Source organism: Periplaneta americana, chromosome 4 (genome assembly GCF_040183065.1).
Source record: "Periplaneta americana isolate PAMFEO1 chromosome 4, P.americana_PAMFEO1_priV1, whole genome shotgun sequence".
Classification (NCBI taxonomy): Eukaryota; Metazoa; Arthropoda; class Insecta; order Blattodea; family Blattidae; genus Periplaneta; species Periplaneta americana.
The window spans coordinates 164,230,664-164,360,699 of record NC_091120.1 but is presented as its reverse complement, the minus strand read 5'-3'; the positions used below and the strand labels follow the sequence as shown (position 1 = coordinate 164,360,699).

Genomic DNA, 130,036 nt, shown 5'->3' with positions numbered 1-130,036 from the left:
TGTAAATTGTGCGAAGTTCTTGCTGTTATTTCTTCGAAAACAAGTAGTGAATATTTTACAAGTTGGGAAAGCACCCACAAGGAACTGTTCCTATTGGCAGCAGTGACAGCAATACTGTGTAAGGGTAAAGGCTTGTAATAGCACACTCCTGAAAAAATACGTATTAATGTAAGGTACTGTACAATACTACATGTTTTTTCTGCCGCAAAAAAAAAGCGAGAACGAAAGAAAGACAGTCGGATAATCCACCGATCGGTTAATAGGGTGACGGATATTCGGGTCTCTACTGCCTGTATTTTACTCTTATCTACTTACTCCTTCTCCTGTTTCTATTTTCCGTGTTAGAAATACATTTTCTACATCACATTGTTAGGTACAGTAGAACCCCGATTGTCCACACCTGTGGAGTAACGGCTAGCGCGTCTGGCCGCGAAACCATGTGGCCCGGGTTCGATTCCCGGTCGGGGCAAGTTACCTGGTTGAGGTTTTTTCCGGGGTTTTCCCTCAACCCAATATGAGCAAATGCTGGGTAACTTTCGGTGCTGGACCCCGGACTCATTTCACCGTCATTATCACCTTCATATCATTCAGACGCTAAATAACCTGAGATGTTGATACAGCGTCGTAAAATAACCTACTTAAAAAAAAAGAACCCCGATTATCCGTCACCCTATTAACCAGTTGTTGGATTATCCGTCTGTCATTCTCTCCTTTTTTTTTTTGTTGCAGAAAAAATATTGAGTACTGTACAATACATTAGTACGTATTTCTTTTATAGAGTGATATTACAAGCTTTTGTCCTTACATATTATGATCTACTGTTCGAGTGACCTGTTTAATTTCTCTGCAAAACGTCTTCCAGAAGTGCCAAAAGAATACGTGTTGTGCTAAGTATCGAAGAGAAGTGCATATAATTCAGTGGTTCATCTCACATCGGAATACGAAATTGGAGTTACAATTGTGCGAGATTTAATAAAAAAACAAGGATAAAGTGAATAAATTACTTCAATCTATAACATGAGACCTATACTTTTCCTAACTTTCCACAGAATTTCATGATAGGAAGTTTCCTTGACCCTTGGAAACCCGTCATTCATCCATTCATTCATTCATTCATTCATTCATTCATTCATAATCAGTGCAAACCCAGCATTCTCCAATCTTCCTTATTTTCTGCCTTCCTCTTAGTCTCCGCATATGATCCAATTATCTTAATGCCGTCTATTATTTGATATATTGTTCTGCCCCGAAATCTTCTCCCGTTCACCATTCCTTCCAGTGAATCCTTCAGTAGGCAGTTTCTTCTTAGCCAGTGATCCAGCCAATTCCTTTTTCTCTTCCTGATCAGCTTCATCATTCTTCTTTCTTCACCCACTCTGTCCAACAGAGCTATTATACTTAAAACTTCTGGTCCACTACCTAATGTGTTAAAACACATAACCACGGAGAAAATTACGAAAACTGCATTATGCAACACTTAATTTATGAAAGTTTTCTGTGGTACGGATTATCCGATTTTTTCGATTAACCGTTCAGCCCACCCCCTTCATTACCACGGATAATAGAGGTTCTACTGTAATTCATAACCAATCCTCTGTCTCATTTTGCCGAAATTCGATCTCACACTCACCAGTTCCACTGGTATAAGTAGCCTATTTATTGCTACATACAATACAGAATAAATACATACAGGGACATCATTTTATTTTTACTGACATTTTTAATATTAACTTGCCTATACCTCTGGATCAACGCACTTTGCTACCTCCTTCCTCGACTGGAGTTCGATGATACTGGTGTAAAATACAAACAAATCACTTTACTAGGTATAGGAGGGAAGAAAAGTAGTTCATCATTTACGTAAACTAGGAAATATTGCGCTTTTGAGTTTGATCATTTTCATCAGGTTTTTGTTTAATCAATATATAGTACAGTATTAACAATGAGTGTTTTTACTCACGAAGTGAGCTGTCCATGCGAACGTATTCATTATGCAGTGTATATTATATAGAGTATGAAGCTAAATTGAAAAATAATCATAATATGGATATTTAAACACATTTTTGAAAATGGTGGCCGTTCATTTCGATACAGGCTTCAGTTCTAATGTGCATATTATCGCACTATAGACTATTGTACCTAATCCCAATTACCAGTTTCGTTCTTCGTACTAGTAACTCATGTTGAAATAATTCTGTACCTACTCTATAAAAGAGTACGTTATGTACTGTAAATTCAATCTTCACTTCTGCCCGACCCGAAAAGATAAAATTACTCAGACATACTGTCTACTGTCCGTCCAAATGGTTATGTCGTAGGGTCGTAAAAAGGGAGGAAATCACGTGACAATTACTTAACGAGGCCCTTTTATTTGATTTATTTTAAACAGTTGTATAACATTACGTAGACGTCGAATTCCTAACAGAAATTAATGTTCTCAGAAAAGAGCTAATACAGCCCAGCCACTAATTGGCGAATAAAAGCGGATAGGGGAAACCGGGATACGACGTAGGCAAATGGACGACAGTACCTGTGCGAAAATGATTCAATATTGAAAGCTCTTTCATCACTAGAAAACGCGAACATATTTTTGGATCATACTGTTTACTATGACTGTAAGGCTACTATGACTCTATATGAGGTCTTGGATTTGTGTGGAGGACGGTTGAACTTCATTAGTAGAAGGGGTGGGAGTGAAGTACATTAAAAAACTCAGGTACAATAAAAATTGAAGTAAAAATAAAATGATGTCCCTGTATTATGGACGTGGCGTACATCCGTTTAAGCAAGCTCGTGTTCGGGGGCGTTTCCTATAAATAACTATTTTGTACTAAATGGGACATAACAATGTTGCAATAAAATTACAAAACCAGTAAAATTATTGCAAAACAGCGATAATTACGAACATAAAAGTAGAGAATCTGGTCAAGAACAGATTGTAAGTTGGAATAAATAAATAGTACATTGAAAATAAGAAAAAGAAAAAGGAAAAAGAGACATTAACACTAAATAATTTGCTTAACTTTTTCTTAAATTTATTAAACTTAAAATAACCTAGGTCAGGATTAATTATAAAAATATAGTTGTACTGGGTGTTCACTTCAAAGTGTGTCATGACGTCACTGTTGTGAGTCAGCGATTTGAAGCGAGTTTCAGCTTTTATGTCAGCGTATTCCGAATCTCACCGGACCGGTGGACAACAACGACGTCACGATGCAGAGGAATAGGAACAAAACTGCTGGAAGGATTGATGGCTGTCATGGCGTCTGTGTAAGTTGTTATCTGTGCTACGCTAGCAAAATTTAGCGAAATTTCCGTACTGCCATCTTGTTCAAAGAAAAGAGATCATAAACAACTTATTTCTTGAACCGGTAGTAATAACTGGTCCGTTGACATGTTCGCTCATAAGCCATTAACTTATTGTTTTTACGTTGTGCTGATTACAAACAATACAGCAGAACTAAAGCAGAACACACCGCCATGTCACAACAGTGCACGATGTCATTCGTCTGCTAATTCCCGCCCTATACAAGAACCAATCAGATTCATGATGGCGGCTGATGGAGACTGCCGCCTTCTCTGCAAGTTGATGGCACCGGTGCGACACCGGTGGAGCATCAATGACGTCATCGGTGGAATTCGGAACACCGTGATGCCATCGGATTGCTCACCGGTGAGATTCGGAATACGCTCTGTCAGAGAAGTTGCCTATCAATCAAGGCGCTCAATCTGAACTTGAGAACGTGTACGGTATAACTTGAACGTCGTAGCAACAGATGGCGGTCTGTACGGTCTATGTGCTACCATAACCTCTTTCGAACTGTGTTTTGCGCGGGAAAGTCGTACGCAGGGTATTTGTTATCATCGGTTGCGTACTGCAACATTCCACAACACAAATCAAATGCTCCGTGTCCATGTTGACCGTCCAAGTTAATGTCAACAAATACGTAAGTAATCGTCTTAACCCTCTCCCCATATCCCGACAGTAAGGAAAAACTCACCTCAGTACGTGTTTCCAAACAGTTCACATTCCTGCCACTACAGGCGTTACCGTACGTATCGGTAAGTACTCTTCAAAATGAACGCCGTACTTGCTAGGCAACTTCTCTGGCACATAGGTAATACGCCTCTGTGGAAGTGTAGGAAGATTGAATTCTCTAGGCTCAACGACTAGCCACATGACGGCATACAGCGAGCCATGACACAACTTTGAACTGAACAAGCAGTCTAACCTAGGCCCGTAACTCTGGCTATGATTTATTCTAGTGGTTGTTTAACATTTAGTTCAGCTAAAGGATATGTGAACTTTCTTCTGGTAGAATAAACAAGTTGTTCATGTTTATATTTCTGACGATTTTTATAATAATATTTTAATAATAATAATAATCATCATCATCTTCTTTTTCTTCTTCTTCTTCTTCTTCTACATGATAGGCCAGAAGACCCGTTCCGGCTCAGAGAGAATCTCTCCATCTGATTCTAGGACGATCAACATCTCTAAAACTTTTTGGTTTATAATGTAGAAACTTTTTACTTATTCTATTAGGATCCGTTCGCACTATGTGATCATATCAGCTATTTTTATTCAAAATGATTGTTCCAATTAGATTAAATATATTTAGCATATTTCTAATTTCATTACTATTCACTTGATGAAGGAAAGTAAGACCAGCAACTCTTCTTAAAATCTTCATTTCATTTGTTTCAATTTTCCTTCTGTCAGATCTATTTAGTGCCCAATTCTCTGAACCATACATTAGCATTAATAATGTATTTGTATGTGATTTTATAATTGAGACAGCATCGTTAAATTACTGATTAAAATCAAGGACACAAGTAATAGGTTGCAGCCGCCAAATTACTCGTCAAGGAACGACCACTCATATAAATTGAGGGAAAGAAGACAGAGGACGGACACTGGAAAGTTTTCTTTCCTCAATCGTACTATCAGTGACTGAAATGCTTTACCTGCAGACTTACTAAAGGCTTTACCAATAACCAAGAATGTATTTAAAAATAGGCTTAAGGACTTTACTAATAGACGGTAGTATATTATACATACTACTTAAAGGGTGTAATTGATATCTTGTTATTTGAAGTGTTCTATCAGTGAGGAAGTGTGTTGTGTCAGTGAAGTGTGTAGTGTCAATGAAGTCTATTGTGTAAGTGAAGTGTGTTTGTGTCAGTGAAGTGGCTGTGCAAAGTATTTGAACAGTGAAATGGTTAGAAGTGTTAGTGAAATCAGGTAGAATCGGTGCAGTGACAGTTGACAGCGAAATAAGTGTAGTGCCGAAAGGTACTTATGCAGGTAGGAACCTGTCACACTCGTGGGTCTTAGTTCGAACTTAGGGTTAAGATGCAAATTAGATTTACTTTAAATGTTATTTTAAGTGACCATGCTTCATTTAATTTAGGATGCTCCTTGTTATTATTATTATTTTATTATTATTATTATTATTATTATTATTATTATTACTAATGATTGTTTTTTATTAGTTGTGTTTATTATTAATTATCATTATTGAGTGTAATTAGTTACCACTGCCACCGGGTATATACCCATTTGCAGTGTGAATATACATACACATACACTCACATTTCTCTTAGGAATGTGTTATATCTCCGGAAATGAGTATTACCGTATTTTGTGTTTTAGGACGTTATGTTGCTGAAGGAACAACTGCCGAACCTCATCGGTGCATACAGAGTGCCCCTCGCTCAATTCAATCACCTGGATTTCATATGGGGAAAAGACGCCAAGACCTTGCTGTACGATAGCGTGGTGGATATACTGAGGAAATACTGATACAACACCGCTCCATCACAGAAGCCAAATTGTATTACGAGTTTTCTTCAAAGGATGTAGAGAATGTATTCATAATTATGAGACATTCCACTAGATCGCGGTCTGTGCTTAGAATTATGTTCTGAGTTATCTTCTAAAGACTTACAGAAAATGATTATGAGAAGTTCTACAGGGACATCTTTTTATTTTTACTAACATTTTTTTATGTTAACCTGGCTATACCTTTAGAGAGCCGGAAACACAGTTTGCTACCCCCTTCCACGACTGGAGTTCGATGATACTGGCGTAAAACACAAACAAATCACTTTACTAGGTATAGGAGGGAAGAAAAGCAGTTCATCCATTTACGTAAACTAGAAAATATCGCGATTTTGAGTTTGATAATTTTCATCAGGTTTTTGTTTAATCAAAATACAATATTGTATTAAGAATAAGTGTTTTTACTTACGAACTGAGTTATCCATGCGAGCGTATTCATTATGCAGTGTATATTATACTGTCTACAGCACATTAGCGTACAATATAGAGAAAAAAATTAAATTGAAAAATAATCATAATATGAATATTTAAACACATTTTTGAAAATGGTGGCCGTTCATTTCGATACAGGCTTCAGTTCTTTTGTGAATATTATCGCACTATAGACTATTGCATCTAATTCCAATTACCAGTTTCGTCCTTCGTACTAGTAACTCATGTTGAAATAATTCTGTACCTACTCTATAAAAGAGTACCTTATGTACTGTAAATTCAATCTTCACTTCTGCCCGATCCGAAAAGATAAAATTACTCAGACATACTATCTACTGTCCGTCCAAGTGGTTATGCCGCAGGATCTTAGAAAGGTGGGAAATCACGTGACAGTTAATTACTTAACGAGGCCCTTTATTTAAGTTATTTTAAACAATTGTATAATATATTACGTAAACGTCCAATTCCTAACAGAAATTAATGTTTTCAGAAAAGAGCTAAGACAATCCAGCTTTTACAGAGGGGCGAACAGAAGCAGGTGGGGTAAATCGGGATGCGACGTAGCAAACGGACTGTGCGAAAATATGATTCAATATTGAAAGTTCTTTCGTCACTGGAAAACGCGAACATATTTCTGGAACGTATTATACTCACTAACTCAGTACTGCTTACTATATACGGCCTTGGTTCTATATGGAGGTCAGTTGGAACTTCATTAGTAGAAGGGGTGGGAGTGAAGTACATTAAAAAACTCAGGTACAATAAAAATTGAAGTAAAAATAAAATGATGTCCCAGTACTAGCTTGCAGTCTTTTTTTGTTATAGACCATTCGTTTTCTCGTGAAACCAAATGAATTCGTGTGCCGTAGCTCATAGTAAGAACCTTACGGTGGGTGTAAGTGAGCTAACTACAGAGCGTTCCAGCGATAAGTACCGGTTTATTCTTCGGCAGCTGGGCGGCACGGTGCTTGAGCGACCGCCGGCAACCGGGCCCTTAAACTCACGGCGCTTCACCGAATTAAAACTTACATATATACTTACTAACCATAATATGTTGTATTTAAAATTGATTACTATATGTTATATTAATTACAGAATTTTGTACTCACTCTCTTCTTGATAGTAGCTGCTGGGAGTGTTGACTGTTTTGAGCTATACAGAGTTCACATCGCCGTGAAATACCATCAGGAGTCTGGAAAAGAATTTCTAAATTTTCGCCTTGTTTTTCCATACGATTTTTTTCTCGTAAAATAAGTTTTCACAACGTATGTACGTTCAAGCACGGAATATCTCACCATTACTCACTCCCCACGTGGTATTGAAAGCCGAGAAATGGGGAGATGGCCGCCCGGCATTTGCTCAACCACCTCCGCTGCCTAGCGACCGACGATTATACCCGTTCTTATTGCTGGAACGCTCTGTATCTGTAAGTCGAAGCGTAGTGAGAAAGGGAAGTTTCTCAGTCCACTTTTTCTTTCCCCTTAAGTGCAGATAGGTTTCACGAGATACCGAATGGTATCGCATTTAGTGGAGAAGATAACTCTGAGGACAGTTTGATTAGATCGCAGTTTTCTTGTTCATGCACTTTCAGTATTCTTCAATGGACTAGAATAAATTATTCTAGCTCGTTGGTTTTCTTCGAAGGACGTAGAGAAGATAAATGTGAGTTTCACTGTACTCCAGTACTGAGTTCATACGCTTTCATTTTCTTCCGCGGGACGTCGAGAAGAAGTAATTATGATTAGAGGTCCACTAGATTGTGTTCATATATTAGTATGTTTTTAGTTTTAGTAAGATGTTCAGTTTATCCTTGCTCTTTCAATTTTTGCACCATGCTTTCATGATATTAAAGTACACACTGGCTCTATTTTCCTGGCAGATGGCTTGTCTGTCGCGGAAAAATAATACACAGTTTTTAAAAAAGTAAAAGGTAACTTTAATTGCTCTTTTTTTTCACACGATCTTACTAATCCTGACACTAGTATATTACGTATATAGCAGTTCTGAGTTTGTTTTGTGGAAAAACTGACACAGTGTGTGCGATGGAGACCTTTAATTCATTGTCGTAGGTTTGCTCAAGTACACTCTTTCCTTCACATAGCCCCACAGCCAATAAACTGCTGTGTTGATGTCTGGAAATCTTGCAGGCCAAGTTACAGGAAAGTGCCTACTGTTAACACGACAACCAGAACAATCAGAAACAAAGATACTCATTGTTATGATGCAAAAAGAATATATTTTGTAATAATCCAGTCTCAGAATTTTTAAGATTGTATGGGAAATGAAGAAAATATGTTCAATTAAAAATTAACTTTTACTAATTACTGATAAAGATAAAGTATTTGACAACAATAAAGGATGGAAGTGAAATAACCCTGCAGATTTTCAGAGCGAATAGCTCATATTGGACTTAAAAAAAAAATTTGTAATAACCAGGCTTCGGTCCTGGGCACAGAAACGCATGAAGTTCAGAACGCACGGTCGATAGTGTTGTGTTGGTCGATTGGAGTGGGAGATGCAGCGCGCCGTTACTTCGTGTCTCAACATGTAAACAGTCCGTCACAGTACAGCACAAAATATATTTCACACTGTACAGATCCAGTATATACAGTACATTCCTAGTGTAGACAATAAATGTCTACCATTAAAGTATTAACGTGAGTTGTAACCTTCAATCAGGTGTCCCTACGCCGAAGCCTGTTACACGTACCGCAGCCAAGCAGCAATAGGCCTACACACAACGGTAATGCACATTACGGACCCACCTGTGCTGTTGCAGTCACCCTTCCACAAGGCTCATGACGTCACTTATACTCCGTGTACTCTGAACCTCATACTAGTTACTCTGTGTCCCTCGGCCGAAGCCTGGTAATAACATATTGGTGGAAATATAATAATGCATAATAATATTGGTGGAAAGTTCATAGTTTTCTAAGGAAAATGTTCTTTTTTTATATATTTAACACCCTCTTATTCGGTAACTATTGCGGTAGAATCGTGATTTTTGTCCATATCGATACAAAATATAATAAAGAATAATTAATTCCCTTAGAGTATTTCCATAACGTGGACGGTATTCGTGTAAATTTAATTTAAAAACCACTCATTTCAAGCTACTGAACGATGCGAGCAGATTGCAACGTGACAGCGAGAGAGGGAAGTTCGCGTACAGAAACATCTGACCCCTTATATCTGCATTACGAGAAGAAAGACGACTGTGTTAGCGCGATGGTGCAAGACTGCTGAAACTTCCAACTTAATTTTCTAATTAGCCGTGCATTTAATCACAAAACGTAATATAGGTTTTCTATTTATTTACCTGTACCCTATCGTCCCTTTCAATCCGCAGGATTATTTCACTTCCACCTTGTATAACGGGTGTCCACCAATCAGGTTTACTCGGTAGTGTTTACAAAGAGTTGGGCTGTTCGAATATTATACTATTTTAATAACCTATTTTACTGATGTACTTACTTCAGTTACATAGAAATAATCAAATGGTACTTACCATTACATCAGATAATCAGAGAGTTTATCCCCTGATATTAAACAAGTGCCAGTCCCGCTGAAAAGATTACGCGAAGTTCATTTTATTATATTTATTGAGGAATGAGACAGCTTCAGTGATGACGGAGATGAGGCTGCGGTGAAGTAGTATAATAAAAACCAATGCATCCATTATGGTGAGTATGGACTTTAACTCCTCTAGTGAACCAATACAAATTCTCCATGATACGTGTAATGTATTATTATTTATTATCATTGTCATAATTATCATTTGTTGTAGTATTCTTCTTCTTCTTATTTGGTATTACAGCCCAGGTGGGCCTTAACCTCCTCTATGGCTCTCTTCCATCCTTCTCTATCCATCGCCAACTCCCTCCAATTCCTTATTCCTAATCTATTCACATCCACTCGTACACAGTTCCACCATCTTGTTCTCGGTCTTCCTCTTAATCTGGTTCCATCTGGATTGTTATTGAAGACAATCTTCACTTTCCTTGTTGTTTCCATCCTTGTGACGTGTCCCAACCATCTCAGTCTTTGACATCTTATGTGCGCCTCCAAATCCGATTCCTTGTACAGTTCGTATATCTCATTATCATATCTGGCTCTCCATCCATCCACTGTTTCAATTGCTCCGAATATCCTTCTTAAGATTTTCCTCTCAAATACTGCTAGTTGTTTGCATGTATTTTTATTCAGAACCCTTGTTTCTATGTTATAATGGGTCTTATTAGGGTTTTGTAAATCTTGATTTTGATTTCTCTAGATACTATTTTATTTTTAACAATTGGTAAAAGTGAATAATATGCCCTGTTAGCCAGATTTATTCTTCTTTGTACCTCATTCCTTAGGTCATTATTTGCTGTCAATATTGATCCGAGATATGTAAATTCTTTTACTTTTTCAAACTTATATGTTCCCATTTTAACTTCCTTCACTTGATCATTTTGTCTTTTGGTGACTGACATAAATTTAGATTTCTTTGTATTTATTTTAAATCCCAGCTTCTGAGTTTCCTTATCCAATGCTATCAAGGCTTCTTCAACATCTTGTATCCTTCTTCCGGTGATGACGACATCATCCGCATAGCCTAAAATCTGTTGTGTCTTATTAAAAATAGTTCCATTAATTTGGACTTCTGATTTTATTATTGCAATGTGTAGGGCTATATTAAACAAGAGAGGTGCCAGCCCATCTCCTTGCCTGGTTCCTTTCTCCAATTTGAAATTTTCAGTTGTGATCTTTCCTAATTTCACTGTTGCCTTTGGTTCAGATGACACAATTCTGCATACATTTATCAGTTTCCTTGGAAAACCGAGTTGATGCATGTGTCCCCATATTGTCCTAAGTATTAGATTATCATATACAGATTCAAAATCTAAAAAGAGGCAGTGTAAATCGATGTTCTGTTCCCAGCATTTTTCTGTCTCTTGTCTCATTATGAATAGCTGGTCCACCGTCGATCTTCCCGGTCTGAATCCGCACTGATAGTCCCCTACTATTCCTTATATATATGGTAACATTTTTTTATATAGGATGTTAGTCAAAATTTTATAAACTGTACACAGTAAAGTTATTGCCCTATAGTTCTCACATATCATATTATCACCCTTTTTATGTATTGGAACTATCATCCCTGTTCTCCACTCCTCAGGAATAGTCTCGGTTACCCATATCCTTTGTATCAAATATAATATTGTCTTTTTAAGTTCTTTACCACCCTTTTTAATCATTTTTGTTGTTATGTGGTCACACCCAGGAGCCTTGTTATTCTTCAACTTATCTATTGCCATTTCCACGTCGATCATCGCAGGTGGTTCTACTAAAGGTTTGTTGTAGTATTACAGGCTTCTATTATAATGTACTGACCGATGGCGCGGTGTTTTGCTTCTCGACGGTTGGGCATGTCGCTACTTATAAAACAGATCGTCCTCCCTCGGCTAAACTGGCGTTGCGTCGGGGAAACACGTTCTGATTGACAAGATTGAGTTCGGTCACTGTAATGTTTCTTATTTCATTTGTTCTACAGATACATACAATATACAGAGTGTTAAAAAGTATCCAATATTTTAGGAGGTGATAGTATGCATCAAAACAAGAAAATAATGTCTAATATACATCGTTCCTACAACACATACTTTCTGAGATCTGAACACTTGTTCGTAGGAGGTGCTAAATGTGATGTCCATTCATAGCAATGCAGTCCTCTGCCCTTTGGCGTAAGGAATCACGCACTCTTTGAAATTTGTTGTTAATACGTTAATGAGAAAGTCCTGATAACGAGCCCCAGTTAATCTCTGTGGTAGCACGTATGGCTCTATTAATCTATCACCAAGAACGCCTGCCCATAAGTTGATTGAAAATCGGTGCTGATGCCTTGTTTCTTCAACTGCATGGGGAGTTTCATGAGCCTACACATGCTGATTACCAAAATTCACAACATCACCTCTGGTGAACCTCGCTCATATTCGCAACCAGACTTTTGTTTTCAGTATTCCTTGCGACGTATCATTATTCCATACCAGGGGTGTCAACTACGGTGTGATTATCTGGTAGTGTGCTGTATTGTAGGGCAGAGAAATGCATTGCCATAAATGGACGTCACATTGAGCACCACCTATGAACAAGTGTTCAGATCTCAGAAAGTATGTGTTATAAGACTCATGTTTATTAGACATTATTTTCTTGTTTTGATGCATACTATCACCTCCTAAAATACTGGATACTTTTTTAACACCCTATATTTAACCTCATAATAATTAAAATGCTCAATTTAAGAACAATGAAGAGTAGACAAAGTGCATTCTGCTCGTAAAAAATCAGACGGATTATTCGTCTTGTGCTAACAGCATACCAAACTGCAACTTTCCTATCATGAAGAGGGATTTCTTGTACACGATGTGGATATTCAGAACACCATAGCGAGGGTTTGGATTGTTTACACGACCAGTCAGGTGGGACCACGCCTCGTCTGGAAAGAACACGAGCTGCTGGTCGATTAAACCTTCAGTCACCGATGAAACAAACCACTCACAATAACGTACTCGTGCTACTGGATCGCCCTCTGGTAAACAATGGACAGGTGTACACTTGTAACGCCTCAGTTGTAATAATTTTGTTGTTCTATGTGTAGAAGACAAGATGTGCGTGAATTTAGTTTAATTTGTCCTCTATTAGAACTGTACGTTTTCGCGTGTGATTTTTGTTTTTCACTGAACGAGTAGATTCAAATCTGTTCACAATATCATGAATAATTTGCAGTTCTGGAAGGAGGTAATTGACCAGGGAACGTTTCAATAAATTCCTATTTAAAACATATTCACACACTAAAATGCGTTAATCTATAGTCAGCTGTCTAATCATCTTCGCCAATGAATGTACACTGCCCCGAGAGAACGGCATATTTGTACTGGGGGAGCGCGCTTGCAGCGGCCGAGAAGCAACACACTGCGTCAGCGGTCAATATATATAATACAAGTCCTGTAGTATTACTACAGTATCAGTATTATTAGCAATAAAACGGGAATGGATTCGTAGAATCTCTATAATTGTGTGGAAAGTGGTTACTCAAGCCACTAGTAATATTTATTTTCCAATAAATATATGTTGCGGGTTACATCGGCGCTGTCCCGCTGAAGAGCAAGATGCTCGTAGAGTATTACAGAAGTAGTAGCGGACATTTTTCCCTAATAGGTGCTCTCTTAATCGATTCACATTTTAAAATGTTGAAATTTATACATAAGACTAGGCAATATAAAATTTCCGACACTCACATAGGGCGGAGAGTAGTGCTTGGTGACAACACCTCGAAGAATTGTCAGTATCGTTCTCGTACCAATAGCACTGTAATATATTTTCATATGTTTTCTATTTTTTGCTTGCATACTCAAAAGTTATACCGTGTGTTTATATGTTTACGTCTGTAAGCCTTCCGTAATTAATTTTACATTCTCTTCCTCTCATTATCTACAACTCAAATGGTTGATCAGACATGAATCTTCTCTATGTGAGATGTGCCACATTTTGAAATAAAATTCTTTCGAAGTGTTACTGGTTTCACTCTATTACCATGGTACACAAATTATTGTCGATAGAGAACTACTGCTTTTTTCAGTAGCTTGTGTAGAAAATAGCTTTCTGATGTTACTCTAGGGAACTGCCTGGCCTACTTCTATGATATTTCTATGGCTGACATTTTACTAGTATACTTTCATTAATCTACAATGTGAATCAGAATAACATAAAAAATGCGAAAATGAAATATAGAATGTACATAGTCTACTCTGACAATAATTCAATAAAAATATTGGTCTTGTAAACCAAAATAAGAACTACCTTCTAGAACTTCAGAGAAAACATAATAAACAAAAAAGAAATGAAAAAGCTTAAAATAAAAATATATAAAACAAAGATGAGTACCATGAAAATATACAGAATAATATATTTATAAATAAAATACCAATATATTCAGCCAAAAAAATTAAAACAAATCTACCTCTTATAGTTTTTATTATGTATAGGAATAGAATTATTTACGCTGCCGTCAAATTCGAAGACATTCTGCCGAACATGCACATCTACTGGCTGTTTTTAAAATATAGGTTACTTTACCAGCACTTCCAGAGGATGTTCCACAGACAGTACGTCAGAAATTATGGTTTCAGAGCAGCGAAGATCCAGTGCATTTTAATAGTGAGATTAAGATTTTCCTAATGTACTTATCCTGGTCGCTGGTCTGGTAGAGGAGGTTATCCAATGCCGACGCGTTTGTCAGATTTTGCAGCTCTGTGGGAACAAATCTCGTGTACGAGAAACCTGTCAATAGAGGAGTTCATTGCCAGAATTACTGTTGCCTTTGATTGTAGACTATTCACGATATGCCAGGTAATTCTGAAAGAACTCGCCATTCAGACTACAGGCAATATCAACTGTGCTCTCAAGTGAACGGTCAGAGCTGGTGACGTCAGCGGATGTTAGAATTATAGTGAAGCGGTCTGAAGCGTTCTACCTTTTCCCCAACTTACAGACAAGCCTGGAATGTGACCTCTTCCATTGGTTGAATTGCAATTTTCCTTCTCCCTTTGTCTGCCGGCAATGTTTACGTCGTCTGTGAGACATTATGGAACGAAGTATAATCTTGAGGAAATAAATGATTATATAGATGACTATATAATTATAATATTGTATGAAAGTTTAATGAAGTTGTTAAGTAAAAATAATAGTTTTCCTTTTATTGAGTAAAATAAATAACAGTATAAATGAAGACTGCAGAAAAGGATTTAAATGTTGAAATATGTTGTAATTCATAACTGTTTTTTATTATTTTTTAGCAGTTTGTATTTGAAATTTCAATATAAAAAGTCAAAATCAATATCTTAATGTGTTTTTATGTTATGACTAGACCTCGAATTTTTAGGTTTGTTTATCGTAGGCTGAAATATAGCCTACGTCCTTTAATGCACCTAGTTTTAGGCAATATCATCGCTCAAGAGTTTTCGTGTTGCATGCATTTAGAAATTTTTACATAAAATTGTTGCAACCTATCCTATTCGAGCCTAAAAATCCGAGGTCTGGTTATCACGGTAATAAAATAAATGTTTGAGAACAAATATCCCATTTTGGACTTTATAGTCACCCTGTCCAGATCTCTCTCCTATTTCTTGGCTATGTGGAGATTAGACTTGAATGACCCCAGAATTTGTAAGCGTCGTTAAATAAAACACTATTGTTACTACCTTCTAATAAAATGTATTTTCCGTAAGTTAAGTAGCAAAATATACAACGACAATTAAAAATTAACTCTGATATTTTACATCGAGAACACTAAATTCGGTTATAATGCGATTCCATCGCAACTCGTACGTAAAATCTCTCTCATCTTCTTACTGGTCACACTTTAGATAGAGAATAATCCCGTCGTCTGCATAATATCCACTGATAAACGGAATTATAAAAGTAGAAAATATATAAACATTTCATATCTGATATTGCAGCCGTCATGGACAAAATTGCATCCTTCATAAGTGTCTCTGTCAAATTCATAAAATTCAGTTAAAAATAGTAACCATGTACGCAAAAAATTTAAATCCATGCTTACATAGGTATTCTATTTACTTTCCACAGTTTTTTCTTGATATTTCGAAGAGTTTTTGACGCGACTACATTTCTGGAGGTACATAGGCGTTCAAAAATACCTTGTCCCTACTAATTGATAATTTGTTGATGTAAGTGTGGCTTCCTTAGTTACTACTTCTATGAACAGATGAAGGAGATGAAAGTGGGTTTAGCTGGAAACCGCTGATATTGTCAATTATGGGAATAATTTATGATTAATCTACATAATAATCTTTCCTGACACTTTATTAACAGCCTAATAATGGTGAGAGAACTAGCGGAACATTTTCAAAGTTTGTCAATTTTTTTATAGGCCTATCTTTGGTTCTGACTTATCACGTGGTTGAAAAATTCGCTTACACGATCATAAAATCGTAGTTTTTTTGCAATTCATTTTGTATTCAGATAAATCTAATATAATATAGTGAAAATATTTTGAGTTCAATCACAAGATTTATCTATTTGTAAATGTTTATTTGCTACAATATGTATAAAATATTAACGTTTTCGCCTTTTCGGCATCATCAGATATGTTAAAACACGTAATCCAGAACTTGAATAAATTAACGAATATACATTGTAATATACATGACAGATAGATTTTCATGAGTTTTATGTATTATGTAGTTAAGTAAAAGTTTTTGTGAAAATGAATTCAAACAAGTAAATTTGGAAGGACAATTGTGATTGTATATACATATAACTCATGTTACAAACATATGTGAGTTGTTAAATGACACGCATTAAATTATTGCCAAGTACGAATATCAGTGATATGAAAGGTTTAAATTGAATTTGTTAATTATAAGTGAAATGGTAATAGCAATAAATTTAAAAGACAAAGTATTATAAAACAATGAGAGATGATTAATGATTGTAAAATGATTTCAGACATGTAACTTTGGAAGGACAATTGTGATTATATATACGTATAACTCATGTTACAAACATATGTGAATGGTTAAATGATACGCATTAATTATTGCCAAGTACGAATATCAGTAATATGAAAGGTTTAATTTGAATTTGTTAATTATAAGTGAAATGGTAATATAATAGCAATAAATTTAAAAAAAAGGCAAAGTATTATAAAACGATAAGAAATGATTAATGATTAATGATTAATAGTACCTATATACGTAATCAATAAATCCAAGATTGAAGAACAGCCAAATGTATTGCAAAACAACCACTTATGATCAATTGTAACAACATGACAATACGACACATAAGATTTTATTATTTTATCATTACTATTAATCATTTCTTATCGTTTTATAATACTTTGCCTTTTTTTAAATTTATTGCTGTCAGCAGTCGAAGATTGGTTGGAACATCGTAAATAACACCAATAAGGCATGACCTCAAATGATACGTAGTAAAATATGATTTCACGGTTTACACATATCTCTAACAAATAGACACGTATACGTATAACATTAGCTCACTCCCTGTCATATTTAGAGAAATCACAATATTAGTATCATTACGTAAGTATGCGTCTGTCTTTTGGTTGTGTCCTTTATTGACAGCAAGGGAGTCGGTCATTTGTTTTTTAAATCACACTTTTGTTCGTAAGTCAGTCTTGATAATACAATTGTCCTAAAAAAAATTCCAGTAAATTAATGTCAGGAACTGTTATTTCGCTCATTATTTATTATATCAGCCACAATGCACACTAACACTTCAACTGAACACAACTGACGAAAAGGGATAACTCGGAAACTACTTATTTTAAATGTTAAAGCTAGCTTCTTGCGAGCTTTGGAACTAGGGTAGTTTAGTTAGAAAGGGATGGAAAATCTGCGGGGTGGATTACACAGAGGAAACTAGTCTGTTTGGAAGCTGGTGTGTGCAGGCTTCTTGTTTACTGCTGCATCACAAATCATCCTGAGCTGCCGCATCACAATATTTAACGCGTAAATAAAAATTCAATTAAAATTAATAAATAATTTTCTCCATAAACTGCAGGTTTATTATGAAATTATTATTAACTGAGGAAGCTAAGCTTTTTAGCTTACATTGACGCTACGCCACTGACTATTACTGGAGCAGATTACCACATTCGAAATACTCAATTTTACAGTGACCTCAACATCAGTTTATTTAGTGACTACGTTCGAAAACTACGGAAAAATTATCTGGAAAAGCTACGCTCTCACATCAATCCTCTCATGCAAGAATTAACTCAGTGATCAACCTCCACTTGCTGCAGTCAGTTCATCTATCTCCATCACTGATGAAGAACAAAGGAAGATGAAAACGCCAGCGTCACATTAATCATATTTCTCCATACGACTGCGAAAAGCAAGGGTCCATAAGAGACCTGGAACTATTTAAACAGGCATATCAAATGCCACAAAATTGAAAAAAAACACACACACAAACAAAAAAAAGACAAAAAAAAAGTTATTTCTTTAGTTCTGACATTTCTGACTTTTCCCGTGATTAGAAAGTTCGCTTACACTGGCGTTCAAAGATACCTAACCCATACTAATCGATAATATAATTTGTCGTGTACGCTTGGCTTCTTTAGTTATTACTTCTATGAATAGATGGCGAAGGTAACAGTCAGTGTTGCCAATAGTACATAAATATACCTACATTGTAGAATTCAAAATTTCATCCCTATCTAATGATTGTAAAAGGCAATATATTTGGCGGGAAACTGCTGATACTGTCAATTATGAGAATAATTTATACGTAATCTACATCAGGGACGCGGGAGTCGTACTGTGAGAAGAACAGTCAGCATAAGTACTGTATCTGCGTACAACAGCAACTGTAGCAGGAGAAGGAGGCCAATCTGACAATATCAACTCTGACCGAATTTCATTGGGAAGTTTCCATTTTCTCTTTAGCATAAAAGACTCTGTCAACCTACAAGTCACACAGAGATTGTGTGCACTCGATGTGGGTCTCTGGCGTTTCGTCAGCCCACGCGAGTTGTGTGGATATAAAGGGAAAAGTTGAGACGGTGTCGGTGGAGTTCCCGGGTAGCTCAGTTGGCAGAGCGCTGGTACGTTCAACCAGAGATCCCGGGATTGATACCCGGCCCCGGAACAATTTTTCCCTTGAAATTATTCAAATCTGCTTTACAGGGAGCTTCACCTGAAAGACTAGATTTGCATAATATATACGTCACTGTGTACGTTAACAGAAAACAACAATTACAAGTCACACAGATTGTGTGCACTCGATGTGGGTCTCTGGCGTTTCGTCAGCCCACGCGATTTGTGTGGATCTAAAGGGAAAAGTTGAGACGGTGTCGGGTGGAGTTCCCGGGTAGCTCAGTTGGCAGAGCGCTGGTACGTTCAACCAGAGGTCCCGGGATGGATACCCGGCCCCGGAACAATTTTTCCCTTGAAATTATTTAACCTTCAGCCAGTCTTTAATGTACAGTAATGACAGCAATTTTTATTTAAGGGACCTTTAGTAGAAATATTTTATTCACATTCTCAGATCACCTACACATACGGTGTGGATATTATATAGGAATATCTAAGTGAAAAACAACTGAGATATCTGGAAAGTATAAAATCAAGATACTTGAAGAGGGCAGTCGGACTCTCCAAATACTCATTGTAAGCTACGCATACGAGTTAGCGCGGGAAACTTTCTTTCTGGACGACTTAAGACTGAGGATGCTGCTACCAGCCACGGAGAGCTACAAGGAAGTAGTGGAAGAAAGAAGACAGAAACGGAAGGAGATCACAAGGATTTCTACACAACGACAGCGAGACTGGACAAATGCCGGCTACGACACAAGATGGCTAAGACAGGGCTACCGGTGCACGGATATCAACACAGAGTGTGTGCAATCAAGAGATACCATTCCCCAAATGAAATGTGTATTTGTGAACTGTATGGGGACCAATGCGGGAGATACCACATTCTCGAGTGTAGAAGGCGTGTGAAATCTATCAGGGAAACAATACAAGAGATAGAATTGCCGTATCTATCGACAGTGTGGGCAATACCAAACTATTATATCTTTGAACGTCAGTGTATATAAATATACTTGCATCACAGTCTAGTATGACAGTCACGAAGCTTGAGTTGTGAGGGTGCTAGGAGCAATAGACTGTGCCGGTACTATTTCGCATTGTCTGTAATGGAGCGATATTAGCGATCCTAGTGGTTAGCAACTATATATGGATGTATATTTACTACATATTGAGCTTCGTGACTATATATACTAGACTGTGCTTGCATTATAGAATTCACAAGAGCCTATACTGCAAAGTCAGCAGTAGCAGCAGCAGCAGCAGAAGAAGAAGAAGAAGAAGAAGAAGAACTAAATGTACCCGTAGTCATGCAATTAATTATATTTTAAAATCCCGTACCACTTTTTTTATTTTCAGATTTCAAACGGATTTATTTTCAATAACTTAATACAATACTCTGAAGGCATTTAATGAGTTTTGCATATAATAACTAATATTTAATGGAGCTAAATTATTATATCCCTGCTTTCGCTATCGATACAGAACTCGGGACGCAGCTGAGTTGTTACTTGTTACATTTTTTAAGCTAAGTTGGCAATGGATTACGTGTCCGATCCTGTGACGTAATAATCTGTGTTTATGTGTTGTGTCCATGAAATTTGTGCTCAAAAATGTGTAAATTAAAACAAATGTGTTTGAAACAAGAATATTAAGAAATAATACAGTTGTTATTGACTGCGACAGCAATTCTATTCGAAAATTATGGGAAGATGTAAGTGCATAATATTACATAACATTCATATTTACGACCAACTAGTGTAGGAAATTGTTATTCATATAGATAATAATACTGTATTTGCATAAATTTTATCAACGGAAGAGACTTATTTTTATATTAAACGTGATATTTACGTAGTACCAATATTATACATAGTCTCTTAACAACTGCACACTACAAATACTAATGCTTGTTGATACAAGTTTTGATATGTTTTTATAATTCGTATAGTCCACACCTTTCGAAATCGCACATAATTATTTACTACATTGTCCTTAATACTTAGCTACGGAATTTGTTTCCCTTAAATTCTAACCTGGGCTTCATATTGTAGAATCTGTCAATATTTTGTAAGGTAACGTTACTTCCTAGTGAAATGAGATACTTTGAGTACCGTAATTTGTTTCCCTTAAATTCTAACCTGGGCTTCATATTGTAGAATCTGTCAATATTTTGTAAGGTAACCTTACTTCCTAGTGAATTGAGATACTTTGAGTACCGTAATTTGTTTTCCCTTAAATTCTAATCTGGGCTTCATATTGCAGAATCTGTCAATATTTTGTAAGGTAACCTTACTTCCTAGTGAATTGAGATACTTTGAGTACCGTAATTTGTTTCCCTTAAATTCTAACCTGGGCTTCATATTGTAGAATCTGTCAATATTTTGTAAGGTAACCTTATTTCCTAGTGAATTGAGATACTTTGAGTACCGTAATTTGTTTTCCCTTAAATTCTAACCTGGGCTTCATATTGTAGAATCTGTCAATATTTTGTATGGTAACCTTACTCCCTAGTGAATTGAGATACTTTGAGTACCGTAATTTGTTTCCCTTAAATTCTAACCTGGGCTTCATATTGTAGAATCTGTCAATATTTTGTAAGGTAACCTTACTTCCTAGTGAATTGAGATACTTTGAGTACCGTAATTTGTTTTCCCTTAAATTCTAACCTGGGCTTCATATTGTAAAATCTGTCAATATTTTGTATGGTAACCTTACTCCCTAGTGAATTGAGATACTTTGAGTACCGTAATTTGTTTCCCTTAAATTCTAACCTGGGCTTCATATTGTAGAATCTGTCAATATTTTGTAAGGTAACCTTACTTCCTAGTGAATTGAGATACTTTGAGTACCGTAATTTGTTTTCCCTTAAATTCTAACCTGGGCTTCATATTGTAGAATCTGTCACTATTTTGTAAGGTAACCTTACTTCCTAATGAATTGAGATACTTTGAGTACCGTAATTTGTTTTCCCTTAAATTCTAACCTGGGCTTCATATTGTAGAATCTGTCAATATTTTGTAAGGTAACCTTACTTCCTACTGAATTGAGATACTTTGAGTACCGTAATTTGTTTTCCCTTAAATTCTAACCTGGGCTTCATATTGTAGAATCTGTCAATATTTTGTAAGGTAACCTTACTTCCTAGTGAATTGAGATACTTTGAGTACCGTAATTTGTTTTCCCTTAAATTCTAACCTGGGCTTCATATTGTAGAATCTGTCAATATTTTGTAAGGTAACCTTACTCCCTAGTGAATTGAAATACTTTGAGTACCGTAATTTGTTTTCCCTTAAATTCTAACCTGGGCTTCATATTGTAGAATCTGTCAATATTTTGTAAGGTAACCTTACTTTCTAGTGAATTGAGATACTTTGAGTACCGTAATTTGTTTTCCCTTAAATTCTAACCTGGGCTTCATATTGTAGAATCTGTCAATGTTTTGTAAGGTAACCTTACTTCCTAGTGAATTGAGATACTTTGAGTACCGTAATTTGTTTTCCCTTAAATTCTAACCTGGGCTTCATATTGTAGAATCTGTCAATATTTTGTAAGGTAACCTTACTTTCTAGTGAATTGAGATACTTTGAGTACCGTAATTTGTATCCCTTAAATTCTAACCTGGGCTTCATATTGTAGAATCTGTAAATATTTTGTAAGCTAATGTTACTTCTATGTAAATTGAGATACTTTGAGTAACGTAATTTGTTTTCCCTGAATTCCTAATCCATATTTCATATTGTGAAATTTGCTGTAACATTTTTATCAACATAGGTACCTGTATTTCTTATTAATTGATTTCCATGAATTCGTAAGGCTTGTATTACACTATCAAAGATATATTTCAAGGATCTTTTGTAAAATGTATTACGGTGTAATAGGTTATCTTTTATAAAGGTTTCTGTGATAAAAGACCTTTTTTAAAATGTAAGTGCATATTGTTATTTTTTATTAAAGATATTAAAACCAATACTGCCACCAAAATGTGGATATGAGAATATGAAACAAATGAAATATTATAAAACACAAAAACAGACTAGAAAAACAGAAATAAAAGATTAGAACTGTACTCGCTGTGTTCCAAAATATGGTGGAGAGAGATGTCATTTAATCCGTTCCAAAATATGGTATAGGCCTAGATTTGTTAAAATTCTCAGTAATATAATGCAACTTTAATACATCTTCTAGATACTTATTTGTTTGATAAATTAACATAACAAAAACTAATAAATAAAGTACTGTATATTTCATTACATGTGACGTCAAATTAATAAAAGAAAAGGTCAACGTAGAGTATCCACCGCCCACTAAACGAATATTGGTTAAACGAGCGTAGAGCGACTTCCGCCGATTTTGGAATAGACACCGACGCACTTAGGTTAGGTTAGGTTAGTTTAGGCTTTTATTATCCCGTCAAGATGTTTAGGATTAGTGTAGAACTGGCCTATGTCTCCTATAGTGGGCGGGACATAAGTAACATTCACCAAAGAAAAAAACAAACTTTGTTTTGAGAGAGGCAAATTAACATAAAACTGCAATAAATTACAACCCGTTTTTATACGACTGTTGTACCTTAGACATTCTATTCAAAATTGATTGGGTTGGTGTTCCATTTTCTGCAACAGGTGTCCGTTTGATTTCTGTTCATAATGAACTATTTAAATATTATAGATTGTTGCACTACAGAAAACTAGAAATTATATTTATTTCTTTCCAAAATGCAAGATTTCACGATCTCCTATGTACCACTGCCATACAATGAATAAATGTGTCGTTTCCCCCCAATGAAAAATGTTATATTTTGCACATAGGAGTTATTGCAGGAACAACGATACTATAATCTGAGGCGGCGGTGAAAATGTATTGTATTGTTATTTTGAAGTCTTGTATATCTTTAAATATCAGTCCCATCAAAATTTTGCATAGAATAAAATTTATCGGAAATAAGTTTTAGAGAAACGTTTCTTACGTAACACTTTTCACAAAAATCAATAATAAGTGAGATATTTCGATTTACTTAATTCAGGCCACTTTATAATTCCCCTTTTCAATAAAGTATTTTAAATGACATATACCCTAGAATCTAAGTTACAACGAACTTAATTTATATTCCACTTTTCATCGAAATTCATTCTGGCATTATCGCGTGAAAAATGAAAAAAACGTCCAGACAGACGGACAGACATACATACCAAAAAAAGCGATTTTCGGTCTCAGAATTTTTGGAAAAGCGAAAATTACCAGAAAAATCTCGGTTACAGATTCATTATTAGTATAGATTACTAGTAAACATGCGGGGATGCTACAGTGGAATGGGCAGATCTCTGAGCCCCTTCGATCTCCTTGTGTAGAGAAAAGTCTGTTTTGGAAAGTCAAAACGATCACTTTTTTTAAATTTGTCGGGCTCTACCTTCCATACGCCTGGAGGCAGAGGGTTGTCCTTGTTACTACAGATGGTGTTCGGGGAACTCTATTCGACACACTTATCAGCTTTTTTCTCACTACACGTACTGCAGAGTTATGACTGAGAATGTCGGCGGAATTGAGGCTTCAAGCCTTGATATTATTTTCTCGAAAATCAGCTTGTGTTCGGGATTCCCAATTTGATGCTACCGCGTCCCAAGGCTTTTATACTCCCATGTTACCTCAATAATACGATCTTTGGGGGCTGGAAATGTGGGAAGAAGGGAAGGGAAGGGAAATGACGTCACACGATTCCCGCTAAAGATGGCATGTTGAAATGGTATATAGTGATAGCTGATTCACACACTCAAAATCATGTCAGGGCAAAGGTGTGCTGTAGCTGTTTGCCGAAGTTTTTATAATCTGAAAAATAAAAATGCAAATAACGTATCGTTTTTTTACTATTCCTATAGGCGAAGAAATTCGCAAGCAGTGGATTGTTGCTTGCAAGAGGCAAGATAAATTTGATCCTCAAACAAGCAGAATATGTTCCCTCCATTTCAACAAAGAAACCAAGAGGTAAGTTAGTATCTTAAATTCATGATTATAACAATAGGGCTGCCATATTTTAAAAAAGTTTTAATAGTACTTTCCATACTGGTATTTCATTAGGCCTATAATGATTTAGATGGCTTAGTTTTTTTTTTTACGATATGCATTTCGTTGTTATAACTATGTCACGCCTATATAAACAACTGTGGTTAAGAATACAGACAACGATAATTTTTAATTTACGAGTTCGTTTTGGCCTTGTTTAGATAGCCAGATAAAAGTATAGTAAAAAGGTGCAACGAATTTGTTCGATTTTAATGCTGATTACTAGTAAATATGCGGGAAAACTACAGTTGAAAGGGCGGGTCTCTGAGCCACTTCGTTCTCCTTGTGCAGAGAAAAGTCTGTTTTGGAAGGTCAAAATGGCCATTCTTTGAAATTTTGCCGGCCACTACCGTCCAAACGAACAGGGACAGAGAGTTGTTCTTTACACTAAATATAGATTTCGAGGAGCTCTATTCGACGGACTTATCAGCTTTGTTCTCACTACACATACGGAGGAGTTAGACAGCGAGAATATTGGCGGAATAGAGGCTTAAAGACTTGGTATTTTTTCTCGAAAATCAGCTTGTGTTCGGGATTCCCAATTTGATGCTACCGCGTCCCAAGGCTTTTACACTCCCATGTTACCTTAATAATGCGATCTTTGGGTATGGTAATGGGGGGAGAAGGGAAGGGAAATGACATCACACGATTCCCGCTAAAGTTGGCATGTTAAAATGGTATATAGTGACAGCTGATTCACATACTCAAAATCATGTCAGGGCAAAGGTGTGCTGTAGCTGTTTGCCGAAGTTTTTATAAGCTGAAAAATAAAGATGCAACTAACGTATCGTTTTTTACTATTCCTATAGGCGAAGAAATTCGCAAGCAGTGGATTGTTGCTCCCAAGAAACAAGAAAAATTTGATTAGCAAATAGGCAGAATATGTTCCCTCCATTTCAACAAAGAAGATTCCGAACTGGATTTCCGGAGTCAATTGCTTAAAATTCAACCAAAGAAGCCGAGGATCTTAAAACCAAGAGGTAAGTTAGTATCTTAAATTCATGACTATAACAATAGGGCTGCCATATTTTTAACAACTGTTTTAATAGTACTTTCCATACTGGTATCTTATTAGGCCTGTCATGGTTTAGATGGATTTTTTTTTTTTTTTTTTTTTTTTTTTTTTTTTTTTTTGCTGATATGCATTTCGTTGCTATAACAGTGTCACGCCTATATAAACAATTGTGGTTAAGAATACAGACAGCGATAATTTTTAATTTACGAGTTCGTTTTGGCCCCGTTCAGGCTATTCCGAATGCAATAAACAATATTCGAAAGCAATGAGAATATGAACATTTTGAACTGGACATATTTGAGAAGTGAACCCTGCCCTGTAAAATCGTTTCGTAAATTGGTGAACAAATTTGATAAAACTGCTGCAGTTACCAATAATAAGCTATCGGGTAGACCGAAATTAGTAGAAAAGGAATGTTTCTTCTTCTTACAATAAACTTCCATTTCCTTACGAAGAAGTTGGTGTTTTTATTTTTGCAGAACCTAAACCTTTGCCAACATTATGGCCATTTGAAACTGGGAACTTACTTTAGAATAACGTTATATTTTGTTATTAATAACCATAATAGTGATAGGATAAACAATTAACAATATCATTATATAGCTCTAATGGTCTAACGTAAAGATTACATTTTAGTTCATGCCTTTCAAAATGAATAATTTTTTACATTAAGACCATAAAATTGAATAGGCTACCTGTCTTTATGGCCTTTTGTAATTTATGATTCTTTACCTTTACAAGAGAAATAACAAATATACAGGATAAATAAGATAAAGGTCTGTGTAAGTACATATTAGAAATCTTGTGTGTGTAAGTAATTCTGACGAACCTATAAACTGTAACAGATCCTCAAGGATCAATATTAGGTCCCCTACTTTTTCTAGTGTTTATAAATGATCTTGCCCCCCTAATAAAATATGTACGTCATCCCATATTATTTGCAGATGACACAAGTATAGTAATTACAGCCAATAACTCCAACATATTCCAATCTTCAACAGAGTAAATTCTCTTCAAACTATGTGACTTGTTCTCAGTCAATAAATTGGTATTAAATTGTAACAAAACTAACATAATTCAATTTAAATCCTATGCAAATTCAACCACGCAAATTTCTAGCGCAATAATTAAAAAAAGATCCCTATTAGAAACAACAACAACCAAATTTCTTGGCTTAAAAATCGATAATGTGTTAAATTGGAAAAATCATATTAAAGAAATTACCCCCAAACTAAATTCAGCTTGTTTTGTTATTAGATCTATGCCAAAGATAGTAAATATGAATACCTTAAAAACAATATACTTTGCATACTTCCACTCGGTAATGAGTTTTGGAATAATATTCTGGGGAAATTCCACAGATAGTAACAATATATTTCTATTACAAAAAAGAGTAATTAGCAAAGCTCGGAACTTGGGGACTTATGTCTTTGCACGTGACTAAGCGACTGGACTTCAATGTCAACAAACTCCCGCTTCCAGCACGGAGGTACTGCCAGGTCTGCTACAAAAGTGGTTTCTGGCTGCAACAACATATTGATAATATTATGGTAGGTTGAAACACGTAATTTCATAGCATATATATATATAATAAAAATAAACATGAGAAATATATCAAATTTACTGTTCTGCTGTATACATTTTATTACAGTGTATGACTATCTACATTCGAAGATTTTTCGGTAGCAGACTTGAAATACTGAATGTTTTCACTGTTACTGTTTTCTGTTCGATTTTCAGCAGTTGCTAGCTGATCTCGTATCTGAGAAAGATAAGTATATCCTAAATTTTTCTCGAAAATAGTTTTCAATTAGTATGTCACTACTAGGGCAAGCCCCTCTACGTTTCGATCCATGGCTATGGACAGACTTTTCTACAATTTGAGGGACTGCAATGCCTTTCAATGAATTTCGTTTCCAGCCTCTAGTTTGTGTGTGGCACAACTTACAAAAATATAAACTCTTCATTCAAAAAAAATAATGAATCTCCTCCGAATTCTCCACGAAATTCTGTATCTTAAATTTAAAACAAAATGTATTTTCAAACTTATATAATACCCATTCGAAATAACACGTATTTTCTATTTCCTCAAACAGACCGTTTACCTTTAATTCTCTGAATGTCATTGGCTTCGACATAACAGTTTCTTCGTCCGTCTTCCTGTCATTAGTTGTGGCCACTTTCTTAGTACACACGACTGTCCCTGAGCACTTGCAGCGTGAGCTTTGTGTACGTTGTACCTGTAACCTTACTCATGCACACGACACAAGTCCCCAAGTTCCGAGCTTTGGTAATTAGAATAATGGTAGGTGCCAAATCTAGGGAATCGTGTAGGACTATTTTCAAAAAAACTACAAATAATGCCCATGGCTTGTCAGTATATCTTTTCCTTAATAATCTTCCTCATATGTAATCGTGAAAACTTTGTAACTAATTCAACAGTTCATAGCTTAAATACAGGTAAAAAAATGACTTTCATAGGCCTATTCCATCGGCAAGGCTATCGTGCTATCAAAAAGGAGTGCGTTATATGGCAGTAAATATTTTTAATGGCCTCCCTATCGATATAAAAAATGAAACTCAAAACATAAGATTATTTAGGGCCAAATTAAAGAAGTACCTAATTTCTCACGCCTTCTATTCTGTAAGTGAATTCATGACAATCAATAACACTTCATGAAATTGATACTAAAACTTTGTGTTGTACTAGTAGACTATATTGTAAATCTCGTCTGTATATATTTCATCTAGACTGTGACTATAAATTAAGATTTTATAATAGCATTAAGTTTTTTGACTTGTTCCATATTCTAGCTGTAATGCAATGTATGAATACCGTGGAATGTTAATAAATACACTACAATACAATTAGTAGGTAAGCCTGCATTGCATAGGTGATACCTACTTAATTTGACTTGGTAGTCTAGTGGTTGTGTTGCTAACTTTCAAAATCTCAAGGTTTTGGGTTCATATCCCTGTCAAAGAATAAGATTAAGGCAAAAAGAAATACTTAGCAAGCCATTTTTTTTTACTTCGTCACATCTACATAAAATTCATGTTGTATTATTTCCAGCCGTGCCAACTCTAAATTTATATCCGGATCACAATGAGATGGGGGCGTCATCATCTAGGAGGCAAAGAATGGAAAAGAGAAGACAGAGGACGTTGGATCAAGATCTACTAAGAGAAGAGGGAGGACAAAATTTAGTGTGTGAGTCAGAAACACAGTCACATACTCAAATAGAAGATAACAAGTATGAAATTCTGCTTCAAAAATACATGGTTTTGGAAGAAAATAAGCAGCTACGACAGCAATATTTGATAAGACTGAAACATATGTTTGGCGGCGAGAATGTTGAAATAACCGCCTTGGTATTTTTTCTCGAAATTCAGCTTGTGTTCGGGATTCCCAACTTCATGCTATCGTGTCCGAAGTAAGTCAAGGGGAATACAACACCGCATCCCGTTACTCGATATCGCAATTATTTCCGGACATTAGGAACTGAAGCCTTTTAGATAGTCAGAAAGAAGTCTAGGAAAGAAGTGCAACGGATTTGCTCAATTTTATTGGTAATTACTAGTATACAAGCGGGGATACTACAGTGAAAAGGGCAGGTTTCCGAGCCCCTTCATTCTCCTTGTGTAGAGAAAATGTGATAAGTGTCCCGTTTGGAAAGTCAAAATGTCCATATTTTTTTTTTAATTTGTCGGCCTCCATATGACTGGGGCAGAGGGTTGTCCTTAGCACCACAGATACAGTTCGAGCATCTCTATTCGCCCCTCATGTAAGCTTTTTTCTCACTACACATACAGCGGAGTTATTGAGGCTAGAATTTTGGCGCAGTAGATTCTCGAAAATGAGCTTGAATTCGCGATTCCCATTTTAATGCTATCTTGCAAGAAGTAAGTCAAGGGGTAATACAGGACCGCATCCCGTTCCTCGGTATGGCCATTATTTCCGGAATTAGAGACTGCAATATTTTAGGTACCAAAAAAATAAGGCTAGAAAAAAGTGCGACGGATTTGCCGGATTTTAGCGGTGATTATTAGTGAACATGCGGGTTTGCTACAGTTAAAAGGGCTGGAAACTGAGCCGCTTCGTTCTCCTTGTGTAAAGAAAATTCTGTTTTGGAAGGTCAAAATGACCATTTTTTTTAATTTTGCCGGCCTCTAACGTCCAAATGCGCGGGGATAGAGAGTTGTCATTTATACTGAGGATAGAGTTCGAGGAGCTGTATTCAACGCCCTCAGCGGCTTTGTAGTCACTACATGTACTGCGGAGTTATGGCGGCTAAAATGTCGGCGGAATGTCTCGAAAATCAGCAAGTGTTCGCGATTGACATATTGATGCTATCGTGTAAGAAGTAAGTTAAGGGGGAATACAGGACAGTATCGCGTTCCTCGGTATGGCCATTATTTCCGGAATTACAGACTGCAATATTTTAGATACCCAAAAAATAAGGCTAGAAAAAAGTGCGACGGATTTGACGGATTATAGCGATGATTATTAGTGAACATGCTGGGATGCTAGAGTTAAAAGGGCGGGACTCTGAGCCGCTTCGTTCTCTTTGTGTAGAGAACATTTTGTTTTAGGAGGTCAAAATGACCATTTTTTTAATTTGCCGGCCTCTCCCGTCCAAATGCGCGGGGATAGAGAGTTGTCCTTTATACTGAAGTAGAATTCGAGGAGCTGTATTCAACACACTAATCGGCTTTGTTGTCAGTATACGTACTGCGGAGTTATGGCGGCTAGAATGTTGGTCGGAGTAATGGTTTTAAACACTTCCCATTTTTTCTCGAAAATCAGCAAGTGTTCGCGATTGCCATTTTGATACTATCGTGTAAGAAGTAAGTCAACGGGAAACACAGGACCGCATCCTGTTCCTCGGTATGACCATTATTTCCGGAACTAGAGACTGCAATATTTTAGGTACCCAAAAAGTAAGGCTAGAAAAAAGTGCGACGGATTTTGCCGGATTTTAGTGATGATTATTAGTGAACATGCGGGGATGCTACAGTTAAAAGGGCGGGACTCTGAGCCGCTTCGTTCTCCTTGTGTAGAGAAAATTCTGTTTTGGAAGGTCAAGATGACCATTTTTTGATACTTTGCCGGCCTCTCCCGTCCAAATGCGCAGGTATAGAGAGTTGTCATTTATATTGAAGATAGAGTTCGAGGAGCTGTATTCAACGCACTCATGGGCTTTGTTGTCACTACACGTACTGCGGAGTTGTGGGGGCTAGAATGTCGGCGGAGTAGTGTTTTCAAACCCTTCCCATTTTTTTTCTCTAAAATCAGCAAAGTATTCGCGATTGCCTTTTTGATGCGATCGTGTAAGAAGTAAGTCAAGGGGAAATACAGGACCGCATCCCGTTCCCTGGTATGATAATTATTTCGGGAATTAGAGACTGCAAATATTTTAGATACCCAAAAATAAGGCTAGAAAAGTGCGACGGATTTGCCGAATTTTAGCGGTGATTATTAGTGAACATGCGGGGATATTACAGTTAAAAGGGAGGGACTCTGAGCCGCTTCGTTCTCTTTGAGTAGAGAACATTCTGTTTTGGAATGTCAAAATGACCATTTTTTAAATTTTGCTGGCCTCTCCCGTCCAACGCACGGATATAGAGAGTTGTGCTTTATACTGAAGATAGAGTTCGAGGAACTGTATTCAACGCACTCATCGGGTTTGTTGTCACTACACGCACTGCGGAGTTATGGCGGATAGAATTTCGGCGGAGTAGAGGTTCAACCGCTCCCATTTTTTTCTCGAAAATCAGAAAGTGTTCGCGATTGCCATTTTGATGCTGTCGTGTAAGAAGAAAATCAACGGGGAACAGAGGACCGCATCCAGCTGCCCGGTATGGCCATTATTTCCGGAATTAGAGACTACAATATTTTAGATTCCCAAAAAGTATTGCTCGAAAAAGTGCAAAGGATTTGACGGATTTTAGCTGTGTTTATTGGTGAACATGCGCGGATGTTACATTTGAAAGGGTGGGACTCTGAGGCTCTTCGTTCTCCTTGTCTTAGAGAAAATTCTGTTTTGGCAGGTAAAATTACAATTTTTTGCGAATTTGCCGGCCTTCCCCGTCCAAACGCGCGGGGATAGAGAGTTATCCTTTATACTGAAGATAGAGTTCAAGGAAATGAATTCAACGCACTCATCGGTTTTGTTGTCACTACATATACCGCGGAGTTCACATTTCCCTATCTGTCTGTTTATTTATATATTTATCTATTTATCCATCTACCTATTCTATCTCTCTTTATTTATGTATCCATCTATTCTATATCTCCATATCTATCTATTTATCCACCCACCTACCTCTCTATCTATCCATCCAACTATCTATCCATCGATCGATCCATGTATCCTTCTATCTATCCTCGATCATATCATCTATCCAACCACCTATAAAATCCATCTATCCATCAATCCATTTATGTCTCCATCTATCTATATATATATCTATCTGTCTGTGCCTATCTATCTATCTATCTATATACCTAAATAACTATATATTTATCTATCTATCCATCCATCTATCCATCTACCCATCTATCTATATATCTATCTGCCTATCTATGTATGTATGTATCTATCTATCTATCTATCTAGCTATCTATCTATCTATCTATCTATCTATCTATTTATCTATCTAATTATCTATTTATCTATGTCTCTGCCTGTCTGTCTGTCTGTCTGTCTGTCTGTCTATATAGATAGATAGATAGATAGATAGATAGATAGATAGATAGACAGACAGAGAGACAGTCAGACAGAGAGACAGACAGACAGATATTCTTGAGCATGTTGACTTATAGGGTGACGGTGACTCTGATCAAAAATCCTTTCACTGTATTTGCATACATGTTAGATCGAGGATTTGCTTGAAATCTTGACGTAGATGGTTGAGACATTGAAGGATTTACTTGATGCTTAGACTCTACTTTGTGTTGAAATAATGGTTGCAAAAATTCTGGAACATGAGTCCATTGTTCTTGTCTTAACTGAACACCACGTGAGAATTTTTCCTTCAATTGTAAATAGTGTTCACAGCCTCTGTAATTAGCTGGATGTTGTTGTTGACAGTTCACGCACTTAGGCGGTGTTGTTTTAGGATTAGGGCATTGAGAGAAATGATGAGCCTCTAGACATCGAACACAGCGTGGTTCGAGTTGACAGTAGTTCTTTGTATGACCAAAATTTTGGCACCTTGTACACTGAGGGATCTCTCTGGATTGGCGTCTGATTTCGACTTTAACTACACTGTAAAATAGGCGACTGAGATTTAGTATTGATTTACCTTGGTCTTTGTTGTCCAGTTCTATTGCGCAAAGTGGAGTGGGCTGTTCGTTCTTTCCTAGGAGTCTCGTTACTTTATGAACTGGATAGTTAAGTTCTTCAAGGGCGACTTTTATCTCTTGATCACAGAGAGTAGGGTACATTTCGAATAACAGCAGAAAATTTGTTTTCAGCGGGATTTTTATAAGTATAATATTGCTGACGAATTGAATCAAAGTAAGTAGAAAGTGATCGAAAATCATAGGATGTTGATGTGTATACTTTTATGATTGAACCTTTCAACTCTGTATGAAATTCTGATTGTACATGATTCTGTATGCTTTGTAATAAGATCTGATAGTTTTCAATATTCTTTAAGCAGATAGGTGGAATTTTTTCCTTTTGAAATGTAGAAGCAGCAGAAGGTTCCTCCATACTGTCTTCCATAGCTAAGGGCTGAAATCTGTTTTGAGTTGGAATGTTGGTGTAACACGTCATATTCTGTGCTATTTCTGTATTTGAGCTTGTGCACGGCCGCTTATTAATTTGCATATTAGAAAAAGTTGCATTCAGATTAGGTACTGAAGAAGCATTCTTGTTTGTAGCATTTAAAATAGTAACAATTTTACTTCCAAGAGGAGTCAACTTAACATGCTTAGCAGGAAGAGTTTTCAGTGATTTTTTAGGTAGCTGCATAAATATTGTTTTTTTTTATCTTCTTTTGTTTGTTACTAGGCACCAAGGAAATGTTTACAGAACCTATATCATTTCCACAATTATTAATATTTACATCGCTACTCACAGTTTCCATCCGATCAACCACAGTATGAAAATCATGTTCAATTGTGCTAGGATCTAAACCATAAGAACCGGATTCATTTCCAGAAGAACCACCAATTTGAATTGTGTCCATGCTTGAAGAAAGTTTTTCATGCACTCGCACCAGTGGATAATAATGTTAATTTAAAAACTAATTAAACAATTATTTTAAGTAATTAAACAACACTATAACAAAATAAACAACAATCAACACTAAAATTCTGACCAAGTTTTATGTTCAACTGTGTAAGCAAGTTTTAATCCTGGTTGAGTGTAAGAGAAGGCCTTAAGGCCTTAACTCTGCCAGGTTAAATAAAGCCATTATTATTATTATTATTATTATTATTATTATTATTATTATTATTATAAAATTGGCGCTTCAGGTTGAAATAATAACAATTAAATCACTAAATACGAGGATCGCTCTCAATTCAGCTCCAATAACTATCACGACCACCTATGAATTCCAAGTCGCTCCTTGATTTGGCTGATTTTGAATTCACTGGCTGAGTGACTTGGCTCGTTTTATTGCACGACTCTATATTTAGTGATTTGTAATGCATGAAGTTTTGCATTGCAGGCCATCATCTGCCACACAACGCATTCCTCTCTAACCTTCAAATCCTTATACCATACCTCTGATGGCTTTTAAGGAACCCGGAGGTTCATGGCTGCCATCAAATAAGCCCGCCATCGGTCCCTATCCTGAGCAAGATTAATCCAGTCCCTACCATCATATCCCACCTCTCTCAAATCCATTTTAATATTATCCTCCCATCTACGTCACGGGCTCCCCAAAGGTCTTATTCCCTCTGGCCTCCTAACTAACACTCTATATGCATTTCTGGATTCGCTCATAAGTGCTACACGCCAAACATCTCAAACGTCTGGATTTAATGTTCCTAAATATGTCGGATGAAGAATACAATGTGTGCAATTCACCAGCTAGAGATACATGATTAATTTCAGTTTATAGTTAAATTCATTTTCTTAATTGTTGTGACTTGGCTGGTTTTGATACTAGACACCTCATATGTAACACTCATTATTTCTCTTATTCTAGAATTTCCAGCTAATCTTCTCCAGAAGTTCATTTCAGTGATTACTAGAGGAAAGTGCCCAAAACCGGACCCCCATTCTGTTTTTGATAAAAAAAAAAGAAATAGCAAAAAATTATGTTTTAAAAGTATGTAACATTTACTTTATAATGCTATGACCATTTACATTTTACTTTTAGAAAATACAATTAAAAATTAATATGAAAAAAATTATTTTCAATAACCTTACACTTTGGCGATTTGAAAAATAGTTGCCGAAATCGGGCCCCTTGTAAAAATAATCGAAATAACACTAAACAAAATTGGGAAAAGATATTAAATAAGAGGAAACCTATTCTAGTTTCAAAGTATAAGTATAGTATAATAATTATAAACTTTAGTTTTTAAAAAAAGATATAGAATGTATTCAAAAAAGATACAGAAAATGTACAACAGAATTAAACTGTTTAGTGACAAAATCGCAATGTACGCGTCCTTTTCAGCCCGAGCACAATCCACATGTGCCCACAGCGAGCAAATAATGCACATGACCCAAAGTTCCCCTTTAGAATCCTCCGAAAATTTTCTGTCACAAAACATACACCAAGCATCATCATCTTTGGATGAGGAAACTCCGGGAGAAGATCGTATTCAAATGTTCCAGAGGACACGCTGTTCTCATCTTCAGTGCTTGACTCTTTCACATTTTTCTCAAAATTTAGATGCTTTGTCACGAGCCCTTTTCCTTTTCTTAAAGGCTGTACGTACTGTTGAACCACATCACTGGCCGCGATTGCTATTGCGTCCTTGAGCACGTTTCCGTGCTTGTTGTTCAACTTTCTTGGTTTCTTTAGTTATTTTAGCTTCCACAAATTGGGCTTTATAATAATAATAATAATAATAATAATAATAATAATGGTTTATTTAACCTGACAGAGTTAAGGCCATACGGCCTTTTCTAACACTCAACCAGAATAAAACTGCATTACAAAAAACACTATAATTTTACACACAAAACTGATGATAATAATAAAAATAATATAATGTAAACAACAAGTAAGTAGAAATCGGACAATATATAACATATAGAAAGAAAGAAAGGAAAAAGCATAATAAAATGTGAGCAGCAGGTCAAAATAAATCAAACATACAAGACGTAGATGTGATGACCATAGAACTGCAGGTCTTTTGCCCCCTATTCGAGATCCTATTTTTTATTTTTGGAATGGGAGTGATGTCAAACGGGCTTGTCTTAGAAGATGTGGAACCCTGAGAATCCTCAAGTGTAGCTGGTGACAGAGGAACACCCTGACCTGCCGAAGATGTTGATGGTTGATTTGAGTCAAACTCTGCAATAACTTGTGGTTCGTCCACATCACATTCTTCTCTGTTCTCTGGAAAGCTCTGATTTCCTGTTGTTTGTTTCTTTAATACAGATTCATAGAAAGAGAAATCTCGTTTTTTGTTTGCCTCTTCAATGTATTCGGCATCTGAGAACAGCTTCTTGTTCAAGGGTTGTATGACTGTTGCTGTAAACCCATTGATTGCGATTTGAACTGTTTGGCATCTAATATAGGCTTTGCCAAACAGGCCCATTACATTAAAAGCACTGACAGCACATTCATTGTGCCTTAACCACTGCCTGATTTCCTTGCTATAGTGAACTATGAGGGGACCCATGAAAGTTTTGTCCAAAGGTTGTAGTTTTGTGAGGAGTGAGGTGACACCAACACAATGATAACATGATTTGTTTTTGCCAAGTCGATCAGATCAATATTCTGTGTGTGGCTAAAGTGGCCACCCAAGAGCATCAGCACAGGTGTTTCCTTTGTAGGATTGGCAAACTTGATGAAGTGTCGAAACCACTGCGTTAAGGAGTACATTTGGATCCACCCTGAATGATGCGCTGCAGAGATTGTTCCTGGTGGAGCCCCTTTTTTCAACTGCTCACTCATATTTTGCCTCGAAAAAATTACTAAAGGGGGCACAAATGAGCCACTAGCATTCATACAAACAACAATCGTTATAAGGGCCTCACATTCTCCTGATGTCAAGCGGTTATCTGTTTTTTATCCTTAAGACCAATTATTTTTGCTACTTTAGATTGTACCACAGTAATGCAGTTCTCATCAACGTTGTAAATTCTGCCAGGAGTGAATTCATCTTTCTCATAAACATCTTCCAGAAGGTAATTGAATTTCTCTGTGTTTTCTTTGCTGATCCCAAGAGCCCTGCAATAGGATGTTCCAGTAGGCTTCCTTTGTGACAGTTTGGTTTTGTGGCGTTTAAGAAAAAGACTTACCCACTTTTTCCCAGCAATTTCGTCTTTGAAAATATGTTCAATGTTATTTCTCTTTGCAATTGTACGGCCATTCTTTGTAAGTCATTACAAGTAAGCCCAAAAAAAGAAGCTTCCATAGCAAGACAATAGTGAACTAGCTTAGCTCTTCTTCAAGATCTTTACCCAAACTGTAAGTCTGCTCATTTTGTTTTTGTTGCTTCCTCAGGTGTAAGTTACCGTACTTCATGTTGAACAACCTCAAAAGTGTTGTTTTCGAACATTAAACTGTTTGCTGGCCTTCTTCCAACCCATATTCTTTTTCCGAACTGCTCCAATAGTTTTAGTCATTTTAGACGGACTTCACTTCCTTTGATCAACCTCTCCCATTATCCTCTTGGAATTTGTAACAGAATTCCAAGAGAATAAGAGTTTGTACAAATACAGGCAGAAAACAGAATTGCATGTTTCACAGAACATTTCACTCCTAAGTAAATCACAATCACATAAAAAACCATAGAACATATCTGTATTCATGGATAAAGCAAGTAGAAAAGTTATATTTATAATTCCATAATTTCCATTTCTAGGCTTACATTTTAAGCCACCAGGGAGAATTTGATCCATTTCTTTTTTATTTTAATTATAGCATTCGAAATTGCCGCCATGATTAAAATCAAACTAATTTACAACAATATTGGTTGGTTGGCAACATAGATAAAAACTATAAGTTATATATCGATAATTTAATTGATCAGAATGCTACTTCCATTGACCTTTTTTGCGGCTTTGCATATTTTTACATTCAGAGTGGGTCCTATAATGCATCTGTTCCAATAAGACATCTCCTGTGTTGCATGACGCTGAATCGACCATCTGCCACAACAAGTATTCCTCGCACTTTGTCCAAAGATTAGTATAAGGTACCTACTGCTGGTGAGTTCTAAACGGCTCAGGTCTGTATAAGACCCCAAAGCCCATCAGGTTCTTGCTTGCCTGATAGGGACAGTATGGTAGATCACCATCAGAGGTATGGTATAAGGATTTGAAGGTTAGAGACGAATGCGTGGTGTGGCAGATGATGATCTGCTTAGGCAGCATTGATACACAACTCATTCCATCACGGATACACAAGAAGTTTGTTGGGTTGAAATGCTTAGGGATATTCTATGTCCCACCTGGTAAGGCCATCTGTTCATTCATTTAATCATCATTTTGGGGTCGGAACATAGCTAAATATCTCAGGAAAAACCTCAACCAAGTAACTTGTCCCAACCCGGACCCACTCGTTTCAGGGTCAGGCATAGGAACAGTTACTCAACAGTTTACCATCTGTACACTTTCATTTATATTTTTTCACTACACTAATTCCACTCCTTGCCCAAGTTTCCTCATAATTCCCTTTCCTTGACAATAACACTTTTCGATTTTCACTATGCTGTCACTTTTCGTAATATTAATCTAAAGTATTTGCTTATTACAGACAGTTGCTATCAGCAGTGAAGTACCTATATGAATTAAGAATTTGTCATCGGGATATTAAGTCCGAAAATATACTGCTGAAGAGTGCCTGCCACCTTAAGGTAATTGATTTCGGATTCGCCCGAAAATCTGCTAATAAAACTGGAGAGATTATTTTATCAAAGTCTTTTTGTGGCACATACGGCTATCAGGCTCCAGAAATATTACATGTAAGTATTCGTTGGAAAGTATTTGGAGAGAAACTACCCCTTTACAGGGTGTGCATTTACAAAATAAACTTCTCTCCTACATAACAGATTTTATGAAACTTTGTACAGGAATTACAGGTAGCATAATTATATTTTTGTGTACAAATTCTGATTACACTTGTATGCTACCTGTAGGTCTAATTGTTGTACAAATTTTCATGAAAAAAAAAAATATATATATATATATATATAAGTTATTAATTTTGTCTAAATGCACTATTATAAAGGACCAGTTCCTCTTATGAAACATAATCAGACTTTGTAGACAAAAAATATATTTGACCTGTAACTTCTGTATAAAGTTTAATAATACCGGTAATATGTTAGATAAGAGAGAAGTTATTAATTTTTCTTTAAATGCACCCCTATAGAGGGATAGTCCCTCTAATGGAACTGTAAATATAGTTTGTGCACAAAAACTGTATGCTACCTGTAACTTCCATGCAGTGTTTCATAAAAATCTGTTAGAAGTTATTAATTCTGTCTAAATGCACCCGCTATGAAGGGGTAGTTTTTCTTTGTGCATACATAATTAGAGTTTGTACACAAAACATATCGGCCACCTGTAAGACATGTACAAAATTTCATAACAATCCGTTATAATGCAAAGAAGTTATTAATTTTGTCCAGCTAGTGATTTGCATTCTGATTCACTGTGCGTTTGTTAAGGTTAGGTAAAAATGTGTCCAATGTATTTTTAACCTGATGTTCGATGTTATGTGAATAATTTTGCAGACCTAAAACACTCACACATTGATTAAAAACTTCCTTATTCGATGATTCTTTTCTGCTGTTAAGCCAAACATGGTACAGTCACAGTCACTAAAAAAATTAATTACTGTTAAATGTGCAAAAACGCTCAAACTTTGAATCAAAGATTCAACACTATAAATGATGCTATATTAAATGATAAAAGAATTGTTGTAACCGGATGTGAATGGCTATACTAAAACTCACATATTTAGAGAACTTTAATTTTTTTTTTCAATTGTAGCATTTAAACCCTACTATAAGAATAAAAATATTTTACAAACTTGTAATTGAAGTTACATTTGTAATAACGTATCTATCTGAACAGTTCCATGCATGTTTCACAGCATAATAAATCACTAATAATAATTGGCTCTTTTTTACCCACATAGTAAACCTTTCTGTCTACGACTGAATAGGAGCAAGAAGTGTTAGGAAGAACCCTTCTAAATATATTGTCGTTGATAAAACAGTGAAAGCTATTACTCACAACATTCTTCAAATGTTAATGAATTCATATTCATCTATACCTTAACTAAATAAGTCGAAATTTGATTTTTGTCCACCTAGACTGGGAAAATTGCATACTGTGAGCCGGCAGGAAGCAATAGCTTATCAGACGAGCTGGATCCCACCTCAGCTGCAGTGCCGCAATATATGGATAGATAGATGAATACAGATTAGAATGCTGACCAAATGTAAAACACGTCTTTTCGAAGGTTAGATCTGCCTTAGTCCCTGTGATGGCCGCATAACATAGACCACCGGCCTTTGTCACTGGCAGTGTTGGTTGGAGTCTCGGTCAGTATGAGATTTTTCATTGAAAAATTCGTAGTGACACCTGATGCAGACAAGATCGCAATTAGGGGTTTTCTCGAGATTCTTCCATTTAATATTTGATCACTGACATATAGCGAAGACAGGCTGGACTACGACATGAAACCAGTATGCCTATATGCAGCTAACCTTTGTGTAGTGACTTGGTGTTGGTGAAAATGCGCCTCGCCAGGAGCTAGTGTAATAGTTCACTATGACGTAGCGTTAGGTGTTCATTCTCCTCCTCAAGAATGTTTCGAGGTAAATTATGTGAGAAGAAAAAGAATTTTATTTGTTGGAGCATTTACAAGTGACAAAATCCACTTGAAAATAATTGAGAACGTTTTCTGCTTTTTCTTGCATTTTATGTACAAAATAAAAATTCGTAATTCTCGTCATCTGAAGCATAGAATTCACAATGCCATTACAGCAAACATACTGCATTTTTTAAGGATAAACTAAAACTCCTGAACACAGCCATGATGTCAAAGTTGGCCACAGTGAACTATAGGTATTTTGTTTTTACTAACATTTCTAATATTAACCTGATTATACCTTTGGATTAACGGCTGAAAACCAGATAGATTGTTACCCCTTCCAAGACCGGATTTTGATGATAGTAGTATAAAATACAAACAAATCACTTTACTGGGTATAGGAGGGAAGGAAAGTCGTGTATCCATTTACGTAAACTGGGAACTACTACGATTTTGAGTTTGATCATTTTCGTTGGGATTTTATTTAATCAAAATACAGTACAGTATTAACAATAAGTGTTTTTGCTCACTAACTGAACTATCCAGGCGGACGTATTCATTATGCGATGTATAGCACACTCTCCACAGCACATTAGCATACAGTATGGAGAGTGTATTTAAATTGAAAAATAATCAAAATCTGGATATTTTAAACAAATTGTTGAAAATGGTGCACATTCATTTCGATACAGGCTTCATTTATTTTGTGCATACTATCGAAAATGTTTTTAAGCATATCTTCTGAAATGTAATGTATTTTTTCTTTAATGTAATTCTTTAATTCTTCTATTGTTGTAGGATGTTTAGCAAACACAACTGTTTTACAATAACCCCAAAAGAAATAATGCTAAGTGCTCAAATCAGTCGACATGCTGGTCCATAATCCTGCGCCTGTTAAGGTAAACAAAATATCTTACATACTAAAAATTCAATCTTAATTTCTGCCCGATCTGCTCAGATAAATTTACCCAGACATGCTATCTACTTATTCATGAAAGTAAACTGAAAACTTCAGCTATATGATGTTTTGAAATAAATTGCAGGAGAAACCGTATCAACCTCTCAAAGCTGACATTTGGTCCACTGGCTGCGTCATTTATGAAATGACAACATCGTACCTAAATAAACAGAATATCTACAACCCTCCCAATCTGACGATAAACATGTTTGAAGAAACTGAGAAGTTTAAATATCTTGGAACAGTAATGACAAGTAACAATAACGAATTAATTGAAGTACAGAGTCGAATCACTGCAGCCAATAAGGCCTATTTTGCATTAAGTGCAATATTGAAATCTAACTGTGTGCACAAGGAAACAAAACTTAAAATATACAAAACAATTATTAGAAGTATTCTCTGTTATGCAAGCGAAACCTGGACATTATCTAAGGAGACAGAAGCTAAACTAGGTATATTTGAACGCAAAATATTCAGAAGAATTTTTGGACCGGTGCAAGAAAATATGCAGTGGAGAATACGTTACAATAATGAGCTATATAAATTATATAAAAGTTTTGATGTTACTTTCATCAAATTAAGGAGGCTTGAATGGGCCGGACATGTCTATCGGATGGAAGGGAACAGAATACCAAAGAAGATCTTAGAAGGGAAAATACACGGCAAAAGACCAATTGGAAGACCCAAAAATAGATGGATAGATGCGGTAACGATCGATTCTCAGGACTATCTCGGAACAACTGCCTGGAGGAGATTAGCACAGGACAGGGACAGTTGGAGGAAGAAAATTGAGGAGGCTAGGGCTCGACTTTGGGCTGTGATGCCATCGTAGTAGTAGTAACATTGTACCTCCCATTTCAGGCGCGGACAAGAAAACAAACAGTGAAATGTCAATGGGAAGGAAAACTGAATTATCCCAACATAAGTATCAGTAGAGGATGTAAAACATTGGTAAAGTAAGTAAAGTTATAGATTACTTACGTTTTAATTTTATGTTAATACTTACGTTGTGTCGCGTTGTTTTTCTAACACCAAATTGTTGTCATGTCATACTTCTGAACACTAATTGTGTTCCTACATGACAACTTAAGTCGAATGACATGTAGAACGGATGGCTACTGCATTCGACTCCCACTAAATGCCATAGGTACTCAAACTTATCAGGATTTCTGACACCACCATTATAATATTATCTTATAATTGAAAGAGATTGACTGTACTTTGTTTCCAACGTTCTTAGGGAACACAGGAGTGAAATTTAATGATTTTATTTGAAAAAACTCATTTTTATATTTTTACAGTAAACAATTATTTAGACTTTCGTAAATCGAAATATGTTAAAATTATTGTTGTGTCGCCATTTTTAAAGCCCCAGCAGCCGACACACCCACTTACTGTGCAAAACACATGCACACTTGAATGATATCGAAGTATATAGTCCAAATATCTGTATATCAAAGGAAGAGTGTAAATCATGTTTCTAAGAGGCTTGGAACTGCTCTCAGTAATCTTGTAAAAGAATGGAGAGTAAAAAAATGTAACTTTGGGTGGCTGTAAAGCCAGAAATCTAAAAAAAAACCTACAATAAAAAGGATGGCCAGTTATTACAGAAATGCAATTACTGACAATGTTTCAGATGTTGCGAAAATTAAATCAGCTGTATATGCCACCATCAGTCATTATTCATTACCTATATGTCTACCAATGAGAAGGCTAAACATGGGAAATGTCCAACAAACGAAATGTCTTGGTGCTTTTACAACAGACAGCGAACACAAGGTGAGACTCCAGACACTGACAGTAAAATGAAAGTAACTCTGACACCTGAAGTTGTAATTAAACTTATGCCAGTGCACCAGAGGCTTGCATCAGATGCTTTGCTCCAACGCTGCGCTAATGAGAGCATTCACAGTGTTGTTTGGAAAAAGTGCCGAAGGAAATATTTATTTCAAAAAAGAAGTTAAGAGTTGGCACTAGTTAGAAATATTGCAGAATTCAATATGGAATGCACAAAAACAACTGAAGTTCTTCATGGAATGGATGCTGAAAAACAACAGGAAAACTAGTCAATGATGTGACAAGAACCATCTCAGACAGAACAGGAAAAGGAGCACACTGCATGAAAGATCAATCAGAAAGAAGGCCAGAATTGTGAAGATCTCTTCTGAGGAGGTGAAAAAGAATTTGGAAGGTCTCACTTATGGTGCTGGATTGTTCTAGACCAAAGGTTGGTGACTATAATCTTTGAATTGATTTTCTTATGAAAAAAATTTTACAACACCTTGCCATCTATAAAAAGTTCCTTGCAGAACAATTTTCATGCAGTTCCATTGAAACTTTCTGAGACTGACGAGGACAGTTGTAAAAACCAAAGTGGGCTAGCATTTTATTGTAAGTGCATATTTTGTATTTTAGATGTCAGAATTTGAAAAATTATAGATTTTGTAAAAGAAAATGAAATAAATGAATTTAAAAAAATAGTTCCAACAAACTAAATTACTAACAACAAAATGCTAACTAACTATTGTTTTTATACATATAAACTAGGTGCTAACCAATTTTGAGAACTAAATTTCAAAAACTGTTCCGCAAGGGGCATTTATTGAATCGGATATTGAAAAATAACAAAAATGTGTATTACTCTGAAACGAGTTAAGGTAGGAACATAAAGTTTTGTACAGAATCTACTGGCAATGACATATATAAGTGGTTAAAATTTGAAAATAATTGGTAGAAAAATAAAAAAATTACAAATTTCACTCCTGTGTTCCCTTACACTTTGTGTATTTAGCTAATTTGATTCTTCATCAGGCAGCGCATTTTTGTTCCCAAACGTACAGTGGATCGAGTAGTTTCATCTGGTACATCTATTACGTCACGTTGATGCATAACGTTGCTTGTTAGCCATGGATGCATAAGCAGGGTAGTATTGTAAGCAGGTACACATAGACTATGAATCATAGTACAATCACAGTCTAGTATATATAGTCACGAAGCTCAATATATAGAGAATATGCAGCCATAGATAGTTGCTAACCACTAGGATTGCTACTATCGCCTCATCACAGACAATGCAAAATAGTACAAGCACAGTCTATTGTTTCTAGTACTCTCAACAACTCAAGCTTCATGACTGTATGTACTAGACTGTGGTACAATATACAGTAGATGCTCCATCGTCAATGTTGTATATGTAAAACACCAAGTTACGACTACATTGTGACCTGATTCTAATACTGAGTAAGTTGCATTTTCATTCAGACTTTTGTGTTAATATTATCTATCTATGTTATATTGTATTTCATTTTGATCTGTATTTTGTATATATTGTGTAAAATATAAATATTGTTAATTTGTATATTGATTTTTGTTATAATTGTGTCACTGTAACGTCTTGTGACGTAAGAAGAACATTTTCTTAGCTTAAACAAGTTTTTACTGACAGTTGTGGTAAAAGATATGAATTTCATAATCTCAGAATATATATTTTTGTTTACCATAACAGAGCTGATTTTGTTAAATGAATTAATTGTATATATTGTATTTATAGAGATATAAGTTAATATGTATCATGTGTACTATTATGTTCTATATATTTTGTTGCATAATGATAGAATTTTCTGCTTCTCTTCACCCAAGCATTTCACTAATTCAACTTCTTCGCTTAAAATAGAAAATCCTTTTTCGTATTTTGTTACGGCTTCTTCGTCTTCTATAGCTAAGTCATCTGGACGGTTCCTTGTCTCATATAACTCTTCTACATATTTCGTCCATCTGTTTAGTATTCCTTGTTTGTCTATTATTTCATTTCCGATGTCGTCCTCTATCAACCACATGGATTTCCTGTTCTTATTTGTGAAGTCTAAACATTTTACTTCGTGGTACGTTAAATCATATCTTTCTTTTCTCTCTCATCTGGATTTAATGTTCCTAGCATGGAGTTCTGCATTGTGTAACTTTCTCCATTTTCCTGTAGCTTCATCCCTCTTAGCCGCAAATTTTTTCCTAAGCATCTTATTCTCAAACACCCTTAACCTCTGTTCCTTTCTCAAAGTGAGAGTCCAAGTTTCACAACCATATAGCTGTGTTCGTGTGAGAGAATCAGTCCCATTTCGAGGTTTAGTTTGGGGTTTCGTAACATGCTGTTTTTTTTATGGTGATGGGTTGTTAGCCATTCGCCCAACCCCCAAGCTGGAGGATCACCTCTTATCAGCTATCTGCAACTGCTTATTCAATATATTCGCAGTATCCTCCATATCTGGAAGCTGTCTCCTCTATCCAAAACCTGAGGACGCGTCATGCCTTGGTGACAGGGACCCACAATACATGGATGTTAGGTTAATAGAAGGTAATATTTTTAAGTTTAAACTAACTAATAATTAACTATTGTATAAAATATTGCTCAGTTTCGACTTCTATTCATTTGTGAAGTTACTGAGAGGATCGCGAAATGTCGAAATGATTGATGAAATAAGATGCTTCACAGTATTTATTAGTGAAAACACATACAGAGAAGTCACAAAGTGGGCGTACCCCCCAGTTATTACGACACTACGATGGGATGGTTGGTTGATTGATATGAACATAGTTTAACGATCCAAGACATCGTTATGAAGACCTTCATTTTCATAGCATAGCTGAATTCTGCAGATGTTTTACAAAAATAATCAAGGGTCACTTCGTTGAAGGCATCTTCCACAATTGCTCGTAATTGTGCCGTTGTGTTGTTGCAGTGATTTCGCACTTTGTCTTTGACGAACCCTAGAGAGCATTATCAGGAGTTGTGAGGTCGGGACTTCGTGGAGGCTAGGCAAAAGGAGCTTGATCATCTGCAGGTCCTCTTCCAGTCCACGTGCTGGGAAAGATCGTATTCAGGTATCAGCATGCTTGCAATACAAAATGTTGCGAATGCACGTTTTTCCCACCTCAACATTTTTGCTTTCCTTGGTGGTTCCACACCAAAGTGGTCACGAAATTCCATCTTCATTGTTACCACAATGTCTCTGCAATGTAGTTGGCTAGCCAGGAAGCTAGAGACGGCCTACAAAGTGGTTAGAGATTGATTAAAGCAAAGTAAGACAACGCAAGCGAGACAGTACAAGAGGCGAAATGTGAAACTTCAAACATTTGAGATAGGAGACAAAGTATTCATACACAGCACAGTGTTGAAAAAGGGAGTAACTAAGAAACTAGCTAAACAATGGACAGGCCCAGTTGAGATAGTAGAAGACTAAATGAAGTCAATTACCGCATTCGCTATGGAGACGGTAGAACACAAGTAGTTCACGTAAATAGGTTAAAGTTGTGGCCCTGTAGAGTCAATGGTCAGGATGACGACATTCACCCTACTGAAAGTAATACGAAAAGTATGTACACGCACTAGTGGGAGAATGATGAAGGACCCTGGAAATGGAATCGAACAGAGAACCCCAAGGTGAAGGGATAATGAGTGAAACGTCAAGAACGGCGACAGAAAATGCGTGGACATCGGAAGATGAGATACTGCTAAGCAAATTAAGAGAAAGAGTAGAAAGAGATGAGGATTTTGAGTCCGAGGACGAAATCCCTCTTGCCTCGTGGAAAGCAAGATTACATGATCCTCCCCAGGCACACAGTTCTACTGACCAGACCACGAGTTCGATTCTCCTCATAATTCAGTAAATGCTCCAGTGTGAGTAATGAAACAGCCGAACAGAGAAGCCAACCAACTTCACCTCGCTATGGATTGCGAACCAGAAATATTTACTAACCTATTTGATTGTAGATTGTCTAATTGTTGTTGTAAGAAAGTGGTCTAACAAAAATATGGGGATGAGATTTACACTCTCTGTTCTCCGGATGTAACAATATTTTCAGCTACTCAGCCGCACTGTCTAACCAGAGGAAACTGAAGAAGCCTGTGTTATCGGATCTGAATGATCTTCGATGTGATATCGTCTATTCCAGGAAAAACTCCAAGTATATTGTATGTATTTATTAACACTACAATTGGGTATACACCCGGTGGCAGTGATATATAATATACAATAATTACAATTACAGAAATAAAATAAAATAAACGTAAATCTATAAATATTAGATGCAATAAACCTAGGACTATAAATAAAAACTACTCTATAATAATGCCTACGATAAGCAAAAGTAAATCTAACTTATAAGTACTTCTGTTTCACCCAACTATTACCAATTTAAATAATTACATATCACCTTAATTTATTTACATACCATCTTAATTACATATCATCTTAATTAATTACATATCACCCTAATTTATTTACATATCAACTAAATTACATACCATCTTAATTAATTACATATCAACTTAATTAATTATATATCAACTCAATTAGTTACATGGCACAACTTAAATAATTACACTGTACCTCCAATTACATTTTCAGTCTAATCTTCTCAACCTTTCCTTAAATGTATTGATTTTAAGAGGACCACCCTGAAAGATTGCCGCAGGTAAGCTGTTCCAGTCTACTATTGTGCGGTTAACAAAGGAAAATTTTGCCACGTCTGTTCTTTGTTTTCTACATTTAAACTTCCTAATATGATCAGCCCTTCCTAAGTATGATGGTGTTGCTAATCTAGCATTGATATCGGTCCATGCTTTGTGTCCCATATGTGCCTTAAACAATGCGGTGAGTCTGGTTTTTCGTCGCCTTGATTTGAGAGGTTCCCACCCTAAATCTTTTACTATCTCCTCACCATGTCCCTTCCCCATTTTGACATATTTTGCTGCCTTGTGTTGGACCTTTTCTATTGAATCGATTTGGTTTTGTCTGTACAGATCCCAACCTACTTCTCCATATTCCATAATATTAAGTAGAGCACGAAGCTCGTCTGGAGATGCCAAAGTTCAAAATGGCACATGTAAAATTTACTTCTACTTTTGTAACTTAAAATAACTGTATCATAAATAATTCTGTTGATCCAAGTTAACTGCTATGTAATATGATATAGATTTTGAAAGTTTTTGAACAATGAAATAAGATATGTTTCTAAGCTTAGGATTAATTTAACACAAGAATATAATAGCATATAATATAAACTTAAAGGTTATTCTGCCTAAATATTCAATTTCAAACATATCTCAAATGATAATTTAAAAGAAAGCTTAGTTGATGTGAAAGTTGAAGTTAGACATGTCACAACTAAAACTCTTTCGTGAGTAAGTATACGATTACCTTAATTTAATCATTGTGCTACTCGAACTTACTGTATGTATGTGTTCTAGGTTTCGAGAATGCAAGACGTACTGCCGGTGGTGTAACATGAAACACAGCGTAAGCAAAGAGAGCCATGAAGGACAGGTGACGTCACTCACCAGCTGGAATGCTACCAGTACTCAGCACATAACTCACATGTGGCAAGCAGGACAGCAGAAGACACGTAAGCGCAAGTGCATGAGGGATCCTCGCCTCTGTATGAATAATACTGATGTTGATTTGCATTTTTCATATGTTCCCGACATGTCGCACAAGGCAAGGTCCCCGGTGATCCTGCTCTGCAGAATGCCGTACGAGGCCTCACGGAGACTGGGGCAACAGCGGCGATTATTATTGCAGTGCTCAGGATGCGAGACATGGTGCGAGGTGCCTCGCAGGTGACCTGGACAACAGTTGCAAGTGGGAGAAGTTGCGACACTGACGGCAAATGAAGGTGTTCCGTTGGATGCTCTCCCTCCTCACGCGGTGCATCCGGGATTTGTGAATAAGTAACGCACCTACCCACAAACATGGATAACCTAGTTTAGGCATATGACTTGAAAAAGATGGAAAAAAAATAAAAAATAAAAAAAACAATGTGTGTGTAAAGTATGAGTGAGGAGAGAAGAATGCATATCAGCGCCCCGGAAAGAAAAGGAATGAGTGAGAGAGAGAGAAATACTGTATTATCTTAGATTGTAAGGTTTTATTGTAAAGAAAAGGAAAACTATTCAAACGGTCTTACTAATAAAAGCCCTGTATACAGACGTTTAACTGTCTTATACAATGAGTAGCTCGTTTATAAGTCGTGTGTAAATTCCGTACTAATAATCACTACATACGTCGTGTATAACAATATAACTGTTACACAGCTACGTCATAGTTTCGTCATTACGAAAGGTAATAAAATATCTTAGGTTCTCTATTGCATCCGGTAGAGTGCTCTAATGTGCCATGTTAAATATCGATAGTACAACTGGCTCTAATCGATTACCACACTACATTTTGGTCAAAGAGTACAAGCTACAGCAATATTATTCTAATAATTCTATGATCTTTGGTTTGTTCTTCTATGGTTACAAGGTAACCATCATCATAAAATGACAGTCGATATGAACAGCTGTTAGAGGGGCGGCCATTTTTTCGCTATATACAACGCTTAAACAAGGGGTTTCGTGTATATAACTACTGCAAGGCAATTCCCATTGTATAGTTACAGCCTGTTTATACGTCCATAGCTTATTCACGGTTTATTAGTAACGTTTTCTGTCTCAACTCTGCATAAGTCTCGTATAAAAACTATAAACTGTTTATTAGTAAGACTGAAAATCTATTATTTTAACTAAGGTTGATAAGTGTTATAGCTAACGCCATGCAACGAACCGAACCGAAGCAACACAAAATTATAGAATATCTCAAAATTTAACACAGAAAACCCAAAACCAATTAGAATGTATAAACCAAATTTTAAAATCATTATTAGTGATTTTGCTCTGCTTTGTAATTCTGCGACCACCAGATTCATAGTATACATGGTGTGCATTTGTAGGCCAATGTCAAGGAAATAAATATCTCGTAAGCCTGCATGAGCAGAAAGAGTCCCTGACACAAGATTAACCCTCTGTTAACTCTTTCTGTTGCTTGTGTGTGTGTGACTGTATTCCAGAATCTAATCCACGATCACTAGGCCAGATAAGTTCAATGAAAAAGCACATGCCATTGAGGCATCGTCTTTTTGAAATGAAGGGGGCATTGTTATGCCCTAGGGCTTAAGAACGCCCTGTAGCATGATTTCCTGTCGGGTATTAAATTTGAAACTGTCCAGGAACAGTGTCAGCGAAATACATGGTTTTAAGCAGACACCCAATGAAACCCCAGCTTGTGAAGTAGATAGATGCTTAGCCAGTGTTAAAGAGTTTTGTCGCACATGCGATAAATCACTGCCTATGATAAAAGTATTCTTATGCCACGAATTACTGCTGGACTAACCGCATTGGCCCAGTGCAACAAAGCCTGCATTTTAATTGGTTAAATTATATCACACATTGTTCGAACTCTTTTCTTACGCATAGTCTCATTAAAGTGACTTATCACTGTATTGCACTGAATCGAATTAATTGTAACAGATGTTTGATTAAGACGACATCTTTAAGCATGTATAATCATAAGGGGTTTAAAGCCCATCTCACCTGGTGGATAGCATTGGTTGTACCCCAACCGGGAAACCGATAGGGGAACATAAAAAGTGATGGTGAGAGGATTGGTGATAGACAGTGATACAGTGAGTCATAATCAGAGTTTTTGGTAAAGAAGAAGTGGAAGACAATACATTGTCATAGCGTCAGCTCCGACAAGAGAGTTACCATGTAAGTAACTCTTTGTGTACAGTGAATCACTAAATTATTCGGACAATGCCTCTTTATTACTAATTAATACGGTCACATGTGTAAAAAGTATCAATAAGGAATTTTAAGTGAACTGTTGGAAAGTTTACTTTTCAAAGATTATACATAGTGGGTTTAATGTATATTTTTACTTTGATTAGGAAGCAGTAGTGGGGTTCGAACCCATATACGTCATAATGTGACTTCAACATAAGTTTTCGGACACCAATCAGTGACAACAGATTAAGTTGTCTGCAGTCTATAGAATAACATAGTCAGATACACGAATAGTCACTACCGGTATATAACAGTGTGTGCCCTCAGTAGCTCAGTATTGTGTAGTGTATAGAAACAAATGGGGCGTAGAGGAAAAGACAGTATGTTCGAGCAGCGTCAGTCAGTGGTCTTCCACCATGCAAGGGGAAATTCCGATACATCAGTGGCGTATACTGGTTAAAGGGTATGGGCTACCGCTGACCCTATTATTACACAAAATATATCTAACAATTACTTTAATTTTAATTACTATGGTAAAACTAATAATACAAAATTATTACATTATGTTATATTATAAAATTTTTCTTTTGTAATTTCCTTGGGCTACCACCGGTAGCCCGCAAAATACGCCCCCGCGATACATAGCCGATATACTACAGATGAAGAAGAGCACAGTGGCGGATATTGCTCAGAGATATTCAGAGATGAAGACAGACTTGAATTGTATCCTCACTCAGGACGTCCAAGGACATATTCCATGCGAGAAGAAGCAATAATAGTACGGAAGGTAAAAAAAATCCTAGATTAAGTGCTCCAAGAATTGCTTCTGAGGTCAATGAAGAACTAGGGAAAGAAGTCCATCCCGAGACTGTTAGAAAAGTTCTGAGGAGAAACAATTTTCATGGCCGGGTGGCAAGAAACAAGCCCTACATCAACAAAATAAACAAGAGTAAAAGACTACTGTTCGCAAAAGAGTACCTAGAAAAGCATCAGGATTGGTGGAATCGAATTATCTTTTCAGACGAGAGTAAATTTAATATCAGCGAATCAGATGGCCAGATTACAGTATCGCGAAGACCCAATGAAGAGTTTAGCGAACAAAATATGTAAGTAACAGTTAAGCATGGTGTTGGCAGTGTAATGGTATGGGGGTATATGTCCGCAAGCGGAGTTGGCAATCTAGTGTTCATTGACGGAAAAATGGACAAGTATTCATACTTTCAACTCCTGAAGGATAATCTACAGCAAAGTGAGAAAAAAATGGGGATTCATGACTGGTTCGCATCCTACCAAGATAATGACTCCAAGCATACGTCCTATATTGTACAACTCTGGTCGCTGTACCAGTGCCCCAAGGTACTCCATCCTACTCCGCAGTCTCCAGGGATGAATGTGATTGAACATTTATGGGACAGGTTGGAAAAACAAGTGAGGAAACCCCCAATAAAATCAAAACAACATCTTAAGGAGAGGCTTCGGAAAGAATGGCGAAACGTGTGCAAGGTTTACACAAGAAAATTGGTGCAAAGCATGTCTGAATGATTAGCAGAAATTGTAAAACGAAAGGGAGGCCAGCCAGGTATTGAATATTTTTTATACAGATACAGAACTAATTTTATTTAGAAAGATGTCCTGTGTCCGAATAATTTTGTTAACCAAAGAATGACTTAAGTTTCAATTTATTGTGAATTTTATTTCTGTTTATAACTATTAACATATATGTTTAATTAAGATATGATTGTATATATGTGGCACGAGTAAAGAATTATATTTTTCCTTTCAAAAGTTATATGTAAAGAGACAAATGTGTTTAGCGCACTTATACCCTTCACGTCCAAATAATTCAGTGACTCACTGTATATATTTTGAATATATTTAATAAATCAAGTATAGTTTCATTCACAACTAATTCAGTCTAGAACCTAAGTTCAGTAACCATATAATTTTTCTATAATATCCTGAGAGCCCCAGCTCTTTCAGTAAACTCGTTTCTTTTCCATTATCAAGTGTAATGGTGGTGTCAGAAATCCTGGTAAGTGTGAGCGGAGTCAAACGCAGTAGTCATCCGTTCAGCAAGTCACCCAACTTCAGTTGACAGACCACAACAGTAGTAGTAATAGCAGAGCAGGTAGAAGAGAAAGTGACGTTACTTCCTCTAGTTCAGTGGTTCGTCGCCGAATGGCGCTAGCCCTGTTTTCTGTGCCCAATTTCAGGATTGCTATTCAAGTGAATGCAAAAGGTTTTTAAAAATAACCCATTAGATAAGAATGTATTGTAGAGTACTTAGTTACAATATTTTACTTCTTTAAAAATGTAATATTACTACATTAACAAATTGTGAGTTATATAACACAACCCTGAATAGTAAATCCTTGTGCCGGCTTCAGCCAGAAATACGCAAAAAAAAAAAAGTATAGCATCGCAAAAATGAACATTTTTATGGCATTATAATTGACATGAAATTATAGTTTTTATACACAAGAAAGAATGTAATATAATAAAGGAGACACTTTATTTTCACCAATAGTTTTTATCTACTATTTAGTCATTAGTTGCAGTTGTATCTGGTTTATACGTAATTCAGGGGAACAAAAAATATTACGTGCAATAAGACTCATACATTAAGCTTCGATATTATATCTATGTTAATGTAAGTTTTGAACTTTTGAAATACCTAAGTTATTTTGTGTTTTGTAAAAATAATTTGGTAGCACTGTATTAAGTAGTATGCTACTTATTGGAGAATATTAAATTAACAACTTTTCCATGAGATCTATTACTTTCTCATATGCTTGATTAGAAACCTCTTATGATGTGGAAACGTAGTAAACAAATGTAATAAAATTGTAAACCAGGTTAAGTTGTAGCCTAGCTGCAAAGTAGAATTATACTGTACTTTTGTTACTGAAATAACTTTTACGTTAATTATGACTAAAGTGCTATTATTAAAAATAAAATAATTAATAATTAAACATGCATATTTAGTGAAGTAGAAGCTAGGTGCTTGGATTCAATTAGGAGTTCACAATTAGTACTTTAATATAGCACATTTTTTAACCCGTAAGCACACGCGCTGGGGTAAAAAATACCCAGGCGTTATTTTATTTGTTGGCAACACTGTCCATCAATTTTAAATTCATCCCGCATTTTCAGTATCTTTCTTTCAGATCTTGGTGCATTGTTGTACGTATGATTGAGTTACGCTTAATTTACAATGACGCGACACGCGACGCGACATCGCAGTATCGCCAGGGGGGTTTAACTCAAATGATAGATGTTGGATGCTCATAGATGTTCCATAGTTTGCCGCATGTGGTCAGGACAGCGCTGGCTGTATTTCGATCACAGAGTTTGTAAAATTAGCAGTACAAAACTCTTTGGTTTCGAAAGTTCTTTGGTTATAAGTTTTCCCAATATGACAGTTTTAAACAGATATTATTAACATCCATTATTTACAGAATTTGTCAGTTTTATAATATTCGGATTATTATTACTATTACTATATAGCTAATCTGCATTTTCATTCGAGGACAAAGTAGCCATATTAGTGTACTGTATAGTGTGTATGACCTATTAACCTCATTTGTTCAGTTTATGAATTGTTGGATGTTGGCATTCCTATTCTGTTTAAATCTTGTATAAATTATGGAATAGACGAACATGGCTGCTTAAGGAAGAAATTTGAACAGATCGAGTTAATTGAGAAGTTACTGGTGCTTTCCTGCAACAAGAAATAATTCGCAATGTTGAAGGTAAGAAAGAAATATGTTTGAGATTACATCTACACGGTTCAACTTTTCTTTCAACTTCACACATTCAAGCAATGCCTGCAAGATTGGTATTTAATAATAACGGAAGTGCACACAATGTGCAGGATAATATATTATTTTAGCTTTCGCTGCTGCAGAACTTGGTCAGTGAAACTATAATCGGTTTTTACACTCCATCACATGGTATTTTGGTATTTTAATATTAATATGGCGTACCTTGTAGATAGAAAATCTTAATGTATCTTAATTCAACATGCACTTTAAACTTGATTCTTTCAATATTCTTCTCAGACTGCGTGCGTACGAGCATGAAAAACTGAACCGTGTAGATGCAGCTTAACTGCACCGTCATGTTTTCTAATTTAAACTGAATTATTCTGTCATATCTTAAACGTTTATTAAACTGAGATCTGTAATTGTTTGCAGGGATAAACTTCAGAATGCGATTACCTTCCTTCTACCACTACCACATGATGAACTGACTTCTGTGTTGAATTACAACAGTGTATTAGGCCTAACTGCAATTACGCCAAGAGCTTTAAAGGTAAGCTAACAGTTAATATACACTTTGGGTATGAACGAACATATTATTTTTGTATATAGCTAAGTTAAGTTGGTCAGACATCTTAAAATTCGTGGGACAAAATCTGATATGACTAAATATGTTGTTCCCGGTGTAATTCTTTACAGTTGCGTTACCAAAGGATGGCGGGGTACCTTAGCTTGGTAACGCAATAGTAAAGAAGTGTTGTTCCCGAAAAAAGATATGTTAGAAATTTGACTTTACAGTTAACAGTAATACCTTTACTGGAATAATTTTGATAAAATAAAAGGAGTTAAATTGCCGGAGATATTTATTATTTTTATAGACTCGTGGATAGAATTCTTCCAGGAATATTTCACAAACGTTGACTATACTGCAATCCTTCAATTGTTCTGTGAAATGTAGTGTTATTAATGCATTATATGATAGTAGGTTACTGCTGGTTTGTTTCAGTTAATAGAAAGACAAATGGCGGAGTTTTACACTGTGAATGTGCTGCAGTGTACTGTCAGAAATCGGATAGTAATGAGAAGACCTGGTTATTCCTGTTTCCTGTGCCAAGTAATGCAGCACAGCTTAAAAGGTAAGCAATGGCATTGGCATAAGCTCAATGCAAAGATATCCTTATATATCATCAGTAAATAGTCAGGGTTGGTAAACTGTAGTGATTTTTAAATTTAAGTGAGAATTATTTGTCAAATTCATATTTGTTTATTAAAATGAGTTTTTGCCTTCTTTTGTAATTCATTTAAACTTAATTTGTGCATTAATTCCTACATAATTGTGTATTTTGTTAATGTGTTATTTTAAGTAATTAACAACATCGCTTCAAAAATAATTTACTATGTTTACACATAGGCCTCATTATTAATACATGAAGAGTTACAGCACTAATAACCTGCACTTAATGATAATAATAATTAGCTTAGACTTAGGCAAGATATTATGCTCAATTTGTTATTCATTAGAAAAGAATTCAACTATTTAGGGAGATTAATATTTACAAATAAATTTATCAGAAGAGCTTAGCATTGTGTGTTTTCAGAATAAATACATAGTCCATTTGGCATTGTGCAACTTTTACTTTGAATATTGTTATGAGCTACAACTATTCATTTCAATCCTCAGCATCATACTGTGCTTTAATTAGGTGGTGATTCCGAAAGTAGGCTCTACTTGACTACCTGTACCATGTGTTCTGTTGCTCCTTAATTAGGAGTTGGGAAAAGACATATGAGAAGCAAACTTTCAAAACCTGTCCATTTCTTCAGAAAATGCTAGAATTATATGTCTGTAATAAACAAAGATTTTTCTGTGGTGAAATTTTATATGAATTCATAGGAAGAAAAATATATTTCACCATAGAAAATATTTTGTTCATTGCAGAGATGCAAGTTTGCTAATCGTATATATTGCTAATAGTTTTAAGAAGCAGCAGAACAGCCATATGTAAAAGTTTATTTTATTTTTTTTTCAGGAAGTTAATTTCTCATCTTAATCATGTTAGGTGCATATAATTTTAATCTGTGATTTAAGTAGTAACAATTATTTGATGTAAATAAAATGAAAATTATTTTATTTACATCATGATTAAATCATTAATTTAAATTAATACCAACCCTGGTTTGTGTATTTTTTTTAAGATAATAATAGAATTTTGATTGTAACAGGTACCACATGTGGGCAGCTGTGGCACAAAATCCTCATCCTTACAGAAGGGCCTATATATGTGCAAGCCATTTTCGCAGTAATCAGTATAACAGTGACTTCAGATATAACTTACTAAGAGGGGCCATTCCATCAAGGGATGCTTGGTATCCCACTTAAGAACTACGACCCACTTCATCACCAGCCTACTTACATTAACCTTTTTCACCACCTAACATAATTGCTTCATTCAATGCACTTCACTGTGGCATCAATTTGAACCTGTATTCTCTTTCATTGAGTGATTCATTCATTGTCTTTATCTTTTAACAAAATTGTGTTTAATTTTGTTGACAAGTGTATGGTAATGGACTTCATTAATTATTATTATTATTATTATTATTATTATTATTATTATTATTATTAAAGGTAAAAGGTAAAGGTATCCTCGTAACATGTCAAGAAGGCATTTGGGGGGCATGGAGGTAGAGCCCCATGCTTTCCATGACCTCGGTACTAGAATGAATTATTATTATTATTATTATTATTATTATTATTATTATTATCATTGTTATCTCATTTCGTTTAATGTGTTGATTTCTTCAGTTAATTGAAGGAAAATAAAGGGAATTCATTCATTCATCTGAAAAAAAAAAGTAGAGTACTTTACTTCTACATTATGAGCAATATAATTTTTGTAATATATAGGGCAATGATAAATCTAACGATCTTTAAGACCCTAAGTTAACATTACATAGTAATATAAATACAAATAATAATTACTAGTACAATGAGCATTTCAGTTGTGTCATCTATAGGGCATAGGAGGGAGTCCAGTGGCAGCGATACGAATCTACAAATTCTGCAACTGGTGAGATTTGGGTGCATTAATTAGAATGTTTAGAGAGTAAATATGTTGTTGTTTTCTAATGTCAGGCGTCTGACAATAAAGTCATTTGACCTCTTGCACTCCAATATTTTTCAAAGATATTATCATGACCAGAGTAAATATGTTGATGTTTTCTAATGCCAGGCATTTGACAATAAAGTTATTTGACCTCTTGCACTCCAGTATTTTTCAAAATTATTGTCATGGTCAGCCACTGAAGCACAGATTTTGAGGTGTTCCGAATCCATTTCTTGGTTTGAGTAGCACAATGGACAGTTAGGAGACTGATATATTCCAATTCTATGCAGCAAAATAGTCCCCCAATCGGATTTCTGGGCGGGACTACTTTAATGGTACAGAAGCAACTAAATTTTTTATAATGGAATGCTTGTATAACATCAGCTAAGAAGAGAGTAAATATGGTACAATATTTTGTCTCTTCTCACTTTATATATCTCTTGGATATGGAACAACAAGTTTTGACGGAGAAATCATTGTAATAAGTGAAAGTCTCAGGAATCTTCTATGCCACATCAATAAATTTAAGAATGCAGTTATATTGTCAGACTCCAAAGCAGCTATTCTATCAATAGTCTCTAAATACATACTTTCATCTCAAACAGCAGAAATAACTAAAATGCTCTCTCAATTAATATCACTCAATAAAAGAATTGTATTCCAGTGGATACCATGCCATTGTGGAATCCTGGAAAACGAGAATGCTGATGCTTTAGCAAAGAAGGGCAGCACTGCTACTTACAGACCTGTTACTAAATCTACGTATTACTCTGTGAAAAGATTTATTAAATCTACATACTTAGACTTCAACAAACAAAATTTGATAACACAAATCTCAAGGGAAAAAATGGAACTCTCTGCATCATAATCCACAGTTAATTCCCGATTTACCACGAAAATCGTCTGTAGCTGCATTTAGATTGGCAACAGGCCATGACTGTCTGGCCAAACAAACACCTGCATAGAATTGGAATATATCAGTCCCCTAACTACCCACTGTGCAACTCAAACCAAGAAATGGATTCGGAACACCTCAAAATCTGTGCTTCAGTGGCTGGCCATAATAATATCTTCGAAAAATATTGGAGTGCAAGAGGTCAAATGACTTTGTCAAACCCCTGGCATTAGAATACAACAACAACATATTTTGAGCAATGGGGCCACAACCAAATCAAACACTCAGTATCAAAGCTCAAAATTAGGAAATGTTGCGAAGTATAGACTTATCTCTAATAAATTGTATTGCACTTTTTCTAATATGTTCAGTGTTTTGAATCAACTATACATCAGAGGATGAAAAATATTTTTTTTACTTGTATTTCTTAATGGTGTTTTTATTAAAAGTCTAAGTTAATTTTATGTTTGTTGTAGACAAATAGTTTTCTTTGTATTCTTTATCAGTGATGATTATTGATTACTTAGATTTTTAATATCCATATATTAAACTAATGGCAGTTACTTTTAAAAATAGATGTTCAGCTCTGACGGTGTAAAACAAATAAAGTGGTGTTTTATAAATGTTTATGAACGTGCGTTGTACTATGTCACAGCAAAACATCTTATGACTATTTTCAAGCTAATGTTTGACATAAAAAAATTAAGAGCGAATTATAATTATATAACTGACCAATAATAACTTCGAAGTCAATATTCCAAAGTCAATCTTTGTTTTTATCTTCCAATACATGATACATAACATTATTTTAAAATAGTGCTTAAGGTGTTTTGGAGAGAAGTATCCTATCCTATTCGCATCCTGTATCTCAATTACATATTTGATCTAGAAGATGCAAAAACTTTTATTAGTCAAATTTGATAAATTAATTTAATAAAAGGGTTAAATGACGGTGTTAAAAGAGGGAGTGTGTTAATGGTTTTCAGTTTCATGTTCAACCATTATATTTATATTCACATGTTAAAACAAAAATGTGATATAAATATTGTGGTTAAACATGTTATTTAAACTGATAAACCATTACACACTCCTTTGGCGATATGAAAAATACCAGTATGTGTTGGTATAATAGGTATCTGCAGTACCGATCGTGCTCTAATGCTGGCATAACGGATACCTGTAATACCGATCAGGCCGTGTAACAAGGGATGTAGTTCCGCATTCTGCCGCTATGTGTAACGAGATGTAGTTCAGATGTTTTGCCGTCAAGTGTCTCGACGTCGCGTGTCGAAGGTAATGCATTGAGTTGGGGGGGGGGGGGGGGGGTCCGCGTCGCGGACTGGTGTTCACAATTCCCGACTTGAATCGCTGGTTCTTGTTGATTAGGAAACTGAAAATGAAAGGATGCCTGCCTTCTCGGTTTTTGGAGTAGAAGAAATCAACATATCCTAACTATATGCGGATGACATCTTCGCAATTTGATGATGTCCTGTATATCATTGGCCCTCAAATACAAAAACATCCAATGCGGGGCATCCAGCAGAGCGTCTAAACGTAACTTTGAGGTTAAGTTTCACTAATAGTTGGTATCTCTCTTTAAGAACTTATTTCTCTCTCTTTACTATTTTCGTATTGTAACCACACAATGTCCATTAGGCCTACAGTTTTAGAAACAAGTCCTGTAATCTGGGATAAATTAAAAGCACCCCATTAAATGGAAAATCTTTGAGGGCAATTTCACGAAGGTGGAAGAAGGATACCTATTGGAAAAAAAAGTAAATTTTCCGAAATTCATGGGAGCCATAGATGGAAAGCATTGTGTATTTCACGTAAACAAACCGTAATATAAAAGGTGAACCGTAAACAATGTCATTAATTTCAGAGGGTTATTCTTTGAGATATTTTAAACAAAAAAATTAATATAATTTTTGTTTTCCTTTTGCTTCCTTTTCGAGATAAAAACTGTTTTATATGAAACATTTCTTACCGTCTTTTGGAAAAACCATTGATTTAATTCCCAATATGTTCAGTCAATTTAAGAGAGCACTGTATTATGATAATAAATACGCAGAAATTTGATGTAACAAATGTAACGTTTTAAAATGCCTTTTCAGAACGAAAATTTACAATTGTTCAGATAAAATTTCTGCATATTTGAACGACAAAAACTATTTTTTGTATCATAATACACTGCTCTCTTAAATTGACTAAGCATATTGGGAATTAAGTTAATTCAGTGGCTTTCCCAAAATACGCCATGAAATATTTCACATAAAATAATTTTTTTTTCTCGAATATGAAGCAAAAACGAGCAAAATTATATTAACCTTGTTTGTTTGAAATATCCCAAAGAATAACCCCTTGAAATTAATGACATTACCCACGACTCACTCTGTATCATTCAGGGTATCCTTTAACCAATTCTATCAACATCTCATCTGAAAAAGTATTCAATTTTTTTTGCAGACGACGCTATAATAAACAAAACACATACGCATTCCGGTAACGTCGCGCGGTAAAAGTTAACTCAATTTTAACTTTTGTCGCGTCGCGATCTGCGTCGTGACGTCATGGAACTCGGATTTCCTATTGGTCCATAATTTATATAATGTCGCATCGCTGTGTCGTGTCGCGTATGTCGCGTCATTGTAAACGATGCATAAGTTTTCTTGTGGCTGCACAAGTTTACATATGTTTATATAAAGACCGGGTAAGAAACACCCCGCGCGTGTGGTTAAGAAACAGTAGTAGCGAATAATTTTGACAGTGTTCCATTTGTATTTTACATTTCAAAATGGACTTAGAGTCTAGACAAAGTCGTCAAATAGTAGGCTGGCTGGATGAAGAAGACGAACAAGAAATTATTCAAGGTGAATCAGAAGATGAAGATGATCATATTCCGGAAAGTGAACATAATACCGATACAGAACAGGAACAGGAACAGGAAGCAGATGGTAGTGATGACGACTGTGACGACAACGCTCCACTATCTCAGTTTACTACTTACAAAGGTAAAGACGGGACTTCTTGGAGGAAGAGTGTACCACCTCGAAATGTTAGGACCAGAGCGTGCAATATAGTTACTCACCTTCTGGGCTGTAAGGGACAAGCTCGCCAAGCAAAGTTACCACTAGAAACCTGGTCGTGTCTAATAGATGATAACATCATAGATGATATTGTCAAGTACACAAATATTTACATCAGATCTATCTAGAACAACTTCGTTCGCGAACATGATCCTTCGATAACTGATCAGACTAAGATAAAAGCACTTTTTGTTCTGTTATATTTTGCTGGTGCACTGAAGTCAGCTAAACTTAACGCTAAAGATTTGTGGACAACTGATGGAACAGGAATTCCTTTGTTTCCAGCAACAATGGGAATAAACAAATTCTTCTTTCTTTTGCGGTGCCTTCGTTTCGACGACATTATTACAAGAGAAATTAGAAAAGCGACTGCTAGACTTGCTCCAATGAGAAGTGTTTTTGACTCTATCATAAAGAACTTCCAGAAAAGTTATACAGTTGCTGAATATTGCACCATCGATGAAAATTTGGAGCCCTTCGGAGGACACTGCTTATTCAGACAGTATATCAAAAGCAAACCAGCCAAATATGGCATAAAAATATTTGGACTAGCTGATTCCCGCACTTTCTATGTGTTGAACTTGGAAATATACTGTGATATGCAACCAGAAGGCCAATACTGTCAATCAAATTCTCCATCTGATGTGGTCAAACGGCTGATTACTCCAATTAGTGGAACTGGGAGAAATGTTACGTTTGATAACTGGTTTATGAGTGTGCCACTTGCCAAAGAACTTCTCAGTGATCACATTTAACATGTGTTGGAAATGTAAGACTAAATAAACGTGAAATTCTTCCTGAATTTGTGCAGAAAAGGCGTGAACAATTTGCAGTATTTTTGGATTCCAGGATAGACTGACTCTCACTTCCTATGTTCCAAAAGCAGGAAAAGTTGTTCTAGTAGCTTCCACTATGCATTATGATGATGCAATTGATCCAGACACCAGAGAGGAAAAGAAACCGGAAATAATAACGTTTTACAATGCTACTAAAGGAGGAATTGATGTATTGGATGAACTATGCGGTACATACAGCATGTCCAGGAAATCCCGACGTTGGCCACTTACCGTGTTTTTTGATCTTCTCAACATCACAGCAATTAATTCTTCAGTTATTTATAAAACTAACAATGGTACTTCACAAGGACCAATCATCCGCCTATCATTTCTGAAGGAACTGGCTCTTGGATTGGTGAAAAATCATTCGGCTCATCGGTTGACATTGAAGAATTTTCCTTTGGAAATCAGATCCACTATTCGAAGAATGAATGGTGTGGAGGAACTAACCCAACCAACACAGAAACGAATGAAGATGTCCTCAAGTCGATGTGAGCTGTGTCCTAGGAAGAAGGATCGAAAAACTAATACTTCATGCCATAGATCCAACAAGATGATTTGTAAAGAACATTCGGTGCCTTTTTGTGAGGAGTGTGCTTATACCGGAAGTGGTGATAGTGAATGAATGGACGAGTGACGCCCATAAATACTTTCTCTTTCATTTTTACATTTGTGTTTGCACTGAAATAAAAAACATAATATTGTGGTGCTTTTAATGGAAGACTTTCACTCAAAGTTAGTATTCATATGATTAGTTGTTAAATTAAAAAGAAGTGTTCAAATTACTTTAAAATATTCCTAACAATTATAAAATTATAGCATTTCAGTATTAATTATATTTTGTTGTTAGTAACACTTTATTTATTTTGGGGTAAAAAATACCCAACGCGTGTGCTACCGCTATAAAATAATGTGCATGTGCTGGCGGGTTAACCGGCACATAGATTGAAAAATGTTCAGATGTAGAAAGTCTATGGTAATCAACACAAGATAATCATTTTCTAATTCCAAAATGTCGCTATAGAGGATCCTGGTTAAATTTTTTCTGTCAGAATATATTTAAATCTGCTATCCCACAAGAATTAATATATTTCGCTAGTGCTCTGAATTGTCACTCTAAATAATTCAAGGGTTCTTTCTTAGCCAAACGTGTTCTTTGTAGTGTCAATTACGTGTAATGTATTTTCTAAAATCGTGTACCTGTAATGCTAGAATCCTTTATACAGGGCAGACGAGGGAGTCTTTGAGTTCAGCGTATCTGCAAGGTCGTTCATTCACCTTTGAATTCTTTTGTATTTTCACTTTCCTCGAACCCATCACAGTTTATGACTGTAAAAAATGTATCAATTTTGAAAAACCCACACTAAAAAGCTGAAATGTTGGTCTGGATTTCATTCACTGGAAGGAATTACGGTCAATGTAACTAGACATAATTTTGGGCATTCAGGTGTGGAGTAATGGCATATAAATGCATACAAGCACATGATTAGCTAAGGCATTCTTCTGATTTTCGGGTGTCACATCCAATTATTTTTTACTCGGATATTTAAAGATGCTGAATCAACTACTGTGTTATTTAGCATCAATGGAATTGGTCATAGTCAGATGGTATTTGGTAAGGGTACATTGTTATGAGAAAGGATTGATGTCCTCTTCGTTGGATTTTTTCTCTTTTCTTTTTTTTAAGATATCGAGGCAAGTTTGGGAAAATATGCATTATGACATACAGTTTTGGTCGTCAGTTCTTGCGTGGAAGTCCCACCTCGGCAATAATAAATTTATCGGCTCTTACAATCAAAAGTCGCCCTCGGTAGTGCAGTTGGTATAGCGCTGGCCTTCTATTCTCGAGGTTGCGAGTTCGATCCCGACCTAGATTGATGGCTTTTAAGTGTGTTTAAATGCGACAGGCTCATGTCAGTAGATTTACTGGCATGTAAAAAAAACTCCTGTGGGACAAAATTCCGACACACCGGCGAAGCTGATATAACCTCTGCAGTTGCGAGTGTCGTTAAATAAATCTTAATTTTAAAAAATCACAATCAAAACCACAGAAAAATGGATATCACAGATATAAGAATGAGCATATAGTTTTCTGTGTTCGTGGAATTGCTCTACACCACTTCTGAAAAATAGTCTAGACTTTGGGTGATATAAAAGAAACGTCTCTTCCATACAGATTACACAGTATAATTGGATTTACATCAAGAACAAAACAATTAGGCTTATTACTACTCGCTCACATAAACAACACAATAAAAATCACCCGAACACCACAAGAAATATCTTCTTAATTACATAGCAGAACGAGTTCTACCTGCTCTGTCCATAGTATTAAGAGGAAAACTGCAATCTTAGAATGATCACCACGCAAATGTTTCGCTCAGTTGCCGTGGTGACACTAGAGGGTTTAAAAGTCCCATTAGACCCTTGCTGAGTTACCACTTCCTATTCTAAACGCTCTGGTAATAGTAGTAGCAGTAGTAGTAGTAGTAGTAGTAGTAGTAGTAGTAGTAGTAGTAGTAGTAGTGGTAGTAGCAGTAGCAGTAGTAGTAGCACAAAATAAAATAAATTTTTACTCAAATATTTAAAACAGATTTTCAAAATGCAGAATAACTACACCCTAAACAATTAGCTGATAGATTGCAGCATATGAAAGTTACCAGATCCACCAAATTAATGTTTCTTGATATTGAGAATCTTTACACTAATATCGCTTTGGATGAAACTACAGTTAATAAAAGATAGATTATGTTAACTTAATACAGACGAAAATCTTATTTGTCAATTGATTAATTTACTGTCTGTGCTAAACAAAATTATTTTTCTTTTGATAAACAAGATTTTTCAACAATCTGATGGAGTAGCCATGAGTGATTCACTCTCAAGTCTTTTAGCAGAGATTTTTTGCAACATCTTGAACAACAGTACGTACCTAAATTCATGTCTCAGTTTAATCTTAAATTATACAATAGATACGTTGATGATACTATCATAGTTTTAGAAGGAAATACAGATACATCTAAAGATTCACTTCAATCGTTTAACAGTATGCATAATAAATTGAAGTTCACAATTGAATCTGAAACTCAGGAATCAATCAATTTTTTGGATCTGAAACTTGTCAAAAAAGCTGGTCAATTCATTTTTGATATTCACCGAAAAAACCACAACTACCACTTATAGTATACATAGTTCCTCTAATCACTCACAATCTCATAAGACATGAGCAGTTTTAATACCAGTAAACTTTAGTAGTCTTTACGAAACGGCCGAAATTAACAGAGGTCGGTGCACTTAGCCACAAGTAAGGTAATAAAGGAACATTTCAAAGCATCATGCCATTTGGAGGATTTAATCATGCTTGATGTAGAAATTGTAATTAAAGAGAAGAAAAAAAAAACCTATAAACTGGAATTGAAATAACAGTTGAAATGATGAAATCAACAAGAACAATTTCAAAATATTAATGGTTATATAATATACTATATATATTTTCTCTCCATATTGTTCTCTGAATTGCTTCTGATATTGGTACGGGTAATGTTTCGTTCATTTTGGAACATACCTTAGTGTCTACTTTGTGATTTTTCAATTCCTTCTTCTTCCCAATATCCAAGCATCCTGTTCTAGTTCCCAAACAGATGGGCGTTTTGTGACATCAGGTTATAACATCTTTCTGTGTGGCAGATACAAAATTTGTAAGATCATTTACACTTCTCTGCTACAATGGGATGTCTCAGAACAGGTTTAATGGAAGAATGATTAAGTGAATGAATAAATAAGTAAATTAATTAATGGCTAAGTGAATAAATAAATAAATTAGTGAATAAATAAGTAGGTAAATAAATCAATTTCAACAGACCATGTGGTAGATATTTTAGCAGATATAAGATAATGTAAGATCTTTCGTAATGCGTCCGAATCTAATGGTTGCAATCCATATCACGGGAAGAATAGGGTGTAACCCTATGATAAAAGTTTTAAACATTTCTACAATTATGTCACAAACCTATCCATAAAATCTATCTGCATTCAGACCTTTGAATTCCGACAGATGGCACCACACAGCAGAATCATGATATCTCCTGTACAAAATTGCGACTTAAAAATCATTTCCAATATAAAATTAGTAATGCACAGTAAGTCCACTAGAATCTGCAATGCTTGCCTTCAGGCCCCTCCACCATAAAAAAATTAAATGCAACTCTCATTCAAGTCCATGCAATTAAAAAAAAAGAACCATGGTCCAAAAGATGAAAATTTGAGATATTAAACATGTGGTGAGCGTATTGTAGTGGCCATCTACCGAATTGACGCAACACCTAAAGTTTTATATATGCTATAGCGTTGTTAATGTGTATTGTAGAATTTTAATGTGATTTTACCCTATCTGACAAAAATGCTTTACATCAGTATGTCCCTTATTAGTCCACTTTTCTGCATTTCTTTCCGTCCTGTTGAACGATATTAATATTTTTAGTAACAATGGTTATTAAAGGAGAAAAATTCGCTCCAGTGTCGGGATCGAACCCGGGTCCTTGGTTCTACGTACCAACCGCTTAGTACGTAGAGCCAAGGACCCGGGTTCGGACCTGACACTGCACAGTGTGTAATTTCAAGCATCTAGCCGGCCAAAAATCAATTTTCACACCCTATCTTTAATGCTAAATTCTTATATAGACGTGTTTATAACACACCAAAGTATACTATCCAAGTGTAGACAGATGCTTACATCTGTTAGGGGGCCCACACAATAGAGCGAAAGTTGCATGTCTCTGATAAGATCATTTACGCTGCACAGGTGGGCGCGAAGTATGTGTTTGGATGGTGCAAAGTGGTAAAGTTAATACAGTATTTTTTCTAATACAGAGTGTGGATATATTATAAGAAGGTATGTACTTACATATAAGCTAATTTTCGTGACAAAAATTAATATCTTATTGTCTAGAATAAGTGTCTGGATAAACATGTGCAAAGAGTTTGAGTTTTACCTTATTATATATTTCGAGTTGACTTTCTATCACCTCGATAAAATTTTGTAGAGATATTCATTATACTTTTCTGAATACGATGTCGTGATTTTTTCTGCAAACAGGTGCAGACAGAGTAGCTATTAATTATTTTCAGACACCATGCGCTCCGTAATCCGGAGAGCTGTTTTCCAGATGTGGAACAAGAGCGAGAGAAAAGTGAAATTCTCAAATATAATTGAACATTTTTGTCTCAAAGATTACTCTGAAGACATTTTACAGTCAATAAAAAAATTAATTAAATTTCTATGCTCGAAAATTCGATTACGGTGGGGAAAAAACAGCAGAAATGTGATAAATGTCTCAAAATATAATGCACTATGTTTCAACCAAGATGCAAAGTCTGAAAATAAAATATATAATACTTTGCCATCTACTACAAAACAATTCCAATTTGATTCTGCCAGCACAAGCATTCGAGACATCCACGTAAACTTTTCGGAGACTTAGCGAAAGATCAAAACGGAAAAAAAGCTAGTCCACATTTTAAAGAAAGATCGCCAGAAGAAAAGCTTTCTGTTGCCCATACGAATTTCAGAACTTCTAGAAAAAGAGATGCGGCCAATATTGTAGGAGAGCTTCATTTGCATTACTTCAATGTGCGACAAAATGGAAAAAAAAAAAAAAATTGTAAAAATTGATTTTGCAGGAACGACCAACAATTGTCACCTAATAAGGATCTCGCTTTAATTACTGATCTACAGTTGACCTCAAATAAATATAAAGAATTAAGGGAAATACAAAATCTTGTAACAGTTAATTTAGATCCATCATTTTACTTATTGCGAAACATTGAAGATAGGATAGGTTCAGGCATGTTGACATGACATGTGGACATGATAAAACAAAGCAGTCGCAATAAAAACGATGCAAATACCGCAAGAATATTTTTCAGGGAGGTTTCCACTTTCGCATATATTACGGGAATAGATGGAAATCTAATAAGTCGTTTACACATAATATATCAGAAACCTTTTTCATATGGTTTTGCAATACTGATGAACGGGCACTTGACATGTATGCAAGGGAGACAAGGGAATTATATTTATGCTTGCACAAATAGTATTATATGCCTACAACCCTTCACAAACTCTTGGCTCATGGACAGAAGGTCACAGGACACTATCCCCACCTAGCCTAGAACTCACGAGCCGCCACTGGGAAGGTTGGATAGGAACTTCAAATTTTGTACACTGAAAGATCGCATTTATAACAAATTTTCTGCGAAAAAAATTTGAAATCGATCTATAAGACAGTAAATAGTGTTTGGAACATTAGTGGTAGTTTGGAAGTCCTGATGCTGTCGCTTGGAAGAAGGCAAGCTCTGTATAGTACCTGTGTCACCAGGCAATGACGAGTAAGTACGGAATCTGACATCGAACATAACAGTGTACTGTAACTATATAACTATAGGTTTAAATTGAGAGAAATTTAATGCCATACTAGTCTAATTGTTCGCGTGATGGAATCTTTTACCATATACATGAGCAATTACTACTGTAACTTGAATTAAATGATGTTAATCAGTTAAAGAAAATCTCAAGTTACCCTTGGAAATACTGCTTGCTTATTAGCTACTTTTTTTTGAGTTCATAGAGAGAGGGTTACATCAATGCATAATTCCTGACATAAAGACAAGTTATCAATAATTTGCCTAGTTAGTAAATTAATAGAAAATTTACGTTGTACGATACTTGAAATAATTTTGAGGTTTATAGGTAAAGTATTGAAAAATTATATTAGATCCTTAAAAAAAGTGTTTTTTCTTATTTACTGTATATAATTGAGGCGGTAGCTGGAAAATGGACCCATAGTTCTATAGGCCCTTTTTTGGCAGAATGTTCAATTCGATTCTCCCTTTTAAAATCTAGTTGCTTACTTAGTTTCGTTACAACATCTTATAAACAGAGGGCAGGATGTGCACTTAAGTGTAAACTGAACTCTGAAGATAAACTTTGAAGTGAGTGTGAATCCATTCCAGATTAATATTTTTTATTTTCATGTATTCGGTACAATTTGTGATGTAACTATGGGATATATGTAAGAAATATAATTTTGCTAAAATTATTATGAACTTGTAAACCTCTGTAATGCGTGCTGTTCAATGCTGATGTTTAATTTCGGTTAAAATATAATCATATTCAAAGTATTTTGATAAAATAAACTTGTTTTCTGGAAAAAGGGCATTAAAATGTTCTAATAAAATACATATATTTATAGCACTATTGAAGTCGGAATACATTATTTAACAAAAACTTATAGACAAATATGATTGTAACAGTATGCAATTGTTATTTTGATAAAGTTCATTCAAATCGTAATTACATAAAAATAAATCTTTGGACAAGAAAATTGTTTGATTAAACATTTGTCATTACTTCTAGTTTTATACATTGAACACATTGCACCTAGAATTGGTTTCTTCATCTTCTGCATAGTTTGCAGTGATTTTTAGTCAGTAATATAGTTATATAATCAACCAACAAATATACATCTGTCAGTATTTTTAGATAATTGAATTATATATTTTTCTTTTTCCTCTTCTAGAAAACCTGGAGATGTTAGAGAGGGGAGAAATGAAGCGAGAATTTTCAGGACTTTCTGGCATGAGTGGTGGTTGTGGAACGAGTTTATCAGGCGGTGAAGAAAGTGATGATGAATTGGGAGGAAGTGCACCACCAACTCCTCTAACCCCTTTATCTGCTTCTCAGCACAATTTACCTGAATTCATAGATATTAATCAATTTGGAGGGGGAGGCGGTGCAGACTCATTTGATGAATCGAGCCTTACAGGTTTTGATATTGAGGTAAGTGTGATTATTGCACGAGTTCATACACATATTTCACATGAACACAACCCAGTTAGTGCGACAGTACGTATGTTGTTATTATTATTATTATTATTATTATTATTATTATTATTATTATTATTATTATTATTAATTTATTTATTTATTTAATTCTGGATAGACTGAACAGTGCTGCATAAGAAAATGTCATGGTAAAATAAAAACATAAATATTAGTGTTAAAAAGGTAACTTACAAATAGGCAATAAGATACATAAGTTACATACAAAGAAATATCATATAAAATTATACACAAAAAAATCACATTTTATAATATTATACAGGGTGATTTACGAGGATTCACCATCACTTACGGAACTTACTTCTGAAGACATTTTGAGGAAAAAATGTCATATAAACATGAGTCCTGTTCTCAATATTTACAGAGTTACGCTTTGTTATTGGAACGCATTGCTGTGAACAATGTGTGACCTTTGCCAGTGTGCAGCCAGCGCGAGCACGTGACTGTGTCGTGTCTGCAGCTGTATCACTGACAGATTTTGTGCCCAATCAGTCAGATTGCCTTTGGTTGCAAATGTTGTGTTACAATGCAGCATACGTTTTCTGCAGAGGAATACACCGATATGGTGCTTATTTTTGGAGTGTGTGAAGGTAATTCTAATGCTACTTCAGCTGAATATCACAGATGGTACCCTAACTGCAGGATTCCTAATCCTAGAACAATTATAAGGACTTTCAGCACTTTATGGGAAACAGGTTCACTTCCGAGTATTATAATCCACAGCAAGCGTAATGTTTAACGTCACGTAGTTGAAGAGGAGAATATTCTCGACGCTGTCCAGCACAGTCCACGTGCAAGAGCACAGCGTCTAACAAGACGACTTGGAGTTATACAATGGATGGTGTGGAAGACACTTATTGCAAACAGATTGTATCCTTACCACCTCCAACAAGTACATTATATACAACCAGGAGATCCTGCCCATCGATTGGAGTTCTGCAACTGATTGAATGAAAATAGTTTTACCGCTACATTTTGTTTAGTGACAAGGCACAGTTCTCGCAGGACGGCACAAATAATATACGTAAATGTTTGGGCAGAAATTAATCCCCATCCTGCAATAGGGAACAAGTTTTCAACACCGTTTCAGCATCAATGTGTGGTGTGGTGTTCTTCACGATCAGCTGATCGGGCTGATCATTTTTACCAGGACTACTGACTGGTGCGGTTTATCTGCATTTCTTACAAAAAAGAACTGGCGCAGTTACTTGAGTCTGTGTTCCTTTGGTGGTGAGACAACATATGATATTCCAGCATGACGGAGCATCTCCTCACTTCAACTGTGCAGTGGTGGAACACTTAAATGTACATTTCTCTGAGAGATGGGTGTGACGAGGTGGTTTTCATCCCTGGTCTCCTAGATCGCCAAATCTGTCACCGTTGGACTATTGCGTGTGGGGATGGATGAAGGATCTTGTCTACCATACGAAATCACAAACTTGGTGCGCATCATGCATGCCGCTATGGAAATCAAAGATAGCTGTATGCAGTTATGTAGAGCAATAAGTGCAGTTCACAAGAGTGCAGCCAAGTGTATTGAAGCGGATGGTGGAATTTTTTAAAAAGTGTTGGAAACTTTCTAAGACTGTGAATTAGAATGCAAAATTGAACTGAAAGGGAATCAAGCCTGTGAAAATGGTGTGATTTGTAATAATTGTTATGATTATTGCATAAGAATAATGTAATTTTGTAGTTAAAAATTGAAAAAAAATATCTGTACGAAGGAATTAAGGAGTTCTCAACACATTTTTAGCTTCAGAATACATGTCAAAGAAATGATGCATCTGAATGATTCATTCTCTATTTGTAATATTCTTTTACCTTTTAAACAAAAGAAAAATGTATTTTACAAGCAACTTCATATCAATGTAACTCTGAAAATATTAGGAGCCATGTTTGTATAACATTTTTTGCTCAAAATGTCTTAAAAAATAAGCTCTGTAAGTGACGGTAAATCCTCATATGCAATTCTCCTTAAAAGATACACAGCTACATAGAGTTAAAATACTCTCCAATATTATTTAGTGACAAGTCTGTTAATTTATTCTTAATATCTTTCTTAAAAAACCTCAAGCTTAAATGTCTAATATTATCTGATAAACATTATATAATTTTTTTTACAAATTTCTACAAAGCTGCTATTAGTTGTAGTGTGGTTAGATTGTCCTTTTCTTAAATCATTTTTATGCCTAGTTGAATAGTTATGCACTGAGCTATTTGTAATGAAATCATTAATATTTTGTTTGTACATACATTAAACAACTTAAAATATACAAAAATGTACAGTTAAAATTTCAAGTCTCCGAAATAAAGGTTTACAATGTGTACAGTTTTAACATTACAAATTTTTCTTACTGCCCTCTTTTGCAGTTTTAATAATTTTTTTATTTTAGGACCATTACCCCAAACTTATTCGTTGGCAATGTATATAAGCATAGTATACAGATTTTAGCACTTCAACACTAACACTTGTTTTTAATTTCCTTAACATAAAAATGCGTTTGTGGAGGATTTAAGACGCCCCTGCCATCTGTGACCACTCTATTGAACCATGTTATACTGTAACTTTCTATTTCGGCTATTCAATTGTTTGTTGTAGCAACGTCGGCCTTTTAGATTGTTGTAACTTTTGATTTCATTAAAGCAGTCTTTCAGTGAATACGACGACTTGTCTTCTCTCTTTGCATTCCCCACATAATTTTGGTGCCGAAACCCGGGAGAGATATTCGTAATTACTATTTGCATCTGACACTAGAAGCAATTTTGTGTACACTTCACACTTGAAGACTCCGAGAGAAGCACGCTGAAACTAGTGAGAAGTCACTCTTGCTGTAACAAGACTAGGAGGTGGATGTGGCCACTCACTGACGCTATTACTGCAAGATAAGTTTTGTTGTGATATTATATCAGGGGCGGTTATTCAGGCGAAGTAGGTGAAGTGACACGTGTAAAACACAATTTTGTCTCTTATTAATAATTAATTCTAGTTATTACCGGTACCGTATTTATAAAATAAATTTTTTTTTTTCAGTCGTTATGAATAGTGTTTAGGTGTATAAATAGCACCTGTAACCGTCCGCTGAATAGAATAATGCCAATACTGTTACGAGCGCCGAGCAGTGTCTATTGAAACTTACAATACAGTAGAGGCACAGTATAAAGAAGATACAGTAGAGACAACTCTTGTCGGCACCTTTGATGTTGTTGGTACTAAAATCAAACTTAGGGAGGTGTAGTTCTCAATGAATCCAACCATGTCGCTAGTATCGGCAGCGCTAACAGCTGATTTTAGCGATCAGCTGTTCAGGCATGCTAAACTTTCAGATGAAACTTTGTATTAACTGTTGTAATTATCCCTTTGTTCTGTAGTGATATTTGTGTCTTATTATGTAGGTCTAATGAAAATTCACTTTTTCTTTTCAAAATACATATAAAATTGCAGTGTTTATGATTGAAGTAAAACATAGACTACTATTAGCGAAGTGCTTACCGTTTTATTCTGTTTCTTCATATCCATTGCATTTCTTTCCATATAATGTTATTAGCTAGTCAACAAAATTTTATTATATCCATTGTTGACGTAACTTCATCGAAACGAATGTCATGATCTATGTAGCTAATGATTGAATATTACGTTACCAACATAAGCATCTACCAGTGACTTTAAAATTAGCGTCAATTAGTAAATATTTTAATGATGTTTATATACGGAAGTAATTATTATTATGATTATGTTGCCATTCCTTTGCCTCATGTCTTTCATATTGTTAAAAGATGAGTAATAAATCTTCTCAGTTAATATTAAATTATGCCAGCCTGTCGTAGATGGAGAACCATCTGGTGGAGGTTCCAGACAATACACCTGGTTTCGTGACATGCGCACTCAGAATTTGTTCCCACGAAATGGGCTAGTTGACCTTACTGTATCTTCTTTATACTGTGGTAGAGGTGAAATTATTTGGGCTCCCATTCTCATACAGTACTTGGTTTCCATGGTAACATGACGTCACGCTCTAAAGAAAGATTGTCTGAGTGAAGTGCGTTTCTGAGTCTTTCAGTTACGGCGGTCAGCTGTCAGACTTGTAGGTGGAGTAACCAGTTTGCAGATCTGATGGTACTAATAATGGAGAAGGGTTGAAGTTGGTCTCCAAGGCCGTCGGCTATTGTTTAAGGGCTGTGAAATTTTACAGTATGTACTACCTGACTCGAGAATAGTATCCTCATTCCTTGTGTCCAAGCAGCCACTCCTGCAGCGGTAAATTAGCTGGCTCTATATTATTTTTTCAGGAATACACCCCACATACATTAGCAAAGTTTAAAAGTTGTTTTCCGTGGCGTGTATTATTTCTTCTTATGAGCTCATGACCTTGCCAATTTTGTTCCTGCTCTTATTTTGAAAGTTTAACGCTCTCGTAAATGTACACATGTAGTTTAATAGTGTGTACGTATATATTAACTTATTATTTAATTATTTGGAGTATATTAGTGATAAGTGTCTATAGTGTATTAATCCTACATCGTAATGTATATTATATGTTTAATCATTACAGTGCTATTATAGAAATACTTGGGTACCAGTACATAGAAAATGTTGAAAAATGAGTGCGAAATATGCATCCTGAAAATGATACAGTATGTAATTTATTAGAAATGCCGTTTTGTAGACTTAAATATGAGAATAAAAAAATGTTTTAAATTCTGGACGACCTACAGTGTTTTTGTTCTTTGTTTTATAAAGTGTTAAGAAAATAGAGAAGTTGTATAAAATAACTTTAAAAAATTCTTCCGATGAAAAAAGCTTTTCTGTTTTATAATATTGAAAATTTCACTTGGAATTCTACATCATAGGAGAGACTTTCATAATTAGACCCATCGCATTGATTAGATATACACTATCCACTCTCAGTTAAACTCAGACATTTTATAAAGACATCATCAACAGGTTTGCTGCTTTAAAAGATAGGAGGATTGACTTGGCATGCAAGAAATTGGATGAGTGCTGAAATAAATTAATTTTCCTGTTTGCATGTGTTCTAGAACTATTAAAATTGCACGTAGTTTACGAATAGTAGGCCTACTCATTATATTGGTAAAACTGTTCATGGATTTATGTATGTGAACAGCACTTCACCTTTTTTTTTTTTTTTTACGGCGAGCCGCTACTGTATTATATGCACATATTAACTAGTCAGAGATCAAATTAGTGAATCGACAGAACAGTTTCAGTTGTGAATATAACTTCAGTAGAAAGACTGCTGTTAAATTTATTACTGCTTACTGTATCTTGTTGCTGTGAAGTGATTGTAGTGTCTTTATAGATAGCATATAATACTACCACCAGAGACACAGTCGATTAAGGGGCTCAGTTTGTCACACACGTTTATATATACATTTATATTAGTCTTCGGAAAAGTAATGCCTGATTCTGACAAAGAAGCGACACTACACCACTTGAAACGGAAATGCACGAGAGAAAGGAAGAATGCTACGCGTTTCATTACGGAAATAGATGCATTTACTGATGACACCAGCCTAGATGACCTTGACTATTTCCGTGACCGGCTTCAGGAAACCCTGAGTAAATTGGGCACACTTGACGACGCCATCCACGATCTCCTTTTAGACAGCGAGTACGATAATGACGTGGAGAAGTGTGAAGAGTACATGGATTCCGCTAAACGCGCGATACAGAAAGCGTCGCGAAGGATTGGGGATAGATTATCAACCTCGATGACGAACACAAGTATCTCTGATAAGCAGGCAGTCGCAACTGCACCAACACAAGCTTCGATCACACACTCGGTCCGTCTACCACCGATCAAGCTCCAACCATTCTCCGGAGACGTTGAGACCTGAGCACGATTTTGGGAGCAGTTCGAATCATCTATAGATAAGGACCCCTCCCTCTCTACAATAAACAAACACATATTTCTCCGTGGCTATTTGGAGGATGAGCTGAAGCAATTTGTTGATGGAATTCCTGTGATTGCAGAAACGTATGAGGAGACGAAGAAAATACTACGGACGCGCTACGGCGACAAGAACAGGATAATTCAAGCACACTTAGATTATCTGGAGGATGTAAAACCCATACGAATTGCCACTCCTGAAGCACTGAACACTACGTACATAGAATGTCACCGGCGGGTGCAAGCCATTCGAGCACTCAGAGAAGATGTCAATGGATATGGAAGGATCCTTGCGCCAAAAATACTGCGAGCGTTCCCGGACGACATCTGTCGCCGGTGGATAATTCACGTGAAGAGAGAAAACTTATCAGAGGGAGATATTCTCAAGCTAATGGAGTTTTTGGGCGAGGAAGTAGACGGCGCCCTGACTACTCAGAGGATCCGTGGTGACGCCTTCTCTTCTGCCAGCATCCCTACAACAGCAACATTGCGAGTCGACACCAAGACAGGATCGAGATCGCGAAAGAGCAGGTCGACACCTGACTCCTTTTGTGTGTTCTGTGAGTCCCGTGGTCATTGGGCTCAAGATTGTAAGGTAGTCCCAGATGCCAGTGAGCGAGTGAAGAGACTGAAGAATGCTAACCACTGTTTTCTTTGCCTGAATCGCGGTCACTCTGCCAGAGACTGCAGCAGAAAGGGCAAAGCATTGTGCACTCACTGCAAGATGTCACACCACAGGTCTATCTGCAGCAACCCCAGATCTACCGAGCCAACAACTCACCCGACAAAATTTACATCCGTAAATAGGATAAATGCTGAAGCAACAGATTTCACATACCTGCAGACAGCACGCGTATGGGTCACGGGACCCACTGGTCTAACTGAACTTACGTGCTGCGTGTTGGACGGTGGAAGTCAGTCTAGCTTTGTCACCAAATCCATAGTGGATGAGCTGAAGCTAGAGGTTGTCGACTATCGAGACTTAGCCATTGCATCCTTTGAGACACCTTCTACATCAACTCCACGCAGACTCGTGAGATTTTCGATGAAGAGCATCTGGACCAACTCTACTGCGTGTGTCACTGGATTTGAAAGCACCCATGTCTTTTCTCCACAGCCAGCAGTACCTCACGATGTAAAAATGCTAGCGCATACTAGAAAACTGCAGCTACCTGATCCCAAGGATCACACCAACGATATGAACCTCCCAATCGAGATCTTTATTGGAGGTGATCACTACTGGAAGGTGGTGAAAGACAGCTCACCCATCCGTATTTCACCAACAGTAGTACTTATCCCTTCCAAGTTTGGTTGGATACTAAGTGGGAATCGAACAGGCATCACCGTGGGCTCAATATTTGTGAATTACATCCACTCAGAACATGCCCCCTCTTATCCGGATGACATCCTCAGAAAATTCTGGGATCTGGAGACCCTGGGGATAAGAGAAAATCAAGATCGACAACGCAGTTCCAAGGACTCAGCAATACTTCATGCCTTCGAGGACTCCTACCTCATCGAGGACCAATGGCGGGTAGTTTCCCTTCCCAGGAAGGAGGGAATTATTCTGCCCACCAATCGCTATAATGCACAGAGACGGTTCCACAATTTAGAGAAGAGACTGCAAGGAAATCCGCATCTAAAATACTCAGATGATGGACTACCTTGTTAAGGGGCACGTGGAACTTGTTGCACTAGGAAGTCAACCATATGACGAGTTCTGCTTATCTCACCAATTAGTAAAGAAAGAGAAACGTGGAAAGACGAAATGGAGGATCGTCTTCAACGCATCTGCTCGTGAAGGCGATGGTCCCTCACTCAATGATTCACTAGAGATGGGACCAAACTTATTACCAGAGGTTCTTTCGATTCTTCTGAGATTCCAAACATACCGTACGGCAATAATTGGGGACATAGCGCAAGCGTTCCTGCAGCTTAAATTGGATCGGAAAGACAGAGATTTGACCAGGTTTTTCTGGTACAACATAACTCAAGATGAAGGAAAATATGAAATGACAAGTGACGTCACCATCTACCATTTTACACGTCTACCTTTTGGCCTTACCTGCAGTCCGTTTCTCCTTTCAGCAGCACTAAGAGAACTTGCTTACCTACACAAGTCCACATTTCCTAGTGACGCGAGTCTCATCGATAACAGTACTTTCATGGACGACTTTGTGGCCGGCGGGGAAAATGATAACCAAGTAATCTCCCTGTACTACGAACTCACACAACTGATGAATATATTTAGCCTATCTATGGCAAAATGGGCAATTAATTCTGAGCAGTTAAGATGTATTTGGGAAGCCGAGGGTCGTGAAATCGAGACTGACACACAGGTTCTGGGAGGAAGGTGGGACACGTCATCTGACCTTCTACATAGATCACCATGACATCACAGAAACGCTCCTGGAGGGACCCGCCAGCAAGAGGCAACTCCTGCGTGTAACGTCCAGATTCTACGACATACTTGGACTTTTGACACCTATATCCATCACCGGGAAATTGCTATTTCAGGACATATGGTGCAGAGGAATGGCATGGGACGAACTCTTGCCACACGATCTAGGAACTCGTTGGCACATGTGGATCTCTAGCCTTTCAGAGTTGTCGCAAATACGCATTCCTCGATGGATCGGCACTTCCGAACAATATATCCACCAACTTCACGTTTTTTGTGATGCTAGTGAAAGAGCCTATGGAGCAGTCATTTACGTCCGTTCCACCAAGGATGACTGCGTCTCCATCAGCCTAGCCTGTAGCAAAAATAGACTCGCACCAGTAAAGAAGGTAACACTGCCAAGATTAGAACTACTAGCTGCTCTGGTTAGAGCGCGACTGCTGAATTACTTCGGCAAGGTGACAGGCCACGACACTTCTGAGGCAACTCTATGAACCGATTCGACTGTGACATTGGGCTGGATCTGCAGCGACCCTAATCGGTGGAAGACATTCGTCTCGAACCATGTCACCGAAATACAGACTCTGACTACTCCCTCCCAATGGAGACATTGTCCTGGGGAGGAGAACCCAGTGGATCATTTATTGAGAGGGGTTCCGGCAAACCAGTTAAACACACTTGACACATGGTGGCATGGACCCACATGCTATCACAGAGCCCATGCTACTGGCCACATCAAAATTCTGCTTGCATTCCGTTACCAGAAGAAAAGTCCACTAGCCATGTCCTCAACATTGAGATATCTCCACCTCTTCTGGACCCTTCGCGATTTAGCTCATACTGGAGATTGATTCGAATCACAGCTTGGGTTCTTCGCTTCCTTCGCAATGTTAGAGGAAATGAAAAGTACACCGGAGAGTTAACAGCCACAGAACTTAGAAACTCGCGCACATATTGGATTCAAGTAGCGCAGGGGCACTGTTTTCCAGCAGAACTACAAGCACTGGAGAATAGATTACCACTATCTAAGTAATCTAAAATAGTCCGCTTTAACCCCCTTTTGGAGGACGGCCTTATACACTTGGGTGGCCACTTACAATTTGCAGACCTCTCTCGAGAGCAACGACACCTCCTACTCCTGGATGGATTGCATCCCTTTGTGCAACTACTTATTCGGGAGACGCACATTAGACTTCACCATCTAGGAGTGCGAATTGTATTGTCGGAGCTGCGTTCTGAATTTTGGATACTTCGTGCTCGACAAGCAGTTAAGAAGATACTACGCACCTGTCTTCCCTGCAAAATGGCGCATAATCACTTGGGCCAAGCTATAGAAGCCCCACTCTCAGGAGACCGCGTAACGCCACTGAAACCATTCGAAGTCACAGGAATCGATTTCGCAGGACCGCTCTACATATAGGTGGTCGGAGGGACACACAAGAAATGCTACATAGCCCTTTTCACTTGTGCTACAACACGGGCATTGCATTTGGAACTATGTTCTGATATGTCTACTGACACATTCCTACTTGCGTTTCAGAGATTTGCTGGAAGACGAGGCCTACCTCATACCATCTACACTGACAATGCCAGATCCTTTCATGCTGCCAACAAGGAATTAGCTTCTATCTGGACATTTCTCTCAGCTTCTTCAACCCATCAATATTTAGCCAAACATAACATCCACTGGAAGTTCATTGTACTTAGGGCGGCTTGGTGGGGAGGATGGTGGGAGAGAATGGTCAGCACTACCAAGAGATGTTTGCGGAAGGTTCTGGGAAAGACACAGATTAGCGAGGAAGCGTTGAATACTACCCTAGTCAACATAGAAGCCGCCATAAATTCCAGGCCCATCTCGCAGGATGTAGACAATAGTGATGCACTAACACCAGCTCATTTTCTGACAGGACAGTACTTACCACAGGACCGGAACCAAAGATGAAGAGAGACCTAACAAAGGAACTGACGATGCGTCAGAAGTTAGCCGACGACTTCTGGAAGCGTTGGACCAAGGAATATCTGTTGGAGCTCAGACGTTTCCATGAAGTTCGGCATCCACACGGCAGTTCACCATCTCTGAGAGTCAACGACATAGTTCTTCTCCAAGAAGATAACCGGCCGAGGCACATGTGGAAAAGGGCTCGTGTCGAGACTCTACAAACAGGACGAGATGGGACAGTAAGAACTGTCATACTTCGCGCCGCCGACGGAGAGAGGATGGCCAGACCTGTACAGCTGGTCGTCCCCCTAGAGATCGACCAGGGTGGGGAGGATGTGGAGGATTTAAGACGCCCCTGCCATCTATGACCACCCTATTGAACCATGTTATACTGTAACTTTCTATTTCGGCTATTCAATTGTTTGTTCTAGCAATGTCGGCCTTTTAGATTGTTGTAACTTTTGATTTCATTAAAGCAGTCTTTCAGTGATTACGACGACTCGTCTTCTCTCTTTGCATTCCCCACAGCCTTTATTGAGTTTCTTACATACTATGTCAATATGACAGTCCCATTTAAGTATAGATTGTAAAAATTTGACATTCTTTACAATTAATTCTATTGTTTAAGGAAAACTCTCTAAGTTCTGGATCTTCTCTTTATTTAAACAAAGAGAATTAGCTTGAACACCAATCTTCTATTTTTTTATTGATTACATCAAATCATTGATAATTTTAATCTATCATATCCAGTAATTGTTATAGCAAGATTGTCCACATATAAATATAACTTTATGTATTTGTCATTAATTATATAAGTAAGTCATTTACATAAATTATGAATAAAATCTGCCCCAAAATGGAGCCCTGAGGTACACTAATATCAGTAGTTGTGTATTGAGAAAAACTGTTATTAAGGGCCGTATTCCTAAACGAGATTTTGGATGAAGACTTCCCAAAGTCGACTTTCGTAGTAAAGTTTAACTTTGTTAAAAGTCCTATTCATAGACAATACTTCTGAGACTTTGACTTTGACTTCGGTAAGTCGAGATTTGACGATCTTGTTCTAATGTTGGCAATAAAAATCACTGCCTTCTAAACGAATTAAATTAATAGATAGTTGAAATAGAGTAGGCATTTCCACAATCAAAGCCATCTTTTGAGTCACAAATCAATAAAACAATTGAACATCGGTACATGTTAAGCAATTGTTAATAGTTCTTGCAGTTTTACATAAGAATAATATTATTCGAGGGCTTATTGTGAAACTAACGTAAGTACAAAAATTGACATTTTCAGGTCTTTACACCAATCGATAATAATTTGTTCTTCTACCTGGTCACAAAAAGCGTAACTCAGTTCGAACAGTCTTATATTACAGGGGCGTATTTTGCGGGCTACCGGGGCTACCGGCGGTAGCCCAAGGAAATTACAAAAGAAAAAGTTTATAATATAACATAATGTAATAATTTTGTATTATTAGTTTTACCATAGTAATTAAAATTAAAGTAATTGTTAGATATATTTTGTGTAATAATAGGGTCAGCGGTAGCCCAAACCCTTTAACCAGTATACACCACTGCTTATATATAACACAATTCATAACTACAAAACGTGATGGTATAGTTTATCTGAAATAGTATTGCCTGTTAAGAATTTTGTTGTGAATAAAACATCTATTGTAGTTACTTTAGTTTCACATTAAGCCCTGAAATTATTCCATTGTAAAATAGTTTTGTTCTGAAGATATGGAAGATAAGATTCTACCAATGACAGACTATGAAAGAGACATATTATCCAGCTGACAGTTGGCAGAGTTATTCCCTGCATGTCTGCAGAAACTACTTAAAAATTATCTGAACTCAATATGTAGAAAACATTATTATGACGACCGCAAGGATTATAAATTAACTGAATTTCCAACTGTATAACCTATCTTCTATAAAATTAAATAGTAAGAATCAATATTAAGCTATTAATCCTTACCTATAGCTTAAAATCGCGATGAAATAAGTTGTATTATTTATGGTGGAATAGATAATCCTCTTTGATTATTCATCAGTGAAAGTTGAAACATGACGAGGATATTTAATACCGGTACTGTCTGTTTATCAAATCTGTACCTTGATTTGAATTTATAATCTATAATAATACGCTCAGGAACATGAGAAACTTTAATAATCTCCTAGATGTCTTCAATATTCTCGGCAAATTCAACAATTTCCCAAATATCAATCATTTTCCTTTTGTCCACAAACGAAAGTCAAAGTCAAAATCTAGATTTTCGGCGACTTCGAAGTAAAGTCACGATTGAAGTTTACTGTCCTCAAAGTGTCGACTGTGAATAGGAAAATGGTGACTGTACTTTCCTGTTGTTTAAATAATACTTTAAAAATTTCAAATTTGATGCACTAAAACCATAAAACTTCAATATCTTTAAAAGTACTTCATGAGAAATATTGTCAAATGCTTTGACATGTCAAAATCGATTTAATACGTACATTTTACCATCAATATTTTCAGTGCATAATTTAACAATTACATGGTAGCTCTTATTATGACTTGGTATTGTGTTGAAATGCTAGAGCAGACATGGGGCATAACGGAGGGGAGATAAATATGATCCAGTTCATCCCTTCCACAATATTTCGGACTTGTTTACGTCACATGAATTTCTTTTCTTGAACTTGTCATTATGGCATAGCACTCTTTATAAATAATCACTTAAAAGCTTTAGATCGCCAATGCTGTTTGGTCAGGATGAGTCTATCTACATTAGGATGAATATTTCGTTTTAGAAAAAAAAAAATGTTTGCAGACATATATGGATTCAAAGATTGTCACTATCTTAGCATCAATATTAGGTAAGTTAGGAGACTTGTCATTAGGCAATAATTCATACAGTTCCCTGCTGGTTTTACCTGGCTTTTGAAAAAGGCTATTGTCCTCTATGAGTCACCTGTATGTTTGAACTGCAATGAATTGATCAGACTGCAGTTTCAACTAGTAGTGATTGTTGTTGTTTAGTCAACTGTCTGAAGACAGGTCTTAACCTCACAAGTGATATCAACATGACATCACTTATGAGACAACTAGGCCAGGAGATAATGAGGATCACATGTAACAACTATTTTGTTAATATAAACGATTTTTAACAATTCCATTTTAAATCCTTACCTATAATTTTATGTTCAAGATTAATATTCTAATGCTTCATATAAATCTACAGTTGAGGCGTTGAACTTTATCTTTATTCATAATAACAAAATAGTCTCTCTTTTTTTTCCTTGGAAATTAAAATGAAATCTACAATTTATTTCATATTCCACCACTTTACACACCCTGATTAGAACGCTATGGTACAGAGTTCAACTTCTGTTTACTGTATGCACATGCAGACAGAATATATATGGAGGGAGAAATGAAGGGGTGGTATATTATACTGTGCCCATGTAGGAACATAGTATCCAGGCCTGTGTTAGAGCATTTTCTTTCCAAATTCTAGGTGATTTTTTTATAGGCATAGATGTGTTGGGATTGTCTTAGGTGTTTTGTTTCCTATTGTACTACCATTTCATGATAATTCTCAGAATCATCTTTGCCACCAATGTAAAGAGCAACAGAAATCTTCTGCATCATACCACATTTCTTAGCAAAGTGGTGGTGGAGTATAATTATCTTGTTAATCTGCAACAATTTAAGCACAGTTTGATTCCTGTTCTTTTGTCGTTGCTTTATTTGATTGTGTATACCCTATTGCATTAATATTAGTCATCATCATCATCATCATCAAGATAGGTTATTTGGCCTGTTTCGTCTCAGAAGTTGTCTTCCCAACGACGCCTAGGTCTGCCGATATCACGCACCCCTGTTGGGCGATATTGCAGAACCTGTTTTACTAATCCGGCATCTGGGATATATGTCCCTTGCACTGAACTTGATTTTCTTCAATTCTCTTATTCAAACAAAAAATATTCAGGTGTGCTCTTACATCTTCCCTTCTAATGTGATCTCTAAGAGTACAGCCAGCGACATATCTTAAAAATCTCATTTCAGCTGTCTCTATTATTCTTTTATCACTTCTGTTCATGGCCCAAGTCTCTGCTCCATAAGTCAATACTGGTACTGCCATTGTTTTATAAAATTTTAAAACCGTGTCTCTTCGTGTTTTGTTTTTTTAATGTTCGTTTTATGGTGCTACATATACTTTGAAATTTATGCACCTTTTGTTTGAGATCTCTCTCCTCATCGAAAGATATATCACACCCCAAATAATTAAAATGTCGCACCTGTTCTAATACCATATTGTAGAGGATAATTTTGGAACGTATCTGTATTTCCCAATAAAGGCCATGACCTTCGTTTTTTCATGAGAAACATTTAGATTGTACTTGGACATTATTTTGTTTAGCTGAAAGAGAGCTAGCTGCAGTTTGTCTTCCTTGTCAGCAAAGACTACTTGGTCATCGGCAAATAGAATAGTATTTAAAATCGTCGATCCTACTTAATATTAGTAAACTATAATAACATAATAATTCGACCTAGAAACTATTCCACAAGATTGAAATCTCAACTATCTTATTTGATGCGTTCTTCCAACTTAATGAAGTACCTATTATATGACGTTTCCAGTATACAGTATTTCCTCTGCCATTGACCAAAGTTTATTGTTCTTTATTTCTTGTTCATAAGTGATGCATCAGGTCCTAACTTCATATTCCAAGATTTTTTTTTTCCATTTTTTCATCAAAATCTGGATGCTTACAGTCCAATAGAATATGTTGAAAAGTCTCCTCTTGTAAATTGCAGACATTACATGACAGTGTGTCAGCTGAAATATGAATATGTAGGACTAACATACACAGTATGTCCAATTCTTGCTTAGGCTGCAAAGATTGCCAATTGTCAAGGAAAGCCGCAGTTTTGTGTTATATGATTTGGGTATTCTAAGAGAGCAAGCATATAGAGAACTTTCTATACACAGGTGGTCAAATGATCCATTCAGTGCCTACCAGAGCAGTACACTTGGATAGAGGAATTCTTTCTTGTGGAACTGATTTGCCTTTTTAATTGGACAGGTTTAATATTTTTTTTGGCATGTAAACTGAACGAAAATATAAAAACTGCATTAGTGGCCACTAACTCAGTGTCCATACTATAATACTGGAAGAGGAGCTATAAAATACTTTACTTGGCTGTGTATTTTGTGCACTTATCACGTGGACGTGAGGCCAGCTGGTCGGTCATGGTCCTTCATGGGCTATTGTGCCGCGGATTATCATCATTATCATGTGACATTAATATGCTTTCATGCTACTTAGCTCATGCATCTCATATTCTTCTTGGCTGCAACATTTTGTCTTGGCACATGTAATATTTAAGTTACCATAACTAACAGTGACTGAGTCTTAACATTACAACTAGGCAACTTTGCTTAAGCTCAAATGCCTAGTTTTGTTATGGGTAGCTAAAAGCTGTGACCTCCATGAACTAAGTCACGTGAAAAGGGGTATAGATGTTAAACAGTAATAGTTAGAATAGTAAAATTATCAGTACTTATGCTGTATTGTTTTATTATATTAAATTTGGGACAGGGATGATTTTGTAATTTTTACTTTATTGGCACTGTGTAGTTTATTTAAATTGTCCTGGTGTGAAGCTTGTGTTAATGATAGTGTTTGTAAAATTGGAAGATATTTTTACTGGAAATACATGATTTTTGGATAACTAAAGTTCTGACAAACAACCATACAACATGTTAGGTGTTTCATTGAAGATACAGAGAGATAATTATTTTGCGAACTTCCAAGTTATGGCAAAAATGCCAGTGACTTAGTGGAGTTTACTGCATTATCTTATTTGTGGGAAAGTTGCATAAAAGTGTGTGTGTAACTTATGATTCATCTCCGTAAATTGTGTGAAATGTTTATTTTTAAGTGAATTTTATGCTGTTACTGTAATCGACATGTATCTCCAACAGGTAGCTGACGGTATTTATGAAGAGCTTGATTCTCGTGATGAGAAACTTAATCTTGGTATTACACTGATATCAGCTGTGCCAAGCGATCTCATAACACCTTCCGCCAGTATATCTCTACCAGTCACATCAACATCCTCTAAGTTAATAAAACAAGAAGACAGCACATCAGAAGAATATATTGAGGTATTTTTGTTTTTATAGTTAACTCTTTATTATTTGGGTTAATGGTAGAGTGGCAGCACTGGTAATGTTTATGAAATAGTGGTAGGATAATAAAAACTTACCTGACTTGAACTTGAGAATTGTAATTTTCTTACGGTATGTTTTACTTTCTCATCATATGAAATGTAAATATTGAAGTGCAAAATGGTGAATGACTTCATTGTCAAGAGCCTAGGCATTGGACCAACAATAGTAAGTCGAGCATGTTAATGGCAAGTTCATTATGAAAGTGGAAAATGCATCCTAAGTACAAGTGCGAAGAGTTATGTACGGTAAATCAAAATTATGTTTCTGATTAGTAATTTATTATGCGAAATCTATTGAATGTATTTTGTTGTGAGATGAACTGTTGGGATTTAAACTCTTCTAATTCTCTCACATTGTTCCAGTCATCTGCCAGCAGACAGCTAAGGAAAATTATGATGAGTGGAAAACATAAAATATACTTTGTTCTTGATTTTCATGTAAACAAGTCTCTTTTAAGCATTCAGTGCTTTCTTGGGCGAAATTTGGAATGGACCTACCTTGTTATAAGTTAGTTTGAAAGTGATATGTGCAATTTCAAGATACTTCAGCATTTGTAATTGAAAGTTGACTTTTCGGCCATCAACAGAGGAAGAAGCAGTGAAGCATGTCCACACAAGTTTCGTAACAAGGCCATACAAATCCACATACTGTACTTGGCATTGTGAGAACTTGATATCCTGCAGAAATGTTTTGAAATGACACCCTACCATTTGTAATTCCTTCAAGCTCTGAGGAACACAGACTTACGCCTGCAGGCATCTTTCTCTGCTGATTTTGTTAAGCTAATGAAAACAGACAGTTTCCTGAAAAGTAGGTTTTTTAGTGATGAAGCAACATTCCACATTTCAGGGAAAAATGAACACACATAATGTGAGGATGTGGAGCACAGATAATTCTCATTTATTTTTTGAACATGAATGCTATTCTCCCAAACTCAATGTCTTTTGTGTCATTTCTTGAAAAATTTATGGTCCTCCTTCAGTGAAACCAGTGACAGGAGCTACATACTTTGATATGCTGCAACACTGACTCTTGTAACATCATTTTGATTTAATCTGTATTGTTGTGCCTTAGTACAATACATAACACGAGAAATATTTTTGCAAGAATAGATGTTATAGTAAACTTTTACAACTTGTGATAAACAAGCAATTAGTAAGAATGGGGGGTACATTAAGCACAGAAAAGATCGATTCATTGCATCAGCTATAAGAAAAAGACACACATAAGGTCAGTTTATTCTGAATTGATTGTTTTCTTTTATGCAAAATACATTTGACATGGTACATCTTCAAAGTTAATTGTTTCAGAGAAATTAAATGTTTTTATTTTGGAGATAGAGCAAGATACATGTAAGGTACTTCTGTTGTTTTTATACATGCTTCTGTCATTTCTTTTTGTTAGTGTGGAATTTTTAATCTATTGCCAGACTTATTCATAAGCGTTATGCTCGAAAGCTGATCCGAGGTGTAGGGTGGTGGTTATTATGTGTTGTAAATTTTAGTAGTAGAAGCAGACACTGGCAGTGAATATTTGAAAATTCTCTGAGGAAACGCGTTGTTAAGAATGTCTTTAGGTAATGTGTAGATGTAATTCAGTCCTTATTTGTTTAAAAGTAATTGACATGTAGATGTGATGTTCTCTTGCTTGAAACAGCGTGATATTTTTGCTTTCCATACAACATGTAGTGGCATGTTATAATCAGCCAACAGATTTTCGATCCCTACACTGCAACAAGACGTCATGCTCCTTGGCTTATGGAGGGAGTATAGCAATGAATTCAATGACCTCTCTGCAACTGATGTACACTCTTAGACAAAAAAAATGACCGGGCTCCAGTTTCTATGTCCGATTCAGAAGACTTCGGGTGCATTTGTCAGAGCATGATACACACGCGGACGAATTTCTTCTGTCGTAAATGTTTTCAACACTCCACTGCCACCACTATATCATAATTATATTATAACATGCTTTTTAAAGAGTCACCGTCTCTCTCGCATAGCATAGTCGGTAGTATTGTGGTCTTGTATTCGAAAGGTTTCGAGTTCGAATCTCAGTCTATACTCTGCTTTTTCATTCTCATTTTTTACTTCTTATATACCGGTACTGATAATAACCAGTATTGTCCACACCTGTGGAGTAACGGTCAGCGCGTCTGGCCGCGCAACCAGGTGGCCCGGGTTCGATTCCCGGTCGGGGCAAGTTACCTGGTTGAGGGTTTTTTCCGGGGTTTTCCCTCAACCCAATATGAGCAAATGCTGGGTAACTTTCGGTGTTGGACCCCGGACTCATTTCACCGGCATTATCACCTTCATCTCATTCAGACGCTAAATAACCAAAGATGTTGATAAAGCGTCGTAAAATAACCTACTAAAAAAAATAACCAGTATTGTGAAATATTTAACAGAAAGTTAATATTTACAAAGGACAAGTTAGATACATAATAACAATTCCTTCCCTTGTATCTTGTATTTAAAGAGACTGAACGAAATCTTCTCGGATATAAACAAACAAAAATGAACCTTAAGTAAAAGAAATCCTTTTCGGATAGGAATAGACAAACATAATCCTTTTCTTTGTATTAAACAAAATAAAGAAATAGATCTCAGAGACCAATAAACAAGAAGAGCTTGCCTACACGTATCTGGCCTATGTCTTCTGTCAGCTATGTTACTCCTGATAATGACAAGAGAGAATGGTTGTTTCACGTTTAATATGCGCAGTTACATGTGCACAGAATTATGTGAGTAGTTTAATATCAAAGACGGACATCTGACCTCACATCGAAATTTAGATAATGTGGATTCTTATAAGTTACATTTTTTCACGCTCTTTTCAGTTATGGTGAACTATATGCAAACTCTAACACTACATCTATAAAAATAAATTGTGTTAAAATATTACAAAGAACACTGTGAAACAAAAAGTGCTTCTAGATCAAAACTATGGAGACAACAGATATCCGTCTTTGATATTAAACTACTCATGTTTTCAGAAGTTCCAGATGTCTCTGATTAAATTACACATCAATATAGAATTAAACATCTGACGTCCTTACGGGTACACGACCTTCAATCGCCTAACAAGAAGCAAGGCTGTTACCACAGACCTATTACAAAGCAGATATGTAACGGCACTATTTACGAGTGTGGCCAATATCTGGAATGCATTAGTTTTGTCTTTAACATTATTCATCTCGTTTTTGTAATACTAGTCTATTAACATGATGATGATGATGATGATGATGATTATTATTATTATTATTATTATTATTATTATTATTATTATTATTATTATTGTGTTTGTAATACTATGAATATTATTATTGTTATTTTCTGGTCGGTGCATTATTATTATTAGACTAGTATTGTTATTATTATTATTATTATTATTATTATTGTTATTATTATTATTATTATTATTATTATTATTGGTACTAATACTGATAGAAATTATAGTAAATGATCATTATTCTTTATGGAGAAGGGAGAAGATCCAAGAAGTGAGCATCTATTTGAATTCAAGGGTAATTAGGAAGAAGTCACCGATATTACTGAATGTTTTTGTTTAATTTTTCAACTAATCCAAACTCCTGTGCACGTTAATAAAGTATCGTTTGTTTCTAGCTAGAGAAAAAATAAAACGAAACAAATATATATACTTATACGAAGGCGGATACGAACCCGGGTTTTCTGCATGTGAAGTCAGAGTTTTACCACGGAGCTATGACACATACACAGTTCAAACCGTTGTTTGCCGATATAAGAGCATGTTCTTGGATCTCGCTGGTTTCGTCCTTACTACTCTGATTTTAGTCTTGTGTATCAGGCACACAGCCGAACGGAACTTAGACAAATTTACGCTTCAAGAGCCCGGTCATTTTTTTTTGTCTAAGAGTGTACAGTGAAACCTTGATTCATCGTTTTTGGGGGGGGGGGGTCAGGGAATAAAAACGATAAATATGGGAAAACTATAATACTGGGAAACTATAAAAATTACCGTATTTAGGCATATAGATGCAACAGAGTTATGAACGTATCCCATTGTTCCCTAGATGATTTAAGGGGAATACCCATATAATCGATGCATTTAATTTTTAACAATAATCATAAATAATATAAAATCATAATGGACGTGTCTCGTAATATTTTATTCTTGTTTGTAAACTTACGATATAAAGCTATTGTTTGTTTAAACAGGGTATAAAATGAACAACCAAATGTTAGTGATTACACTGAATGCACCTTTATTAGAACATTATGTACACTAATTCTTGCAGAAACAATCTTTAATTAGCTTTCGCTTCGTGCATATTTTACGCCTGAATTCTATAGTGAATTTCTGATAGAACAATACCGGTACTGAAATAAACAGGAAGATGGAGTTTTACCACTTCCCATACCATCATACCAAGTCATGTGTGATGAGGATGACATATGCACTAGAAATTAGTTCGCTATTCCTTACAAGATGATGGTCATTATTGATAATTTAGACAGAAATGAAGTATATGAAAATCATTAACCTAGATTCGTGATACATTCAGAATGCAGATATATGTTACCACAAATCCATTCCCATAAAATTAATATTATTGTTTAAAGTAGGCGGGCTTCCATTAGCCCATACTGTTGCATTACATGCAACTAGAACCTGCGTCACAAATTAGGCCTATATTATATTGCATGAAAATAATGCCGAAACTTGTCTAGCTTTTTAGTATAACCCTACGAGGCTAGTTCTCCTGTACGTGTCTAAGCATACAATCATGTACTGAACATAAACAATGTACAGAAAAACTTGCCACTGTGGAAATCAGCATCTGTTGTAGCACAGCTGACTCTAAACAAGTCGCACCATTAAGACGACTGCGTAATCTATTCCATAATAATATTATATCAAGGGTTTATACACCTCCGCATCGTCCTTGTGTGGAAAAATATGATTAATCAATAAGTTACTATAAAATTGCATTTCTTTTCAGAATCTAATACCTGTCTTCATAGCACAGATCATACACATAGTAACTAATTTACATATTAACAGACTATACCAAATGCACATGGAGAGTTCGCATGTTGCACTAAAATCAGGGGCGGCTTTCGAAGGGGGGCTGCGGAGCTGCAGCACCCCCAGACATTTGTGGATCTTGTCTCATTTTATGTTATGAAATACATTTATTATTCAGTCTCTATTTAGCGGCTAGAATTTTTTAAAATTTCGCTCTAATTGACATGCACGCAATCGTTAGTGAAGTCGCTTCCTCCCCTGGTGCTGCCAGAGCGAAGCCAGAAACAAGGACTATGGGTGAAGCCACTTCCTCCCCTGGAGCTGCCAATCTCGTCTCGAATGCTTTGCGCGTTAGTTTTACCCCTCCCCCTGCTGCCCCTGGCCATGAATCCAGAGTTTCCAGGCGCTGCAAAATTTACAGCAGCTTGTCAGTAGCACGCAGTTTTAAATGCATTTTCTTTAATGCCATGTAGATATATTATACAACCAACTACAACATCGCCAGTTAGATATTTCTAAGGTTCAAATCTGCATAGGCCTATAAAACAAATTAAATTATGGTTAATTTAACGACACCCGCAACTGCAGGGGTTATATCAGCGTCGACAGTGTGCCAGAATTTTGTCACGCAGGATTCTTTTAAGTGCCAGTAAATCTGCTGACATGAGCCTGTCTCATTTAAACACACTTAAATGCCACCGACCTGGGCCGGGATCGAACCCGCAATCGACTTGCTACTGAGGCCGACTCTGCATATCAAGCTTTGTTAATGCCATACAGACAATACGGAACAGTGCACAGTTGAGCAGCGAGATCTGTGAAAATGAAAACTCTAAAATGCGTCGTAAGGTCAAAGGAATTCAGACAAGGATTGCGGCAGCCAAGGAAGTGTGTGATATCATTATCACACAAGCTAACACCCGATTCCAGTTCATAGATCATCTGATATTATCTTCTCTTCTGTATCAAGAAAAATTTGAATGCTACAAAAGCTCATTTCCTGAAAATGACCTAAATGTATGTGTGAAGCTTTTTCTGATGGTCGATAAAGACAAACTAAAAACTGAATTCACTGTGTTGCATCAGAGACAAAAATTCAGAAATATCAGTGACGCAGTCAAGCTCTTGCAGTTTCTTCTATCTGAGAATTTGCAGGCTTCATTTTCAGAAGTTGTGAAATTACTACGCATAGCTATCATTCATTCATTCATTCATTTATTTTATTCCATAAATCTTACATTTCACCATACCAATGACAAGTTCCGAACCAGAACGTTGCTTTTCGTGTTTGAAGAGAGTAAAATCCTATCTTAAGAGAGCCTGGCCGCATTAGCTATGTTTTCCATTGTAAAGACTATGTTAAACGACATATCGGATTTTAATAAGAAGATGATTCAAAAGTTTGCAACCTACAAGACAAGGCGCATGGAACTAATCTTTAAATAAGGTAAGTTGCATGGTTTATTTTTGTATGCAGCCCCCCTGAATTCAATACCCACGAGCTGCCACTGACTAAAATGATGAATCACATCACGTATCATGGCGTCGTAATACATTTTACATTTCTCCGCAAAGTTTGACACAGTCTCTGGATCGCAATCTTCTGCATCCTCTTGCTTCAAAGATTATAATGGAGAGCAAAAATTTCGTCCTTTCAAAGTGAAACAAAACTATCCATGCGGGAAAATATGCCGTCGGGGCCGTGATTTCTCAGTGATCGATGCAATAAAACTATAGTTCGAGAAATAATGGAACCAGGAAAAAATAACATTATTTATATGGAACTATTTCCAGGACCAAAAAAGCAGAGAAAAAGATGGGGAAACGACGTTAACAGGAACGATGCATCGAGGTTCCACTGTACTAAAAAGATTGGCAGGAATTTAATGGAATTGTTCATGGAACATATTAAATGCAACTTACTACATTAAACCAATATTAATATTGTTGTGAAATATATTATTTACAACAAATCAACAGACACTTGAGCATGTTCAAATCGAGCACACTGTCTAATAACCAGTACAGTTAACCTTTGAGCTGGCACATCCATGCAAATTTCATGACATGCGAATTCTGTTGACAGTATCTTCATAGCATACATTTAAATATGTTTTTCTTAGTGCTGACTCTTATGGCACCTCCTCTTTAGTGTACTTTTCTAGGAATATCCTGAGAGAATTGTTTTTCAATTTCCAGAATGGAATACCTGCTTCCATAAAGGCTTTATATAGATCGAGAAAAAACTGAGATTGTCTACTGGATGTGGTGACTACTTTTGAAATTAAAGATATCTATTTGTGTCCAATCATTTTAGCAGCAGCAGATTTATGTTTAGTTGTTGCCAAATACTGAGTTACGAAATATTTTTTTCGTGACTTAGGATTTCTCATATATCTTGCAGAGGAAAATGGCGCCATCTGTAGAAAATGTGTCTTTGCCGAAATCACTCACATAATCGTGTAACTTCTGAGCAGAACACTAAGTTTCAGCATGATGAGTACAGACTTTAAAATGTGGTCTCTTCAGAGTGCAGGGCTAAACAAAACTGTTATTTTGTGGTAACAACTTACATTTTTGTATTTTTCCATGCTGTTAACAGAATGGGATTTTTCCCTTTAAAAACCCTTGTAAAATTGTAAAAGTGAAGACTTCCTGGGTTTTCTGAAAATTAACCTTTTCAATGATTACCTGTGTTGTGTTGACAATTCACTCAGTTTTTGTAGTTGTTACTCAGGTGGATGTGTTTGCGAATACAGTAGAACCTCTATTATCCATGGTAATGAAGCAGGTGCGCTGAACAGTTAATCGAAAAAATCGGATAACCCATACCATAAAAGATTTTCGTAAATTTAGTGAAAAATACTGAAACTTCCGTATTTTCCTTCATGATCTTGTATTTAACATGCTTAGTAGAGGATCAGAAGTTCAATAATTTAAGTCTGGTTGTCAACGACAGGTTTTTAAGGGTCAAGGAAATTTATTGTAATGGCTGTCTGTGGAAAGATAGGAATAGTGGAGGTCTTGTGTTGTAGACTTACATACTTTATACACTTTATCCTTAAGTTTTATTAAATTGCATACAGTAATTGTAACTCCAGTCTCGTATTCTGATGCGAGGTGAACTACAGTTTCTCTTTCCCCATACCACTCAATGATTTGCACTTTTTTTTTAAGAAACTTAACACAACACGATTTCTTTTCATACCCGTGGAAGACATTTTATATATAAGTTAGAGAGTCTATAAAGTAAGCTTACAACTCTAACAGTACACTAGACTGTGAAAGGGTAAATGCTTGTAATAACACTCTCTAGAAAAAAAAAAACGCGCTAATATAATGTGCAGTACTTATTTCATATATATTGTAGCAAAAAAAAAAGCGAGAGAAAGACAGTCGGATAATCCGCCAATCGGTTAATAGAGTGACGGATAATCGGGGTTCTGCTGTATATTGAAATGGCAGGAAAGTATGTTAAAGACTACCCAAGTAGGCTACCATAAATCTGACGAGAGCGGGACCTAATTATACTAGCTTTTGTACTGAATGTTTACAAAGACAGTGGTAGGATTGGTTCTGATTCAAAGAATAAGGATCTAAGCTGACTTCCACTTTTATGTGACTGAATTTAACACGTGTTGTAGTTGAGTGAAGAATAAATGTACCTCATTCCAATAATATGGATAAATATATAATAGGATGCGAAACTGCGGTCAGCACCATCTGGCTTTGGGGATCTGGAATAAGGTGATCAGCGCCCAACGTCGTAGGTGGTGAACATTAGAACTACGTGTTGGGTACATTACCCAGAGTTCTCTATTTATCCGTTCGAGATATTGCTGTACGGGAGAGTCGAGGAGTGAGATGGCGGACTGAAACTTGCTAATAAGTGAACATAAAGTGATACGTGTGTGTGTGTATAAGCAGTGTATGTTAAACAGTGATGTTTATGGACGTTATAAAAATAGTGTTGAATGTATTGTAAAGTAATAGTAATATAATAACTTGAACTATCTAAGTAGTTCTTGCAGACTTTTTCATTGCACTGTACAATAAATACCCAAAGAATACAATCCCAATTATCTAACCTTTTGCTTTATTTTTTGTCTCTGTCTGGTTATATTTTAATCGGTTAGTGTAAAACACATCGTCTCTTTTATCTTTCTGTTGGCTCCGGTAAGAATTTTCAGTAGAATATGCTGTGAGGAATAAAACGGTAAATGTTTTATTTTAAATTGGGTTAGTTTTGAATATCGATGAGGGTGGGAGGGAATACTTTCTGCACAGTTTAACATTTTCGTCACCAGGTGCGCTGCTAAATGCATGGAGTAATTACTCTTTTCGCTACTTGGTGCACTGCTAGATGTAATAACGTCCCTCCCACAAACAGATGGCATCAAGGTAAATTTCTACAACAGTGCATCCTAGTATATATTCATCTATGCCAATAATGTGAACTAAAATCACAGTGATTACATAGACCTAAGTTCGTAGAGTAATATTTTCTACCAAAAATGTAATCTTTTTTCTTTCCACAGAAAAATATAAAATCATAATTACATTGGATATTTTAATTATGTCTTATTCAAGTATTTTTGAAACACGGTTTTATTTAGAAAAAAAAAAAGACATTAAATCTTAGAATGAAGCAATTTCGTTAAAATATGCAAAAAGGGGGGGATGAAAAACTCAGATACTGATAAAGACATGGAAATAGTTTTTCCTTTAACAAAAGCTCATTATCTTCAATAAAAAACAAGGCATTTTGCCAAACTTCTGGGCTCTACTGATCATATATATACAGTGAAACCTGTTCAAGATGGAAGTGACATGGTCCTAATTTTTTTTCCGTTGTGGACAGGTTTCTGTATTATTCAGGTGTGACATTAAAATGGAATATTTTGTCATTCATATACATGAAAAATAAAATGGCATGCCGCAAATTGCAAGAAGTACAAAATATTCCATTTAACACTAATCACATTAAATCAGCTTTCTGTCGCTTATTACGTTGGTGAATCATCTTGATTAAAATCTCATTTTCTGTATAAATATTATCGTAACTCACTCATTAGTCATTAAACATTACTAAAGTTTACTAATCTCATTCTATTTAATATCTAACACTATACTCTAATACTGTACTGCATATCACTGCACATTATTAATTAATTGGACTAAGAGCCATCTATTAGAAGCCTTGAATACTGATTTATTTAATTTCTTTCCCAGTTCAATAGCTTGCTTTGCAGAATAGATCCAGAAATTGGCTTGTTCTTTGAAAGGTCATGAAGAACTCACTCCCACAACAGTTCATTTATTTTCACATAAACAGTTGTTTTCTGGTTCCTTTTGTGTCACCAATATCGGCCACAAGCCACTCACTCATTATGATCTTTAATTTTCAAAGTGTCACACCTGAGTTTTCCACAACTAAACTTCAACATTAATTCACATAGACTTTGTTTCTAATTTTCCTTTATCTCGATAACTTTGACTTCATCACTTAATGTTAATGCCACATTTTATGCAACTTTTTTTTTTACCTGGAAATCACTGCACTTGCGCTCTATTTAGCTACAACAGTATACGGGTGTGAAGCATTGAAAATCTTTGAAGGGACTCGTCTGCCTAGTCAACAGGGTAATAAAATTTATGATCGACAGGCCAACACACCCTCCTACCCCCTAAAATTTTGCAAAGAAAACTTGTTTTTATCTTAGTGACCTACATATTTCGTATATTCCTTGAAATTACATGCTGTTTCAAAATATAGTTACAAAATATAGTGTGTCCAAAATATTGTTTCCGTTTTGAACAGTAGCAGACAGTTTCTGTTTCCGCGTTGGACAGTTTCCGTTTTATTCAGGAAAAATTGCACATAATACATACAAATTTCGCCAGGACCAATAAATTGTTCCGAAATAGACAGGATTCCGGATTATTCAGGTTCCGATTTGAACAGGTTTCACTGTATATATATATATATATATATATATATATATATATATATATACACATACACCTTTCATAAACGACATAGAATATGTTCAAAACCAAGCTCTCAGACTCATTACTGGTGGAATCAAAACAACTCCAATAGATTCTTTGAGATTCCTCACTAATATTAACAGCATCAAAATGACAATAGAAGAAAAAGCACTGATTCAATATGAAAAACTTATCAGATTACCAGGAAACAATTGGCATTCATACAGTCCTCTCTGTAGATTGAAAACTCAAAAAAGTTTCATATCCATTGTTCAAGAATTAAAACAGAAAATCAATATGCCGAATTTAAAAGAAAACTTACAAATTAAACCAAACCCTTTAACTCTATTAAATATAGAATATAATCTAAATTTAACAGAAGAAATACTGAAATCAGAAGTAAACACTGAAATACTGAAACAATTGTCTTTAGAGACAATTAATATTAGGTACCCTCCACGAAACTGGCTTCATTTATACACCGACAGATCCTTGATCTCCAGAGAACAAGGTGCCGGTGCAGGTGTTACGTGCTGTCGCTTCTCACTTTATAGATCTCTTGGATATGGAACAACAAATTTTGATGGTGAAATCATTGCAATAAGTGAATGTCTCAGGAATCTTCTATGCCACATCAATAAATTTAGGAATGCAGTTATATTGTCAGACTCCAAAGCAGCTATTCTATCAATCATCTCTAAACACACACCTTCATCTCAAACAGCAGAAATAACTAAAATGCTCTCTCAATTAATATCACTCAATAAAAGAATTGTATTCCAATGGATACCATCCCATTGTGGAATCCTGGGAAACGAGAATGCGGATGCTTTAGCAAAGAAGGGCAGCACTGCTACTTACAGACCTGTTACTAAATCTACGTATTACTCTGTGAAGAGATTTATTAAATCTACATACTTAGACTTCAACAAACAAAATTTGATAACTCAATCCCAAGGGAAAAAATGGAACTTTCTGCATCAAAATCCACAGTTAATTCCCGATTTACCACGAAAATTGTCTGTAGCTGCATTTAGATTGGCAATAGGCCATGATTGTTTGGCCAAACATAGAATTGGAATATATCAGTCCCCTAACTGCCCATTGTGCAACTCAAACCAAGAAATGGATTCGGAACACCTCAAAATCTGTGCTTCAGTGGCTGGTCATGATAATATCTTTGAAAAATATTGGAGTGCAAGAGGTCAAATGACTTTATTGTCAAACGCCTGGCATTAAAAAACAACAACAACAACATATATAAGTTTGGCCATTCCCATGTTATAAAATGGCACCATATAAAAGAGAACAGTCACTAGATTCTTCACTGTCGAAAGTGAACTTTTAGTAATGACTGCTAGATGGAAGAAAAGTTACAAGCTCCATGGGGTAATACATTATTACTCCATGTCAGTTCTACGAATTCCTCTCTCACTGTATCATATGGAAAGATGATATAATTTGAGCATACCAAATTCCTTACCCAAATTACAAAACAAATTATTGCATTAGGGTTAAAAAATATCACATAACGAGGTAATTTGGCACATGATCTAGGGCCGTTCAGCCATATCACGTTGTCTGTCAGTCTGTCGAATTACTCGTGCTTTTACCAAAAAATCCTATATTGCGACCAATCTGTTATATCGATGGCTCAGAACGAGACTGTTACAACTCAAAAAATTCTCTTTTTGAGTTATTACTATCATTTGAACACTTGAATTGAGAATTATGCTATGTGAAATTGTTACAACTCTAAAAATTTCCTAGTGGGACGTAAATGCACAGATAACAGTTTTAAAGTTATGCTATTTAGTCTTTTTCTCAATTGGAAAGTGTTATATTTTGCGTTGTAACAGTTTTCCATTCTCAACTGCAAACATTGTTGCTAAAAGCAATGTTCCATTTTGACTTGTAACACTTTCGCATTAAAAATATCCATGCTTCGAGTTTAGATTTGGCACATTTGATGATAAGTTCATACAATAATCATAGCATAATACTGGCTGCATTGTTTAAAAACAATGTTGTTATTACTTTTGTCTTCACCATCGACGTAGTATTGAAACATTAATCATCATGAATGTTCTTATACATCAGTATTTAATTCACTTAATATTTCATTTTATATCTCTAAGAAAGGTTAATGTTGTGTATATAGTGCATGTAAGAATAATACAGAAACAGAGAAATTAACTGCAAAAAGTTATAATAGACATATAAAAGAAGAAGCAACATTAAGGGCTACAAAGACTAAAGATATTGAATCAGAAAACAGGATCCAAGCAAAGTTGTGTGCTGCTTTGATATTCAGGCAGTTCTTCCTTCACTTTGCGATGAGTGTTCCTCTTAATATTATAAAAGTAAACTGTCCTGTTACAATCTCATAATATATGACATCACAAACAGCCAGGGCCATTGTTATTTTTGGCATGAGGGCTTGGCCAAAAGAGGTTCAAAAGAGATTGGCACATGCCTCTATAATTTCTTATTTCTTTGCCCAACACAGTAACAAACCAGGTAATTATGTTTTCAGACAATTGTGTTGGGCAAAACAAGAACAAATTCATTGCTCCATTATTTCTGCACTGCGTAACTAACCTGTGTTAATGTCATAACACAGAAATTTTTAGTCAAGTCATACCGAGAATGAGAACGACTCTATGGATTCTACTGTTGAAGGGGGGGGTGGGGGAAGAGTTATTAAAGAAGGACTTACATTATTGCCAACGCAATGGGTACCAGTACTGAAATTTCCCAAGAAAAAAGGCAATATATACAAAGTCAATGAAGTAGATACACCAGATATCCTAGATTTGAAAGACTTAACAAAAAAAATGGGAAATAATTTTTCCAGAAATAAAAATGGTGATAATATAAACTAGTATACTATGAAAATCGTGGACGTCAGAAAACAGGATCCTTTCGCCATCTTCTATAAGCACTCCTATGAATAAGATGATTTCGAAAAAATAAGTAGTCGACAGAGATGGAAGCGCAAGTCTTCTCTAGCAATACGAAAGCCAGTATTTTCTTCGCCTTCAGGGATAGATGTGAGGGAAAAATTTGCTTGATCTGTGTAAAAGTTTCAAAGTTTCCAATGGTGTTGAAGAAAATAATGCTACATTTGAATAACAACCAAACATATTTTTTCTCACTACATGTTGATGTTTAGTCAACTGTCCGAAGACAGGTTTCAACCTCATAGGCCTAAGTTACATCAATAAGGCATCACTTATGAGGCAACTAGGCTACATGACGCAATTTATTTATTATTATTGTTGTAGTCATCCTGGTTGGTGTAATTTTTTCTTTTATTGTTGTAGTAATCCGATATCAACCAATATCATTTTTTTGTGTTTCTAAATCTACATTTGACATATTTTCCATTGTATTATCTAAATTTATTACAGAGTGATGTAAGGAAAAATCTGTTGCAAGTAATAATATATTATGGAATACTGTTATATCTGAGAAATTTTGTCACAATATTTTAATGCGAAACTGTTACAACTCAAAAAAATGTCACATACAAGTTACATAAAACAAATACCGACAAAATTAATATTTCAATAAACTTCTATAACAATAATGATTATATATATCAATTTTCATTGTTGTGCCATGATTCTCTGATTTACCATCTACAATGGAAAACTTTATATGGCTCTACTGAAAAATCTCTGTTTTGAGTTGTAACAGTCTCGTTCTGAGCCATCGATATGTGCTCAGGGCTGTTACTAAATTCTGAGCATTATCTAATATGTACATAAATATCCCTAAGCTTGAGGCTGTCATTATCGGTAATAATTTCATTATTTAAAAATGAATACCGAAATTCATTTGTATGATTTTTATAGAATTATTCCAGAATAGGGGTGTGGGGGGAGGGAGAAGAAATGGCTATTTATAAATGAAGATATGGTCTAACTCCACACATCCTTCCCTCCCCCCCCCCCACTAATAAAGATTTGGCAGTTCAAAGAAGTATTCCAACGTCAAAAATTTAGTTAGTCATTAAACTATATGGTATCAAAGGCAGAATGCTAAGATTTCTACATTCTTTTCTTAATGAAAGAACAATTCAAACCTCAGTAAATAATCATTTATCTTTATCCAAAAAAATTACAGGTGTTATACCTCAAGGTTCTGTTTTAAGCCCAAATTTATTTAATATAATGTTACATGACTTATCTGATGTTGTTCCACCTGAGGTAAAAATAGGTATCTATGCAGATGATGTTACAATATGAGCTACGAACAACAATCCAAATGAATCATTAAGAATTATACAAACAGCTGTAAATAATATCAGTAATTGGGGATACAAATGGAATCTATCTCACAGTCAAAAACTGAATATGTTGTCTTCACGAGAAGATATAGTTTAAAAAACTATAAACCTCACATTTATTTGAATAATCAAGAAATTCAGTATAATCCAACTCCTAAGATCCTAGGATTAATTTTTGATGAAAAACTTTTATGGAAAACACATTTAACCATGTTGCTTCGCAGTGTCTACCACCACGATTAAATCTATTGAAGATCATAGCTAATAAAGAATGGGGATCAGATATCACGACAATGCGGCAGTTATATAATGCTTATATACGATCAAAATTGACCTATGGATGTGAAATATGGAGAGGAGCATCAGCAACTCATCTACAAAAAATTTCTGTTCTTCAAAACTCAGCCTTAAGATTATGCCTAGGAGTACCAAAAACCACATCAACTGTTGTCCTAGAAATTGAATGTAATATACACCCAATCATACACTGTATTACAAAAGGATCTAAAAATACATTTAAAATTGCAAGCCTCATCCAAATCTCAGATGTTCTTCAAACTGTCAGATGATATCCTGTGTAATTTCTATAAAATAAACAAAGAAGAAATACCAATCTATATCACAGGCACACTCATTGCTAAAACTCCAGTTGTGAACGAAATTTCTCTATGGAAATGAGTGATTCCAGGAAATCATTCCAAAAATGATCCTCCATACATTCTTAAGTTAGATGCAATGGAACTACTCTGCAGCACATATAAGGATCACCTTCAAATTTATACAGATGGATCTCTAGATCCCAATAATGGGACATCAGGAGCAGGGTATTATATTCCAAGTGATATCTCTATCTAGTGCCTTTGCTTCAGTAAAGTCTCATTTTACAAACCTATGGATCAACAATTGGCTCTCTTCTGACAAAGGAAAAATTTTACAGTCTGTACAAAAGAAACCAAATGACCTGGAAATATACAAAAACTTGCCCTGACTTTCAAACATTTTTAACAAGAACCAGAACAGGTCACATTGTCACACAATTGTACCTACACCGATTTCACCTTTCTGATAATCCTACTTGTCTGTGGTGTAATAATCATGATGAAGATCTGGAACACATTCTTCTATACTGTCCATCCATAAACCACAAAAGAAGTAAATTAAAATCGTCAGTACCAGTTGTAGAAGACAGCCCTGCAGTATATATTGACTACATCCCAACTCTGGCTTCTAGCAAGAGGCATCTATAATCAACACCGATCAAAATACTCCTCATTTCTCATGAAAAACAAAAACTGAATAGATTACAGTGGACTATAGTGGACTTCGTTGTTAGCAAACAACTTTATACATTAAGAAGATTGATTGATTTTTAAAATATGTTTATAAACTTGAATAAAAAGAAAAATTTGACGAACGGCTTGATTATTCGAGTTACTTTTAAGTATAAGTATATAATTTTAAATTGTCTGAACTTTTTACATGTTTATCTTTTGCTATGTTAATTCTGATGTATGGAATGTTTGTTTAATTGTATTCTTTGGATTAAGAAAACCATGTCCAGTGCAAAAATTCAGTTGAGATCGACTTAACTTTGCAGGTTACTAAGAGGAGTAGACTAAATGGCAGCACAATACAGGGGAATTACGTGTACAAACCAATGGTAGCAGCAACATCTGTCAATGGTGCTGGTAGTGTAGGTGGATCAAGAAGGAAAGCACCTCTACTCCTTCGAGCTTCACCATCAGCTTCTTCATTAATCAAACTTGAAGATCCGTAAAATTTCTCATTTCTTTTACTGATGGTGCAATGTCATCTTGGTTGTCTATTTGTCTTCATTATACCTTTGAAACATTAACACTGATAATGTGTAATTTTTTAATGTGTATATGTTGTACAGCTGTCAAAAAAAAAAGTGGCTGCACTGGTGAACAGCGAATATTTTCAAAGTCCACTTCGGGTCGCGGCGATGTTACATGATGCATGTGCTTGTACAAGCAGTTCCGGAACTATGAAAGTGTTCCATATCTGCGCCTCGTAGACCAGCGGTAGAGTGCTTGTTTAATGATTCAAAGGTTGTGGGTTCGGGCCTTCTTCAAGTTTTCATTTTATTTTTTAATCGTTCTTTAGCGATGTAAATGATATTCAAATTATCATTTATATCCAGTTATCGTTCTTTATGGATATCACATTATTTATATTTTGTTATCGTTCTTTAGAGATATGAATAAAATTCAACTCATCATTCGTATTCTGTTATCGTTTTATAACGATATTTATAATAATAATTATTATTTTATCTCCAATGGGGATTGGCCCTAGTTTACATATGTATGTTAGGGCTATAGTTTTATACACAAAAAAGATGGGCATAAAGAGAAATGGAAAAGAAAATTAAATTAGCTTACACGATGTAAACAAAACATAAACAATCCGTAAATTAGGCATTGCGATTGCAAACCAAATATCAGTTATCAATTTGAAACATACAAAACACTAACAACACATACATAACACTTCTATAACACAAATATGCAACTTTCCGTACCATACATCATAAATTAATACACAATAGTCACACAAACACAATCAAACTATAATTACGACATTGTGACGACATCAAGCATCCCATAACTGACTCACATACATAACGAATCAAGCATCAATGCAACACATACACTTCAACATAATAACCACACTTTTAAAAGTTACAAATTTGGCTCCAAGAAGAATAAATAGGACACTGTTACTAATTACTATTCTTCTACAATTTCTTAAATACATATGTAATAAGTCTGTGAAATTCCGATATGAATAATATTCACGTTTTTTATATTGTTATCGTTCTTTAGCAATATAAATAATATTCAAGTTATCATTTATATTCTGTTTTCCTTCATTAGCATTATAAAATAATATTCAAGTTATTTATATTGTTATTGCTCTTTCACAATATAAATAATCTGTATTTTATGTAAGTAATTATTATAACACAAATAACCATCTTTCTTTGTAAAATACGTTATTTTATTTAGATAATTAAATACGTACATAATATCTTATATTAATTAAACAAACCGATATTTATCATTTATATTCTGTTATCGTTCTTTAGTGATACTGTATAAATAATATTTAAGTTATTTATATTGTAATTGTTCTTTAGCGATATAAATAACATAAATTTAATATTAGGTTTGGAAAAATCCAGTTGCATAATACTGGTATTAGTTTTTCTTTTTGTATTATTACATTATACTATCTTGAACCACAATAAAATGAAAAGGAGTAACGAGGAATTGAACCTGAGACGTTGACATCTAAATTCCAACGTTCGTCCGCTGAGCTACGAGGGCAAAAGTGTGGAAACATTTTCGGAAAAATTGGCCCAATCACACTGTAAGATTTTCTGATGATTCGTAGAAGCTAGTCCAGGATGCGGGGGGCAAAGGCTAATTGAGATTTCCCGGTCTCTGATCGGGTCAAACATCCTGATAGAATTAATATTTAACCCTTGCCGTGACTTTCGGTGAAGTCCGGAGGGCCCAATTAGTCAAATCCACTCTCCTCATCTCCACGCTTGGGCCCCCTGGAATTTAATAAAATGCGAAAGAGATAGTGGTGTGCGGGAAGCAACGGAATGTTACCGCATTTTTAGGCCTATCCTTCCCAAGAAAAACTGCAAACATGAACAAAGGAAGCTTTTAATAGAAGAAGAAGGATCTTCTGCGGACCTCTGGAAAAAGAACTAAGGAAGAGACTAGTGAAGTGCTTTATGTGGAGTGTGGCATTGTATGGGGAAGGAACATGGACATTACGACGAAATGAAGAGAAACTAATTTAAGCATTTGAAATGTGGATGTGGAGAAGAACGGTGCGTGTGAAGTGGACAGACAGAATAAGAAATAAGATTGCGTTTGAAAAAGTGAGTAAAGAAAGAATGATGCTGAAACTGATTAGAAAGAGAAAAAGGAATTGGTTGGGTCTCTGGTTGAAAAGAATAATAGACGACATTAGGATATGTGGATCATATGCGGAGACTAAGAGGAAGGCAGAAAATAGGAAAGATTGGAGATTTCTGGGTTTGCAATGAAAGACCTGCCCATGGACAGAACACTTATGTATGTATGTTGAGAATGCCTGGAATATCGTGTCTAAGAACAGTCGCTATTTGCAAAGACTAGTCAATTCCATGACCACTCGACTGCAAGATGATCGAGATAAGAGGAAGATAGACTGAATGTTGAATTGTGGCTTTTTGTTTTGTTTTTTGAACGCTTAATTGTTTGAAAGTTTTAAGGCCGACGCCAGTAAATTTTTTTGTTTATGCCACGAAAGATATTTTTATTGAGAATAAAATCTTTTTTCTTTCCATTTGCAGCCACAGTAGCATAATGATAAAGTCATGGCATAATATATTAATGACTCTGATGTTAATTACTAAAATTATCGTAAAAGAGAAAGGAGCCATTATGTATAGTTTGTTTCTCTCAAAAACAGAACAAAACAGAACATAAAAAGCACGAGGTTGTAGTCGAACGCAGGACCTCGTGAATAAGAGACCTGAACGCTACCATTACGCTATCGAATAACACACAGAATACTTCAATTATAACTGTAGATATCAGGCAACGTGGTCCAACAACATGTAACATCACCTGTCTCCGAATTGTAGCGAAGATACCCGAAGGAACTTTGTTTCAGGAGAACAGCCACTTTTTCTTTTGACAGCTGTACCTGAAATGCGGTATGAATTCTACTAAAATAATATAAAATCATAAGGAATTTAATATTCTTAATTTAGTTGGAAGTTTTCAAATCTTGATATTATGAATTATGAGCAGGGGGCTCCACTCTCACCAATTCTATTCAATGTTGCCATTGACTTCGTGATGAAGGAATTAAGCGAAAGTAATATCTCTGGAGAATATGGATACAATATATCACCTCAATTAAATAATCTTTCCATTCTTGCATTTGCGGATGATCTAGTATTATTGTGTAAAAATAAATCTGCCGCTCAATATTCAACATCGCTGACTATGAATTCCTTAGCTAGAATTGGTCTTGAAGTAAACCCGCATAAAAGTAATGTTATACACCTACGTAAAGGATGTCTCTGCTCTGATTCCCTCACCTTGATCGATGGACAAGAAATATCTTGCATCAAATCGGATGAAGTTATAAGATATCTTGGCATTACTTTTAATGATGAAATAAAATTTAATGCGGCTCAACTAATTGAAAAACTGACAAAAAATCTTAATCAGCTGGTCACTTCACCCTTACTCATGCCTGACCAAAAGATAAATATATTAAATCAATATATCTGGCCTCAGTTGGTTTACCCCTTCCAATGTGCTCCTTTAAAAGATCTTAAAGTGAAATTTGTATCTGATATTGACAAATTAATTCGCAGCGCTGTTAAGGAAATAATTAACATTCCTACTGACACCCCGGATGCTATGTTGTATGCACCAAGAAGATTGCGAGGTTTAGGAGTATTTAAAGCCCAGTGGGAAGCTTACCTTCAGCACTTAAATATTTGTCATAAACTTTTACACGTTGACAACCCTCATGTAGCAGCCACTCGAAATCTTCCAAACGAAATTGAACATTGCATCAAACAATTACCAATCACCTTCGATTGCTCTGAACGTATTGCTTCTCAAAAACTAAGAAAAGCATTGCGTGAAGATTCTTTTCATCAATGGAGCAAATTGAAAAGTAAAGGTTTGGGAGTTGTTTTCTATTCTCACTGGAAGAAAGGTAATTCGTGGATCTCAACCAAAAAGGGACTTTCGAGCAGTCAGTGGACGCAAGCCATTAAGATGAACTGTACTACAATACCTGTACGTACTCTCCCTGGTAGAACTCTTGACTCAACCCGTTGCAGAAGATGCGACGAGCAAGAAACGCTTCCTCACGTCTTGGGTTTCTGCCATCATGGAGAATTGCTCCAAATCAACAGACATATTATGGTTCGTTCTCTCATCGCAGCTTCAATCCGTCAGAATGCTTCCTATGAGGTTTATGAGGAGGTTGGTTGTGTGTCTTCTGATGGCTCTACTAGACGGGCTGATATCATCATAATTGATCGGCAGAAGGATAAGGGTGTCATTCTTGATCCCACAATCCGTTTTGAGATGCATGAGCAACAGCCACAGGAGGTGTGTCTTGAAAAACAAGTCATATATGAGCCTTGTTGTCAGCATCTTGGAGCACAATACCACATTACACATTGGACAGTTTTTGGGCTCATGTTCGGTGCCCGTGGCACGATCCCACGTGAAACTTTAAATTAACTTAAACAATATAAAATTTCTGATGCAACGATTGATGCCATAGGATCTCACTTGTTAAAATCATCCTTAGCTATAATTAGTAATCATTTGTACCCAACAAAATTTTTATTGTAAATGATTTCCTACGTTTTCTTATCTTAATGTTTTTTCTTTTTCTTTCCAAATGTCACAAAATTGTTTTGTTTACTTATTATTCTTTATGAATTGATTAGTAGGCCGATCTATCGAACCCTTATTTAGGGTGGCTTTTGTTTAAACAAATTTCATGGTACCTTGTTGCAGACAGAAGGATGTACAATTGTGTGCTTCCGTAAAAAGAGAAATAGAAGGCTTGCTGCTGTTATGCCAATAAAATCTAATCATAAAATGCTTCCTAAAGCCATGAAATTAAAATCACTGCAATATTATTCTCGCTCTTTTTAAGTTCTTTTCACACTTCTGACAAGATACTAGCATGAAAGTGCTGAAAGTTTTAATACAAGCATATTTTGTGCCATATTGGCACCCAGAATGAAGTGTTTGAAGACATATGGGGCAAATGAACAACACTTTTTATTAGATTAGATTGGGGTTGTGTTCTTAGAAAGCATCATGATAAAATATTTTACCATTATGCTTGTCCACTTACGACTGGCAGTTTTTTTTATATAATGAAAAGTAATTATGTTTTCGTGCTTTGTACAAGTATTATGAGGAAAAAGAAAGAATTGTTTTAAGTGCCTTGTATTATAGTACAGACAGGTATATTTTTGATGAAGGGACCAAAAGCTGATAACATGAAAGGACTACTTTAGACCTCCATTAAAGACTTGTTGCTGCTTTTTCTCCCTGTTGGAAAAAATGTAATGCCCATACAAGTATGATGGAATATGGTGCAAGAAAAGAACTGAATATGTAAATAAGATCAATGTCAGTGTAAATAATCAGTTCCTGTCTGAGAACCTAGAATGTGGTTTCTATGTGAACTCCAGGTGATGCTGTATATTACTCAAAATGTCTTGAATGTGTAGTAACAAAAATGTTTGAATATAATTTTTACTAATCATCTAATTTGAGAAAGGTCTTAAAAAGAAAAGCTGTGATATGAATCATACATTGCTTTGGATGATTGCCCCATTTTTAAAGCATTTTGGCAATTGCTTGGGGAACTGTGTCTTTTTTTCTGGAAATTTTATATTGTTCACTATGTAGTAGTTCCATTGCTTATAGTTGAAAAAAGGTGTTGATGACTGTTGCAGATCATGGACTGCTACATTATTCATAAGTAGTTTGATGGGAGATTAATATATTATACTTCCGTATCCCATTATAGAGCCTTGATAGCCTAAAATAAGTGCGTTAATAAAATATGTCATTATATGATGTGCTGAGTAGTGTTGTGTCATGTGATTTTTTGACAGTAGGTTTGTATTCCCGCCATTTTATGGTGCATAGAGATAAGCAAAAGTAATAAATAGGCGTACAAAATAATATTCTCAATCATTGAAGTTTCGTTCTCAGGAAAAACTAAATTAATTGTCAAAAAATGAAAGTATATTTAACTGTAGTACAAACCTCTTTTTTTTGTGGCAGTATGCCTTGAAAATTTTCGAAATGTTGCTTTATAAAACAGCCTCAAGGTAAGAATTATAGAAAGGTGTATTACTTTGTATTGCAAAATGAAAGTGCCCAAGAAGAGACGAACTGTATAATTAGTATTGGTTCCTGCAAACTGGCCTGAACAAGACCTGCATATTTTTATATATGTATGTTATATACTTTAAAGAAATTTTCCAACTATGGATGTATTCAATTTGTTGAATTAATCTTTCTTAAAATGACACTCCAAAATGTAATGCCTTCCCTATTGAATATTCTTTAAGCCACAAAATGTAATTTGTTATGCTGTCATTTATCTTTTCTGCGAGGACTTAACTTGAGTAACTAAAAACTCATTAATTCTTTCGTTCAAGATGTTAGATAATTTCCTTCAATTCAGTACAATACTATTCATTGGAGTAAGGGATACATTGGGCTGAGATGAAGATAATTTTTGTTAAACTGCTATGAATGAAGCAGTGCGTTTTTATAGTCCACACTTAATGAAATCAAAGTGTGACAATTTGTAAGAAAGATGGTATTTATAATATAGGTTACTAAAGATGAATGTACCAGTATGTTAGACGTTAAAAGCAAAGATGAGAGTTTATATTACCTTGCATTTAATTTACATACACTCATGAGTTCAATTATTTCGGCATTTATCAAATCCCTTCTGCATTTTATTTTCAAAATCTTGTCATTTTATACGAGTTTTAAATGTGTGCGCAAGATGTAATGTTGATTTTTTCATGTTACAAGTAACTCAGGGATTTAATTATCGAATTTTGTAAAGTTTCTTCTCAGGGTTTTCACAATAGAAACAAGTTTAATTAAAAAATGTATATTATTGTATAGGTATCTTCTCTTTTGCATCTTTGCTTGAAAGATATCTCCTAATTTCACACTTTTAAACTACACAGCTACAGTATACTCGATCTGACAACCATCTTCTATGAGCATAGTATTGATAAATTCTTGCTCGAATGTGATGCATACGGATGAAGATTTTACTTCATATTTAATTACTTATCATCTTGAACTTTTTGTGTGAATATTTTTCAATAATTATGTACCTTTGGGCAGCATTGATATAGTGTGTATAATTCCATTGCTTTGGATATAATTCTCGAAATATCGTGATTAAGAAAAATTACTCCCTAGCTGACATATAAACTGGCCTATGTTTCTTGCAGAGGAATTGCGAAACTAAACATTTTAAAACAATATACTGTTCATTCAGCACTGTATACATGGTTTCAGATTACTGTTCATTTTTGAACATGTCATGAAGACTATGTTTGGTATCACTAGTTTTCCGGCCCTGTAACAAATTTTTTTTGTCTTCAAAACATATTGATCGCTGTGCCTCCAAAATCTGCTATGATTTTTTAACAAAATTTTGCAGTACAAAAAAAAAGCATTGCCACTTTTAATTCCCTTGATTTTCAAAGCTACTTTCGGTATAATTTCAGTCATTGCAAGACATGATGAAATTATACCGAAAATAGCTTTGAAAACAAGGCAATTAAACGTGGCTTTGCTTTTGTCTTTGTCTTGCAAAATCTTTTTGAAAACACACAGCAGATTTTGGAGGTGTGCGACAATATTATGAATCAAGCAAACAGAAATGGTTCTGCATTATTTGCAGAACACATTATGTACTTCACCTTCTTTCTGTGTGTGGGAAGTTGATAAGGCAGTGGATTTTTTTTCTTTTTTCCATATTTTATTTTACTCTGTATAACCGTGTTTAATTAAATATAATTATATACAGCAACTAAAATGTTCCACTTTCGTTGTGTTCCCATTTGTAGCTGCAATGATAATGGTATCATATGTCAAATCTTGTTTTTACGTCAGCAACCTTATAATCTATTTCCAATTTAATACAGGTTAGCTACTGAGACACGAACTGTACCGGTTCAGTAAACAATATTTGAGAAAAATATTATGTTTATATTCATTAAATAAGCATTTTGCTAGACAGTCTTGAGGTCACAAGTGAAAGTGAAGTTTCATAAATATAACCATACTTGGAGATGTATTGTTAGTTACTGGTAAATCCTGCCCTGTAACGAATTTCACCCACTCCACTTCTAACAGTCCACATGTTATCAACAAACATGTCACAAATAGAGGTAGAGGGTAGAGAAGAGACTGCCGTGCTACTGCTACTATTGATAAAGAAAAATTTTATTCACTGGTGAATCATCATGGTGTTGTCACTTGATCTTGAGATTCATTTCCTGTATTAGATTCGGAACCATCACGTTTGCTGTCACTGTCACTGCTACTGCTGCTACTGTCTTCGCCTAAGTTTATGATAATGGTGTCCATTAGTTCAGAAACTGACCAATGTTTTTTCCAATATCCTGCTTCTACTCTCAATACATGACTGCAGTAACCCTCCCAGTCTTTCTTTGTCATGGGTGTTATTGCTTTATTGGTTAGCTATTATTACTAAAACTTGAAACAATTGTAAAGAAGAACACACTAACTAAACTAAATTGTTATAACAAAAACTAAACTAAACTAAAGAGCTAGGAATATATTACAGAAAGTGAAAGATCACCAGACCAAATGTTTTCAACATGTACAACACACAGGCAGACAAGCAAGACTTAGGACCTGACAACCATAAACTGACTGACAAACTCTTGCTACTGAATCATGTGGGTGGGGAGCAATTTCCACCCCTAACTTCTCCAAGTCCTAGGACCAGATTTACCAGTCACTAACAGTACTACTACCCAACATGCCAAAAAGTGGAGAGGGGGAGTCAAGAGTGTGCCAAGCATATTTTTATTACTTGTGGCAGTGACTCACGTACATTTTGCATGATATAGAAACTGTTTAACAACGTTGGGAGTTCTTAAATGAAATGAAAAAGAGCAAGAACATCCTAAAAATGTCTGTCCATTGGGAAAACATTGCTACCCTGGAAATAACTGTCCTTGCTGGCAGTTCTCCACACATGTGTGGTGAGCCATTGTGTGCAGCGCTATTGGTGAACAGATTTCATTGTCGAATCTATGCAGAATCAATTAAGGATGATTTCTGACATTGTTACATGGAAATAAAATTGATAGGTTCTTCCTTTGTTTTGTCCCTTCAAAAAACTGCTGACGTGCATAGTTTCACTAAAATTAAATCACATTCACTTCTTGCCTCTTGTCACTGCATGTATGTCATAAATCACTCTTTTATTCGAATATTGCCAGCTGTACATAAATGATATGTTTCATTAAATGCTGAATTACATTGTGATTCTCTGTTATTTGTTTCTCACTTCACCTGATTCCAGGTAATTACTTGTTCCATGAGATACACTTCTCTCTGGAATTTGTGTTATATTTGTCCTGTAGATTTGATGTATAGTTTTCATTGTTTTCTACATTGCTTACAAATATATTGTATTATGGAGAAATTTTAATTGGTAGAAAAGTATATAATATTTCCATTACTGTCTTCATCATAGATTTTTATCCTAGAAGACCAGGATTTGGTTCAACATTTCATTGCCCTGTATATAGGCTTTATAATAATATAAATATATTAAGATAATATCATGTTTTGTAACACTGAGAATTGTAATTGTTGTGCTTATTGAATAATATCAAATGATTAGAATCTTAAGATATTCTCGTAGAAATCAGTTGATCATAAAGGAGTGTTACAGGACAAATATTAGGATTTTTATGACACTGCAATTTTCCTCCAGTTTGAACATCCTCATTTTCATTGTGTACAGTTGGCATTTTCTAACATTTTATGATACAACAAATCTTCAATTAATGTAAGTTTGGAAGACAAAGAAAGAAAATATTAAATGTTATTTTCTTTCTTCCTCTTCCAAACTTGTGTGCATATATCAGGGTGTTTATCAGTAACGAAGGTAATCAAAACGTAACTAATTTAAGCAATTTGTAACGAAATGTAAATAATTCAAAAGACTCAAATGATTGTCTGTCTGTCTGAGCTGCAGTATAGTCCGCAATTACAGTGCGAGTCCAATACAATCTAGAAGGCTGGGAGAGAAGATGACTGCACTTCCATTGAAATGAAGATCTGACAACTTCACAAATTCGATGACAGATCGTAAGATGACTGAAACACGATTAATATTTATTAATTTTTTTTTTTCCTTGTGCTTATGAGTAAAGTTGTGGTAACTGAAGAGTAACTAAATTTTGTTCCACATTTTCGGTAGACACCCTGATATGTACAAGAATAAGAACTAAATTATTTATTTGTGATGTTCTGCATTAAATGGTGATTGTAATTTTGAATTCATACATTGTCATTGCAACTATAAAAACCTTGAAAGTTGAATATTTTGTGAAATAGATTTTTGTTCGTATGTCAAATACTTCCATTCCCCTCATGTGTGTACATAGTGAAATTAGTATTTGTTCGCTACTTTTTTTTTTTCTCCAGAATTTGAATGGAGGACTTTGCGAGATTGAGATTGCATTTCTATTTACCTCTTTTGAACTGTTTATATATTAGTAAATAATTAATTAATTACAGATGTTCCACGACTCCTTTAGAAACATATGATTGATCATAAACTCCACTACTACTAAGATCTAGATCCTTAGCCCATCCCATCCTCATTGAGAATTGTGAACGAACACTAGACATCCAAAAGTAGTGGTACTCCTTTGTCATGTAACCAAAATGGCGCAAAGCCAAGATTTCAGGCAACAAAGGCCAGAAAGAAAAATGGGAGATGTGCCCATTGCCTACTAAGAATCAAGTTTGTCATTTGCATTTTTTAATCAGCAAAGCTTAGTATTTGGGCTTCATGTTTTCCTTACGTCTCTGTTTCCAAAGATTAAATGAAGTACTTGTATTCGTAAATTTTACAGTTATTTCCGCTGATTTCCAATTGCTGCACTTTTTTTTGCCATTATAGAAGTAATTTATATTCTATGTGGATGAATGAAAATAATTAAGATGCAGATACTATTGTGATATCCACTGAATGAGTACAGATATTACTTCCAAAGTAATTCTTTATTGGTAGGATTTTGGCTGTATATTAAGATTTGTGATAATCTTCGGAAGTTTTTGTAGGAAGAAATATGTCCTCTCATGAAAGAATTGTCAGTATTTATCACTAGTCGAAATCTCGCTACATTATTGTGCATTGTATTGTATTTTGCACTAGATGGATTGTAAATAAGCACTTATTAAGGGAAATAGTAAGCAAACAAATATTTTGCTTGCAGATAAACATTTATCAGTGTGAAAGAGATATGCTTTTAAGGTTTGTAATATGTTCATTTGTGGCAGCAATATATGTTTGGAACAAAACTGCCCCCAAATACTATCAGCTAGTCCCCCCTCCCTCTGTGTATATATTTTGACATTAACTCGATAAAAAAAATCAGAAGGCTTGCGATCTATTCTATTTCTGAGAACAAAAATCATTTCATGTGATATAGTATCTCGGGTAATGAAGATTTTTTTTGTTTCTGCACATTCAAGATATCATTCCTGATTCACAGAGTCATGCTGTGTTAGACAGTTACATTTATTATATGAGCTGGAGTTCATAATTAAAGGAAATGATGTTTCAAAAGAATGATATAGTTGACTAAAATTGTAGTTCATTTTGAGTAATTGATGGGCATGGAAGTATAATAAGCAACTGTAAAACTTGTTAATTAGTTACAAGTTGGCACTAGTAAATTATGTATTTAGTTCTGGATTCTCTATGGTATAATTGGAGGTCTCAGATTACCTTTCATCTCTTGGATAAATCGGGACGGATTTGTGTTGCTTTTGAGTCTGGCATAAAATGTGTTACTGCAAGATCTCAAGCATAAAATCATGAAAGCTAAGTTGTAAAAATATTAGTACGGCAAAGACTGATAGAAAATGGATGTAATAAACTTTGCCGAAATCCTAGTCTTACAAAAAATGAATGCATTGTCCTCATAAAAAGTGAGATAAAGTGTACAAAAATGTGTTTTTTACTATATATGAGTTGTGTATTTTTTTTTTTTTTCCAGAGTGTTTGTTTATAAGTTGGTCAGTGATTCAACAAAAGCATTCTGCAGATAGCATGCATATATATATATTTTACCTGCAGGATTGCTTTCTATGAAAGTAAGCAAATAATTGTGTGTTGTATAGTTTTCATTTTTACAAATTTTTATTGCTTAAGTATGATGTGATGTGTAAATATGATTGCTGTAATGATTGACATTTTTAACGAGAGAAAAATAAAATAGAAACAGCCACATTTGCTGTGAAGAAATGGCTTAACCATCAGTTAGACTCGGCTGAGATGGTGCTTTCCATATTCAAGTACAGATTAATAGTCTCTCTAATTAAAAAAAAAACTGACGTCTTCACAGATTGTACGAATAAGAAAAACGAGTGCTTGAAATGGCATGAAGAGAGTGTGTAGCAAATCTCAGTCCCAGTGAAACCAATTTTTTACATACTGTAAACTCTTACAATATATTTTAAGAACGGATAATATTTTTACTAAAAATTATTTATTGTCAAGTTTATACTAGTAGAGTCAGAAAGTACCGGAACTTCGGGTGTGCCACTCTCTATAGGCAACTTCTCTGCCTTGTCCGCATGGTATGTGACCTACTCTCCAGGCGTTTAGACTTAGTGTGGCTGTGCATGAGAATGGGTAAGACTAACATGGCCGGACACCAATCGAAATACAATGCAGCCTTCAGCTTTATTTAGTGAAGACGTGTGATACAGTGCAGCTTTACTCTTCGTTTAGTGAAGATGTGTAATACAGTGCTGCTTTACGCTTCGTTTAGTGAAGACATGTAGGTATATGTGATAAAATGAGCTTCAAAGAGCACAGAGATAATATTAAATTTTGTGTTAAACACGGTAAAACATTTACTGAGACTTTTGGCACTCATGCACCAAGCGTATGGAGAAGAAGCAATGTTTCGGACCCAAATGTATGAGTGGCACAAGTGCTTCACAAGTGGCCATCTTTCAACGGATGATGATCCACTTTCAGGAAGACCCAGATCGGCAAGAACAGAAGAAATGATAGCTCGAGTTGCACAAGAAATCAGACAGTCAATAGATGATGTGGCTACTTTGTTAGGCATTTCGCATGGTTCTGTGGAGTCTTTTCTCCACAATGATTTGAATATGCAATGTGTTTGTGAGCACGTTGTTCCAAGAAGCCAAACAGATGAGCAGCGGGAAGAGAGGCAACTGTTTAGTGCAGACCTGATTGACAGGGTGCATACAATCCAAATTTCTTGCACAGAGTGATCACAGGTGACGAAATATGATGTTTCCTTTATGACCCGCAGCCAAAATGGCAGTCTTCGATGTGGAAATCTCCCAGCTCAACACGGCAAAAGAGTTTCAGTGCTGACTGATCAAAGGGGAAAGTAATGCTTGAAGTGTTCTTCGATATCCAGGATCTCGTACATTTCGAGTTTATTCCTGAGGGTCGAAATGTCAGTAAGGAGGCATATGTTGCAATTCTTTGACATCTTCGTGCTGCAGTTCGACGAACGAAGAAGACCCAACTTGTGGCAAGGACAGAATTGGGTTCTCCATCATTACAATGCCCCAGCACATCGGTTGCTCTTAGTGAGCGAATTCCCCACACAAAACAAAATACCTGTCCATCCACAGCCACCATATTCTCCAGCATATTCTTGCTTCAGCAGAGTTCTACTAATTTACAAAGGTCAAGTCCCTACTCAAGGGACAGCGGTTTGCATCAGCTGAAGGGGTAAAAATTCATACGACAAGCGCTCTGCGGGAAGTGACCAAAGATGGGCTGCAGGAATGTTTCGAGAAGTGGTATGGACGCTGGCAGAAGTGTGTCACTGCCTATTTTGAAGGTGGTGTTGTGTACATGGTTATATGTCATCTGCAACAAAGCTATCTATACATGCTTGCACTGAGTCTATACACCTGGAGAGTAGGTCACATACCACAAGGACAAGGCAGAAAAGTTGCCTATAGAGCACGATGTTGCCACCCAAAGTTCGAGTACTTTCTGACTCTACTAGTATTTCCGAATCATCATTAGTTCCAATATCTCTTAAATGCATAGATTTCTTCACTGGTTAGTTTTCATTTATTGGAATAGAGAAACACTGAATTAGTACTTCTATCTTCAAACTGTAACTTTGGTGTGATACATAGTCAGCAGTTTTCAACTACAAATTCTTAACACCAGTTTTAAGACTATTCAAAAGTAACCTAGGCCATTGTCAGATAATTGAAAGCAAATTTGATTGGATGTACAGTAAAACCCCGATAAGACGCTGTTCAAGGGACCACATGTAAACTGCGTATTAACCGGGACCGCATATTAGGCGGGTATACTAATTTTGACTTATATACAATATCTACACTGTTAGCATTTTTCTTTTTTGAAATAATGATTCATGAAAGGTAATACAATACAGTATTACTCCATTATGTAATTACTGTACTGTATGTCAAAGACATTTGCAATATGTACTGTACTTAATTCTTTCGAAAAAAAGTCATTTATAATTATTTGCCATGTGCATGTTTTTCAAGTCCTCGTGTTTACCACACTTCACTTTCCTGCGCTTGCATCCTCCCGACATCGCAGCTGCAGTGCTTGAATCGCGATTTTTTATTATCGTCCTTAATTTCGATTATGGGATTTCTAATGAATCAGAGAGTTGTTTCTGATTAAGAGTACTGTTTTCATTGTACCTTTGTAAGATTTTAAATTTTTCCAACACAGGAAGCGCTTTTCTTAACACTCATGTAAACACACTCACAGACACTTCAATACACTAAAGGACAACAACCTGGCCAGCAAAAGTTACCGGAATTTTATTAAAGCCAAGTGAGGAATGTTGCTTGAGAGAGAAAGTTAGCAAGAGAGTGGGGTATTGTAACTGTATGTAGGCTTTAAGTGCGAAGGTAAAGAGTTGACTAAGAGCGTATCAAGAGGGTGGGGTATTCAGCAGTAGTTCCCAACCTTTTTTGACTGACGACACACTTTACTGAACGCCCACAATATTGCGACACACTTATTTGTTTTTATTAAAAATAATTATATAATAACAACCAGTGCTTTTCTTCTGGAGAAAAAGGTGGTGAAACTGTGTGTAGAATATTTTATAGTGGATGGGAAGATGATTACTGATCACTGTACAGGAATTTTGTTGTTTTTAACCCCATTTTTGTTCAACTAAGACTTTCGATGTCTATGTGGAATTCAAAGAAAAATAATATTAAAAACATAGTTATTCACACATATTTCGATTCCATGATGAAAAATGTAACAAAAAGGTGCCAGAATGCTGTTCCAGAGCGTTTCGTCAGAAAAGAGCACTAATAACAATTTCTATGTAGTGTCGGACATCCAGTGTTCTAAATAGGTCGATGGTAACATGCATCGAATCGAAAAAAAATATATAATCTGATAACACATTTTTATTATTGCTTTTGGAAACTTTCATATTTAAATTAATGTGACGTCTGTGCTTGGTGGGTTGAATAAAGTTTCTTTATATGTGGCCTTATAATTGTCAGGCTAACACGTAAATAATCTTCAAGATGCAGCAGTTTGTTACTTCGTTTAGAGTTTATTTTCATGGTATAATATGCTGATTCATATAACATGCTGAAAACTGCAGTTTTAAATGTCTTTTTAGTTTATTCGGCACCATCTACTGATTTGGCAAAACATTTCCGCATATAAAACACTCGAGATTTTGTTTATATTCATCTCCACGCCATGTAAAACCATATTGCAAGTATTCATCACTATAATATTTACAAAACGCGGTACGTTTTTGTGAACTCTGAAAGGAACTATTGCTCACAATATATGAATTAGCACTGCTATCATCTAACCCAGACCTCAATTCAGACTGAGTTTTTTTTAATTAAAAATTTGTCCATATAAAATCTAAATAAAGCACTTTTGATAAAAATAATCGCACCATCACCCAAGCACACATATATACTGAAACGACCAATATGTTCTAATGATTCTAAACTCTGTTTATTACTAAGTGGAAAGAGTAAACGAATTACTAAGCATTGTTGGAGATGTTCATTTTCATTCGAATTATTGTCAGGAAGAAAAATTGAACTGAGTATTATTGCAGGTGTTCAAGTTTCATTGGTAAAGTCTGTCTCAAAATAAAATGTACCACATCAAAGACTCGTCGTAAATAAAAAATGCGTTGTAAAGAGACTTCATGGATGGTATAAAATTTATTTTTCAATTCCAAAATTTCGCGACACACTCCATGGGGCTGTACTACACACCCGTTGGGAACCACTGGGGTATTGTAAATATGAAGTGCACAGGTAAAGGGTCGAATACCGATACTTTTAAGGTTAATGGCACCAGTGAGTTCAATGGTCAAAATATTTCATTTCTTTCACAATACAATGCTGAAGATTACGTAAAAATATTTCACAAAAATAGCGTATTATGCTAGACTTGAGCACAACAAACAGGTTATTTGATAAAGGTGTTATATATGAAATGTGCAGGGACCAGACAAAAAAAAGTGTATTACACGGTATAGCATAATAAGTGGGCGCATCCTATCGAGGTTTTACTGTATATGGAAATTATTTGTTAACAGCACCTACTCCAGGTTTGATTACAATCTTCCTATTATTATCAGTGAACTATAACTATACCATGCTTACTGTTGTAGAATTATGAAATAATTCACCTCACAACCATACACACGCAGAATTGTATTCCTTGTGACAATTAAAAATTCATTCTACTTATTTTGACTTGGTAACTTAAAGTTTTTGCCCACTTAACTTGATAAAATTGCAATCACTATTGTGATAACTGATAATCATACTCAATTTCCTCTTGTTTCCTTAATTTTCATGTGTGTTAATTTGGTCTCTACCAATAATATTAGGTTTTTTCCTCATAAATAGTTTCACTTTTATCTAACATTCATAATCAAAAGAAATTTGCATTCAGTTACAAACACGTAAAATTAAATTTCACCTTTATATATCTTACATTGGATAGAAGCATTTGGTATAAGCTCTTTCATATTTAATCTAGTACTGTCAATCTACAGAAAAGAAAAATGTAAAAATTCCATAGAATAGTGAAACCAATTTAGTTTCTTATCCTGAAGTTTTAAGGTTGGTGTCCTCTCCCCACCCCCCCCCACCAATCTCCCCCCTCTCCTTGAATTGCCGTTATTTGCTCCCCAACTCTAATAATAAGCATGGCTCATAGATGTCATTAGTTCGTCAGACTGTCCAGAGTGCACCACAGGTAGTGATTCTATATTGCGTTTGTAATGACTGAATGATAGTTGTTAGGATATCACATGGGAACCAGAGTACCCAGAAAAATCCCTTTGTTGCCTGGACCACAGGACTGCCCATCACAAGTTATATCTAAATTCAGGATGGTTAAACCAGGATTTAAATCCAGGTGCCTTGGTTTATAAGCCCAACACACTAGCACCGAGCCACCGTAATTGTTATGTTGGCGTAATGAAGTATGTAGAATTTTTTCAGAAGTAAGAAGTACTTAAAAATTGATTGTTTCTTAGCTAATTTGTGTATAATTTCGAAAATCTGGACATCGTTTCTTTACAGAAGGAATGGGAATTCTTAAAGATAAACAATCACATAATTTAAAACAAAGTTGAACTCTGTGTCAATTTAATCCTTTTCAAACAATGCTTTCTCAATAACTCTTTTAGATGGGGGAGCTTAATAGAAAAATTAGAAGAAAGTGACAGTGCATGTAACAGCTCCTGAAGTTTTTAAAGAATTCCATTTCTGTAAAGGGACGATGTCATGACTTTCGAGATTACATACAGCCAAGATATGATCAATTTATGAATTCTGAATGTAAACTATCCAAGCTGCACAAAATACTTGTAACTTTATTTAGTAAAGGGAGACCAACCAAAAGATGTCACTGGGTTCCAGCTGCCAGATATTGTACAGAGACATTATTATGACGTGAAGTGAGAAAGTGGTGGGTTACTGGTGGTCCGCTCCCTGCGCAGGCTGTTAGAGGTGCAGCATAGTAGATCCTCGATCGCCATATAGCATGTGCTGTAGTCATAAGTCATGTTACAAAAGTCTTGATTCTTCAAGTGTACAACGTTTAGTGATTATTGTGTGTTTAGGTAATGCCTACCAACAAATTCTCATTGTGTGAACCTGTGTGTATGTACAATAGGTACATAAATGGCAGAAGATTGTATGCAAAAACGGGACATAAATTTCTAATGAAGTTTTCAAGCAGACCTGTACCTTCTGACGAAACAATTAGAAGGCTCACTAAAAGACATAAAGAAACAGGTTCAGTGAACAATCGAAAATCAAACAGAAAACGTAGTGTTCTTACAGAAGAAAAATTAGATGAGATTGGTTGAAGATTAGAATATACCGCTCAAAAATTTCTGAAGCGTTCAGCACAGGAAACTGGAATATCTCAGTCCTCTACAAGAAATGCAACAAAATTATTGAAACAGGCTCCACAAAGCTCAGATCTAACACCCTATAATTTTTGTTTATAGCGAACACTAAAAGGTAGACGATGAAAGAGTAATGGAACAGAGAAAAATTCTCTCCGGCGCCGGGATTTGAACCCGGGTTTTCAGCTCTACGTGCTGATGCTTTATCCACTAAGCCACATCGGATACAACCCCGGCGTCGGACAGAATTGTCTCTGATTGAGTTTCAACTCTTGGGTTCCCTCTAGTGGCCGCCCTCTGCACTACGTCATAGATGTCTATGAACATAGGACCGAAGTCCACACATCTATGACGTAGTTAGAGGGCGGCCACTAGAGGGAACCCAAGAGTTGGAACTCAATCAGACACAATTCTGTCCGACACCGGGGTTGTATCCGGTGTGGCTTAGTGGATAAAGCATCAGCACGTAGAGCTGAAAACCCGGGTTCAAATCCCGGTGCTGGAGAGAATTTTTCTCCGTTCCATTACTCTTTCATCGTATGATGACGCAGAATATCTGCATGGAAATATCATATGTACTTCGGTACATTGAAACAATATATAATATATGATATGCGTAAATCACTTTGTGATTTAAGACGGTGCTTATTCCGTCGGATCCCGGCCAACTAGTCACTCATAACGAGTGCACCTCAGCACATGTGTGGACTTTGGTCCTATGTTCATAGACATCTATGACGTAGTGCAGAGGGCGGCCACTGAGGGAACCCAAGAGTTGGAACTCAATCAGAGACAATTCTGTCCGACGCCGGGGTTGTATCCGGTGTGGCTTAGTGGATAAAGCATCAGCACGTAGAGCTGAAAACCCGGGTTCAAATCCCGGCGCCGGAGAGAATTTTTCTCCGTTCCATTACTCTTTCATCGTATGATGATGCAGAATATCTGCATGGAAATATCATATGTACTTTGGTACATTGAAACAATATATAATATACTAAAAGGTAGAGTTTATACGAAAAATCCTCATTCTATAGATGAACTAAAAGCTTATATATGAAAACAAATCGAGGTTATCAATTATGTGGAACTTCAGAATGTTGTTCATTCGTTTATCAGAAGATGTTGGTTGTGTGTGGCAGCAAATGGGGGCCATTTTCAGCAACGAAATAGTTGCATGCTTGCTAGAGACCATGCTAGCAGTGGACCACAGGTCACTTGCTGTTTTCTTGCCTCACGTAATAATGTGTCTGTATAATATAATGCTACGTATTAGAATCAGAAAGCTGATTGGTAAATATCAGATCTGTGTGTACTAGGTGAAATCGAAATTACATTGATAGCATAAATTGATACACATCAATTGATCATAATTCCTAAATGCGACATACTCAGTCTTGTGGTTGACATGCTAGTTACTGGAGCCAAAATTTTTACTGGTTCACACCCAGTGATGAAGTTTAGAAGGCAATGAAATCATTAAGCTTGGCTTCTTCTGAATGGAGGGAAAGTAAACGTGGAAGGTCTGTGTGGTAGATTTACAGCATGTAAAAGAATTCTGTTCCAGATAGTGTGTTCCAGGAAAAGCTTCTCTGCTATTTCTTGCCTGTAGTCAAATTTAGAGATTGTTCATTGAACCTATACCATTGGCCTAAGTGCGCATGTGCTTTTCCACCCTTCAACTCTGATCAATCCATTGAGCACTACTATTAATTGTGATATTTCGACATCAACACATTTCTTAAACTGTAATGTTGAGGTCACTATATTTAAGGGATTAAAAAAAAGTCGATCATTTTTTTCTCTATATAAAGTTTTTCCTGTGATACACATGAGAAGCAGGTTTTGCATGCTTGACAAGTAGGATGTTGCATACAATTTGGTTCTTACCTTTATACATGATACTGTAAAATGTTTTCCCTTTGCCTCATTACATGCTTTGTACTTCTAGATAAGGTTTCTATATACCTACTAGATAAGGTTTCTATATACCTACAGAAGTTTCTCTAACATTCATTGAATTCCCCTATGAATATCTTAAAGACATTTTGAAACACTAGAGTTTGTACTGCAGACCACAAAAGTAAAATTCACTCAGCACTAAGGTATGAACTGATTTGCCAACATCCATTTTCTGTGATGAACTTTTTGACTTTTTGACTCTTGGCTATTCCAAAAAACAATCCAATATTGGCCACATATCGAAAAATTCTTCGTATACCTATGAACAGTATCTCTATCTGGCACAAACACTCCCAAAAACTTGCCCCTAAAATTTTTTGTACACTTTTCTTGCAGTCTTTCCATAATATACAAATTGCAGATAGAAAAGTGTTCTACAGAATAGCTATCTGTTGCTACTGTTGCGAAGCCTATCAAAATTTAACTAAACCTTGCATATGGAGGAAAGAATAAAATGGGTTTAAACATAGCTGATATAACACAAAAGATACAACTACGTCGCCACTTCCATTAAAGGTTGCATTTCAGCCTAAATACAGTAGAACCTCGATTAACCATTCTGCAGTGAACAGAAATGACTTACACCGTTCTTCTGTACTTTCTCAATTCTACCACGATTGTGTAACTTTCATTTTGTTCTTTGTCTGTGTTAAACACTTTCATCCCCTTTGGACTAAATTAATTTTGCACCTCTTTTCCGATATTTCATAGTAATTAGTAAACTTAGACTGGACATGAAAAAGAAAATTGTTGCAGATAAATGCAGGGAAAAAAGGTAAAAGCATCTTAAATTGTACCAGACAGATTTAAGTCCACTAAAATTTGTAATACAAAGTAAGCTTTCTTTTTTGTTTTTATTTATTTATTTTTCTTTCATTAACTGTCCATTATAATCAAGATTTGTACTGTATGTGAAGGATTTTCTTTATATTATAAATTAAATTCATGCTGTAACTTGTAAAGACATAAAATGTTAATAATCTGTGGTTTTATAAAACGTATTCACTGATGAGATTGCATGTCTTTCACAGTTCCCTCTTCTGCATGTGTGTGCGTATTTTAGATTTTCTTTATGTTTATGTGACTATGACGGAATAGTTTAATTGTTTGGAACCCTCCAGCATTAAAAGAGTGCTTCGTGTATTGCACAATTAAAATAAAAACAAACTGATTAAATGGTTCTCAATTTAAAAAAATATGATGTTGATACTGATTCAGTGTTCTAATCTCATTTCTTTTGTTAAATGTCCATTGATTTGGAAAATGATAGGTACTTCTTTTTTACAAGTTGAAATTATAATGTGGTTTGTTAAGTGATGGAAATTGTTCATCACACCCTTTGCATATGTTAAGTTCATACACAGATTCTAGCATATTGACATTTTCTATGCAAAACTTGTTCTGATAAAACTTATCTTCCCCCTCACAGGGTTAAAAGATTTCTTCTTTGTTTCTTTGGAATTTGTGGTACTGCAGACATTTTATCTGCTTCTGTTTGGTATTATTAGAATTTTGTCTTACACAGCCTATTATATCTTCTTAAAATTGCTCACTTAGCACTGGAATGTTAAAATATGTAGTAGAAAGAAAAGATTTGAAAAATAATCTTAAAAATGTTCCTGCTGTATTTTTGTAGCACATTCATTAATACACTTGACCCTCTCCCCACCCCTTTCACAAACGTGGTAGAAATATAATAACTACTTGGACATTTCCATCTGCTTGGCCGATTTTACGAAATATTTCAGGGACAACATTGTACAGTACAAGAATTTGTAAGCCATTATGTTGTATAAAAACTAGCAGTTGATGTAATTTAAGTTTTGCCATTGTATAGTTTTGTTTATAATTCACTGGGCTTTAATGCCTTGTCATCATGTACTGTATTATGAACTGTTCAGGTGTTTATTTTTTTTATGTTTTAGAGACTGATTGTGTATTATACTAATCAGATGGAATGTTGAATATCGGTTTCTTAAAAAGAAATGTTCATTGAAATATTTAATCGCTGTATATCAGAATGAATATAAGTATTTAATGGGCTGTGTTTTTTTTTTAGGGTTTCTTACATGGCTGAAGTAAACTTGTTTGAGAAACACTTGAGTATAGAAAGAAATTACAATTAATTTTACAGTACCTATGTCTTAACAGTGAGACGTATTTCTTATAGAAGGCAAGTTACATTGTTGTAAAAATTGTGTAAAAGATAGCTAAATCATATTTATAAGAACATGATGAAAATGTGATGATGCATTGTAAATAGTAATGAATCTTTTTTTTTTTTTTTTCCTCTCGTTCTCTCTTTTAGTTCAATATCAAGCATTCTGTGTTTGTGCAAACATTTTAAAGACTAATGAGTTTGCTGTGAGGAAGGAAAGGAGTGTATAAATGAATTATACTGTAGTTTGTTAAGATAAAAAAAATACAACAAACTTTATAAATAAAGATATCTTTTGATAATTGATAAACATGTATTTCAGGTAAATTCTTAAGGAGGTACTCATTTCATAATGGAGTGAAAATGGCAAGTTGTAGCCGATTTAAGTGAACACCATAGTTTAACGTTTTGGTGGCTACTTCATTCACACACAACCCCCAGAATATCTGGAGGACCACACCTGCTATTGGTCGACAGGTCCATTGGACCTAGCTGGGAGATCTTGTTGATCACCAGCTTTCCCTCCTTAAGCCACTGGAGGACGATTTTAGTGCCATAGCAGGTCAGCACTAGGAACAGAAAAGTAGAAAGAGGAGGAAGGAAAGTGAAATAAACCCCTAGTTTATAATTATGTAGGTATTATAAAGGAAATATGTTAGTGTCTTGAATCTTCAAAGAAATTATTTCACACTTTTTGGGTGAAACTGCATAACAAATTGCTTGCAGAGATTTTCAGGGATGAAACAACCCTTTCATCAGTTACAATGCACTTGAAAGCAAAAACCTGCACTCCACATTACACAGGATATGTGGTGCAGATTTCGTGCCGACTCTCTAAGAGTAAAAAATTACCCTCTTCCCTTGCCACACTTTGGTGATACTTAAGGTGACCAGATGCCTGCTTTTGTCCGGACGTGTCCTTTTTAGGCCTTTGTCTGGGGTCCTGGCAGATTTTTGAAAAACCAAGAAATGTTCTTTTCGTAACTTGTATGCCTGATATTTTGAAATTATCTGATTAGACGCCTTTTTCACGTAATTTGCCTGTAGATGGCAGCATCGACAGAATACTCTTTGCCAACATCATAACTCACTTTGCCCCCCCCCCCCGTTATGGTCGTTGCTCAAAGGCAGCTAGTAAATCGAGATATCCAGGTGCGAAAGTAAATCCGTTTGCGCATTCTCGCCTCGCAGTCTGTCCATTCTGCCCATTTTCTGCCCTCTTTAATATTTATAGTTCCCTTGACTTTATGTAGCAAACTGTAAAATCATTATTATTAAGTTTTACCCTAATTATTTTGTAATGAAATACGTAGATATTAACATACTCTTTTAAGTATGATAGAAGCCTAAATCTGTATTGTAAATACAGTAGAGTATCGATTATCCAAATACTGATCAACTGAAACATCGATTAACCAAAGGCGTTCCAGTCGGCAAATTTGAATTTGCGTGCGCACCATGTAGAAGATTCGCTAGTGCTGTTTACGAGATTTAGCGACAAAAAAAAAAAAAGAAAGAAGAAGAAGAAGAAAGTTTGGACTTCTTTTCTTAAACTGTAGGCTTGCTTTAATTGCCGTTTCGAACTTGTCAAATTAGGCTAGTCAATTTTCTGTGTTACTTGTAAGACGTGTGATACAAAATATATACTGTAGGTGTTTTAATATCAGTGTTTCATACTGCTCCTATGACACCGGTAAAACTTGTTTTCGTAAATGATCGGTTATCCAAAAAATCAATTACCCGAACATCCCCGTCCCCAATTTCGTATAATCAATGCTTTACTGTCTTTTGTAAAAGAATAGATATTGACGTAATTTAAAGTATAATATAGGCCTAAGCCTAAATCTAAGTACATATTTTCTGTCTTCTTTTTTTCGAATGATGTCCTCCTTTTTGAAGCTTTCTGTCATCTTTTTTATCGATGGGAATCTGGTCACCCTATTGATACTACATCATTGACCTCATGCATCCCATGCCCTCTGTTCTAAAATTGTGCGTCACTTTGGTGCCTCTCCCCCTCCCCCATGATCTACCATGAGGGATTGGTCAACCAGGAAAGTGTTGATGAACAAACAAGTGGAGTATCCCATACGAACCTTTGTTTATTAGGATTTGAATCTAAGTTGGGTCCAAACTATATTGTATGCCGATAATCAAGTGTTACTGAAGACAACCTACAAATAGCAGCGTACCAACTATTTAAAATCGATAGCAAATATGATATGAAAATCTCTACATCAAAATCCAAAACAATGACAATGTGTGGAAAAAATATATATAAATGGAAACGTGCACAAGTTGTGCATATGACTTGGAAAAAATATACAACTGGTGAAAATTGAAATTGATGGCAAAATTATAGAACAAGTGTCTAACTTTTGATATTTAGGAAGTGTACTTGCAGAACATAAGCGTGATATTGATATGAAATTACAAAAATATAATTAATTGAACGGTATAATACAAAGACATTTTAGTAAACAGATGAAGACACACTAAATTAAGATTACATAACACTACATCAAAATCTGCTCTCAAATACGGAAGTGAAATTTGGGTTTTAAATGATAGAAACTCTCATAAACTTGAAGTAACCCAAATGCGTTTCTTGCGATCATTGTTAGGAGTCACTAGATTAGACCACCAAAGGAATACTGCCATCAGAGATAAACTTGGAGTACCCAGTTTAACCAAGGAGATAACAAGATACCAACAAGAATGGAAACAGCATCTGTGGAGA

The 130,036-nt window shown here is 35.7% G+C and overlaps 1 protein-coding gene and 1 long non-coding RNA gene across 7 annotated transcripts; both read left to right on the top strand.

Annotated features, from left to right (window-relative positions):
- The first annotated feature begins 20,210 nt into the window (after positions 1 to 20,210).
- On the top strand, positions 20,211 to 127,612 carry LOC138698387 (uncharacterized). Of its 6 annotated transcripts, none has more exons than XR_011331860.1 (11): positions 20,211 to 20,617; positions 24,780 to 24,885; positions 25,773 to 25,943; positions 29,052 to 29,189; positions 38,882 to 39,089; positions 41,750 to 41,850; positions 41,995 to 42,865; positions 46,643 to 54,154; positions 70,767 to 71,026; positions 87,316 to 87,498; positions 104,457 to 127,612. XR_011331860.1 is itself a non-coding variant. In XM_069824257.1 (6 exons), the coding sequence occupies exons 3-6, from the start codon at positions 53,683 to 53,685 to the stop codon at positions 104,634 to 104,636; spliced, it is 684 nt and encodes a 227-aa protein (XP_069680358.1). In that variant the 5' UTR covers positions 42,741 to 42,865; positions 46,156 to 46,257; positions 46,643 to 53,682; the 3' UTR covers positions 104,637 to 127,612. The 6 variants fall into 6 exon arrangements, 2 of the variants coding, with proteins under 2 accessions (XP_069680358.1, XP_069680360.1); XR_011331861.1 differs by having other exon boundaries at positions 20,212 to 20,617; positions 49,153 to 54,154; XR_011331858.1 differs by lacking the exons at positions 25,773 to 25,943; positions 29,052 to 29,189; positions 41,750 to 41,850 and having other exon boundaries at positions 20,223 to 20,617; positions 41,995 to 42,069; positions 42,759 to 42,865; positions 49,153 to 54,154.
- LOC138698386 (uncharacterized) lies at positions 55,249 to 58,080 on the top strand. Its single transcript, XR_011331857.1, has 3 exons — positions 55,249 to 55,818; positions 56,272 to 56,401; positions 57,489 to 58,080. It is a non-coding gene; the product is annotated as an uncharacterized lncRNA (long non-coding RNA).
- Positions 127,613 to 130,036: the final 2,424 nt, after the last annotated feature.

Excerpts from the sequence above, each read along its gene's own strand:
- LOC138698387 (XM_069824257.1), top strand. The coding sequence starts at position 53,683 with ATGGCGCTAGCCCTGTTTTCTGTGCCCAATTTCAGGATTGCTATTCAA. Across the intron at positions 53,744-70,766 it reads TATTCAAGTGAATGCAAAAG|AAAACCTGGAGATGTTAGAG; the intron begins GTTTTTAAAAAT and ends TTCCTCTTCTAG. Across the intron at positions 87,499-104,456 it reads CATCAGAAGAATATATTGAG|GTTACTAAGAGGAGTAGACT; the intron begins GTATTTTTGTTT and ends TTAACTTTGCAG.